The following is a 144,179-nucleotide window of genomic DNA, read 5'->3' on the forward strand; positions in this document are numbered from 1 at the left end:
ATAACCCAAATTAGGATGTATTTTTTAGTTTGTAGGAAAGTTATAGAGTTCACAAACTATGGTATAGATCTGAATATTGATCAATCCTGAAGTACCGACGGCCAATCTAATTTCTTGAGGTCCAGGAATTTCAGAACAGTACAGATATCCCCTAAATTACCCCTTTTTGCAGAGTAGACAGTCCAACGTACTTCATAAGAAACGTGGCGGGTTTTTTGAAGTTGTATTTTTTTTAGTCATAATTTTTCGGAAAATGAAAAAATGCAAAAAATTATTTTCACTAATTTTTTTTTTTTACATACTGTCACCAGTGCAGTACAGCGTCTTCTTATAACTGGCATGGCGGTGATCAGAGACACTGACTGGTGACAGTATGAAAAAAAAAATATATATATATTTTTTTATTTATTTATTTTTTATTACATTTTGTTTCTTTTTTTTTTAATATTTTTTTTCCATATTTCACTATGTCCAAAGTAGTACAATGTTACCATAGTAACATTGTACTACTTTGGGGAAGTGATCAGTATTTTTTTATTTTTTACACAATTTGCTTATAGCAAAGAATTACTTTGCTATAAGCAAGCATTTACCTGAATGACATCGATTCATTCAGGGTTTTCTTTTTTTTTTTTTTGTGCTTAGCTGTGATTTCGCCACAGCTAATCACATGACGTGCATGTGATTAGCTTTGACCATTCACCGCTAGACAGTAGTATACAATGGATAGCATGAATAAAACCATCCATTGTATACAACTGTCATGTGACCTGCTGTGATTGGTCACAGCAGGTCACATGGTACTGGCAACGGGGGCCGATACTCAGATCTGTCATTGGCCGTGTCCGAGGTACACGGCCAGTGGCAGATCGCGCCGCTGCGCGGCTCTGCAAGCGCGAAAAGTACGCATGTGCGGGAGGACGGAACGCTGATGACATTTGCCGGCCGCCATTCGGCCATAGGGCGGGCGGCAAATGGTTAAAGGAACTACCACCAGAAAAATGGCATTAAAGCCGTTTTGAATTGACGCCCTCATATTGTACCGTAGTTGTCAGCATTAAAAATTAGCAGTTCTTGCAGTTGTTAAAATCAGTAGTGTATGGAACCCTCTTGCTTGTTTGCCACATTTTACTTTTTTTTTCTTTTTCTTTTTTGTTAGACTGATGTGCAGAAGATTCTGCGGAATGCCAGGAAACTTCCGGAGAAAACGCAGACGTTCTACAAAGTAAGATAAAGTTCCCAATATCTTTTAGTTCTTTATTTATTAAAGCGGAGTTCCACCCAAAAGGGGAAGTCCTGCTTTAAAGATTGGTCCCCCGCTCCCCATTAAAGATTGGTACCTTTGAGGAGCTGGTACCCGAATTTGACAGGTACCCGCTCCCACTTCCACTGCGATCGCCTAGGAGATCGGAAACGGAAATTGTCCTCCCTCCCCGAAGTCTTGTGGGACACGTGACAGGTCCCAGAAGACGACGGGGCCATTCAGGAAGCGCAGCTCTACTCGCGCATGCGCAGTGGGCACCCGGCTGTGAAGCCGCAAGCTGTCACAGCCGGGTGCCCACACTGAAGATGCCGGCGCCGGGGAGAGAAGACGGCCGGTGAAACCAGCTGTGGTGAGGCCGTCGCCATCTTGAAGTGGTGTGCCCACACTGAAGATGCCGGCGCCTGGAATACACGACGGACGGTTAAAAAACGCTGCGGCGGGGGGCAACGCGGGATCGTGGGACAGGTAAGTGGCTGTTTTTTTAAATGTCAGCAGCTATAGTTTTTGTAGCTGCTGACTTTTATTTTTTTACAGATTGAGTGGAACTCTGCTTTAAGATGAAACAATTCTTTGATTAGTAGGATGCTGTGCAAACAAACCTAAAAGAGGAAGTGGAAGCAAAAGAATAATAGATGTATTATCCCCGGCTCTTCCATCCTGACTTGTGCTCCATCTCTGTAGCCTCTCTGAATCTGTTTTGAGGTTGAGAAGCCAAGCCTGGACATTTTACAGCACCTTCGTTTATTTATAAGGGATCTTTATCTTTTGAGTAACAATTTTTCTTAATTTTTAGTATTTTCCAAAGATGTGTTTAATAAATTAAGCAATAACATTTGATCATGTCTCAGCTGGCCTGCTCTTCTTCTTCTTTCTTTTTTTTTTTTTTTTTTATGATGTATTGCAGGAAGATGTTCACTGATGCTGTGCCTAGTCAGCTTTCTGTTCATTTTCTACCGGTAGTATACCGAACTATAGCTGATGTTTTGCTGTTGAGCCAGCTTTTTAGGTATGTTACACTATATGCAAAAAGTTCAGTATGTGGACATCACTCCAAATGTGATTCTCATAGTTTCCCGTGAAGGGTACTAATAATGCTACAGTATTCAGACATTTTAGGCCAGGGTTTCTCAACCAGGGTTCCTCCAGAGGTTGCCAGGGGTTCCTTGAGCAATGAGCAATTTTTGCCTCTCAGGTAAGTTCCCGCTGACACCATTGATATTTTTAGCAATCTGTAAGGGGGTAATTCTTCCCAATGACCACAAGTGTGAGGAGCATTGTTCCCAATGACCACAAGTGTGAGGAGCATTGTTCCCAATGACCACAAGTGTGAGGAGCATTCTTCCCAATGACCACAAGAGTGAGGAGCATTCTTCCCACTGACCACAAGTGTGAGGAGCATTCTTCCCACTGTCCACAAGTGTGAGGAGCATTCTTCCCACTGTCCACAAGTGTGAGGAGCATTCTTCCCACTGTCCACAAGTGTGAGGAGCATTCTTCCCAATGACCACAAGTGTGAAGAGCATTCTTCCCAATGACCACAAGTGTGAAGAGCATTCTTCCCAATGACCACAAGTGTGAGGAGCATTCTTCCCAATGACCACAAGTGTGAGGAGCATTCTTCCCACTGACCACAAGTGTGAGGAGCATTCTTCCCACTGACCACAAGTGTGAGGAGCATTCTTCCCACTTACCACAAGTGTGAGGAGCATTCTTCCCAATGACCACAAGTGTGAGGAGCATTCTTTCCACTTACCACAAGTGTGAGGAGCATTCTTCCCAATGACCACAAGTGTGAGGAGCATTCTTCCCACTGTCCACAAGTGTGAGGAGCATTCTTCCCAATGACCACAAGTGTGAAGAGCATTCTTCCCAATGACCACAAGTGTGAGGAGCATTCTTCCCAATGACCACAAGTGTGAGGAGCATTCTTCCCAATGACCACAAGTGTGAGGAGCATTCTTCCCACTGACCACAAGTGTGAGGAGCATTCTTCCCAATGACCACAAGTGTGAGGAGCATTCTTCCCAATGACCACAAGTGTGAGGAGCATTCTTCCCAATGACCACAAGTGTGAGGAGCATTCTTCCCACTGACCACAAGTGTGAGGAGCATTCTTCCCACTGACCACAAGTGTGAGGAGCATTCTTCCCACTGACCACAAGTGTGAGGAGCATTCTTCCCACTTACCACAAGTGTGAGGAGCATTCTTCCCAATGACCACAAGTGTGAGGAGCATTCTTCCCACTGACCACAAGTGTGAGGAGCATTCTTCCCACTGACCACAAGTGTGAGGAGCATTCTTCCCACTGTCCACAAGTGTCAGGAGCATTCTTCCCACTGTCCACAAGTGTGAGGAGCATTCTTCCCACTGTCCACAAGTGTGAGGAGCATTCTTCCCAATGACCACAAGTGTCAGGAGCATTCTTCCCAATGACCACAAGTAAGAGGAGCATTCTTCCCAATGACCACAAGTAAGAGGAGCATTCTTCCCAATGACCACAAGTGTAAGGAGCATTCTTCCCAATGACCACAAGTGTGAGGAGCATTCTTCCCAATGACCACAAGTGTGAGGAGCATTCTTCCCAATGACCACAAGTGTGAGGAGCATTCTTCCCAATGACCACAAGTGTGAGGAGAATTCTTACCTCTGACTATCACACTAATGCATCATGAATAGTAAATAAAGCCATTTTTAGCAGGGGTTCCCTGAGACCGGAAAGTTAAATCAAGGCTTCCTCTGTGTTAAAAAGGTTCACAGAGGCTGTTTTAGACAATTGTGTGCTACTAACCTTGTGGCAACAGTTTTAGGATGGTCTTTTTTTCTGTTCAGCAAAACTGTGCACAAAGCCAGGTTTATAGACACAATGGAGGTGGGGGGATTTACTAACAATAGAGCATGCAAAATCTGGTATGGCTCTGCATAGAAACTAATGGGCTTCCAGGTTTTAGTCCTCATGCACACCTGATGTTTTTACAGCTGCTGTTTTTGGCTTTTGATGTTTTTTGTTTTTCTTTCTACAGCCAGTAAACCCCCCAGCATGTTATCCCATGTGTCCATACACACATAGACTGGAATCAGCATTTTTTGGCAGGGGTGTTTTTTGGCTGGAAAAAACCCCCAGAACTAGTGGGTTTCTAGAGGAGTATTTTAGCTGTAAAAACGCTCTAATGCTAAAAACGCTGAAAAACTCAGGTTTTTCCTGAGCAGCGTTTTCAAAACGCCCTCCCCCCAGTGTGTATGGAGCCTTATTGTCAAAGCTTAGTTGAACAAGCTGAAGTTGGAAGCTGATTGGTTACCATGTACGTCTGCACCAGATTCTGAGTGCTCCAGTTTAGTAAATCTTCCCCATGGCTTGATGTGGAGGAACTGCACAGGCACCTTTCTGGTAGAATGCAAATGCAAGCCAAGTCTTCTAATCCAGTATCAATATCTGATGTCACAGGTGCTCTTTCAGGCTAAATGACTAAAACAAATCTGGCGCAATGTCCTCCCAGGATGGTGGCGGCTGTTATAGCAGTGTAGCAGATGAGGGGGGTGGAGCTCTTGGATTTAGCGCCATATAATTGCCAGTGATTTTGAAATGGGACATCCAACAAGCTTATTTAGCTGTGATTGTCTGGACACGACAAACGTTTGGCCATGTATTGCATACTGTATTAGCAGGTTACCCTTGGAACATGTATGTTTTAAAATTCACACATTTTTAAACCCTTCTGCCCAGCCCTGCTATTGCTTTAGTTGGGCTATATCATCCGGGGGGTTGTGATGGTCTGCCCAGTCACACAGGGTCGTGGATAAAGGGGTACCACCTGTCCTCCTGTATGGGCCCCGGGCTAGCAGGGGGGCCCAGGCAGCTGGGTGAATCTGATGTGGGCAGGGAGGGTGATTGGCACAGTGGGGGCAATTACTGGAACAGATTCCATGTATGGCTCTCTGCAGTAGCTGAAATCTGGCTTTTTCTCCTCTCCCTCCCGATGGCATTCAGCTGCTGCAGAGAGAGCTATAGAGGGGATTGGTTCCAGTAATTGACCCGCCACACCCATAAACCTCAGTGTGCACTATATGTTTCTCCCTGCTACCCAGGCCCCATTGTATTCCTCTCCTTCCCACCGGTTGCTGCCAGCACACAACAGGATCCTTTTCGTAATGAAAAAATGCAGTAATGTAACGAGTCATCTGCTGGGGCACCTGCTGAAAAAAAAAAATTGCTAGCAATTAAAAAATAAGAAACAAACGGTATGGAGTAGCGTTCTCCAAACCCCCCCCCCCAAAAAAAAAATCCATAGCAAGCCCTTTGGGTCTGGTATGGATTTTGAGGGGAACCTCCACGGCAAGCAAAATAAAAAAAATAGTGTGGGGATTTCTGAGCGTGCAGGTCAGGAAGGGGGGGGGGGGTGGGTGTTGGGGCTGGGGGCAAGCAAGAAGTCACCCCCCCTTCCCAACATGGGGGGGCAGCTCTGCTCCCCCATTGATGCCACAAGGGGGCGTGGTCACCGGTTGACTTTGCCCCTTAGTTATTTAAGAACTGTCAGGCAGCGGAGCTGTGGGGGAGTCTTTGTCGGGAGCGGAGCCCTTTTTTTTTTTTTTTTGGTTTGTTAGGAAGTTCCAGTAATTGACCCCCCCACCCCCGCCACACCCATAAGCCTCAGCGTGCACTATATGTTTCCCCCTGCTACCCAGGCCCCGTTGTAAAAATGCAGTAATGTAACGAGTCATCCGCTGGGCACCTGCTGAAGAAAAAAAATTGCTAGCAATTAAAAAATAAGAAAAAAACGGTATGGAGTAGCGTTCTCCAAACCCCCCCCCCCCCAAAAAAAAATCCATAGCAAGCCCTTTGGGTCTGGTATGGATTTTGAGGGAAACCTCCACGGCAAGCAAAAAAAAATGGTGTGGGGATTTCTGAGCATGCAGGTCAGGAAGGGGTGGGTGGGTGTTGGGGCTGAGGGCGAACAAGCAGTCACCCCCCCCCTTCTCAACATGGGTGGGCAGCTCTGCTCCAGTCATTGATACCACTAGGGGGGCGTGGTCACCGGTTGACCTTGCCCCTTAGTTATTTAAGAACTGTCAGGCAGCAGAGCTGTCAGACGGGGAGTCTTTGTCGGGAGCGGAGCCCTTTTTTTTTTCTTTTTTTTTTTTTGTTGGGAAGGCGGTGGCAGCGGGCATTGTGATTGACGAGGGCTCTAAACCAGGGGATGTTTTTTATATTTTTGTTTTTTTTAATAAAGGACTTGTCAAAAGGGCATGTGGGCTGGTATGGTTTTGGCAGGGAGGGCGTGACAACCTGCTGGCAGCTGATGACTCGTTACATTACCGCATGTTTTCACTAACTGATGCTGTATTTTGGTACACTTTTTTTAGTGAATGCCAAAATTTTTTTTGAAACATACTTGGATGCGGTAAGATACCGCTTTGCGAATTGTCCCCACAGACCTAAAACGTATTCTGCAAGAAGAGAGTTTTCAGCACCGCATCACTTGCATTGCGTTCTTGCTGGAAGAATCTGCAAACATGCTGGCATGAATACATAGAAGAAGCTGGTTTTGTTCCCATAAGAATACATTCAATGTAGAAGATGGGCATACAGGGTGGTGAGAGCCTCTTCTGCTGCCTGCTCCTGTACTTCCAATATAGGATGCTACTTTTAATGGCGTTTTGTGTCTTTCTTGTCTCACGTGACATTCTTGCTTGTGATTTTTCTCTCAGGAGTTGAATCGTCTTCGAAAGGCAGCACTTGCCTTCGGGTTCCTGGACCTCTTGAAGGGAGTGTCTGATATGCTGGAGAGGGAATGTACTCTGCTTCCTGACAACGCTCATCCTGATGCCGCCTTCCAGCTCTCACATGCAACAGCTCAACTCAAACTGGCCAGCACTAGAACCTCTGACCACGCTTCCTATGACAATAACATTGCGCCTCTGCAGACGGACTTCTCTGGCCGTGGCTCTGAAAGAATGTGAAGACCGGATCTATATCCTTGTGGGGCCTCAGCGGAGGACTTCTCCTCCACCTTGGAAAGCCGGTTGGCTTTCTAGCAAGTAAACCACTGCAGACTTCCAGAACCTGCCACAAAATAATTCACTGGTAATGGGCCAGGACTGAGAACCCGTTGGCTCAGGTATAGCTGCCCGAAATGTGGAAGCACAGTAATCTCTATTGATATGTGTACTGTATATAGTAACATCAGGAACCACACAGGTCTGCGGATCCTAGGATTACAAGGCTTGCCTGTTTCCACTTTCCTGTGGCAATATGTGGCCCTAATTTCCATGTTTTGTGACTGATGGGAAAATTTTTTGCAAGAATTGCACTATACCAGTAGCAAGGATGTACAGGTATCTAAACGACTTGTATACAAAGAGTTTCCTAAATGTGTTAAAATCTCTCTTGGACCAGTAAGTGATCATTACTTTTTGCTATAGAAGGCTCATCGCTGAATGTCTGCTAGTGTCAAACATCCTCTTAAGTCCGGAATAAATGTTCTGGCAGGTCTTGAAGGGACACCATTATGGCAAAGGCTGAATTTTTACCATCCATCATTCTGAAAACAGATTAAAGCTTCTAAGGGCAACCTTAAGCTGGTGCTATGTGGGGGTGGGGATATCGGCACATTCTGAAGTTCTTGGATTTTTCCAAGAATCTCCAAGAATCTGATCACTCATCTCTGACCTATGACCTTACCCCCTTGTGGAGGGCTGAGCTGTAATTTGCAAAGTAATAAGCCTTTTGCTCACAGGGGGGATTATTTTTCAAAACGCTCTTCAGTTTTAGTGAGGTTTGTGGACCAGTGGACTTTGTAGGCACATATACATCAATCCTAAATGAAATAAATATGAAGGAGGAGCCTGCACGCTGTGACGTGACGCCGCCGGAACACGGAGGTCCGGCGGCCATCTTTATACACAAGCTGGTTAGTCATCAAGCAGCTTTAACCCCTTTGCGCCGGTGCCTCCTGACCCTTTAAGGGTTTCAGCAGCCGGGGGGCTGGGTTTAGGGTCATGTGACCGCCGTGACACCCCGTCACATGATCAAGAAAGGTCCCGATCGAAAGAGGAGATCGGGACCTTTCCGTGAGTACCGGACATGTGTGCTGGGAGCGTGCAGGGCGCGCGCTCTCAGCACATATGTCTTTTTTTAATAGAACGCAAATGTGCGGCCGCTCGGTGTCTAGGCCCAGACGCTGGGAGGCCGCACATTTACGTTCGGCCGGCGTGAAGAGGTTAAGCTGCATGTATCTCCTGCTAATTTTGGAATGCTTTCGGAATTTTAACCCTTTAATAAAATCTGGTATTTAATTACTACACTATGGGCAATATCCCTTTTTTACTCTGTACCGAGCATTTAATTCCCCAGAAACCCTGTTGACCACCCCAGCATCCAGAGGAGGGCAATCCACCACGCTCCAGCTTATCCTATAGGGGACCTATAGGAAAATTTCACCACAAAAACCACGATATTTCGTGAAACATTCGGCAAAACGTTCCACAAAGTAATAGCACACCAATCGGGAACAATCCGCACGTTTTGATATATTACTTGTCTTTGTAGTGTAAAAACTGTGGGAGGAGTTAGCGTGGCAAATTTAGCTATAATAAGAATAAAAATAAGAACTAGAAAAGCTAAAATTTCTGGGGAAATTGTGTGAAGTGTTCTTGCCTCCACCAGTAGTCTACAACTGGAGTGGGCGGACATTTTTAGTGGCAGCAGGGATAGCTGAACATTTTGATATAAGATTTGTGCAGGTGGGCTCAGGGGCCGACTGACAACTCATGGGGCCCCCGGGCAATAGGGGATCATGGGGCCCCTGTGTCCTTGCCCAAACTCAAAAAAGCCTATGAAAAAGGTACCAGGGGCATCTCATTGGGCCCCCTACTGACCCCCCGGGCAATAGGGGATCATGGGGCCCCTGTGTCCTTGCCCAAACTCAAAAAAGTTTATGAAAAAGGTACCAGGGGCATCTCATGGGGCCCCCTACTGACCTCGGGCCCTCGGGCAGTGCCTGAGTTTCCAAATGGTCAGTCCGCCCCTGGGTGGGCTTGAAAATGAGGGAGTGATGGCAGTTTAGAAATCATGTCCTGGTTTGTCAGCTCCCACTCTAGTTTTGAACATTCCGCCATTCATTCCTATGGGACCAATTTCACCACAAAAACGCTGATATTTCGTGAACCATTCGGCGAAACGTTCCACAAAGTAATAGCACACCAATCGGGAACAATCCACACATTTCGGTATGTTACTGTCTATGTAGTGTAAAATCTGTGGGAGGAGTTAGGGTGGTAAATTTGGCTATAATAATAAGAATATATATGTGAGATAACAGGAAGTGGTCGCCATGCAAGAACACTTAACTAGAAAAGGTACAATTTCTGGGGAAATTGTGTGACGTGTTCTTGCATCCAACCCTAACCAAGTGATTGATGAAATGTAAGCAGTGCACATGGCAAGCCTGATAGACTGAGAAATGCATTTCAACTTGTATTTTGCAGCTCACAGTCTAGCCTGGGTCACTCAGCTGCCTGGTGAGTCATCTTTGGTTGCTATGGCAACTCACTGAGTCAGTCACAGGAAGCTGAGAGGGGCTTTTATAAACACACTGCTCCAACTTGCCAAATTCACTGGCGATTGCCACTTTCAAACACTTGTAGTTTTAAAAGTATAAATGCTACTGCAAAGAGCTATATTGTGAGAATCACAAGAACCAGACCTACATTTTGATGCATAGTATGTCTCTGAAATATTAAAAATGAAGGCACAGTCGCAGTTTAGAAATGACCCTTCAAATTTCAGGTGGCTGCGAGTGAAGTTTCAATGAAAGTCAATGGGCAGTGTGAGTTGCAAACAAAAGGTGATATTGTGAAAACTATCAGGACTATAGCTTAGCCGTGGACATTTTTAGTGGCAGCGGGGATTGCCGAACGTTTTGATATAAGATACGTGTAGGTGGGCTTGAAAATGAGGGAGTGATGGCAGTTTACAAATCATGTCCTGATTTTTCAGCTCCCACTCTAGTTTTGAACATTCCGCCATTCATTCCTATGGGACCAATTTCACCACAAAAAATGCGATATTTCGTGAACCATTCAAGTGATAGCGCACCAATCGGGAACAATCCGCACGTTTCCGTATATTACTATGTAGTGTAAAAACTGTGGGAGGAGTTAGCGGGGTAAATTTGTCTATAATAATAATATATATGTAAGGGGTCTTGCAAAAACACTTAAAAATGAGAGGTACAGGGAACAACCATTACGCTCAACTTCCAAGCCTCAGTGAACTTCTCTGGTGACATCCTCACCCTGTCATTGAACTTCATTAGATCAGATCCTCATTGTCAGTATCACTGAACTCCCCAGAGAGATCCTCATGGTAGTAAGCACTCATGGGGGAGTCTCACTCCTGTCAGTAATCACTGAACTTCCCTCAGATAGATCCTCACATCAGTATCAATGAACTTCCCTCAGAGGAATCTACACCTCAGTAGTGTCACTGAGTTGGCCCTAGAGAGAGCCTTCACTTGGTGTCCATTGAGCTTTCCCAACCTCTCCATCTGCTCAGTAAGCTTCGAGTCTTTTTATACCGCCCGAACTACCAAAATATCAACCTATGGAGAGTCAAATTTGAATTTAACATTAAAATCTTTCTTTTGGCTTGTGTATTCGCATCCAAATCTTTCTGGCTCTGTAAACCATTTAAAAACACAAATAATTCAGATTTGATCAACCCTGAGGTGGCAAAACCCATTTCCCAGAATCCTTTGCAAAGATATGCAAATGAGCAGGTTCAGCCAGTAACTTTCAAATCATACCTCTGCTGATAACTGTCACCAGTGTGCCTATGAGAGCTCTCAACTGACTTTTCATGCCATAGCTGGACACAGGAGCCGGACCACGGCAACCGCCTGTAAAATGACAGCTTTCTTAACTACAAAGGTGAGGGGGGGGGGGGATTCTGCTTTAACCGTTTCAATACCGGGCAATTTTACACCTTCCTGCCCAGGCCATTTTTCAGGTTTCAGCGCTCTCACACTTTGAATGACAATTGCGCGGTCATACAACATTGTACCCAAACTAAAATTTTATCATTTTCTTCACACAACTAGAGCTTTCTTTTGGTGGTATTTAATCACCGCTGGGGTTTTTATTTTTTGCTAAATTAACAAAAAAAGACCAAAAATCTTGAAAAAAAAACACATTTTCTTTGTTTCTGTTATAAAAGTTTACAAATAAATAATTGTTCTTCATAAATTTAGGCCGAGATGTATTCTGCTACATGTCTTTGGTGAAAATAACCCAAATTAGGATGTATTATTTAGTTTTTAGGAAAGTTATAGAGTTCACAAACTATGGTATAGATCTGAATATTGATCAATCCTGAAGTACTGACAGCCAATCTAATTTCTTGAGGTCTAAGAATGTCAGAACAGTACAGATATCCCCCAAATGTCAGAACAGTACAGATATCCCCCCAAATGTCAGAACAGTACAGATATCCCCCCAAATGTCAGGACAGTACAGATATCCCCCAATGACCCCTTTTTGCAGAGTAGACAGTCCGACGTACTTCATAAGAGGCATGGCGAGTTTTTTGAAGTTGTATTTTTTTGTCATAATTTTTCGGAAAATGAAAAAATGAAAAAAATTATTTTCACTATTTTTTTTTTTACATACTGTCACCAGTGCAGTACAGCGTCATCATATAACTGGCATGGCGGTGAACAGGGACACTGACTGTTGACAGTATGAAAAATATATATACAGGCAGTCCCCGGGTTACGTACAAGATAGGGACTGTAGGTTTGTTCATAAGTCGAATTTGTTCATAAGTTGAATCAGGCACTTTTATAAGCACTAACTACTAACCAAACGACAGGATATTAGATTACGTTTTTGTAATAAGGTTACAGAAAGCAGTAAAACCTCAAGAGGCTCTAAACTGGTGTTTTGCATAAGAACTGCAGCTTGGACACATGTTTGCCTTAACATATTTAACTTTTATGTTTTACATTTTACATGCTCCATTATTCTACTCTTATCTTTTAAAATTGTTGAAATTGTTGACGGAGCATAACCATATGCTTTGCAAATGGATGATGATTTTTCACCACTCTCTGATCTCTTTATTATTTCTACTTTATCTTCCAAGGAGATTGTTTTTCTTTTCTTTGCTGTGCCAGCACTTGCATCAGCTTTTTGCTTTGGAGGCATTATTGCAGGGTAAAAATACACTGTACTGTAATGTACTGTATGAGAGAACTCTGCTCTCCTTTACACAGCACACGCTGCCCCCTCCCCCCTGCACAGACGGAGGATCACTTCAGTGAGCAGCCTGACAGCCTCTCCTTTCCTCTCCCCGGAGGTGCAGACAGACAGTCTTAAATCACTTTGGAGATAGTGGGCAGACACTGCTAGCCCCACAAGTAACGAGCAATGGATGTCTCTGTCTCTTATGTCTCTCTGATGTCTCTTATCAGCTAGTCTCTTATCAGCTTGCTGCACAAGAATGCTGACAGCTTGACTTCCGGTCCCGAGGGAAGTGTACGTAAGTATGAGTATTACGTAAGCCGAATGTACTTAACTCGGGGACTGCCTGTATATATATTTTTTTTTTTTTATTATATTTAATTTTTTATTACATTTTTTTTTTATTTTTTTAAAGATTTTTTTTCATATTTCACTATGACCAAAATAGTACACTGTTACCATAGTAACATTGTACTACTTTGGGGAAGTGATCAGTATTTTTTTTTTTTTTACACAATTTGCTTATAGCAAAGAATTACTTTGCTATAAGCAAGCATTTACCTGAATGAAATCGATTCATTCAGCTTTTTTTTTTTTTGTGCTTAGCTGTGATTTGGTCACAGCTAATCACATGACATGTGCATGTGATTAGCTGTGACCATTCACAGCTAGGCACTAGTATACAATGGATGGCATGAATGAAGCCATCCATTGTATACAACTGTCATGTGACCTGCTGTGATTGGTCACAGCAGGTCACATGGTACCAGCAATGGGAGCCGGTACTCGGATCTGTCATCGGCCGTGTCCGAGGTGCACGGCCGATGACAGGTCGCACTGCTGCGCCGTTCTGCACTAGCGCAAACGGCGCATGTGCGGGAGCACGCCAAATGGCGGGCACCCGGAATGCAGATACACATCTGAAGCCGCCAAATGGCCATTGGCCGGGCGGCTAATGGTTAACCACTTGCCTACCAGGCACTTATACCCCCTTCCTTACCAGGCCAATTTTCAGCTTTCAGCGCTGCCGCACTTTGATTGACAATTGCGCGGTCATGCAACATTGTACCCATATGAAATTTTGATCATTTTTTTCTCACAAATAGAGCTTTCTTTTGGTGGTATTTAATTGCCACTGGGCGCTTTACTTTTTGCGCTATAAATAAAAAAAGTGCAAAAAATTTTTATTATAAAATTTTTCAAACAGGTATTTTTTCTCCTTCACTGATGTGCGTTGATGAGGCGGCACTGATAGGCGGCACTGATAGGTGACACTGATGATGGGTACTGATAGACGGCACTGACTGGCATCACTGCTGGGCACTGACTGGCAGCACTGACTGGCACAACCCCTGGGCACTGACTGGTGGCACTGCTGGGTGGCACTGGTGGGTGGCACTGGTGGGCAGCACTGGTGGGTGGGCACAGGTGGGTGGGCACAGGTGGGTGGCACTGGTGGGCACAGGTGGGTGGGCACAGGTGGGTGGCACTGGTGGGCACAGGTGGGTGGCACTTCTGGGCACAGGTGTGTGACACTGCAGAGTGGCACAGGTGGGTGCACTGCTGGGCACAGGTGGGTGCACTGCTGGGCACAGGTGGGTGATCTGCTGGGCACAGGTGGGCGGAGCTAGTGGGCGCACTGCTGGGCAAAGGTGGGCGGAACTTGCGGGTGGCACTGCTGGGCACCGATCATCAGGGCACTGATCATCAGTGTCCTGATGATCGGTGCCGATCCCCGCTCTGACAACTGCCGGTTCTCGGCAGTACTTTCCTCACGATCAGACAGCGTGAGGAAAGTGCAGCCGAGAACCGGCACTTGCATTTCCCTGTGATCAGCGTGTCATTGGACACCGCTGATCACGTGGTAAAAGGCCGCTGGGATCGGCCTTTTACCACATCACGTGATCAGCTGTGTCCGTAGGACACAGCGATCACGGAGATCGCCGGGTGCGCGCCCCCTGGGGCGCGCAGGAGAGCGCGTTCTGGGGGGACATCATATGACGTCCACCCAGAACTGGCCGGCCGCAGTGAAGCCGTCATTCGGCTATCTGCGGTCGGCTACTAGTTAACAAAGCCTTCATTTTTCCTTCATGGAATCCTCCCAGCACTTTGTTATGTGGCAATTTAAATGTCTGCTGTCATCTCAGGAAGTAGCTGGTGCAGCCTCTCCATATATACAAGTATAGAATCGAAATTCAAGAAACCTCAAGGTGGTAATGTTGTGTTATTAACCCCTCGCCTACAGGACACCTATACCCCCTTCCTGCCTACCGGGCACTTCTACCCCCTTCCTGCCTACCGGGCACTTCTACCCCCTTCCTGCCTACCGGGCACTTCTACCCCCTTCCTGCCTACAGGACACCTATACCCCCTTCCTGCCTACCGGGCACTTCTACCCCCTTCCTGCCTACAGGACACCTATACCCCCTTCCTGCCTACAGGGCACTTCTACCCCCTTCCTGCCTACAGGGCACTTCTACCCCCTTCCTGCCTACCGGGCACTTCTACCCCCTTCCTGCCTACAGGGCACTTCTACCCCCTTCCTGCCTACAGGACACTTCTACCCCCTTCCTGCCTACCGGGCACTTCTACCCCCTTCCTGCCTACAGGGCACTTCTACCCCCTTCCTGCCTACAGGACACTTCTACCCCCTTCCTGCCTACCGGGCACTTCTACCCCCTTCCTACCTACCGGGCACTTGTACCCCCTTCCTGCCTACAGGACACTTCTACCCCCTTCCTGCCTACCGGGCACTTCTACCCCCTTCCTGCCTACCGGGCACTTCTACCCCCTTCCTGCCTACAGGACACTTCTACCCCCTTCCTGCCTACAGGACACTTCTACCCCCTTCCTGCCTACAGGACACTTCTACCCCCTTCCTGCCTACAGGACACTTCTACCCCCTTCCTGCCTACCGGGCACTTCTACCCCCTTCCTGCCTACAGGGCACTTCTACCCCTATCCTGCCTGCAGCGCACTTCTACCCCCTTCCTGCCTACAGGGCACTTCTACCCCCTTCCTGCCTACAGGACACTTATACCCCCTTCCTGCCTACCGGGCACTTCTACCCCCTTCCTGCCTACCGGGCACTTCTACCCCCTTCCTGCCTACCGGGCACTTTTACCCCCTTCCTGCCCAGGCCAATTTCCAGCTTTCAGCGCTGTTTCACTTTGAATGACAATTGCGCAGTCATGCAACACTGTACCCATATGAAATTTTTATCATTTTGTTTTGTGACAAATAGAGCTTTATTTTGGTGGTATTTAATCACCGCTGGGTTTTTTATTTTTTCTTAAACAAACCAAAAACCACTGAAAATTTTGTTATAAAATTTTGTAAATAAGTTATTTTTCTCCTTCAATGATGTGCACTAATGAGGCTGCAGTGATGGGCACTGATAGGCTGCACTAGTTGACACTAATAGGTGGCACTGATGAGGAGGCACTGGTAGGTGGCACTGATGGGTATTGACAGGCATCACTGATGGGCGCTGAAAGGCAGCACTGATACATGGCACTGATAGGCGGCACTGACTGGCGCTGTTAGGCGGCACTGACTGGCACTGTTAGGCGGCACTGACAGGCACTGATGCACACTGATAGGCAGCACTGACTGGCACTGATAGGTGGCACTGACGGGTGACACTGAAAGGCAGCTCAGATGGGCACTGATATGGGGCACTGATGTGGCACTGATGGGCACTGGCGGACACTGACAGGTGGCACTGCTGGGGCTACATTGATCATCAGGGCACACTGATGATCAGTGTACATGTCGTCTCCCCCCCCCCCCCCCCGCGGAAAGCCGATTTCTGGCTCTCCTCTCCTCTGTCAGCGTGACAGCTCGAGAGGAGAGAAATGCCGATAACCGACATTTCCCTGTTTACATGTGATCAGCTGTGATTGGACACAGCTGATCACATGACTGAGCCGACATCTTCGGCTCTTTCCGTGATCGGTGATCCGCTGTGTCTGAAGGACACAGCGCACCGCCGATCGCCACGCTGCGCGCTCCCTGAGCCGCGCATGCGCAGTGAGAATGGGAGGACGTCATCCCAGAACGAGAGAACCACCTTGCGCCCGTCATACTACTATATGGCGGGCGGGAGGTGGCTAATATGGGTTTGGATTTTTCCAAATTTGAACCGTTATGCTGGTCATTCACAGTTTGAATTTTGGGAAATTCCTGATTAATGGGTTGAACTTTGGGATAAGCAGACATTTAGATTTATTAAAACTGGAGCACTTACAATCTGGTGCAACTGAGCATGGCGGCCAATCAGCTTCTGACTTCAGCTTGTTCAGTTAAGCTTTGACAATAAGGCCCCATGTACACGGGGGAATCTGGAAAACACTTCTGAACGATGGAAACTGACTGCTGGAAAACGTAGGTTAAAAAATGTCTGTTAGCTGCGTTTGCATACCGCGTTTATGTGCGTTTGCGTTTAGAAGCGTTTTTTTAACCACTTGCCCTCCTGAGGATTTACCCCTCTTAATGACCACGCCTCTTTTTGCTACTCTGCGCTGCACTAATTCAACTGATAATTGCGCGGTCATGCAATGCTGCACCCAAACAAAATTTACGTCCTTTTTTTCACACAAATAGAGCTTTCTTTCGGTGTAATTTGATCACCTGTGCGCTTTTTATTTTTCACGCTATAAACAAAAAAAGCCAAAAATTTTGAAGAAAAACAATATTTTTTATTTTCAGCTATAAAAAATATATAGTAAACTCAAAGTTGGTTATAAATTTAGGCCAAAATGTATTCTGCTCCATGTTTTTGGTAAAAAAAAATCCCAATAAGTGTATATTGATTGCTTTGTGTGAAGTTATAGCGTCTACAAACTATGGTATAGATACTGCAATTTACGCCATTTTTCTGCTATACAGCACTGTGCTAGTTTAACGGACAATTGCGCGGTCATGCAATATGGTACATAAATGAAATTTACATCCTTTTTTCCCCACAAATTGAGCTTTCTTTCGGTGGTATTTGATCGCCTGTGCGGTTTTTATTTTTTGCGCTATAAAAAAAAAAGTCTGACAATTTTGAGGAAAAAAAACCAATATTTTGGACTTTTTGCTATAAAACATGTCCAGTAAAAAAAAAAATGCAAAAATCAAATTTAGTCATAAATTTCTGCCAAAATGCATTCTGTGACATGTCTTTGCTAAAAAAAAAAAAACAATACGTGTAAATTAATTGGTTTACGTGAAAGTTATAGCGTTTACAAATGGCGGGAAAGATACTGGAATTTTTAGGTTTTTTTTTATACTAATAATGGCGGCGATCAGGGACTTATGGCAGCGACCAGCGACTTATGGCGGGACTGCGGCGGACATTCTGACATTGGGGGGTACTGACTTGGGGTCACTGACATCCCCAAAAACACTAATACAGTGATCAGTGCAAAAAAAATAAAAACTGACACTGTACTAATGGCAATGGGGAGGAAGGGGTTAACTTTATTTTGCAGGGAAGGGTTATAGGAGTGAGGGGAGTGTTTTACTAGGGGGCGGGGCGGGGTGTGTACTGGGCGGGACAAGGCTGATCGAGAAAGAGAAACTATTCTTTCTCGATCAGCTCATCCTCGAGCTGACAGAGAGGTGACAGACAGCACAGCTACTGCAGCTGTGCTCTCTGTCACCGTTTACCGCCGATCGCCGGGATATAGCCGCTAATGAGTGGCTGTGACCCGGCAACTGACATCTGCGGCGGTGATCCACAGGACAAATAGGGCGGCAGCGCGCCTCGCGCGCGCCCCCTATTTGTTTACAAAACACACATTTTAAAACGTGGTTTTGCCTGTGAGTGCCGCCCTGCCGCCGTATATGTACAGTGGTTGGGCAGCATGCGGTTAAGATAACTTCAGGAGACCTTCCAAAATGCCCAGAATGCACTGAAAAATAGTAAAAAATTAACTATTTCAGACATTTTAGAAGAAATAGAGAGAGCAGAAGCAGAGAGAGCAGTATGTGTTGAGATGACCGGTCTTTTCTGGTTGTCTTCACTATGGATCCCATCATGAGCATAATGCAGCACATTCTACCATTTTTTTCCTTCACGCAAAACCTGGGACTGACTGCGCTGGTGCACCGGGTCCATTTGAATACATGGAAAACACTTTGCATGCATTTCTGATGATGATAAAGGCTCCATACAGCATCTGGATATGGAACAGTTAAAAAAACGCTTCTAAACGCAAACGCGGTTAAATGCGTTTACATACGTTTACAAGCATTTGGCATTTGAAATGCTGATAAAATCTACTCCTGAACGCAAGTTTGGTGCATTAAAAAAAACGACTGTAAACTCAACTGCCTGTAAATGACGATGTGTACATGGACACATAGGAAAACATGAGGGGGAGTTCAGGGGCTGCTGAAAAAAATGCAGAAAAGTTCCTAAACGTGAGTTTATCAGCTGCAGGGTACATGAGCCCTAAAACCTGGAAGCTGATTGGTTACTATGCAGAGCTGCACCAGATTTTGCACTCTCCAGTTTTAGTAAATAGCCCCTTTGTCCACAGGAGCCATGCAATTTGTATTTGAATCTTGGTGTGCGAAGGCATTTGGTGCGCTCAGAGTAGATTTACATCTTGTATGGGTAGGAATATATTTAAATGAGTTTTTGGTACTTGGAGTTCAGCTTTAGCCCTCCTGCACACTGGATGTGTTTACAGCGGCTGTTTTTGGCATTTGACATTTTTTTCTACAGCCAGTAAACCCCCCGGCGTGTTATCTTATGTGTCCATCCCCGGCGTGTTATCCTATGTGTCCATCCCTGGCATGTTATCCTATGTGTCCATCCCCGGCGTGTTATCCTATGTGTCCATCCCTGGCGTGTTCTCCTATGTGTCCATCCCCGGCGTGTTCTCCTATGTGTCCATCCCCGGCATGTTCTCCTATGTGTCCATCCCCGGCGTGTTCTCCTATGTGTCCATCCCCGGCGTGTTCTCCTATGTGTCCATCCCCGGCGTGTTATCGTATGTGTCCATCCCCGGCGTGTTCTCCTATGTGTCCATCCCCGGCGTGTTCTCCTATGTGTCCATCCCCGGCGTGTTCTCCTATGTGTCCATCCCCGGCGTGTTCTCCTATGTGTCCATCCCCGGCATGTTCTCCTATGTGTCCATACACACATAGACTGTAATCAACGTTTTGTTTTGGCTGGAAAAAATACCCAGGACTAGTGGATTTCTAGAGAAGATTTTTAGCTGTAAAAATGCTCTAAATGCTGAAAAATGTGGCAAAACGCGGTAAACTGCCGCAAACTTGTGATATTTTTTTTTTTTAAAAATGCAAATGTGGCAAAACTCCGCTAAATGCTAATGCAAAAATGCTTAAAAAAAGCTGAAAAACACACATTTTTAACGTGACTTTACACCGTTCACATTACCAGCCTTCTGAAAACGTCCCGTGTGCATGAGGACTTCAATTTGTATTTACTGGGCAAAATTATGACAGATGTGGAATGAAGCCACAGAAACCATATTAAATTTGGAGGACAATACTAAACTAGAAAAGCTACAATTTCTGGGGAAATTGTGTGAAGTGTTCTTACCTCTACCAGTAGTCTGTAATTGGAGTGGGCGGAGTAACTGGGTGGAGTGGGCGGAGTAACTGTTGTGTGGTTGGAGTGGCTGGAGTAACTGTTGTGTGGTTGGAGTGGGCGGAGTAACTGTTGTGTGGTTGGAGTGGGCGGAGTAACTGTTGTGTGGTTGGAGTGGGCGGAGTAACTGTTGTGTGGTTGGAGTGGCTGGAGTAACTGTTGTGTGGTTGGAGTGGGCGGAGTAACTGTTGTGTGGTTGGAGTGGGCGGAGTAACTATTGTGTGGTTGGAGTGGGCGGAGTAACTATTGTGTGGTTGGAGTGGCTGGAGTAACTATTGTGTGGTTGGAGTGGGCGGAGTAACTATTGTGTGGTTGTAGTGGGCGGAGTAACTGTGAAAAGATTGGACTGTTCAGAGTAACTTTATGGAGTGGGCAGAGTAACTGTGTGGAGTATTTGGAGTGAGTAAAGATAGTGAACATTACACTAACCAATTGATTGATCAAATTTAAAAAGTGCCCATGGCAAGCCTGATAGAGTGAGAAATGTATTTCAACTTTTATTTTTCAGCTCACACTCTCGCTTTTGTCACTCTGCTACCTGATCACACACCTGGGTTCCTATGGCAACTCACTCTACAGCAAGGGCAGAGAAGAGCGGTTAAAAACAAACTGCTCCAACTTGCTCACTTCACTGGCGGTTGCCATCTTCAAACGGTTGTAGTTTAAAAAGTATAAATCCTACACCGAAGAGCTTTATATTGTGAGAATCACAAGACCCAGACCTACATTTTGATGTATAGTATGTCTCGGAAATATTAGAAATGACGGCACAGTCGCAGTTTAGAAATTGCCCTTCAAATTTGAGGTGGCTAGAGTAGAGTTTCAATGAATGTCAATGGTCGGCGTGAGCTGCAAACAAATGGTCATATTGTGAAAACTATCAGGACTATGGCTTAGCCGTTTAGTGGCAGCAGCGATAGCTGAACGTTTTGATATACGATTTGTGTAGGTGGGCTTGAAAATGAGGGAGTGATGGCAGTTTAGAAATCATGTCCTGATTTTTCAGCTCCCACTCTAGTTTTGAACATTCCGCCATTCATTCCTATGGGAAAAGTTCACCACAAAAATGGCGATATTTCGTGAACCGTTTGGCGAAACGTTCCACAAAGTAATAGCGCACCAATCGGGAACAATCCGCACGTTTCAGTATATTACTGTCTATGTAGTGTAAAACTGTGGGAGGAGTTAGGGGGGTCAATTTAGCTATAATAAGAATAAGAATATATATGTGAGATAACAATAAGTGTTCTTGCAAGAATGAAGATCATTGTAACAGCAAACTTTTCAACTGTCATGAATCGGTTACATACATGACTGCTGTGATCGGTGATTGGCTACAGCTAATCATATGGTACAAAGTGCTGTGATTGGCCCTGGCACCATGTGACAGCTGTGGGCCACTCACAGTCTAGGAACCACAGATGTTATGAATGAATTCATTCAGAACAGCTCTGTTGACACTGATTTTGCGATTGCATATCGATCACATGATCAGCAGGCGCCGAGTGCCAGGATCCGCGATTTGCTGTGTCCAGTGGATACAGCGGGGGGGGGGGGGGGATGTGCTGTGCACCCCTATACCAGAATAGACCAAATTACTTTGGCTTCTATATGTACTACAGCTGGTTGGCAAGTGCTTGTAGGAGTCAAAGATAATGATGGACCCTAGAAGAGGAGGCTCGGGGCTGCTCTGTGTGCAACCATTACACAGAACTGGTAAGTAAAAAAAAAAATGGTTTAAAATCACTTTAAAACCATTAAAGTGTTACTATACCCACAGCAGGACAATCAGTCTGTAGATGCAGTAAAGCATGCTTGTTATACTCACTGTGGAACCTAAGGGGTTAATCCTCAGCATTGTGTAAAAAGGCTGTTTGATCCTGTCTTCTCTGATCCTACACTGTCCCTAATCCATCTTCTGACAGCACAGAACCTTGGGGGAAAGGTGCACATGCTCAGTTTGGTGTGTATTGCTTGAGTTTTTTTTTTTTTGGGGGAGATTGCATGTGGTCAGCACAGGGCCAATCAGCACTGTCCAGACAAGAGGGTCAGGAGTTATGCAGCCTCATAGGACAATCAGGAGAATGAAAACTCCTACAAGCTTTAACCAGTGCTCTGCTGGACACTGATAGAAGTCACAAGACTGCTATATACTGCTGGTGAGAAGAGGTATTTAGCAGTTTATATTTACTAAAATAATTGCATTTCCATGTTGTGTGTACTGTGGGAGACCAGATATAGTGAATGCAGAGTCCGGGGAGAGCGGATATAGTGAATGCGGGGTTCGGGGAGAGCGGATACAGTGAATGCGGGGTTCGGGGAGAGCGGATACAGTGAATGCGGGGTTCGGGGAGAGCGGATACAGTGAATGCAGGGTCCGGGGAGAGCGGATACAGTGAATGCGGGGTCTGGGGAGAGAGGATACAGTGAATGCGGGGTTCGGGGAGACCGGATATAGTGAATGCAGGGTCCGGGGAGAGCAGATATAGTGAATGCGGGGCCCTGGGAGAGCGGATATAGTGAATGCGGGGTCCGGGGAGAGCGGATATAGTGAATGCAGGGTCCGGGGAGAGCGGATATAGTGAATGCAGTGTCCGGGGAGAGCGGATACAGTGAATGCGGGGTCTGGGGAGAGCGGATACAGTGAATGCGGGGTTCGAGGAGAGCGGATACAGTGAATGCAGGGTCCGGGGAGAGCGGATACAGTGAATGCGGGGTCCGGGGAGAGCGGATACAGTGAATGCGGGGTCCGGGGAGAGCGGATACAGTGAATGCGGGGTCCGGGGAGAGCGGATACAGTGAATGCGGGGTCCGGGGAGAGCGGATACAGTGAATGCGGGGTCCGGGGAGAGCGGATACAGTGAATGCGGGGTTTGGGGAGAGCGGATACAGTGAATGCGGGGTCCGGGGAGAGCGGATACAGTGAATGCGGGGTCCGGGGAGAGCGGATATAGTGAATGCGGGGTCCGGTGAGCGGATACAGTGAATGCGGGGTCCGGGGAGAGCGGATATAGTGAATGCGGGGTCCGGGGAGAGCGGATATAGTGAATGCGGGGTCCGGGGAGAGCGGATACAGTGAATGCGGGGTCCGAGGAGAGCGGATACAGTGAATGCGGGGTCCGGGGCGAGCGGATATAGTGAATGCGGGGTCCGGGGAGAGCGGATATAGTGATTGCGGGGTCCGGGGAGAGCGGATATAGTGAATGCGGGGTCCGGGGAGAGCGGATATAGTGAATGCGGGGTCCGGTGAGCGGATACAGTGAATGCAGGGTCCGGGGAGAGCGGATATAGTGAATGCGGGGTCCGGGGAGAGCGCATATAGTGAATGCCGGGTCCGGGGTTTAGTAACCCTTTACCACTCCTCAAACGTCTAGGCAAATGATACTACGGACAGCCCACAGTGCCGTTCACGTTCGCTAAACAAAGCGTTAGCATTGCTTCAAACGTGAAACCTGATGTTGAGTCTGGAGGAGTTCGAAGTCTTTCAATGCCTCCCATTCAAGCCTGTGGTAACGCTCCACAAACACGCTGACAGGCCTCTGCGGTGCATTAACGTTACGTTGTATTATAGGCATTTGTGGTGCGGTTTTAACGTGCCTCAAACGCACCAATAACGCACATAGGGTGTTTAGGGTATCATTTTTAACGAGTGTTACATGTGAGTCAAATACACCTATTACCGCTATATGTGCATTTGTTAAGCGGTAGCATTTTGAGTCAAGTGTGAACAGGCCCTTAGGGCTAATTCTGACTCGTGCATTATAGTAATGAGCCCATTCTATGGTCAACACCATTTATTGGAAGGCTTTGGTCACACAGAAGGCTGGACTCCGCTAGCAATCGGCATATTATTGCGGCCGGGATTCACAGAAGTTTGGGTTCAGCCACCGGCAGCCAGTACAAGTCAATGACAGGCTGACAGATGCTGCGGCTGTAAGTGTGTCACTGCACATCGAGTACAGAGGGGTGGCGGTGGACGCGGTATACTTGGACAGAGGGGTGGCGGTGGACGCGGTATACTTGGACAGGGGGGTGGCGGTAAACGTGGTATACTTGGACAGAGGGGTGGCGGTGGACCTGGTATACTTGGACAGGGGGGTGGCGGTGGACGTGGTATACTGGGACAGAGGGGTGGCGGTGCACGTGGTATACTGGGACAGAGGGGTGGCGGTGCACGTGGTATACTGGGACAGAGGGGTGGCGGTGCACGTGGTATACTTGGACAGAGGGGTGGCGGTGGACGCGGTATACGTGGACAGAGGGGTGGCGGTGCACGTGGTATACTTGGGCAGAGGGGTGGCGGTGCACGTGGTATACTGGGACAGAGGGGTGGCGGTGCACGTGGTATACTGGGACAGAGGGGTGGCGGTGCACGTGGTATACTGGGACAGAGGGGTGGCGGTGCACGTGGTATACTTGGACAGAGGGGTGGCAGTGGACGCGGTATACGTGGACAGAGGGGTGGCGGTGCACGTGGTATACTTGGGCAGAGGGGTGGCGGTGCACGTGGTATACTTGGACAGAGGGGTGGCGGTGGACCTGGTATACTGGGACAGAGAGGTGGCGGTGGACGCGGTATACTTGGACAGAGGGGTGGCGGTGGACGCGGTATACTTGAACAGAGGGGTGGCAGTGGAGTACTTGGAAAGAGGGGTGGTGGTGGACGTGGTATACTTGGACAGAGGGGTGGCGGTGGACGTGGTATACTTGGACAGAGGGGTGGCATTGGACGTGGTATACTTGGACAGAGGGGTGGCATTGGACGTGGTATACTTGGACAGAGGGGTGGTGGTGGACGTGGTATACTTGGACAGAGGGGTGGCGGTGGACGTGGTATACTTGGACAGAGGGGTGGCGGTGGACGTGGTATACTTGGACAGAGGGGTGGCATTGGACGTGGTATACTTGGACAGAGGGGTGGTGGTGGACGTGGTATACTTGGACAGAGGGGTGGTGGTCGACGTGGTATACTTGGATTTTGCAAAAGCGTTTGGCACAGTTCCCCACACACAGCTAATGTGTAAGGTAAAGTCTACAGGCTGGAAAAATCTGCATGTAAATGAATAGAAAACTGACTAAAAGTTCGTATTCAGAGAGTAGTGGGTAATGATTCATACTCTGAATGGTCTAGGGGTGTCAGTGGTGTACCCCAAGGTTCAGTGTTGGGACTCTTACTTTTTAATATATTTATAAACAATATCGGGTCTGAGATTATAAATCCCATTTCAGTCTTTGCAGATGACACCAAGCTGTGCCGTGGAATAACGTCCTTACAGGATGTCTCCAATTTACAAGCCGACCTCAATGCTCTGTGTAATTGGGGGACTATGGGGCCAATGAGGTTTAATGTTGATAAATGTAAGGTTCTGCACTGGGGGGCTAAGAATAGGCATGCCTCATACATATTGGGGGGGGGGTACAACTGGGGGAATCAATGGAGAAGGATCTGGGGGGGGGTCAATGGTGGAGAAGGATCTGGAAGTTCTGGTAGACCACAAGCTTAATAATGGCATGCAATGCCAAGCTGCGGGATCTAAAGCGAGCAAAATCCTCTCTTGTATTAGGAGAGGTATAGACTCCAGAGAGAGAGATATCATTCCCCCCCCCCCCCCCCGGGTACAAATGATTAGTAAGACCTCATCTGGAATATAAAGTTCAGTTTTGAGCACCAATTCAATTCACAAAAAGAACATTGGGGAACTGGAGAAAGTACAGAGAAGGGCAACCAAACTGATAAGAGGCATGGAGGAGCTCAGCTATGAGGAAAGAATATAACTGGATATAACATTTATAGGTCAGGTTGATCCAGGGAATATCCGATTGCCTCTCGGGGAATCAAAAAATTATTTTTTTCCCTGCAGGAGCAAGCTTTGCTGTTTTTTTTTGTCTGCCTCTGGATCAGCTGTGGGTATAGGATTATAACTTTTTTTTTCTTTCTCTGGTTGAACTGGATGGACTTTTGTCTTTTTTCAGCCAGACTAACTATGTAGTTACAGGTGATTTTTTATCTATTTTTTTTTTTTAATTTACTACAGGCACCTATATAGCGCTGTCAATTAACGCAGTGCTACACACACATCAGCATCCTCTTACATCAGGGTCCTCATCAGAGACTTACCTTACATCAGGGTCCTCATCAGAGACTTACCTTACATCAGGGTCCCCATGAGAGACCCGCCCTTACATCAGGGTTCCCATCAGCATCCCCTTACATCAGAGTCCCCCCTTAGGGTCGCTGGTTCAAATCCTGACCATGGCACCACCTGCCTGGAGTTTGCATGTTCTCCCTGTGCCTGCGTGGGTTTCCTCCGGGTACTCCAGTTTCCTCCCACACGCCAAAGACATGCTGGTAGGTGAATTGGCTCCTGTCTAAATTGGCCCTAGTATGTGTATGTATGAATGTGAGTTAGGGACCTTAGATTGTACACCCCTTGAGGGTTAGGGACTGATGTGAATGTACAATATATATGTAAAGCGCGGCGTAAATTGACGGCGATATATAAGTACCTGAAATAAATAAAATGATTTTCTTTTAGTTAGGGGGAAAGTGACAGCTAATTCTCTGAGCTATAGTGACAAAAAAAAAAAAAAAAAGCGGTAAATACATTTAAAAATCAGCACCATAATAAATTAAAAAAAAAAGGCCTGGGTTCCTCCCTCCCATCTATACCAAGCCCCTCGGGTCTGGTATGGATTTTGGGGGGGACCGCCACACCATTTTTTTTTTAGGAATGAGAGTTCCCCTCAAAATCCACACGAGACCCGAAGGGCTTGGTATAGATGGGAGGAGGGACCTCACGCCGTTTTTTTTAATTATTATAATTGCCGGCAATTCATTTACATTTAGCTGTCAGTGGGGAACCCCGCTGACAGCTGAAACATTAACACGGTTGTCACTAGTAAAATACCGCATTACTTAATAAAATAACTCATGCGGTATTTTAGTAGCTTTTTTTTCTGACCTCTGGAACGGATTAATTGGTTTTCAATGCATTCCTATGGGAAACGGCATTTCGGTTTACGAATTGTTTGCTATAAGAAAAGTCCTGCAGAACAAATTAAATGAGTAAACCGAGGTGTTACTGAACTAGGGCCAATTCACCTCCCAGCTTGTCTTTGGAATGGTGATGAGGGACAGACAAGTGTCCCTTGGAGAAGCAGCTGGCCCCTGCTGAACGCAAACGCGGGTGAATGCCAACCTCTTGAGGCGCTTGTTATTGCCATTTCGGTGATCCACAAAAGGGGTGCCGGCCATCCAAAAGGCGATCTAGAGAACACTCCAACCATGCGCTAAGAAGACGCCACACACGTCCGGCTCATCAAATGGCCGGATGTAAGAACAGCCTCTACCGAGGTCACAGCCTCTGATACGTCTGGCACGTCCCTCCACCCGGGAGTGGACCGGATGGGGAACTCGTCTCTCAGTTCCCCATCAGGCTCCCTAATAACAAGGACCATGTAATTTCCCAAATATGGTGGGGCTTGCCCGTATTTTGGTAATGACGTCCCCTGCATCCGCGGCCCTTTTGTTTACATTTAGCTTGCGGCCGGGAATTTCCCAGATGACATCTAAATGAGGCCGGGGATACATTTCTGTGTGAGGTTACATACATGACGGCCTCCCAGCACAGCCAGTGCCCGCTTTGAGTACTGGCATACCTCTGCATGTTCAGAGTTGATCTTCAAGTGGTTCTAAAGGCTCAACCCCCACCAAATACTTACCTGAGCCCCTTTTCAATCCAGCGATGTGCATGAGAGCCTCGGCTCTCCAGGGACTCTCCCTCCTCGTTGGCGGAGACAGCAGCAGGAGCCATTGACTTTCATTGCTGTCAATCACAGCCAGTGAGCCAAGGAAGGGGGGTGGGTATGGCCGAGACATGGCTGTGTGTGTGTGAATGGACACAGAAAGCAGCGGCCTAGGAGTGAGCCTACTCAGGCTCAAGCAGTTTGCTGTGGGGGGCACTTGGCAGAGGGAGGGGGACCCAAGAAGAGGAGCATGGGGATAGGTATGACAGGTTTGTTTGGGTTTTTTTTTCTTCTTTAAATTGCCTATAATATCACTTTAATCATAGACTACCTCTTCGACGAAGCCCAGAGGGTGGGGCTAAAAGCACTGGCATGGGGTAGCTTAGGATGGTCTAAGACAGGGGTGGGCAGCTGTTGGTGAACTACAAGTCCCATCATGCCTCTGCGAGTCATGCTTGTAACTATCAGTTTTGCAATGCCTCATGGGACTTGTAGTTCTACAACAGCTGGAGGGCCACAGTTGCCCACCCCTGGTCTAAGACAACCACTGACGCATTTCACCCAAAACTCAGAGTATGCGGCTGAGGCAGAACATGTGCAGCGTTTTCTTACCACCTGAGAATCCCAGCTGCACAAATACACCGATTCTTGGCAGTGTACCGCTCTCTGTGACCGTGTGAATGAGGCCTAAATGGCAGCTTAACGCACAGAACAGTAGAGGGAGAAAAAGCACAACTAATTTCAGCACACAAAAACGTATGTAAGAAATGTTGTGGCGCACGGATGAAGAGTAATAAATGGACTGTCACAATGCAATGCACATTAACCTATTCACGTCGGCAGCACACAAATGTGCGGCCTCCCGGCGTCTGGGCCTAGACGCCGAGCGGCCGCACATTTGCGTTCAGGTAAGAAAAAACATATGTGCCGAGAGCGCGCACCCTGCGCGTTCCCAGCACACATGTCCGGTACTCACGGAAAGGTCCCAATCTCCTCTTTCGATCGGGACCTTTCACGATCATGTCACACGTCGTCACGGAGGTCACATGATCCCTAAAACCCATCCCGCCTCCCGGCCGTTTCAGAAGCCGGGACGGGTTTTAGAGATCACGTGACCACCGTGATGACGTGTCACATGATCGGGAAAGGTCCCAATCGAAAGAGGAGAAGGGGTTAAAGTGCATCAGTTAAGACACCGCAAAGGATCACAAAAGTGCAAATCCAGCCTAAGGTCAGGTTCACACCTATGCAGTTTGCTTTTGCTCTGTTTCTGTCGTGCGGTTTTCATTTTTTTTTTTTTTTTAATTTCAAGTTTCTGGGCAGATTCAAAAACGCAAAAAGCATCAAAAACGCACTAAATGCCCTTCTGCAGCTTTTCCATTAACGTTTATAGGAACAAAAATGCAACTTTTTCCATTAAAAAAAAAGTCCCTGACCCTTTGCAAAAAAACACACTGGGTGAAAATGCAGAGATGTGAACGTGTCCCATAGAAAAATCATGTTCAATGGACTGCTGTGCGTTTCTGCAAAATGCTGCGGAAACCGCTTAGGTGTGAACCTGGGGTAAAGGGGGCAAAAGTGTCTCTGCAGGGCTCACACCATGGTGCAGAGACGTCCGTTTTTCTGCACACGTTCTGATAGGGCATAATGAAATCAATTGTTCTACTAACATTTATAGGTGACGTTGATCCAGGGAATATCCGATTGTCTCTCGGGGGATCAGGAAGGAATTTTCTTCCCAGCAGAAACAAATTGGATCGTGCTTTGCTGGGTTTTTTTTGCCTTCCTCTGGATCAACTGTGGGTGTAGGATTATTACTTTTTTTTTAATGGTTGAACTGGATGGACTTTTGTCTTTTTTTCAGCCAGACTAACTATGTAACACTTTAAAAAACGGTCCTCACTGACCTCTATAGCTGCAGACACTGTGCAGTAATTCATCCTCACTATTTAAAGAAGGTACACTGAGTTTGTCAAAGTCCTTCTGGCAGCAGCTGACCCCTTGTGAGAATAGGCTGCTTATGAGAATACAGGAGGGCATTATTGTGAGATTTTTTTTTTTTCTTTAATGGTTGGCTGAAAAAAAGACAAAGGTCCATCCAGTTCAACCATTAAAAAAAAAAAAAAAAATCTCACAATAATGCCCTCCTGTATTCTCATAAGCAGCCCATTCTCACACGGTGTCAGCTGCTGCCAGAAGGACTTTGACAAACTCAGTGTACCTGCTTTAAATAGTGAGGATGAATTACTGCACAGTGTCTGCAGCTATAGAGGTCAGTGAGGACTTGTTTTTAAAGTGTTACATAGTTAGTCTGAACTGGATGGACCTTTGTCTTTTTTTCAGCCAGACTAACTATGTAACAGTTTAAAAACAAGTCCTCACTGACCTCTATAGCTGCAGACACTGTGCAGTAATTCATCCTCACATTTAAAGCAGGTACACTAAGTTTGTCAAAGTCCTTCTGGCAGCAGCTGACACCGTGTGAGAATGGGCTGCTTATGAGAATACAGGAGGGCATTATTGTGAGATTTTTTTTTTTTTTTTAATGGTTGAACTGGATGGACTTGTCTTTTTTTCAGCCAGACTAACTATGTAACTATGTTCTCTATGTGTCCTGTTCACTCCACAACAGTGGTATCACGGGCAGATTTTTTTTCTGCACAGGAATCTACAACGTGTATAAAACTCATTGATGCGTGCATGAAAACTGATGAATCTGCGCATATGGTGGCACAGTGGCTTAGTGGTTAGCACGTCTGCCTTGCAGTAAATGGGTCATGGGTTCGATTCCTGACCATGGCGCCTCCTGCATGGAGTTTGCATGTTCTCCCTGTGCTTGCGTGGGTTTCCTCCGGGTGCTCCGGTTTCCTCCCACACTCCAAAGACATGCTGGTAGGTGAATTGGATCCATGTGTATGTATGAATGTGAGTTAGGGACCTTAGATTGTACACCCCTTGAGGCTTAGGGATTGATGTGAATGATATATATATATAATGTATGTAAAGCGCTGCGTAAATTGACAGCGCTATATAAGTACCTGAAATAAATATGGTGTGAACGAGGCCTAACAATGGCGATTCTGATTCCTCCAAATGCCCCCTTCCTCTCCTATTATTTAGTCCTGGCCTCTCGCGTCATTCTTGCCCCCCTGCGCAGAAATCACATGCTAGAAATAATCATTATATATTACACTCCATAGGTTGCAGAGGTAATCTGCATTTTTGGGCAAACCATGGTGCAGGACAACAGACTGTGGAAGGGCACAAATGATTTTTTTTTTTAATTTGGAGGTCAATAAGTGGCTCACAGGTGAGTGACAATTGTTTATTACACTTGACCAATCCCTTTCGACTGTTCAGCTTTCAGTAGGAATGCCCTTTGACCTTTGTGGTCCCAGAAAGTAAGAAGACTGAACAATGTACCAAGGAGTAGAACCAGAAGCAGAAAGATTGGGGAATGAAACAAAAATCTTCTCCCACCCGCTATATAAAACAAACAAAAATATGGAAAACATTATGCGGTCTTCCTTCTCCGACTCCCCAGACGCCTGCGCCTTTGCTTGTATAAGTGACGGAAATTGATGGCGAGTCCTGTCAGGAGAGAAAAAGGAGAAAACGCTTTTAGGAGAACGGAATTTCAGGCATACGATGTACAAACTATTAACCCTTTCACTGCCGCAGAGGTAAGGCTCATGTCGGCAGCAGCGGGTAATGCGTGGAAATGTTACAAGCCGACTGTTGGCTCTCGGATGCAAGTGATCAGGTGGCTATTCAGCTGCTATCTTGCTTCCTTGGATTCCCAGAATGTGCACCACCCCCAATGTCTCCTGTCTCACCTGTCCTACGATCCCGCGGTGTCCTCCCCACAGCCCGTTTCACCAGCCGTCTGGCACCAGTATCTCCAGTGTGGGCACCCGGCTGTGACAAAGTTTTTTTTTTTTTTTTTTCAAACCTGAAAATTTGAACATTTCAAACAACCTGCCCAGTGGATCCAGCGATGTCCTGCAGAATCCTCTCAGAATTCTTCCCTTTCTCGGTCCCGTGCTACCATCTTCTTATGTGACGTCATTAGGTTCCGCTGCCGAGCCTCACAATGTGCCGCTAGGTCCGCCCCTTCCTCTATCGATGAAAGTGTGTGCCTCCTATGATGTTTGACTGTGTGATGTGCATATCCCCAAGAGCCACAGCAGGCTTAATGCACGTCATTCGCCTAGGAGAGTGAAGTGCAATGGGGGGAGGGGAAAGGGGGTGGGAACGGGTTAGAACTTTAAAAATAAAACAAAGTACATAAGCCTGGCAGTACTAGGGTCCTGGGTTTGAATCCCAACCACAGCACCACCTGCCTGGAGTTTTCATGTTCTCCCTGTGCCTGCGTGGGTTTCCTCTGGGTACTCCGGTTTCCTCCCACACTCCAAAGACATGCTGGTAGGTTAATTGGCTCCGGTCTAAATTGTCCCTAGTATGTGTATGTATGAATGCGAGTTAGGGACCTTAGATTGTACGCCCCTTGAGGGTTAGGGACCTTAGATTGTACGCCCCTTGAGGGTTAGGGACTGATGTGAATGTACAATATATATGTAAAGTGCTGCGTAAATTGACGGCACTTTATAAGTACCTGAAATAAATAAGCAAAAAAAAAAATTTGCTCTTCATGTAGAGGAGGGGAGGAGGAGTGGAGAGGAAGGAACTATACTCCGAGGGTGAAGATCCGCTTTACACATACACATAAATGCGAATGCAAGCAAACGTCCACGTGAGAGCAGTAATTCATTCACAATTATCTCTGAATCAACAACCTGTGAAGGCTTTTAATTGCATGCCGCCCAGGCACTGTACATATACGGCGGCAGGGCGGCACTCACAGGCAAAACCACGTTTTTGTAAACAAATAGGGGGCGCGCGCGAGGCGCGCCTCCGCCCTATTTGTCCTGTGGATCACCGCCGCAGATGTCAGTCGCCGGGTCACAGCCACTCCTTAGCGGCTATGTCCCGGCGATCGGCGGCAAACAGTAACAGAGAGCACAGCTGCAGTAGCTGTCTGTCACTTCCCTGACAGCTCGAGGATGAGCTGATCGAGAAAGAACAGTTTCTGTCTCCCGATCAGCCTTGTCCCGCCCAGTACACAGCCCCGCCCCCTAGTAAAACACTCCCCTCACTCCTATAACCCTTCCCTGCAAAATAAAGTTAACCCCTTCCTCCCCAGTGCCATTAGTACAGTGTCAGTGTTTTTTTTTTGCACTGATCACTGTATTAGTGTTTTTGGGGATATCAGTGACCCCAAGTCAGTAGTCCCCAATGTCAAAATGTCCACCGCAGTCCCGCCATAAGTCGCTGGTCGCTGCCATAAGTCCCTGATCGCCGCCATAATTCGCTGATCGCCGCCATTATTAGTATAAAAAAAACCCTAAAAATCCCAGTATCTTTCCCGCCATTTGTAAACGCTATAACTTTCACGTAAACCAATTAATTTACACGTATTGGGTTTTTTTTAGCAAAGACATGTCGCAGAATGCATTTTGGCAGAAATTTATGACTAAATTTGATTTTTGCATTTTTTTTTTACTGGACATGTTTTATAGCAAAAAGTCCAAAATATATTTTTTTTTTCCTCAAAATTGTCAGCCTTTTTTTTTATAGCGCAAAAAATAAAAACCGCACAGGCGATCAAATACCACCAAAAGAAAGTTAAATTTGTGGGGAAAAAAAGGATGTAAATTTCAATTATGTACCATATTTCATGACCGCGCAATTGTCCTTTAAACTAACGCAGCGCTGTATAGCAGAAAAATGGCGTAAATTGCAGTATCTATCCCATAGTTTGTAGACGCTATAACTTCACACAAAGCAATCAATATACACTTATTGGGATTTTTTTTACCAAAAACATGGAGCAGAATACATTTTGGCCTAAATTTATAACCAACTTTGAGTTTACTATATATTTTTATAGCTGAAATTAAAAAATATTGTTTTTCTTCAAAATGTTTGGCCTTTTTATGTTTATAGCGTGAAAAATAAAAAGCGCACAGGTGATCAAATACCACCGAAAGAAAGCTCTATTTGTGTGAAAAAAAGGACGTAAATTTCGTTTGGGTGCAGCATTGCATGACCGCGCAATTATCAGTTGAATTAGTGCAGCGCCGAGTAGCAAAAAGAGGCGTGGTCATTAAGGGGGGTAAATCCTCAGGAGCTCAAGTGGTTAACATACTGTCACCCTAGCAGTACAGGGTTACCATGGTGACACTGTACTACTTGTGGAGGGTGATGAGGATTTTTTTTATTTTTTTTTACACTAATTGCTATTACACCCATAAAGGCTGTAAAAGCAATCATTTCTCCTTCTCTCTGGCTGCATTCTTGCAGCAATTGAGAAATACTGTGTGAGCTGTGATTGGTCACAGCTTGTCACATGGTACAAGGCTGTTGTGAATAGCCCTGTACCATGTGATCTCTGTGATCATTCACAGATTTCACACGTAGTAAGCAATGATGTCAGAAGTGACATCTTGCTTACTACTCTTCATGTGATCACTGATTGGCACCTCACACAGAGGTCCCGTACAGCGATCGGTGTTCGGAGGACACAGCGGGCAACAAATCGCGGTGCCGCACGCTCCCAGGGAGTGCGCACAGGCCAAAATAGTGGGCGCCGTTTATGAACGACAACCCGCCCCTGCCCTGCCACTGTCCGGCCGTTTATATACAGCAGCCGGACGGGAAGTGGTTAAAGCCTAACTCCACGTGTCTCTTTTTAAATATTTCTTTTGCGCCAAGATGGTCTAAAATACAAATATAAAAAAATATTAAAAAAATTAAAAAATACAGCGCCCCAAGCAAGAAAACCTGTCAGTGCAGTAGCTGTATTACCTGTATCCCATTCCATCCCATTCCCAAAACAACGTAGCCTCTGGCTGAGAGCTGCTAAGCCATTCATGGGAAGAATTGTAGTCCATGAATGAATACAAAGCTTCCTCTGATTGTGAGGTCAATTGCCTCAGCCAATCAAAGGAAGCTTTGTATTCATTCATGGAATACAAAGCTTCCCATGAATGGCTGGGAGTGGAAAGCTAAAAAAGCTCACCCAGCAAGCGCCCCTGTTAGTGCAGTAAATAGTTTGTTTGGGCCAGCTTGGCCGAGGCAAACTATTTAAAGGGACCTTAAGCATGGAGTTAGGCTTTAAATGAAGGCATGTGAGATAATAAAACCGAATCATTACCACTTGTATGTACATATACTGCGGCGGGGTGACCACTAAAGGCACTGTGACGTTACTGGTACATCGCTGCCCGTTTCTGGGAGTTGGGCACATGCCCCCCGTCTACTCCGCTGTGATTTGACGTAGCAGGAGTTCGTCAACAGATCCCGACCAATAATTCATGTCTGGGACCTGCTGATCGGCTGTGTCCAATCACCAGGAAAAGAAACAAATCAATATTTATTGAAAAGCAGCACAGTTCACACATTAACACTTGTTAGGCACAAAATTAACCCCTTGATTGACCTTAGATGTTAGATCCTTCCTAGCCAGTGTCAATACAGTGTCAGTGTATATTATTAGCACTGATCACTGTATTAGCGTCACTGGTGATGTCAGTGGCAATTAGTTAGTTCCCACAAAGTGCCAGTGTCAGATTGCCCGCTGCACTATCACTGTTCCACTGATTGCCGCCATTACTAGTAGAAAAAAAAAAAAATTCCAGTGTATAAATACGATAGTTTGTAGACACTATAACTTGCATGCAAACCAATTGTAAAATATCGTATTGACTCGATATTTTATTAACTTGTATTGATGAGAAATGTTCAGATAGAAAGTCCTTCCACTTCTTGTATAAACTCAAAAAGATGATTTAATAATAACGTTGCATAAAATTAGAAATAAAATATTGGCATACAGAATGTTTAAATAATGTCCAAAAAATATAGTTAAGTTCTTGATAATAAGATTGTATATATGTATATGTGTGTGTAGTGTGTGTGTGTCTCTCAAGGCTTCTAGCAATGTGACTAAAAAGTCTTTGTTTCTACTCTTAAAAGAGCAATCCAGCCCCCACCAACCTAAAAGTGGGTTGGTATTCTCTTGTAGTCCCACTAAGATAATTGACACCAACAGATGTGTATATATATAACAAACCCTCCAGTCTACTTCTCTCAAAGTCTGAGTGTAACTTTATCTCTTACATAGATGGGGGAGGATGGGGGAAGGTATAGCTAATTGCTCTCATATGTGGCTTGGGTAGGAAAAACCCAAGAAATATGTTCATATGTATATTCACAGACTATGAAGTCTAATTCCTTACTTTTCCCAATCTAGAACAAATATAAATATAATAACTCAATTATTCTATTAAGATCCAACTCATTCATACTTATGTTAGTACTGTTAATAAGAAGATATTAGATATTGGGTTAAGGAAAGCTTCTAACATTTCCCTCTCAAAATGATCGATTTTATCGAATCTTAATCATTTTCCTTATCTTAATCCATTTATACACATTCTCGTCACTTTCGTATCCATTCATGCGTTTTTGGATCTTAAGATAATTGATCTGAACTTATCTTCAATTTGATTCTATAATGGGAAAACAAATTCTTTGATAAACCTTTTGTTATGTATCACATAAAAATATTTTTACCCTTATTATTTTCCTTTTACCAAATAATTCATCTCCTTAATAAATGTATAACTGTAACATTATAGTACAATACTTTAAAATATGTCACTTAAAAAATAGATGTTTCATATTTTCCCTCCAAAATGTGTGTAGCACATAGTTCTATAATCCATACATTTTTTCAAAATACCTTATTAACATTTAAACATAACATATGTTCTCTAACTTCAATCCATACATGTATATCAAATGATTTTTTTTTAAAACATACATATAACAATGTAAAGTTTGCCTAAGTTTTTCTATATGTACCTTAGAAAAACGTATCTTTAGCTTAATTAACAACAGATGTTCTAACTAAGTAGAGTGACTCTGTTGTAACAAAAGTTTAACCCTTTCACTTCTGAAAATACATAGTGTGTGATTGCAAATGTTCATGTGAAAACTGACCTCATCTTGATATGGTAAACATATCATGTCAAAATAAAATGTACACACAAAAAAAAACAATATATCTGATGAATGAATTATTTCATCAGTAGTCAAAAAGTCAATTGTTTTATACGTTCTTCCTCTATGAGATGCCTTGAGATGTCTTGTCTTCTTTTAGCGCTCTGTAAAGTTAAAATAACTTTATTGAACATAAAAAGAACAACAAAAACAATGATGAATGAAATTCTTGTTGCAAAGCTTCTTCCAGAATAAATTTCCTTCTTGGAAAATGTATTATCATCTGAAAGGTTTAGAAATATTTGAGTTTTCTTCCTTTAACAGTTACTCTTAGGTCATTTCCTGTAACAGAAATGCAGTATCATTATTTTGGCATTGATAATTTTACATGGATTAATCCTCTTACATTTATCTGTTAATATTACATATCATAATCACAAACATTTCTAGTCATGACATGGAAGACATATTTTGATTATAATACTTCTTATTGACTTGTAGTGTTCTATTTTAGAATGCAGGCACTTCCGTCTAACAGTACTAGGGTCGCTGATTCAAATCCCAACCATGGCATCACCTGCCTGGAGTTTGCATGTTCTCCCTGTGCTTGCGTGGGTTTCCTCCGGGTACTCCGGTTTCCTCCCACACTCCAAAATGTTGGTAGGAGAATTGGCTCCTATCTAAATTGGCCCTAGTATGTGTATGTATGACTGTGAGTTAGGGACCTCAGATTATACACCTCTTGAGGGTTAGGGACTTATGTGAATGTACTATATATATGTAAAAAGCACTACATAAACTGACGACGCTATATAAGTACCTGAAATAAACAAAAACAAATATAACAGGACGCTACATCTCCATTATTGGTCATGATTCAAAACCTTGGTTTCAAAACCAAAGAAAGGTTTTGTATCAACCCAGAGATGACAAAGGATCATGCCTTTGATCTTATCTCTATAAAATTGGAAAAATGCGTAACTGTTTTCTGTGTTGGCTCACTTCTTGTAGTGTAAGACTGATCTGCAGTAATACATACTGGTATCAAACTTTTCTCAGTTCCTATGTTGAAAACATGAGGTACAAACTTCTCATCTACAGCTGTACAAACATGTGTTGATATGTTTTCCTGAAAATGTCTTCCTGTTACATCTATCTGAATGTGTTTGGAAGACAGTGTTTTGTACCATATAGGATACTTTTCACAATAATTTTCTGTTGAACCATCTTCCTTTAGGAGTTTCAGTGATGAATCAGGTGTCTGTAATATGATCTGATTTGATTTCACAATGTGTTCAGTTATTTTGACTGCAAAGAAAACACTTAACAATTTTTTCATATGTGCATCAAAGTTTTTCTCCATATTTGTCAAAGTTCTTGAGAAGAAACCTATTATTTTCTGATTACCTTCTTTTAATTGTGACAAAATTGCTGAGATTGCATTATTGGAAACATTGGTTTCTAAAACAAAAGGAATTTTACTACAAAACTCAACAGTATTTAATGTAGTAGCATTCTGCAAATCCCATTTCAATAGTTCAAAAGCTTATTTCTCAGTTTGATCCCATTGATCAAATACTCCATCTTTTTGTCTCAAACGATCAAATAATGATCTAGACTTTTCTGCAAAATTGGGTATAAAATCTTTACAATGATTTACTTCACTCAAAAACTGACGCAAAGCCTTGCGATTTGTTGGAATTGGATAAGCAGAAATAGTTCTAACTTTTTCTTGCAACAACTGTCTCTGTCCATGACTAATTTGCATATGAAGGAATTCCACCTGTCTTTTCATCAACTGAACTTTCTCTGTATTCAATTTCAATCCTGCTGTTTGTAACAACGTAAATATTTCAGACAAAAGAGTGATATGTTCAGTTATATTTTGTGTAGACAAGAGAAGCTTGTCTACATGCTGGACAATACATTCTGGCCTAGAGAATTTAGATAATATTTTTCCCAAATACTCATGAACAATGCCATCACTTATATCCATGCCTGGGGCTAATCTTGTGAATGTATATGTTTCTTTGTTGAAGCTAAAAGCAAGCTTATATTGACAACTCTTAGCTAATGGTACTGACAAATGGCTATTGGCAATTTCAAGTAGTGAGAATATTTTGGCCTTGGCATCCAGATGTGACATTATGTTACAATCAGGAACAATAGATCTGTTATTTGTGATGCATTTGTTCAATGTCCTGAAGTCAACTGATAAAGAATATGAATTATCAGCTTTGATAGGCCAAATACAATTATTCACCACTGATTGTACTTTCTTTAAAATTCCTTGCTGTAAAAACTCATCTATAATGGAAGAAATTGGATGAAGTGATTCTAATGGCAATTTGTATTGAGGTTGAGGCTTAGGGTCTCTACCTTCAATGTCAACTTCAAAATTTGTAAACAAACCTACATCATTTTTGCTTTGACTCCAAAGATCCTTATGTGATATAACCAATTGTTCCAATTCAAGATTGGTTCCTGTATGTGGCCATTTATGATCTGAAGACATGTCAGCAGTTGCTGTACAAATACTTCCAACATTACAGTACATGGAAGAATCAATTGATGTTGATTTGGGCCTTCCACTTTCATCCAAGAAATTTGGAGCAACATATTCCAACGGTAAAGAAGAAGAATCTCGATTTGATCCTGATCCTAATTTCGGCAAAGGCAGTAAACCATTCCTATTAATGACAACAGCACTGTTTACCATATTGTTTAAGCTGTTGTTAACTCTCAGTGAACTGATCTTTTTAACTTCTGAGGCATAAGGCAACTCAGACAGACTATTGTTGGAACATGGAGGAGCAGATTGTTCAGAAATTATATTTTGGTCTTCTAATTCCAAAGCTTTTCTTTGTAAATCTAATTTATAATGAATACAATCTCTTTTCAAATGACCAAATCGTTTACAATAGAAACAAATAGTATTTCCTGTCTGCTCTGAGACTCTCGTCCTGCCTGTGACGTGTTCATCATCATAACTGGGTGTGGCTAAGCACATGGTCTCTCTCTGTTCTCCATTTTGAACAATTAAACTTTCCTTCTTCTGATTTTTCATGAACTGATCAAGGATTTTAAGATTACGTTTTGCAGCTTTATCCCTTAATTTTCTCTTACACATTTCTTCCTGATCTATAGGATCTCCTTCTATAGACTGGATCTCTGGTACAAAAGATTTTTGTTTCTCTGCCTTAGTATTCACACAAATTCTTTTTACATCATTCTGCAGGTCAGATAACTGAATGTCTTTTGTTTGAATTGCGCTTTGCATATCATCTATTTGCTCAGTCAAAATCTGGCAATTAGCACATACACTGTTCTGATCTTGCTTCATTACACAAACAGCAGTCTTAGGAACATCAAAAATCATGGCATTAAAAACATTAACTAACTTCATTACATTTCTAACTTGTTTGCTCAGTTTCTTAAAGGAAAACTTAGATTTTTCTATCTTACTATTAGCCTGTAAGCATTCATTATACATGTACCGCCAAAGTTCATTATCTTTAACAAATGTAGACAGATTCTTGAATTCTAACTTACTCTCTCTAGATAATTCATCAATAAAATCCATTACTTACCGATTAAGAAGGTCTTTCTTTACATAACGCGTCTTTTCTCTCTTGGCGGGACATCACCAAGGAACAGCGTTGCTTGCAATTGCGCAAAATTCTCACCAATTCTGCTTTTAGGTTCTCGATTATGCCGACGATTCATCTGTTGCAGACTTTACTTCTCCTGAAAGCTTGATTTCATATTTTGCTGAGTTTGCAAACCTCGTCCCTCTCATCAAGGTGAAAGAGAAAAAAGTCAAAAATAAGCGATCGGCGGAAACGAATCGAACTGGAGGCTCGCCACTGTAAAATATCGTATTGACTCGATATTTTATTAACTTGTATTGATGAGAAATGTTCAGATAGAAAGTCCTTCCACTTCTTGTATAAACTCAAAAAGATGATTTAATAATAACGTTGCATAAAATTAGAAATAAAATATTGGCATACAGAATGTTTAAATAATGTCCAAAAAATATAGTTAAGTTCTTGATAATAAGATTGTATATGTGTGTGTAGTGTGTGTGTGTCTCTCAAGGCTTCTAGCAATGTGACTAAAAAGTCTTTGTTTCTACTCTTAAAAGAGCAATCCAGCCCCCACCAACCTAAAAGTGGGTTGGTATTCTCTTGTAGTCCCACTAAGATAATTGACACCAACAGATGTGTATATATATAACAAACCCTCCAGTCTACTTCTCTCAAAGTCTGAGTGTAACTTTATCTCTTACATAGATGGGGGAGGATGGGGGAAGGTATAGCTAATTGCTCTCATATGTGGCTTGAATGTAAAGGAAAAACCCAAGAAATATGTTCATATGTATATTCACAGACTATGAAGTCTAATTCCTTACTTTTCCCAATCTAGAACAAATATAAATATAATAACTCAATTATTCTATTAAGATCCAACTCATTCATACTTATGTTAGTACTGTTAATAAGAAGATGTTAGATATTGGGTTAAGGAAAGCTTCTAACACCAATTAATATAAATTATTGGGATTTTTTTTTTTTTTACCAAACATTTGTAGTAGAATACATTTTGGCCTACAATTTATGAAGAAATTTTGATTTTTAAAGTGTGTGTATGTGTATCTATATATATTTATTATTATTTAATTTTGTTTATTATTATTTTTACTATTATTATTATTTTTTTTTTTTTTTAGCCGCTTGCCGCCCTGCCACTGTGTATATACGTGTGCAGGGCGGCAGTGGAGTGCAAAACCACGTTTTAAAACGGGTTCCGCGCTCCCGACACTTTCACTGGCAGAGGGCGCGCGCGCGCTCCCGCCGACCCGCGGGTGACACGATTTGATCCAGGAGGGATCAATCATTAGATTTCAGCCAGTGATTTCTGGCTGAAATCACATGATCGGTCCCTGTCCTATCCTGTCCTGTGTTGATATTTACACAGGGCAGGATATGATGTCATTCTTCTCTGCCTGGACACATTCCGTTCCAGACAGAGAAGAAGACATCCAAAAAGTGAGTACAAAGCACTACACTACAGTTAGAACACTCTAGGACACATTTAACCCCCTGATCGCACTCCCCCCCCCAGTTAACCCTTCACTGCCCAGTGTCACTGATCAGTGAAGCGATTTTTACTGATCAGTGTCGCTGGCGACTTCCGATAGAGTTAGCGCCCCTCCCAGATAGCGCCAGTTTGCCCGCCAGTACACCAGTAATCCCGTTTAACCCCTTGATCGCCCCCCAGTTAACCCCTTCACTGCCCTGTCACCAGTGTCACTGATCAGTGAACCAATTTTTACTGATCACTGTATCAGTGTCGCTGGCGACTTCCGATAGTGTTAGCGCCCCTCCCAGATAGCGCCAGTTTGCCCGGTAGTGCACCAGAAATCCCATTTAACCCCTTGATCGCCCCCCTCCCCCCCCCAGTTAACCCCTTCACTGCCCTGTCACCAGTGTCATTGATTACAGTGAACAGATTTTTACTGATCACTGTATTAGCGTCACTGGTGACTTCCGATAGTGTTAGCACCCCTCCTAGATAGCGCCAGTTTGCCCGCTAATGCACGGGATTTTTTTTACCAAAAACATGTAGCAGAATACATTTTGGCTTAAATTTATGACTAACTTTGAGTTTATGATATATTTTTTATAGCTTAAAGTAGAAAATATTGTTTTTTTTCAAAATTTTCGTATTTTTTTTGATTATAGTGCAAAAAATAAAAAGCGCACAGGTGATCAAATACCACCAAAAGAAAGCTCTATTTGTGTGAAATAAAGGACGTAAATTTCGTTTGGGTGCAGCATTGCATGACCGCGCAATTATCATTTGAATTAGTGCAGCGCTGTATAGCAAAAAAAGGCATAAATTACAGTATCTATCCCATTGTTTGTAGACGCTATAACGTTCACACAAAGCAATCAATATACACTTATTGGGATTTTTTTACCAAAAACATGGAGCAGAATACATTTTGGCCGAAATTTATGACTAACTTTGAGTTTACGTAAATTTCGTTTGGGTACAGCATTGCATGACCGCGCAATTATCATTTGAATTAGTGCAGCGCCAAACAGCAAAAAAAGGCGTGGTCATTAAGGGGGGTAAATCCTCTGAGGCTCAAGTGGTTAATAGCAAAAAGTAAAATATATTGTCTGTCTTCAAAATTTTCAGCCTTTTTTTGTCTATATAACAAATAAAAACCAAATGGTGATAACACAACCAAAAAAATGTGAAATTATATAAATTCCATTTGGGTACAGTGTTGCGTGACAGCGCAATTACCAGTTAAAGTAGCACAGTCCAGAATAGCAAAAAGTGGCCTGGTCATGAAGGGGGTAAAACCCTCTGGAGCTTAAGTGGATAATCTACCGCAATACAAACAGTGGGGTTTTTTTTTTCTGTTTTTGTTTTTTTTTGTTTATTTGTTTTGGGGTTTTTTTTATGTTTTTTTTTTGTTTTAGTAGAATAGGGGAAGGCTGGTCCTCCTGCCATCTTTATATTGCCTTTGTGTCCTTGTTGCAGACTTTCCTTCACTTCCTTATGAGAAAAAAAAAGAGAAACTAGACCTCTGGTTAGCAGTTAACCCCGGCAGGTGGTTGTAATCCCCCCGTTCTCTCCTAATATAAAGAGAGAATGTTTTTGGGTGAATTTACGCTTTTTATGAATATATGACGATGTGTTCATTGCATTTCCTTTTCTTTGTCCTCTTGTCCCCCCCCCCACCCCCTCAGCTGCAGAGCTCCGATTCCTTGGATACTCTGGAAAGACTTATTGACCTCAATAATGGGGAGGGTCAGATCTTTACCATCGATGGGCCCCTGTGCTTAAAGAATGTCCAGTCCATGTTCGGGTAAGTGAGCTCGCCTGCCCTGCATGGAGTCTGTCTCTAGTTAATTTACTGCCGGATATTGCCGGGCTTGTTAGAGATTAGTTGTCGTGTGAGAGGATTATAGTGTATAGCTGGCTCTGAGTTTTTAGCATGACAGATTTCTCTTCCTAACTGACGTTTTTTTAGTTAATTCCACGTAAAACAACATTTTTCTCCTACAGGAAACTTATTGATGTGGCGTACACTCCGTTCCATGCTGTGCTGAAGTGTGGGAACCTGTCCTCTGATGTCCAGGTCTTCCCCAGGCCGGAATCTGTTGTCATAGATGAAGAGACCGATCCAATTCCTAAATCTTTAAGTACAGGTAGAGGCATGTCATATGGTGTTTACTGTCTGTATTAACCCCTTGCCTACCAGGCACTTATACCCCCTTCCTTACCAGGCCAATTTGCAGCTTTCAGCGCTGCCGCACTTTGATTGACAATTGCGCGGTCATGCAACATTGTACCCATATGAAATTTTGATCATTTTTTTCTCACAAATAGAGCTTTCTTTTGGTGGTATTTAATCGCCACTGGGCGCTTTACTTTTTGCGCTATAAATAAAAAAAGTGCAAAAAATTTGAAAAAAAAAAAATTTTCTTTCTTTCTATTATAAAATTTTTCAAACAGGTATTTTTTCTCCTTCACTGATGTGCGTTGATGAGGCAGCACTGATGGGCACTGATAGGAGGCACTGATGGGCACTGATAGGCAGCACTAAAGGGCACTGATAGGCAGTACTAATGAGGTGGCACGGATAGGCAGCACTGATAGACAGCACTAATGAGGTGTCACGGATAGGCGGCACTAATATGCAGCACTGATAGGCGGCACTGATAGGTGACACTGATGATGGGTACTGATAGACGGCACTGACTGGCATCACTGCTGGGCACTGACTGGCGGCACTGACTGGCACAACCCCTGGGCACTGACTGGTGGCACTGACTGGCAGCACTGCTGGGCTGCACTGGTGGGTGGCACTGGTGGGCAGCACTGGTGGGTGGGCACAGGTGGGTGGCACTTCTGGGCACAGGTAGGTGGCACTTCTGGGCACAGGTGTGTGACACTGCAGAGTGGCACAGGTGGGTGCACTGCTGGACACAGGTGGGTGATCTGCTGGGCACAGGTGGGCGGAGCTAGTGGGCGCACTGCTGGGCACAGGTGGGTGGAACTTGCGGGTGGCACTGAACAAATAATATATTGGATGTGTCGCGCTCCTCAAAGTGAATGTTTACTTAGAAATATGTGATATATATAAAATAAATAAATCTAAATAAATATTACATAAATATTAATACATTGTGATATAATATATATTAAAAACTCCCAGTGCTGTAATTAATTGAATTGTGATTAAAAATTTTTTTTTATTGTACATAAAATTAATTTGTATAACATAAAAAATGTGCAAAGAAACCCTCCTTGCACCGTGATGTATATGTGTGCAAAAATAAATATGTGCAAATTTGCAAATGTTGCCCCAAAACACTAATGTAAGATAAATTTATATATAATGGAGTGTAATAATCAAATTGATATATAAAAAATAAATAACAATAAAAATAAACAGTAAATAATGATGGAAAACTGTGCAAACAATACTTCACTTATTGCAACAAAGGATAGTGGTGTCAGCTGTGTATTACTTATCCTTTGGCTTTAAATGACATGTGATAGTCCCAATTAATTTGTGCAAATATATGGAAAGTATATTATTATTGAGGTAGTCTGTGGTTCTACTTTCCTTCCACTAGATGGCCTCCCAATTCCTTCTGGGTTATGAGGGCTGGATGGATGGATATAGATATCTCCCCTCGCGTTGTCCGGGGTCTATTTCCTATTACCTCTTCCTCCCCTGTATTCCTCCGGTTTAGGCCATAGAAGAAAAAGATATCCACATGGTGTTTTATCCTTTATAAATGGGTTTAATGCGTTTCCAGACAAATGCGAACTCACATTCCACAAGATAAATACAGAGCGTTTTTGTATAGATGTGTGCCCTCACACAAAGACAGTACTCGCCGTTCCGCTGCTATTGGCGTCGTGACGTCAGAGCCCCTCCCCTCCCCTACCTTAAGGTTACATCCCCCTGAGGAAGCCACGTGACCCTGTGGCGCAACGCGTAGGGGAGGGGCTCTGACGTCACGACGCCAATAGCAGCGGAACGGCGAGTACTGTCTTTGTGTGAGGGCACACATCTATACAAAAACGCTCTGTATTTATCTTGTGGAATGTGAGTTCGCATTTGTCTGGAAACGCATTAAACCCCTTTATAAAGGATAAAACACCATGTGGATATCTTTTTCTTCTATGGCCTAAACCGGAGGAATACAGGGGAGGAAGAGGTAATAGGAAATAGACCCCGGACAACACGAGGGGAGATATCTATATCCATCCATCCAGCCCTCATAACCCAGAAGGAATTGGGAGGCCATCTAGTGGAAGGAAAGTAGAACCACAGACTACCTCAATAATAATATACTTTCCATATATTTGCACAAATTAATTGGGACTATCACATGTCATTTAAAGCCAAAGGATAAGTAATACACAGCTGACACCACTATCCTTTGTTGCAATAAGTGAAGTATTGTTTGCACAGTTTTCCATCATTATTTACTGTTTATTTTTATTGTTATTTATTTTTTATATATCAATTTGATTATTACACTCCATTATATATAAATTTATCTTACATTAGTGTTTTGGGGCAACATTTGCAAATTTGCACATATTTATTTTTGCACACATATACAGTCAGGTCCATAAAAATTGGGACATGGACACAATTCTAACATTTTTGGCTCTATACACCACCACAATGGATTTGAAATGAAACAAACAAGATGTGCTTTAACTGCAGACTGTCAGCTTTAATTTGAGGGTATTTACATCCAAATCAGGTGAACGGTGTAGGAATTACAACAGTTTGCATATGTGCCTCCCACTTGTTAAGGGACCAAAAGTAATGGGACAATTGGTTTCTCAGCTGTTCCATGGCCAGTTGTGTGTTATTCCCTCATTATCCCAATTACAATGAGCAGATAAAAGGTCCAGAGTTCATTTCAAGTGTGCTATTTGCATTTGGAATCTGTTGCTGTCAACTCTCAAGATGAGATCCAAAGAGCTGTCACTATTAGTGAAGCAAGCCATCATTAGGCTGAAAAAACAAAACAAAGCCATCAGAGAGATAGCAAAAACATTAGGCGTGGCCAAAACAAATGTTTGGAACATTCTTAAAAAGAAGGAATGCACCGAAGAGCTCAGCAACACCAAAAGACCCGGAAGACCACGGAAAACAACTGTGGTGGATGACCAAATAATTCTTTCCCTGGTGAAGAAAACACCCTTCACAACAGTTGGCCAGATCAAGAACACTCTCCAGGAGGTAGGTGTATGTGTGTCAAAGTCAACAATCAAGAGAAGACTTCACCAGAGTGAATACAGAGGGTTCACCACAAGATGTAAACCATTGGTGAGCCTCAAAAACAGGAAGGCCAGATTAGAGTTTGCCATACGACATCTAAAAAAGCCTTCACAGTTCTGGAACAACATCCTATGGGCAGATGAGACCGAGATCAACTTGTACCAGAGTGATGGGAAGAGAAGAGTATGGAGAAGGAAAGGAACTGCTCATGATCCTAAGCAGAGCACCTCATCAGTGAAGCATGGTGGTGGTAGTGTCATGGCGTGGGCATGTATGGCTGCCAATGGAACTGCTTCTCTTGTATTTATTGATGATGTGACTGCTGACAAAAGCAGCAGGATGATTTGTGAAGTGTTTCGGGCAATATTATCTGCTCATATTCAGCCAAATGCTTCACAACTCATTGGACGCCGCTTCACAGTGCAGATGGACAATGACCCAAAGCATACCGCAAAAGCAACCAAAGAGTTTTTGAAGGGAAAGAAGTGGAATGTTATACAATGGCCAAGTCAATCACCTGACCTGAATCCAATTGAGCATGCATTTCACTTGCTGAAGACAAAACTGAAGGGAAAATGCCCCAAGAACAAGCAGGAACTGAAGACAGTTGCAGTAGAGGCCTGGCAGAGCATCACCAGGGATGAAACCCAGCGTGTGGTGATGTCTATGCGTTCCAGACTTCAGGCTGTAATTGACTTCAAAGGATTTGCAACCAAGTATTAAAAAGTGAAAGTTTGATTTATGATTATTATTCTGTCCCATTACTTTTGGTCCCTTAACAAGTGGGAGGCACATATGCAAACTGTTGTCATTCCTACACCGTTCACCTGATTTGGATGTAAATACCCTCAAATTAAAACTGACAGTCTGCAGTTAAAGCACATCTTGTTTGTTTCATTTCAAATCCATTGTGGTGGTGTATAGAGCCAAAAATGTTAGAATTGTGTCCATGTCCCAATATTTATGGACCTGACTGTACATCACGGTGCAAGGAGGGTTTCTTTGCACATTTTTTATGTTATACAAATTAATTTTATGTACAATATAAAAATTTTTTTAATCACAATTCAATTAATTACAGCACTGGGAGTTTTTAATATATATTATATCACAATGTATTAATATTTATGTAATATTTATTTAGATTTATTTATTTTATATATATCACATATTTCTAAGTAAACATTCACTTTGAGGAGAGCGACACATCCAATATATTATTTGTTCATTGTCACACAGTTTTTTGAGTATGTGTTTTATGTGTTGATGCACCATTATATTTGAAGGAGTTAATTAATTTTTTAATATTTTTTATAAGTATCTCTGTGCCACCATAGTAGCTCACAAGTATACACTTATATAAGATTTGCGGGTGGCACTGCTGGGCACCGATCATCAGGGCACTGATCATCAGTGTCCTGATGATCGGTGCCGATCCCCGCTGTGACAACTGCCGGTTCTCGGCAGTACTTTCCTCACGATCTGACAGCGTGAGGAAAGTGCAGCCGAGAACCGGCACTTGCATTTTCCTGTGATCAGCGTGTCATTGGACACCGCTGATCACGTGGTAAAAGGCCGCTGAGATCGCCGGGTGCGCGCCCCCTGGGGCGCGCAGGAGAGCGCGTTCTGGGGGGACGTCATATGACGTCCACCCAGAACTGGCCGGCCGCAGCGAAGCCGTCATTCGGCTATCTGCGGTCGGCAACTAGTTAAAGCAACAGTGTGTACTTTAAGTGGTTCTAAAGCCTCCCTCCCCCCCCCCCCAAAAAAAAAAAAAGTTAGCAGCTACAAATACTGTAATACTGTAAATAATGTCCTTTTATTATAAGGACACTTACCTGTCCAGGGATCCAGCGATATCCTCACCCCGAGACTATTCTTCATTCAGCTTTGGGTCCAGGCACCGGCTTCTTAACCATTTCAATACCGGGCACTTTTCCCCCTTCCTGCCCAGGCCAGTTTTCAGGTTTCAGCGCTCTCACATTTTGAATGACAATTGCGCGGTCATACAACATTGTACCCTAACTAAAATTTTATCATTTTGTTCACACAACTAGAGCTTTCTTTTGGTGGTATTTAATCACCTCTGGGGGTTTTATTTTTTGCTAAATTAACAAAAAGACACGAAAATTTTGAAAAAAAAACACGTTTTTCTTTGTTTCTGTTATAAAAGTTTGCAAATAAATAATTGTTCTTCATAAATTTAGGCCGAGATGTATTCTGCTCCATGTCTTTGGTGAAAATAACCCAAATTAGGATGTATTTTTTAGTTTTTAGGAAAGTTATAGAGTTCACAAACTATGGTATAGATCTGAATTTTGATCAATCCTGAAGTACTGACGGCCAATCTAATTTCTTGAGGTCCAAGAATGTCAGAACAGTACAGATATCCCCCAAATGTCAGAACAGTACAGATATCCCCCCAAATGTCAGAACAGTACAGATATCCCCCAAATGACCCCTTTTTGCAGAGTAGACAGTCCCAACGTATTTCATAAGAGGAATGGTGAGTTTTTTGAAGTTGTATTTTTTTTTGTCATAATTTTTTTCGGAAAATTAAAAAATTAAAAAAAATTTCACTTTTTGTTTTTTACATACTGTCACCAGTGCAGTACAGCGTCATCATATAACTGGCATGGCGGTGATCAGGGACACTGACTGGTGACAGTATGAAAAAAAATATATATTTTTAAAAAAACTTTTTTATTATTATTTTTTTTTTTTTTTAAGATTTTTTTTCAGATTTCACTATGACCAAAGTAGTGCAATGTTACCATAGTAACATTGTACTACTTTGGGAAAGTGATCAGTATTTTTTTTTTTTACACAAAGAGGTTAAAGTGTTACTGAACCCACCACAGTACAATCAGTCTGTATGTGCAGTAAAGCATGCTTGTTATACTCACTGTGGACCCACCGCACCGCATTCCTGTGCAAATCCCATGCGATTTGTGTGCGGTGCGATCGGAGCCGTACGTTTTGTATGGCTCTAATCACATCGCACCAAAAATGTGCAGGACCCCTTTTTTTTTGGTCCGCACTAGAATCGGATTGCATTGGTATTCACACCTATGCGATCCAATTCTGCACATCACACCGCGTTTTGTGGACCGCTATTGGGGTGTTGTTGACTTAACATACACACCTGCAGCGGTTCGCATGAACGGGGTGCGATTCTGATGCAGTGCGGAATTCGCACAGAAAACGCTGCAAATTTTGCATTGTATCAGTGTGAACCCGGGCTAAAGGGCGTTAAGATAAAAGGTTCTAGAGCTGCCTGATCACTTTTATAGGGCTCTGAATGTGTTCTGGCCTGCAATTTGACAGCAAGGCTCGGTTCACAATACTACGGGCTGTTTTCTGTACAACAAAACATGGCCGCAGGGTCAGCTCATGGTCTTTTTGACCATGCGGTGTCCCTGTGGTTCTTGCATCCGCACTCGCGCTACAGGCCTAAAATGCGTGGTGTCTCGTAAGAGTAGCATGGTTTGGCTGCGGGTGGTTGCGGATGTGGGAAGAGATGCGATTCCTGCGACCAGTCTTAAGGAGTAGTGACTCGCAGATGAGGATTTCTCTGCGCTCTCCTCTACTACGTGCAAACTCCCAGTGATAGACTGAGGGCATTGTGCAATATAGTCTGACTGACTCAGAGTGCTGCTCATATCCCTCCCAGCTTAGCAGAAGTTAAAGAATATAATGAGAAATTCAGGTGCTCCCAAAGTAAGTTGAAGCTGATTCCTTGCCATGTCCCTGTCCACCCCCTTCCCGATCAACATGCAATTATATGTTTTTCAGTCAAGTTATTCTGTTTTCACTGGGTCTGACTGCTGTCTCTTGATGGTAGTGGCCAACAGGCTATTGTAAAGGTTGCAGCACTTTGCCTTGGATCTTCTTTTAAAAACATTACATGAAAGAACACATCCCTGGACACTCTTTAGATGTGCATGTTTCTCCTTGAAGACTTGAGGAGTGCAATTTCTTTGAGGAAGACTTTAGCTGTGCCATTTACTGGTTGATATCCTAAGCCAGGATGCCAAGGATGTGCTCTTTTGTTCATATAACACTTGGGAACAAAATGATTGATGGCAGAGAAAGCTAATAGCTGTGAAAGGGGAGGGCGCCGACCATACAAATCAGGAGAGGAATTGAGCAATGATTGAAAGTAGGTTTAAGATAGTTGCTGGGTGAACTCAATTTACAGAAATATTTTTTTTACTCCCAGTATTGCATGAGCCAGAAGGGTGAATTTTCAGCATGTATTTTCAGTTTGTTGGTATTCTTTCTTCAGAACTGGAAATCATTGGCTTTATTGACATTGCGGACATCTCCAGTCCTCCTGTCCTTTCTCGTCACCTGGTCCTACCTATTGCTGTTAATAAAGGTGAGTATTTAATGAGATGTGGCTTAGCTGGGTCAGGTTGGAAGTGTATGTGCTAATTATTTGATGTCTCCATAGAGGGTGATGATATTGGGGCCGGAATCATGGATGACTTAGAAGATGAGAATTCTGCCAGCCAGATAGCAGGAAAAATCCCAAATTTCTGTGTTCTTCTACATGGTAGCCTGAAGGTGGAGGGTATGGTGGCCTTAGTACAGTTGGGGTAAGTGTGTGTGTATATGTGTGTGTATATAAATATATATATATATATTAATATATATGTGTGTGTGTGTATATGTGTGTGTGTGTATGTGTATATATATATATATATATATGCACAGGTGAAACACGAAAAATTAGAATATCATGCAAAAGTTCATTTATTTCAGTGCAGCAACTTAAAAGGTGAAACTAATATATGAGACTCATTACATGCAAAGCAAGATAGTTCAAGCCGTGATTTGTCATCATTGTGATGATTATGGCTTACAGCTCATGAAAACCCCAAATCCACAATCTTAGAAAATGAGAATATTCCATGCAATCAATAAAACAAGGATTGTACATAGAACAATATTGGACCTCTGAAAAGTAGAAGCATGCATATGTACTCAGTACTTGGTTTGGGCCCCTTTTGCAGCAATTACTGCCTCAATGCGGTGTGGCATGGAAGCTATCAGCCTGTGGCACTGCTGAGGTGTTATGGAAGACCAGGATGCTTCAATAGCGGCCTTCAGCTCTTCTGCATTGTTCGGTCTCATGTCTCTCATCTTTCTCTTGGCAATGCCCCATAGATTCTCTATGGGGTTCAGGTTAGGCGAGTTTGCTTGCCAATCAAGCACAGTAATCCCACGGTCATTGAACCAGGTTTTGGTGCTTTTGGCAGTGTGGGCAGGTGCCAAGTCCTGCTGGAAAATGAAGTCAGCATCCCCATAAAGCTCGTCTGCGGAAGGAAGCATGAAGTGCTCCAAAATCTCCTGGTAGACGGCTGTGTTGACCCTGGACTTAATGAAGCACAGTGGACCAACACCAGCAGATGACATGGCTCCCCAAATCAACACAGACTGTGGAAACTTCACACTGGACTTCAAGCATCTGGCAGTGTGTGCCTCTCCATTCTTCCTCCATACTCGGGGTCCTTGGGCCTCTCCATTCTTCCTCTATACTCGGGGTCCTTGTGCCTCTCCATTCTTCCTCCATACTCGGGGTCCTTGTGCCTCTCCATTCTTCCTCCATACTCGGGGTCCTTGGGCCTCTCCATTCTTCCTCCATACTCGGGGTCCTTGTGCCTCTCCATTCTTCCTCCATACTCTGGGTCCTTGGGCCTCTCCATTCTTCCTTCATACTCGGGGTCCTTGGTATCCAAATGAGATGCAAAAGTTGCTCTCATCAGAAAAGAGGACTTTGGACCACTGAGCAACAGACCAGGTCTGTTTTTCTTTAGCCCAGGTAAGACGCTTCTGACGTTATTTGTTGTTCAGGAGCGGCTTGACAAGAGGAATGCGACATTTGAAGCCCATGTCCAGGATCCATCTGTGTGTGATGGCTCTTGATGCACTGACTCCAGCCTCAGTCCACTCCTTGTGAAAGTCCCCAACACTTTTGAATGGCCTTTTCCTGACAATCCTCTCCAGGCTGCGGTCATCCCTGCTGCTTGTGCACCTTTTTTTCCCACATTTTTCCCTTCCACATAACTTTCTATTAATGTGCTTTGATACAGCACTTTGGGAACATCCAACTTCTTTTGCAATTACCTTTTGAGGCTTTCCCTCCTTATAGAGGGTGTCAATGATGGTTTTCTGCACAACTGTCAGGTCAGCAGCCTTTCCCATGATTGTGATTCCTACTGAACCAGACTGAGAGACCATTTAAAGGCTCAGGAACCCTTTGCAGGTGTTATGGCTTAATGAGCTGATTAGAGTGGGACACTTTGAGCCGAGAATATTGCACCTTTTCACAATATTCTCATTTTCTGAGATTGTGGATTTGGGGTTTTCATGAGCTGTAAGCCATAATCATCACAATGATGACAAATCACGGCTTGAACTATCTTGCTTTGCATGTAATGAGTCTATCTCATATATTAGCTTCACCTTTTAAGTTGCATTACTGAAATAAATGGACTTTTTCACGATATTCAAATTTTTTGAGTTTCACCTGTGTGTGTGTGTATATATATATATATATATATATATATATTGTGGGGTTAGCTCAGGTGGGGGATCTCCTTCCCTGGGACAAAGGTAGACCGTACAGCAGGCTTTCATCAAAATCTGACTGGTTGTCAGCTTTATTTAAAAGGTTTGCAGAAAATAAACAGAACATGAAAATAAACCCTTGCCATCCAGGCACTAACTAAACAAAAGATGATTCCTCTCTCAGAGGTGAAGGGCTTCTCCCTGTCACCAAAACAAAGTAACAGCAAACCTTTTCTTGCAGGTATAGTCCATACACACAGCTCTCTCAGAATACCTCTCTGAGTCCCAGGCCACGAGCGACTCCTTGCTCCAGCCCTGTCCTTTTTATATCACCTGTGGGTGGACATCAGTGGAGTCCAAACTCTGGTCCGGAACCACCTCTGCCATTGTGGCCCCGAAAACCCGGAGTGGACCCTACCTTACACCTCACCGTATGACCTCATGCGAGGTGACACATATCGTCCATCCAACACTTTGCCGTTCATACTGTCACATAATATATATATTGTAATGGGGTTCGCTCGGCAGCGGGGGGGGGGGGGTGACCCCCTGGATGGGTGCACAACACAAAAACACAGGCACAGCACAACAACAGTGGAGGTGAAAAAACAAAAAGGTGCAGTTTATTTACAATATTTACAGGAAAACGCCAGACCAAAAAGAAACATCAAATAAAATCCTGGCCAACTTGACTACTTACTGTACAAACAGCTTCCCTAGCTATCCACTAGGTACAGCCTGATGCTATACCTAGTCGCTGGTAGTTGGAGGCTAGCCACACAGGCTTTTGGCTCCCTGCACACAGATAATATGTTGCTCCCGAGTCAGTTCAGGCACAGATCTGGTTCCAGGTTGGAGCCACTCCCTAAGCAGGCTGGGAAGTTTTATAACAGCCTTAATGAGCCCACTACCTTCAGCTGGGCTCATTACCTCAGTGCCGAAGGACTCAGCACTTCCCCCCCCAGTGGAACAAATCCCCATAGAGTCTGAACCTTGGACAAATGTATCGTCCATCTAGGACGCAACCAGGTGATTTCACCTGCCTACTGTCACTACACACGCACGCGCACACACGCCATAGCATAATGGCCTGTGACCGGTAAAGTGAATAACATTGGTTATCTCATTATGACACCAGAAAGTGGGTGGGATGGATTAGGCAGCAAGTGAACATGTTGTCCCTGAAGTTAATGTGTTTTTGAAAAATGGGCAAGCATAAGGATTTGAGCGACTTTGATAAGGGCTAAATTGTAATGACTAGAGGACTGGGTCAGTGCGACTCCAAAATTGCAGCTCTTGTGTGATGTTCCCAGTCTGCAGGGGTCAGGACCAAACAAAAGTGGTCCAAGGAAGGAAAACCGGTGTCATCGGCGGCCAAGGCTCGTTGATGCACGTGGTGGGGCAAAGACTGCCCTGTGTAGTTTGGTCCAATAGAAGAGCTACTAGAGCTCACACTACTGAAAAAGTTAATGTTGGTTCTGATTGAAAGGTGTCAGAACACACAGAGCATCGCAGATTGTTGTGTATGGGGGCTGTGTAGCCGCAGACCGGTCAGGATGCCCGTGATGACCCGTGTCCACAGCCAAAAGTGCCTACAATGGGCACATGAACCCCAGAACTGGACCACGGAGCAATGGAAGAAGGTGGCCTGGTCTGATGAGTCGTGTTTTTTGTTTTTTTTGTTATATCATGTGGATGGCAAGGTGTGTGTCACTTTCCTGGGGAAGAGATGGCACCAGGATGCAGTATAGGAAGTAGGCAAGCTGGAGAAAGCAGAGTGATGCTTTGTCTAGTGGAGTCCATGTCTCAACAAGTCAGGGCTGCTTTAGCGGCAAAAGGGGGACCTACCCAATAGTAGGTGGCTGGTCATACTGTTTTATGGCTGGTGTGTGTGTTCTATATCTCGAAATAAGTATTCTATAAACTCTTTGATGGTAATAACCTTGTTTTTTTTTTTGTTTTGGTTTTTTTCTTGCCCCGTTACTTCTGTAGGAATGACTGGTGTGGTATGCTGTACTCCCAAGCTGACAGCAAGAAGAAATCCAATCTAATGATGTCTTTGTTTGAGCATGGACCAGAGCCCTTACCCTGGTTGGGGAAAATCTCACAGCTTGGGCCTATATCTGGTACAGTGGAACTAATAAGATGTTACATTTCAGTTGCCCACGTTTTAAGAATCAGTCTGTGAGGCTATAGAGCCGTTTTCTTAACCACTTCCAGTCCGGACACTTTCAGCCCCTTCCAGTCCGGACACTTCCCCCCCCTTCCAGTCCGGACACTTCCCCCCCCTTCCAGTCCGGACACTTTCAGCCCTTTCCAGTCCGGACACTTTCCCCCCCTTCCACTCCGGACACTTTCAGCCCCTTCCAGTCCGGACACTTTCAGCCCCTTCCAGTCCGGACACTTTCAGCCCCTTCCAGTCCGGACACTTTCAGCCCCTTCCAGTCCGGACACTTTCAGCCCCTTCCAGTCCGGACACTTTCAGCCCCTTCCAGTCCGGACACTTTCAGCCCCTTCCAGTCCGGACACTTTGAGCCCCTTCCAGTCCGGACACTTTCAGCCCCTTCCAGTCCGGACACTTTCCCCCCCTTCCAGTCCGGACACTTTCCCCCCCTTCCAGTCCGGACACTTTCCCCCCCTTCCAGTCCGGACACTTTCACCTCCTTCCTGTCCAGGCCAATTTTCAGCTTTCAGAGCTGTTACACTTTGAACGACAATTGCGCAGTCATGCAACACTGTACCCATATGAATTTTTTAGCATTTTCTTTTAAGACAGATAAAGCTTTATGTTGGTGGTATTTATTCACCGCTGGGATTTTTTTTTTTTTTGCTATGTAAATGAAAAAGTCCAAAAATTTTGAAAAAAAGTTTTTCTCTTATAAAATTTTGCAAATAAATAATATTTCATCATAAATCTTGGCCAAAAAGTATTCCGTTATCTTTTTATTAAAAAAAAACAAATTAGTTTATAACCAAAAATTATAATTTTTAAACTTTTTTTTGTTTACATTTTTATTTTTTTTTATATTATGTTTTTTTTTTTTTTTTTTCTTTACATACTGTCACCCTAGCAGTACAGTGTCACCATGGTGACACTGTACTACTTGTGGGGGGTGATGAAGATTTTTTTTTTTTACATTGATTGCTTTTACACCCATAAAGGCTGTAAAAGCAATCATTTCTCCTTCTCTCTAGCTGCATTCTTGCTGCCATTGAGAACTACAGTGTGAGCTGTGATTGGTCACAACTTGTCACATGGTATAAGGCTGTTGTGAATAGCCTTGTACCATGTGACCTCTGTGATCATTCACAGATTTCACACGTAGTAAGCAACGATGTCAGAAGTGACATCTTGCTTACTACTCTGCATGTGATCACTGATTGGCCAATCAGTGATCACATGATCGGGACCTCGCACAGAGGTCCCGTATGACAATCGGTGTTCCACTGTTTTCAGAGGACACAGCTGGCACCGGATCGTGGTGCTGCACGCTTCCAGGGAGCTCGCACAAGCAGGGAGGCCTTTTATAAACGGCCACCTGACCCTGCACTGCCACCGTCCATCCAGCCGTTTATGTACAACGGCCGGACGGGAGGTGGTTAAGACAGACCACTAAGAATGTATGAAGAAGAGGTGCTGGGACTTTGAATGGCGTTCATACAATGTAGTGAGAAGACAAAAACATGCGGAGAGCTCTCTGGCTCATTTTAGGCAGCTCACAACAGGCAAGTCTACCCTCCAGTGGGTACTCCAGCAGGTTACCTCAAAATAAAACATGCACCAATGGAAGGAGCACCAGACCAAAGGATAAGAGTGTCCACATTCATTCATTTACATATTAAAAAAAAAGCAAAAAAACAGCCAACGTGTTTCAGGTGTTAGAAAAAAACGACCCCTTCATCATGGCTTCAGTTAAAAGATCAAGCTTGCTCACACATTTACTGCTGGCCAGTATCTTTCCTGATCCAGCAGTTGGCTTCCTTACACAGATTAACATGGGAAAGCTCCATTTTGAGTCAATTCGAGCTTCTTTTAACTGAAGCCCTGATGAAGGGGGAGTTTTTCTTCTGACCCCCTGAAACGCATTGACTGTTTTTAGTATAATCTATTAAATGACAACTAGAAACTGCCTATGCAGATCACGGGTGCTTGAAGATGGACACAAACTGTGAAGCTTTGACCAAAGTATAAGTGATTTGTAAAGCATTTATTTTCCATTGAAATAATAAACATACTTACCTGCTCTGTGGCCCTGATCCTCCTCTTCTGGGGTCCTTCCCTAGGGTTTTTGGCTCCTTCCCACTGCCGAGTACCCCCCTAGGAAACCGCTTCCTATGGGGACACTTGTACGTGCTTGATCACGAGCCAGGCTGTTTGTGTCTATTCAGACACACTGCCCAGCTTGACCCCGCCTCCACTCTCTGCTTGCAGGGTTTGATTGACAGCAGCAGGAGCCAGTGGCTTCAACTGCTCTCAGCCAAGCCTTTGAGAGCCAAGAGAGACGGCAGAGCTGCTGCTTGCATATGGGTGCAGTGTTGCATGACCGCGCAATTGTCATTCAAAGTGTGATAGCGCTGAAAGCTGAAAATTGGACTGGACAGGAAGGGGGTAAAAGTGTCCGGACTGGAAGTGGTTAAAGTAAAAAAAATCTTTTACCTTTTACAACCACTTTAAATAACTCGCCTACTATAGTTTTATGTCATTTTCGTACCTCCCAAAGCCTGACTGGAAAAACTCCCAGGGGTGGCATCATTCTGCTTGCCTTGTTGCTAGGACGTTGCTAAGACACTCTGAACTGATTCAAACCCCTTACACATGTGCTCTCTCCCCTGTCGCAGTAGCTCTAAGCTCAGCGATGCTGCAGTGGAGAAGATAGTGGACCGCACATGTGCAGGGGTTAGAGAGCATGCTCCTGTGATGATTGGGGGGGTGGGGGGAAGCAGGTACGACTGGCAGTGTCTTAGAAACGTCCTAGCAACAAGGCAGGATGGGTTGATCCTGTCCCTGAGAGTTTTTCAGCCAGGCTTTGCAAGTTATGTAAATAGCCCACACCTATATCCAACTATTATTATTATTATACAGGATTTATGGCACCAACAGTTTGCTCAGCACTTTACAATATAACGGGAGACAATACAGCAACAATACAGTTTAATACAAGAGGGATAGGAGGGCCCTGATCCTGGGAGCTTACAATCTAGGAGGGAGGGGCTAGCGGTACTGTGGTAACTGTGGGGGATGGACTGGTAGGAGGAATAAAAGATTCCATTATTGGCTGAGGGCAGGATAGGCTTCCCTGAAGAGAGAGGTTTTCAGAGATCGCCTAAAAGTGAGCAGAGTAGGCGATAGTCTGCTAAATTGGGGTAGAGAGTTCCAGTTCCAGAGGATGGGGGAAGCTCTGGAGAAGTCCTGGAGACGACCATGGAAGGACAAGACCAGGGAGCCTAGAGAGCAGGAGGTCGTGCGAGGGGCGCAGAGGACAGTTTGGGTGATATTTGGAGACAGTAACTAACTATAGTTAAAGCTGCAGTTCGATTTCATCTCCAGCACCTTTACTTGCTTAGACAGTTTTTTTGGTAATGGTGAACTATCCCTTTTAACATTCTAGCATACTTGGTTGTTACTGGTCTGGGAGATATTAGGGGGGATTTACTAAAACTGGTGCAGCTGTGCATAGTAACCAATCGGCTTCCAGGTTTTATTGTCAAAGCTTAAAGCGGAGTTCCACTCAACCTATCAATAATTAAAAGTCAGCAGCTTCAAAAACTGTAGCTTCTGACTTAAAAAACAGCCATTTACCTGTACCTCGGTCCCGTGGTGTGTCCCCCGCAGCCCCGTTTCACCGGCCGTCCTGTATTCCAGAAAGGCAGCATCTTCAGTGTGGGCACCCTTCATGAATGGTCCTGTAGTCTTCTGGGACCTGTCACGTGTCCCAAAAGACTACAGGGAGGGAGGGAGGACACCTTCTGCTTTCAATTACCTAGGCGATCAGACCGGAAGTGGGAGCTGGTTCCTGTCAAATTTGGGTACCTGCTTCCCCCGCGGGCGCCCGGTGATATCCAATGATCACCGACGGAAGAGGACTGTTTGTTTGCTAACTGTTCTCCTCCCTGTCAGCTCAGGCACACTGCACAGCACAGCCATCCAGAGCAGTGTGATTACAGTGAAACACACATACACACACACACACACACACACACAGCCCTCTAGTAAAAAAACTCACTGCACACAGTTAACCCTTTGATCGCCCCTCATGTTAACCCCTTCCTGCCCAGTGCCATTAGTACAGTGTCAGTGCTTTTTTTTAGCACTGATCACTGTATTGGTGTCACTGGGGATGTCAGTGACACCAAGTCAGTCCCCCCCCCCCTCCAGTGTCAGATTGACCACTGCAGTCGTGCTATACGTCGCTGATCGCCGCCATTACTAGTAGAAAAAAAAATCTCAGTCTATATATACCGCCTTTTGTAAACGCTATAACTTTCATGTAAACCAATTAATTTACACGTATTGGGATTTTATTTAGCAAAGACACGGAGCAGAATACATTTTGGCCTAAATTTATGACGAAACTTGATATTTGATTTTTAATTTTTTTTTTACTGGACATGTTTATTAGCAAAAAAAAATATTTATTTTTCTCAAAATTGTCGGTTTTTTTGTTTTTTTTATTTTTATAGAGCAAAAAATAAAAAACGCACAGGCGATCAAATACCACCGAAACAAAGCTATATTCGTGGGGGGAAAAAAAGGACGTAAATTTCATTTGGGTTGCATGACTGTGCAATTGTCAGTTAAAGTAACGCAGCGCCGTATCGCATAAAATGGCCTGGTCAGGAAGGGGGGTAAATCCTCTGGAGGGCAACTGGTCAAAGTGTAAAATGTTCATTCGTCATATACTGAGAACACATTTCTTTTTTAGATGCCAAGGAGAATCCATATGGTGAAGAAGACAACAAGAGCCCATTTCCCCTGCAACCCAAGTCAAAGAGAAGCTATGCACAGAATGTAACCGTATGGATTAAACCTAGTGGGCTGCAGGTAACTGCCTTGATGGTATGTTCTTAGTTCAGTACTGCGTCCTGTAGTAATGTAGGGTCCAGCAGAAGGAATCGCTGTGCATGGCAGAGAACCAGGTACCCAAGACTCCGGAAAGTATGTCATGTTCTTGGTTCAGTATTGCATACAGTAGTGATGTAGGGTCCAGCAGAAGGAACCACAGTGCATGGTAATGGACCAGATATCCAGGACACCGGAAAGTATGTCAGGTTTCTAGTTCAGTACTACATACAGTAGTAATGTAGGGTCCAGCAGAAGGAATCGCTGTGTGTGGCGGAGAACCAGGTATCCAAGACACCAGAAAGTATGTCATGTTCCTAGTTCAGTACTGCATACAGTAGTAATGTAGGGTTCAGCAGAAGGAATCGCCGTGCGTGGCGGAAAACCAGGTATCCAAGACTCCGTAAAGTATGTTATGTTCTTGGTTCAGTACTGCATACAGTAGTAATGTAGAGTCCAGCAGAAGGAATCCCTGTGCATGGTGGAGAACCACGTATCTAAGACACTGGAAAGTATGTCATGTTCTCGGTTCAGTACTGCATACAGTAGTAATGTTAGGGTTCAGCAGAAGGAATCGCTGTGCATGGCGGAGAGCCAGGTATCCAAGACCCAGGAAAGTATGTTATGTTTCTAGTTCAGTACTGCATACTGTAGTAATGTAGGGTCCAGCAGAAGGAATCGCCGTGCATGGCGGAGAACCAGGTATCCAAGACACCGCAAAGTATGTCATGTTTCTAGTTTAGTATTGCATACAGTAGAAAATGTAGGGTCCAGCAGATGGAATCGCCGTTCATGGCAAGGAACCAGGTTTCCAAGACAGCTGTAAGTGTGTTGGTGGTGGTGACCGATCAACTCCTTCATGATAGTGAAGATTTAACACACCACCCACATAAGTATGTATTCATCTTCTTTCTTTACAGGGTGGATTTATTGTTGGTTTGAAGAGTTGGGAACAAGGTTGCTTTAAAGCCACAGCCGCCATACTTATTGAGGACAATACAAAAATAATAGAGGCTGCTACTGCTGACCTCTACCTTAAAATGCTTGTTGTCTGGCTGTCAGCTAACCGCTTGAGTTTAGTATGTTCTAAGACTCTGAAAAGTACACAGAGCAGAGGATCCATACTACACACTACTTCCCCCAGCACCATTCCACCCTCCCTCCTTGGCCACTGCGCCCATCACACTGACAGGTGCTTGGCTGGATCGTTTTATACTGAAGATGGGCTGAGCCCGATGGGGGAACTGAGAAATTGGTTCCCCCATCAGGTCTGCTCCACATTTGACTGACAACATATGGCAGTGGGCAGATCTATAGGTGTTGTTCAGTCCAATAGTGTCTTTCGACTCTGCTCCGTGCTGTGCACCCCTCTGATCTTTTTTTTGTCGCTGGAGCCCTTTCTGTGTGAGATCCGAGCAGATTGTAATATCTCTGGTTTTCATAAACCATCTGGGGAACATAAAATGACCGCGTTTGCGGACGATCTTATCTCTTTTTCTTAACGACCCTCTTATTGCCCAATATTTTGCAGGTGCTTGGGGACTATGGTAGCCTCTGCTACTTCAAAATCAGCCTCATGAAATCCTTGGCACCGAATATTTCCACCGAGTCCACGGTCCTTAGTCACCTTCGCCCTTCCTTCTCTTTCCGTTGGGCCACGGACTCAATCAGGTACCTGGGCACTAATATTATGCCAGATTCTGCTCTTAAGGAAGACCTTCTCCGATTGGCAATCCCTTACGCTGACATGGTTTGGTCGATGTAGTGCACTTAAGATGACAGTGCTGCCCCGTATACTGTACTTATTACAAGCCCTCCCCATCAAGCTTCCCATCAAGCTTTCGGAAGGTCAATGCCCTATTTCGCACTTATATCTGGTCACATGGGGGGGGTCACGTTTTGCATTCCATGTTCTGACCCTGCCTAAGAGGTGGAGGTGGGGGCTGCCGGATATTCGCTCCTAATATAGAGCCGCTCACCTCACTCGCCTGACTGATTGGCACTGCCATGGTGCTGCCAAACATTGAATGGCCATGGAATTGGAGGACTCTGGGGGCACGCCCCTGTGTTGGCCGTGGCTGCGATGTCCTTTACCTCCCGACCTAGTAGCACGCCCAACTCTTGGTGCCACTCTTGTAGTTACTCGAGAAGCATTCCACAGCACGTCCAACTCTCCAGCGCCTTATTCTCTGGTTACAATTCTGGGAAACCCTGACCTCAGTACAAGAAGACCCTCAATTTGCTTGTCTCACAACTACTGGCTACTCTCACTTAGTGGACTTTCTCAATCCCACTGGGGTCCTTCTTGCCAATGATTTTACTCGACTGTTGGATCCCCCATTGAGTTTCTGGAGAGGTATTCAGCTCCGCTCCTACCTGCTTTCCATTTTGCGTGCTCCTGGTATTTCTTGAAAGTTGAATGCCTTGTGAAGCTCTATGTGACAAGGGAGAACCAATTCACCATAGCCTCTCCATCATCTACTTTTCTCTTATTCCCCCTGGAACCCAATTTTGTTTGTCCTTTCCTATACAATTTTGTTCGTCCTTTCCTGGACAACTCCTTTACCACGTTACAACGGGAAAAGATCTTGCACTTTGCCCATAAGTCTTCTTTGGCCACCAAAGTACAGGAGACCAATTATAAGCTCCTCACACGTTGGTACCGGGTGCCGTCTAAACTTCACCATATTTCGTCATAGCTTCCTGATGTGTGTTGGCGATGTGGTGCCAATGGTGGCACTCTCCTCCATGTCGTTTGGCAGTGCTCAAGGCTTCAGCCCTTTTGGTGAGGGGTGACTGACATTCTCAAACAACTTACCACTGTGGACCTGCGAGTAGTTCTCCAAGGTGAACGAGCTTAGGAACATGGAGGATCTCACGGCCACCCTGTATAATGAGATATTTTGGAACACCTGGCGCCCTTGGCAATATTTTGTGTTTTACAGATGCATACCTGACTGAATATACTCAGTGAATGTCTTGCCTCTGAATTTATTCTCTCTCGAGAAGAGGAGATTAAGGGGGGATATGATCTCCATGTGTAATACATAAGGGGGGATATGATCACCATGTATAATACATAAGGGGGGATATGATCTCCATGTATAATACATAAGGGGGGGATATGATCTCCATGTATAATACATAAGGGGGATATGATCTCCATGTATAATACATAAGGGGGGATATGATCTCCATGTATAATACATAAGGGGGGGATATGATCTCCATGTATAATACATAAGGGGGGATATGATCTCCATGTATAATACATAGGGGGGGGGGGGGATATGATCTCCATGTATAATACATAAGGGGGGATATGATCTCCATGTATAATACATAAGGGGGGATATGATCTCCATGTATAATACATAGGGGGGGGGATATGATCTCCATGTATAATACATAAGGGGGGATATGATCTCCATGTATAATACATAAGGGGGGGATATGATCACCATGTATAATACATAAGGGGGGGGATATGATCTCCATGTATAATACATAAGGGGGGATATGATCTCCATGTATAATACATAAGGGGGGGGATATGATCTCCATGTATAATACATAAGGGGGAGGAGATATGATCTCCATGTATAATACATAAGGGGGGATATGATCTCCATGTATAATACATAAGGGGGGGGGATATGATCTCCATGTATAATACATAAGGGGGGATGTGATCTCCATGTATAATACATAAGGGGGGGGTATGATCACCATGTATAATACATAAGGGGGGGGGGGATATGATCTCCATGTATAATACATAAGGGGGGGATATGATCTCCATGTATAATACATAAGGGGGGGGGATATGATCTCCATGTATAATACATAAGGGGGGGGGATATGATCTCCATGTATAATACATAAAGGGGGGGATATGATCTCCATGTATAATACATAAGGGGGGGGATATGATCTCCATGTATAATACATAAGGGGGGGTATGATCTCCATGTATAATACATAAGCGGGGGATATGATCTCCATGTATAATACATAAGGGGGGGATATGATCTCCATGTATAATACATAAGGGGGGATATGATCTCCATGTATAATACATAAGGGGAGATATGATCTCCATGTATAATACATAAGGGGGGATATGATCTCCATGTATAATACATAAGGGGGATATGATCTCCATGTATAATACATAAGGGGAGATATGATCACCATGTATAATACATAAGGGGGATATGATCTCCATGTATAATACATAAGGGGGGTATGATCTCCATGTATAATACATATGGGGGGGATATGATCTCCATGTATAATACATAAGGGGGGATATGATCTCCATGTATAATACATAAGGGGGGATATGATCTCCATGTATAATACATAAGGGGGGGGTATGATCTCCATGTATAATACATAAGTGGGGGATATGATCTCCATGTATAATACATAAGGGGAGGATATGATCACCATGTATAATACATAAGGGGGATATGATCTCCATGTATAATACATAAGGGGGGGTATGATCTCCATGTATAATACATAAGGGGGGGACATGATCTCCATGTATAATACATAAGGGGGGATATGATCTCCATGTATAATACATAAGGGGGGATATGATCTCCATGTATAATACATAAGGGGGATATGATCTCCATGTACAATACATAAGGGGGGATATGATCTCCATGTATAATACATAAGGGGGGATATGATCTCCATGTATAAATACATCAGTGGTTATATAGTGAACTCGGTGTAGTTATTCCCCCTGAGGTCATCACAGAGGACAAGGGGGCGCTCTTTACACCTGGAGGAAAAGAAATGTAATCTCCAAACACGGAAAGGTTTGAGCTGAGAACATATGGAATAGACTCCCTCAAGAGTTGGTTGTGGCCAGCTCAGTGGATTGCTGTAGGAAATTCCTGGATATAACTGGATATAACATTTATAGGGAAAGTTGATCCAGGGAATATCCGATTGCCTCTCGGGGGATCAGGAAGGAATTTTTCCTCCTGCAGGAGCAAATTGGATCGTGCTTTGCTGGGTTTTTTGCCTTCCTCTGGATCAACTGTGGGTGTAGGATTAGAACTTTTTTTTTTTTCTATGGTTGAACTGGATGGACTTTTGTCTTTTTTCAGCCAGACTAACTATGTAACATGGCTTGACCTCTCACTCCAGGAGGGGATGCAACCCCCAAGGCTCTTGTTCTGTTTCTCCTATATCCCATCTCTCCTCTCCCTCTGCTCTCTCCTTTTCATTTAACTCTCTCTGCGCCTTTCTGACTTTGTTTTTCTTTTTTCCTATCTGTCCCAGCCCCTACAGTATCCTACTGTGGGGTCCCCCCTCACTTTTTCCCCCCATTCTATTATGTCTTTTCGATACTGGTAGAGTTTTTTCTCTCTCGGTTTGATATTCTCTCTATGTTCTTTTTCACATCTTTGTAACTATACATTCGATCCGCTCTCTTTGTGCTTTGGCATAATCCTCCTTTTCTTAGGATGTCATTTAAACGATCACCCGATGATTTGTTCTGGTCCTGTTTTGTTGTCATACAGTATATGTGCTGTTTCATTCGCTCTTGATACTTTCTTCTCACATGCAAACTTGATGAACCCCTAAAGATTCTATGTGACTATTTCAGGCTTGGTCTAGATTTTTTTCCTGTATTCTGGTGAATCTTTCTCCTGGTTCTTTTTATTGTATGTTAATTTCACCAATAAATAATTACAAAAAAAAAAAAAAAGTATCACTTTAATTACTGCCAGTTTCCTAAACAGAAAACTTGTTAATTCTTTAAGAATTTGTCACTGATAGATTCTTGAAGCGGCGTATGGTAGCATCAATGCATACCGTAGTTCTTAACCATTTCAATACCGGGCAATTTTACACCTTCCTGCTCAGGCCAATTTTCAGGTTTCAGCGCTCTCACACTTTGAATGACAATTGCGCGGTCATACAACATTGTACCCAAACTAAAATTTTATCATTTTCTTCACACAACTAGAGCTTTCTTTTGGTGGTATTTAATCACCGCCGGGGTTTTTATTTTTTGCTAAATTAACAAAAAAAGACCAAAAATTTAAAAAAAACCACGTTTTTCTTTTGTTTCTGTTATAAAAGTTTGCAAATAAATAATTGTTCTTCATAAATTTAGGCCGAGATGTATTCTGCTACATGTCTTTGGTGAAAATAACCCAAATTAGGATGTATTTTTTAGTTTGTAGGAAAGTTATAGAGTTCACAAACTATGGTATAGATCTGAATATTGATCAATCCTGAAGTACCGATGGCCAATCTAATTTCTTGAGGTCCAGGAATTTCAGAACAGTACAGATATCCCCTAAATGACCCATTTTTGCAGAGTAGACAGTCCAACGTACTTCATAAGAAACGTGGCGAGTTTTTTGAAGTTGTATTTTTTTTAGTCATAATTTTTCGGAAAATGAAAAAATGCAAAAAATTATTTTCACTATTTTTTTTTTTTTACATACTGTCACCAGTGCAGTACAGCGTCTTCTTATAACTGGCATGGCGGTGATCAGAGACACTGACTGGTGACAGTATGAAAAAAAATATATATATATTTTTTTTTATTTATTTATTTTTTATTACATTTTGTTTCTTTTTTTTTAATATTTTTTTTTCATATTTCACTATGTCCAAAGTAGTACAATGTTACCATAGTAACATTGTACTACTTTGGGGAAGTGATCAGTATTTTTTTATTTTTTACACAATTTGCTTATAGCAAAGAATTACTTTGCTATAAGCAAGCATTTACCTGAATGACATCGATTCATTCAGGGTTTTCTTTTTTTTTTTTTTTTTTTTTTTTTTTTTTTTGTGCTTAGCTGTGATTTGGCCACAGCTAATCACATGACATGTGCATGTGATTAGCTTTGACCATTCACCGCTAGACAGTAGTATACAATGGATAGCATGAATAAAACCATCCATTGTATACAACTGTCATGTGACCTGCTGTGATTGGTCACAGCAGGTCACATGGTACTGGCAACGGGGGCTGATACTCAGATCTGTCATTGGCCGTGTCTGAGGTACACGGCCAGTGACAGATCGCGCCGCTGCGCGGCTCTGCAAGCGCGAAAAGTACGCATGTGCGGGAGGACGGAACGCTGATGACATTTGCCGGCCGCCATTCGGCCATAGGGCGGGCGGCAAATGGTTAAAGGAACTACCACCAGAAAAATGGCATTAAAGCCGTTTTGAATTGACGCCCTCATATTGTACCGTAGTTGTCAGCATTAAAAATTAGCAGTTCTTGCAGTTGTTAAAATCAGTAGTGTATGGAACCCTCTTGCTTGTTTGCCACATTTTACTTTTTTTTTCTTTTTCTTTTTTGTTAGACTGATGTGCAGAAGATTCTGCGGAATGCCAGGAAACTTCCGGAGAAAATGCAGACGTTCTACAAAGTAAGATAAAGTTCCCAATATCTTTTACTTCTTTATTTATTAAAGCGGAGTTCCACCCAAAAGGGGAAGTCCTGCTTTAAAGATTGGTCCCCCGCTCCCTATTAAAGATTGGTACCTTTGAGGAGCTGGTACCCGAATTTGACAGGTACCCGCTCCCACTTCCACTGCGATCGCCTAGGAGATCGGAAACGGAAATTGTCCTCCCTCCCCGAAGTCTTGTGGGACACGTGACAGGTCCCAGAAGACAACGGGGCCATTCAGGAAGCGCAGCTCTACTCACGCAGTGGGCACCCGGCTGTGAAGCCGCAAGCTGTCACAGCCGGGTGCCCACACTGACGATGCCGGCGCCGGGGAGAGAAGACGGCCGGTGAAACCAGCTGTGGTGAGGCCGTCGCCATCTTGAAGTGGTGTGCCCACACTGAAGATGCCGGCGCCTGGAATACACGACAGACGGTTAAAAAACGCTGCGGCGGGGGGCAACGCGGGATCGTGGGACAGGTAAGTGGCTGTTTTTTTAAATGTCAGCAGCTATAGTTTTTGTAGCTGCTGACTTTTATTTTTTTACAGATTGAGTGGAACTCTGCTTTAAGATGAAACAATTCTTTGATTAGTAGGATGCTGTGCAAACAAACCTAAAAGAGGAAGTGGAAGCAAAAGAATAATAGAGGTATTATCCCCGGCTCTTCCATCCTGACTTGTGCTCCATCTCTGTAGCCTCTCTGAATCTGTTTTGAGGTTGAGAAGCCAAGCCTGGACATTTTACAGCACCTTCGTTTATTTATAAGGGATCTTTATCTTTTGAGTAACAATTTTTCTTAATTTTTAGTATTTTCCAAAGATGTGTTTAATAAATTAAGCAATAACTTTTGATCATGTCTCAGCTGGCCTGCTCTTCTTCTTCTTTCTTTTTTTTTTTTTTTTTTATGATGTATTGCAGGAAGATGTTCACTGATGCTGTGCCTAGTCAGCTTTCTGTTCATTTTCTACCGGTAGTATACCGAACTATAGCTGATGTTTTGCTGTTGAGCCAGCTTTTTAGGTATGTTACACTATATGCAAAAAGTTCAGTATGTGGACATCACTCCAAATGTGATTCTCGTAGTTTCCCGTGAAGGGTACTAATAATGCTACAGTATTCAGACATTTTAGGCCAGGGTTTCTCAACCAGGGTTCCTCCAGAGGTTGCCAGGGGTTCCTTGAGCAATGAGCAATTTTTGCCTCTCAGGTAAGTTCCCGCTGACACCATTGATATTTTTAGCAATCTGTAAGGGGGTAATTCTTCCCAATGACCACAAGTGTGAGGAGCATTGTTCCCAATGACCACAAGTGTGAGGAGCATTGTTCCCAATGACAACAAGTGTGAGGAGCATTCTTCCCAATGACCACAAGTGTGTGGAGCATTCTTCCCAATGACCACAAGTGTGAGGAGAATTCTTCCCACTGACCACAAGTGTGAGGAGCATTCTTCCCAATGACCACACGTGTGAGGAGCATTCTTCCCAATGACCACAAGTGTGAGGGGCATTCTTCCCAATGACCACAAGTGTGAGGAGCATTCTTCCCACTGACGACAAGTGTGAGGAGCATTCTTCCCACTGTCCACAAGTGTGAGGAGCGTTCTTCCCACTGTCCACAAGTGTGAGGAGCATTCTTCCCACTGTCCACAAGTGTGAGGAGCATTCTTCCCAATGACCACAAGTGTGAAGAGCATTCTTCCCAATGACCACAAGTGTGAGGAGCATTCTTTCCAATGACCACAAGTGTGAGGAGCATTCTTCCCAATGACCACAAGTGTGAGGAGCATTCTTCCCACTGACCACAAGTGTGAGGAGCATTCTTCCCAATGACCACAAGTGTGAGGAGCATTCTTCCCAATGACCAAGAGTGTGAGGAGCATTCTTCCCAATGACCACAAGTGTGAGGAGCATTCTTCCCACTGACCACAAGTGTGAGGAGCATTCTTCCCACTGACCACAAGTGTGAGGAGCATTCTTCCCACTGACCACAAGTGTGAGGAGCATTCTTCCCAATGACCACAAGTGTGAGGAGCATTCTTCCCACTGACCACAAGTGTGAGGAGCATTCTTCCCACTGACCACAAGTGTGAGGAGCATTCTTCCCACTATCCACAAGTGTCAGGAGCATTCTTCCCACTGTCCACAAGTGTGAGGAGCATTCTTCCCACTGTCCACAAGTGTGAGGAGCATTCTTCCCAATGACCACAAGTGTCAGGAGCATTCTTCCCAATGACCACAAGTAAGAGGAGCATTCTTCCCAATGACCACAAGTAAGAGGAGCATTCTTCCCAATGACCACAAGTGTAAGGAGCATTCTTCCCAATGACCACAAGTGTGAGGAGCATTCTTCCCAATGACCACAAGTGTGAGGAGCATTCTTCCCAATGACCACAAGTGTGAGGAGCATTCTTCCCAATGACCACAAGTGTGAGGAGAATTCTTACCTCTGACTATCACACTAATGCATCATGAATAGTAAATAAAGCCATTATTAGCAGGGGTTCCCTGAGACCGGAAAGTTAAATCAAGGCTTCCTCTGTGTTAAAAAGGTTCACAGAGGCTGTTTTAGACAATTGTGTGCTACTAACCTTGTGGCAACAGTTTTAGGATGGTCTTTTTTTCTGTTCAGCAAAACTGTGCACAAAGCCAGGTTTATAGACACAATGGAGGTGGGGGGATTTACTAACAATAGAGCATGCAAAATCTGGTATGGCTCTGCATAGAAACTAATGGGCTTCCAGGTTTTAGTCCTCATGCACACCTGATGTTTTTACAGCTGCTGTTTTTGGCTTTTGATGTTTTTTGTTTTTCTTTCTACAGCCAGTAAACCCCCCAGCATGTTATCCCATGTGTCCATACACACATAGACTGGAATCAGCATTTTTTGGCAGGGGTGTTTTTTGGCTGGAAAAAACCCCCAGAACTAGTGGGTTTCTAGAGGAGTATTTTAGCTGTAAAAACGCTCTAATGCTAAAAACGCTGAAAAACTCAGGTTTTTCCTGAGCAGCGTTTTCAAAACGCCCTCCCCCCAGTGTGTATGGAGCCTTATTGTCAAAGCTTAGTTGAACAAGCTGAAGTTGGAAGCTGATTGGTTACCATGTACGTCTGCACCAGATTCTGAGTGCTCCAGTTTAGTAAATCTTCCCCATGGCTTGATGTGGAGGAACTGCACAGGCACCTTTCTGGTAGAATGCAAATGCAAGCCAAGTCTTCTAATCCAGTATCAATATCTGATGTCACAGGTGCTCTTTCAGGCTAAATGACTAAAACAAATCTGGCGCAATGTCCTCCCAGGATGGTGGCGGCTGTTATAGCAGTGTAGCAGATGAGGGGGGTGGAGCTCTTGGATTTAGCGCCATATAATTGCCAGTGATTTTGAAATGGGACATCCAACAAGCTTATTTAGCTGTGATTGTCTGGACACAACAAACGTTTGGCCATGTATTGCATACTGTATTAGCAGGTTACCCTTGGAACATGTATGTTTTAAAATTCACACATTTTTAAACCCTTCTGCCCAGCCCTGCTATTGCTTTAGTTGGGCTATATCATCCGGGGGGTTGTGATGGTCTGCCCAGTCACACAGGGTCGTGGATAAAGGGGTACCACCTGTCCTCCTGTATGGGCCCCGGGCTAGCAGGGGGGCCCAGGCAGCTGGGTGAATCTGATGTGGGCAGGGAGGGTGATTGGCACAGTGGGGGCAATTACTGGAACAGATTCCATGTATGGCTCTCTGCAGTAGCTGAAATCTGGCTTTTTCTCCTCTCCCTCCCGATGGCATTCAGCTGCTGCAGAGAGAGCTATAGAGGGGATTGGTTCCAGTAATTGACCCGCCACACCCATAAACCTCAGTGTGCACTATATGTTTCTCCCTGCTACCCAGGCCCCATTGTATTCCTCTCCTTCCCACCGGTTGCTGCCAGCACACAACAGGATCCTTTTCGTAATGAAAAAATGCAGTAATGTAACGAGTCATCTGCTGGGGCACCTGCTGAAAAAAAAAAATTGCTAGCAATTAAAAAATAAGAAACAAACGGTATGGAGTAGCGTTCTCCAAACCCCCCCCCCAAAAAAAAAAATCCATAGCAAGCCCTTTGGGTCTGGTATGGATTTTGAGGGGAACCTCCACGGCAAGCAAAATAAAAAAAATAGTGTGGGGATTTCTGAGCGTGCAGGTCAGGAAGGGGGGGGTGGGTGGGTGTTGGGGCTGGGGGCAAGCAAGAAGTCACCCCCCCTTCCCAACATGGGGGGGCAGCTCTGCTCCCCCATTGATGCCACAAGGGGGCGTGGTCACCGGTTGACTTTGCCCCTTAGTTATTTAAGAACTGTCAGGCAGCGGAGCTGTGGGGGAGTCTTTGTCGGGAGCGGAGCCCTTTTTTTTTTTTTTTTTGGTTTGTTAGGAAGTTCCAGTAATTGACCCCCCCACCCCCGCCACACCGATAAGCCTCAGCGTGCACTATATGTTTCCCCCTGCTACCCAGGCCCCGTTGTAAAAATGCAGTAATGTAACGAGTCATCCGCTGGGCACCTGCTGAAGAAAAAAAATTGCTAGCAATTAAAAAATAAGAAAAAAACGGTATGGAGTAGCGTTCTCCAAACCCCCCCCCCCAAAAAAAAAATCCATAGCAAGCCCTTTGGGTCTGGTATGGATTTTGAGGGAAACCTCCACGGCAAGCAAAAAAAAATGGTGTGGGGATTTCTGAGCATGCAGGTCAGGAAGGGGTGGGTGGGTGTTGGGGCTGAGGGCGAACAAGCAGTCACCCCCCCCTTCTCAACATGGGTGGGCAGCTCTGCTCCAGTCATTGATACCACTAGGGGGGCGTGGTCACCGGTTGACCTTGCCCCTTAGTTATTTAAGAACTGTCAGGCAGCAGAGCTGTCAGACGGGGAGTCTTTGTCGGGAGCGGAGCCCTTTTTTTTTTCTTTTTTTTTTTTTGTTGGGAAGGCGGTGGCAGCGGGCATTGTGATTGACGAGGGCTCTAAACCAGGGGATGTTTTTTATATTTTTGTTTTTTTTAATAAAGGACTTGTCAAAAGGGCATGTGGGCTGGTATGGTTTTGGCAGGGAGGGCGTGACAACCTGCTGGCAGCTGATGACTCGTTACATTACCGCATGTTTTCACTAACTCATGCTGTATTTTGGTACACTTTTTTTAGTGAATGCCAAAATTTTTTTTGAAACATACTTGGATGCGGTAAGATACCGCTTTGCGAATTGTCCCCACAGACCTAAAACGTATTCTGCAAGAAGAGAGTTTTCAGCACCGCATCACTTGCATTGCGTTCTTGCTGGAAGAATCTGCAAACATGCTGGCATGAATACATAGAAGAAGCTGGTTTTGTTCCCATAAGAATACATTCAATGTAGAAGATGGGCATACAGGGTGGTGATAGCCTCTTCTGCTGCCTGCTCCTGTACTTCCAATATAGGATGCTACTTTTAATGGCGTTTTGTGTCTTTCTTGTCTCACGTGACATTCTTGCTTGTGATTTTTCTCTCAGGAGTTGAATCATCTTCGAAAGGCAGCACTTGCCTTCGGGTTCCTGGACCTCTTGAAGGGAGTGTCTGATATGCTGGAGAGGGAATGTACTCTGCTTCCTGACAACGCTCATCCTGATGCCGCCTTCCAGCTCTCACATGCAGCAGCTCAACTCAAACTGGCCAGCACTAGAACCTCTGACCACGCTTCCTATGACAATAACATTGCGCCTCTGCAGACGGACTTCTCTGGCCATGGCTCTGAAAGAATGTGAAGACCGGATCTATATCCTTGTGGGGCCTCAGCGGAGGACTTCTCCTCCACCTTGGAAAGCCGGTTGGCTTTCTAGCAAGTAAACCACTGCAGACTTCCAGAACCTGCCACAAAATAATTCACTGGTAATGGGCCAGGACTGAGAACCCGTTGGCTCAGGTATAGCTGCCCGAAATGTGGAAGCACAGTAATCTCTATTGATATGTGTACTGTATATAGTAACATCAGGAACCACACAGGTCTGCGGATCCTAGGATTACAAGGCTTGCCTGTTTCCACTTTCCTGTGGCAATATGTGGCCCTAATTTCCATGTTTTGTAACTGATGGGAAAATTTTTTGCAAGAATTGCACTATACCAGTAGCAAGGATGTACAGGTATCTAAACGACTTGTATACAAAGGGTTTCCTAAATGTGTTAAAATCTCTCTTGGACCAGTAAGTGATCATTACTTTTTGCTATAGAAGGCTCATCGCTGAATGTCTGCTAGTGTCAAACATCCTCTTAAGTCCGGAATAAATGTTCTGGCAGGTCTTGAAGGGACACCATTATGGCAAAGGCTGAATTTTTACCATCCATCATTCTGAAAACAGATTAAAGCTTCTAAGGGCAACCTTAAGCTGGTGCTATGTGGGGGTGGGGATATTGGCACATTCTGAAGTTCTTGGATTTTTCCAAGAATCTCCAAGAATCTGATCACTCATCTCTGACCTATGACCTTACCCCCTTGTGGAGGGCTGAGCTGTAATTTGCAAAGTAATAAGCCTTTTGCTCACAGGGGGGATTATTTTTCAAAACGCTCTTCAGTTTTAGTGAGGTTTGTGGACCAGTGGACTTTGTAGGCACATATACATCAATCCTAAATGAAATAAATATGAAGGAGGAGCCTGCACGCTGTGACGTGACGCCGCCGGAACACGGAGGTCCGGCGGCCATCTTTATACACAAGCTGGTTAGTCATCAAGCAGCTTTAACCCCTTTGCGCCGGTGCCTCCCGACCCTTTAAGGGTTTCAGCAGCCGGGGGGCAGGGTTTAGGGTCATGTGACCGCCGTGACACCCCGTCACATGATCAAGAAAGGTCCCGATCGAAAGAGGAGATCGGGACCTTTCCGTGAGTACCGGACATGTGTGCTGGGAGCGTGCAGGGCGCGCGCTCTCAGCACATATGTCTTTTTTTAATAGAACGCAAATGTGCGGCCGCTCGGTGTCTAGGCCCAGACGCTGGGAGGCCGCACATTTACGTTCGGCCGGCGTGAAGAGGTTAAGCTGCATGTATCTCCTGCTAATTTTGGAATGCTTTCTGGAATTTTAACCCTTTAATAAAATCTGGTATTTAATTACTACACTATGGGCAATATCCATTTTTACTCTGTACCGAGCATTTAATTCCCCAGAAACCCTGTTGACCACCCCAGCATCCAGAGGAGGGCAATCCACCACGCTCCAGCTTATCCTATAGGGGACCTATAGGAAAATTTCACCACAAAAACCACGATATTTCGTGAAACATTCGGCAAAACGTTCCACAAAGTAATAGCACACCAATCGGGAACAATCCGCACGTTTTGATATATTACTTGTCTTTGTAGTGTTAAAACTGTGGGAGGAGTTAGCGTGGCAAATTTAGCTATAATAAGAATAAAAATAAGAACTAGAAAAGCTAAAATTTCTGGGGAAATTGTGTGAAGTGTTCTTGCCTCCACCAGTAGTCTACAACTGGAGTGGGCGGACATTTTTAGTGGCAGCAGGGATAGCTGAACATTTTGATATAAGATTTTGTGCAGGTGGGCTCAGGGGCCGACTGACAACTCATGGGGCCCCCGGGCAATAGGGGATCATGGGGCCCCTGTGTCCTTGCCCAAACTCAAAAAAGCCTATGAAAAAGGTACCAGGGGCATCTCATTGGGCCCCCTACTGACCCCCCGGGCAATAGGGGATCATGGGGCCCCTGTGTCCTTGCCCAAACTCAAAAAAGTTTATGAAAAAGGTACCAGGGGCATCTCATGGGGCCCCCTACTGACCTCGGGCCCTCGGGCAGTGCCTGAGTTTCCAAATGGTCAGTCCGCCCCTGGGTGGGCTTGAAAATGAGGGAGTGATGGCAGTTTAGAAATCATGTCCTGGTTTGTCAGCTCCCACTCTAGTTTTGAACATTCCGCCATTCATTCCTATGGGACCAATTTCACCACAAAAACGCTGATATTTCGTGAACCATTCGGCGAAACGTTCCACAAAGTAATAGTACACCAATCGGGAACAATCCTCACGTTTCGGTATGTTACTGTCTATGTAGTGTAAAATCTGTGGGAGGAGTTAGGGTGGTAAATTTGGCTATAATAATAAGAATATATATGTGAGATAACAGGAAGTGGTCGCCATGCAAGAACACTTAACTAGAAAAGGTACAATTTCTGGGGAAATTGTGTGACGTGTTCTTGCATCCAACCCTAACCAAGTGATTGATGAAATGTAAGCAGTGCACATGGCAAGCCTGATAGACTGAGAAATGCATTTCAACTTGTATTTTGCAGCTCACAGTCTAGCCTGGGTCACTCAGCTGCCTGGTGAGTCATCTTTGGTTGCTATGGCAACTCACTGAGTCAGTCACAGGAAGCTGAGAGGGGCTTTTATAAACACACTGCTCCAACTTGCCAAATTCACTGGCGATTGCCACTTTCAAACACTTGTAGTTTTAAAAGTATAAATGCTACTGCAAAGAGCTATATTGTGAGAATCACAAGAACCAGACCTACATTTTGATGCATAGTATGTCTCTGAAATATTAAAAATGAAGGCACAGTCGCAGTTTAGAAATGACCCTTCAAATTTCAGGTGGCTGCGAGTGAAGTTTCAATGAAAGTCAATGGGCAGTGTGAGTTGCAAACAAAAGGTGATATTGTGAAAACTATCAGGACTATAGCTTAGCCGTGGACATTTTTAGTGGCAGCGGGGATTGCCGAACGTTTTGATATAAGATACGTGTAGGTGGGCTTGAAAATGAGGGAGTGATGGCAGTTTACAAATCATGTCCTGATTTTTCAGCTCCCACTCTAGTTTTGAACATTCCGCCATTCATTCCTATGGGACCAATTTCACCACAAAAAACGCGATATTTCGTGAACCATTCAAGTGATAGCGCACCAATCGGGAACAATCCGCACGTTTCCGTATATTACTATGTAGTGTAAAAACTGTGGGAGGAGTTAGCGGGGTAAATTTGTCTATAATAATAATATATATGTAAGGGGTCTTGCAAAAACACTTAAAAATGAGAGGTACAGGGAACAACCATTACGCTCAACTTCCAAGCCTCAGTGAACTTCTCTGGTGACATCCTCACCCTGTCATTGAACTTCATTAGATCAGATCCTCATTGTCAGTATCACTGAACTCCCCAGAGAGATCCTCATGGTAGTAAGCACTCATGGGGGAGTCTCACTCCTGTCAGTAATCACTGAACTTCCCTCAGATAGATCCTCACATCAGTATCAATGAACTTCCCTCAGAGGAATCTACACCTCAGTAGTGTCACTGAGTTGGCCCTAGAGAGAGCCTTCACTTGGTGTCCATTGAGCTTTCCCAACCTCTCCATCTGCTCAGTAAGCTTCGAGTCTTTTTATACCGCCCGAACTACCAAAATATCAACCTATGGAGAGTCAAATTTGAATTTAACATTAAAATCTTTCTTTTGGCTTGTATATTCGCATCCAAATCTTTCTGGCTCTGTAAACCATCTAAAAACACAAATAATTCAGATTTGATCAACCCTGAGGTGGCAAAACCCATTTCCCAGAATCCTTTGCAAAGATATGCAAATGAGCAGGTTCAGCCAGTAACTTTCAAATCATACCTCTGCTGATAACTGTCACCAGTGTGCCTATGAGAGCTCTCAACTGACTTTTCATGCCATAGCTGGACACAGGAGCGGGACCACGGCAACCGCCTGTAAAATGATAGCTTTCTTAACTACAAAGGTGAGGGGGGGGGGGGATTCTGCTTTAACCGTTTCAATACCGGGCAATTTTACACCTTCCTGCCCAGGCCATTTTTCAGGTTTCAGCGCTCTCACACTTTGAATGACAATTGCGCGGTCATACAACATTGTACCCAAACTAAAATTTTATCATTTTCTTCACACAACTAGAGCTTTCTTTTGGTGGTATTTAATCACCGCTGGGGTTTTTATTTTTTGCTAAATTAACAAAAAAAGACCAAAAATTTTGAAAAAAAAACACATTTTCTTTGTTTCTGTTATAAAAGTTTACAAATAAATAATTGTTCTTCATAAATTTAGGCCGAGATGTATTCTGCTACATGTCTTTGGTGAAAATAACCCAAATTAGGATGTATTATTTAGTTTTTAGGAAAGTTATAGAGTTCACAAACTATGGTATAGATCTGAATATTGATCAATCCTGAAGTACTGACAGCCAATCTAATTTCTTGAGGTCTAAGAATGTCAGAACAGTACAGATATCCCCCAAATGTCAGAACAGTACAGATATCCCCCCAAATGTCAGAACAGTACAGATATCCCCCCAAATGTCAGGACAGTACAGATATCCCCCAATGACCCCTTTTTGCAGAGTAGACAGTCCGACGTACTTCATAAGAGGAATGGCGAGTTTTTTGAAGTTGTATTTTTTTGTCATAATTTTTCGGAAAATGAAAAAATGAAAAAAATTATTTTCACTATTTTTTTTTTTACATACTGTCACCAGTGCAGTACAGCCTCATCATATAACTGGCATGGCGGTGAACAGGGACAGTGACTGTTGACAGTATGAAAAAAAAAAATATATATATATATATTTTTTTTTTTTATTATATTTAATTTTTTATTACATTTTTTTTTATTTTTTTAAAGATTTTTTTTCATATTTCACTATGACCAAAATAGTACACTGTTACCATAGTAACATTGTACTACTTTGGGGAAGTGATCAGTATTTTTTTTTTTTTTTACACAATTTGCTTATAGCAAAGAATTACTTTGCTATAAGCAAGCATTTACCTGAATGAAATCGATTCATTCAGCTTTTTTTTTTTTTGTGCTTAGCTGTGATTTGGTCACAGCTAATCACATGACATGTGCATGTGATTAGCTGTGACCATTCACAGCTAGGCACTAGTATACAATGGATGGCATGAATGAAGCCATCCATTGTATACAACTGTCATGTGACCTGCTGTGATTGGTCACAGCAGGTCACATGGTACCAGCAATGGGAGCCGGTACTCGGATCTGTCATCGGCCGTGTCCGAGGTGCACGGCCGATGACAGGTCGCACTGCTGCGCCGTTCTGCACTAGCGCAAACGGCGCATGTGCGGGAGCACGCCAAATGGCGGGCACCCGGAATGCAGATACACATCTGAAGCCGCCAAATGGCCATTGGCCGGGCGGCTAATGGTTAACCACTTGCCTACCAGGCACTTATACCCCCTTCCTTACCAGGCCAATTTTCAGCTTTCAGCGCTGCCGCACTTTGATTGACAATTGCGCGGTCATGCAACATTGTACCCATATGAAATTTTGATCATTTTTTTCTCACAAATAGAGCTTTCTTTTGGTGGTATTTAATTGCCACTGGGCGCTTTACTTTTTGCGCTATAAATAAAAAAAGTGCAAAAAATTTTTATTATAAAATTTTTCAAACAGGTATTTTTTCTCCTTCACTGATGTGCGTTGATGAGGCGGCACTGATAGGCGGCACTGATAGGTGACACTGATGATGGGTACTGATAGATGGCACTGACTGGCATCACTGCTGGGCACTGACTGGCAGCACTGACTGGCACAACCCCTGGGCACTGACTGGTGGCACTGCTGGGCGGCACTGGTGGGTGGCACTGGTGGGCAGCACTGGTGGGTGGGCACAGGTGGGTGGGCACAGGTGGGTGGCACTGGTGGGCACAGGTGGGTGGGCACAGGTGGGTGGCACTTCTGGGCACAGGTAGGTGGCACTTCTGGGCACAGGTGTGTGACACTGCAGAGTGGCACAGGTGGGTGCACTGCTGGGCACAGGTGGGTGCACTGCTGGGCACAGGTGGGTGATCTGCTGGGCACAGGTGGGCGGAGCTAGTGGGCGCACTGCTGGGCACAGGTGGGCGAAACTTGCGGGTGGCACTGCTGGGCACCGATCATCAGGGCACTGATCATCAGTGTCCTGATGATCGGTGCCGATCCCCGCTCTGACAACTGCCGGTTCTCGGCAGTACTTTCCTCACGATCTGACAGCGTGAGGAAAGTGCAGCCGAGAACCGGCACTTGCATTTCCCTGTGATCAGCGTGTCATTGGACACCGCTGATCACGTGGTAAAAGGCCGCTGGGATCGGCCTTTTACCACATCACGTGATCAGCTGTGTCCGTAGGACACAGCGATCACGGAGATCGCCGGGTGCGCGCCCCCTGGGGCGCGCAGGAGAACGCGTTCTGGGGGGACATCATATGACGTCCACCCAGAACTGGCCGGCCGCAGTGAAGCCGTCATTCGGCTATCTGCGGTCGGCTACTAGTTAACAAAGCCTTCATTTTTCCTTCATGGAATCCTCCCAGCACTTTGTTATGTGGCAATTTAAGTGTCTGCTGTCATCTCAGGAAGTAGCTGGTGCCGCCTCTCCATATATAAAAGTATAGAATCGAAATTCAAGAAACCTCAAGGTGGTAATGTTGTGTTATTAACCCCTCGCCTACAGGACACCTATACCCCCTTCCTGCCTACCGGGCACTTCTACCCCCTTCCTGCCTACCGGGCACTTCTACCCCCTTCCTGCCTACCGGGCACTTCTACCCCCTTCCTGCCTACAGGGCACTTCTACCCCCTTCCTGCCTACCGGGCACTCCTACCCCCTTCCTGCCTACCGGGCACTTCTACCCCCTTCCTGCCTACCGGGCACTTCTACCCCCTTCCTGCCTACAGGACACCTATACCCCCTTCCTGCCTACAGGGCACTTCTACCCCCTTCCTGCCTACCGGGCACTTCTACCCCCTTCCTGCCTACCGGGCACTTCTACCCCCTTCCTGCCTACAGGGCACTTCTACCCCCTTCCTGCCTACCGGCACTCCTACCCCCTTCCTGCCTACCGGGCACTTCTACCCCCTTCCTGCCTACCGGGCACTTCTACCCCCTTCCTGCCTACAGGACACCTATACCCCCTTCCTGCCTACAGGGCACTTCTACCCCCTTCCTGCCTACAGGGCACTTCTACCCCCTTCCTGCCTACCGGGCACTTCTACCCCCTTCCTGCCTACAGGACACTTCTACCCCCTTCCTGCCTACCGGGCACTTCTACCCCCTTCCTGCCTACAGGGCACTTCTACCCCCTTCCTGCCTACAGGACACTTCTACCCCCTTCCTACCACTAGCACTGATAGGCGGCACTGACTGGCGCTGTTAGGCGGCACTGACTGGCACTGTTAGGCGGCACTGACAGGCACTGATGCACACTGATAGGCAGCACTGACTGGCACTGATAGGTGGCACTGACGGGTGACACTGAAAGGCAGCTCAGATGGGCACTGATATGGGGCACTGATGTGGCACTGATGGGCACTGGCGGACACTGACAGGTGGCACTGCTGGGGCTACATTGATCATCAGGGCACACTGATGATCAGTGTACATGTCGTCTCCCCCCCCCCCCCCCCCCGCGGAAAGCCGATTTCTGGCTCTCCTCTCCTCTCCTCTGTCAGCGTGACAGCTCGAGAGGAGAGAAATGCCGATAACCGACATTTCCCTGTTTACATGTGATCAGCTGTGATTGGACACAGCTGATCACATGACTGAGCCGACATCTTCGGCTCTTTCCGTGATCGGTGATCTGCTGTGTCTGAAGGACACAGCGCACCGCCGATCGCCACGCTGCGCGCTCCCTGAGCCGCGCATGCGCAGTGAGAATGGGAGGACGTCATCCCAGAACGGGAGAACCACCTTGCGCCCGTCATACTACTATATGGCGGGCGGGAGGTGGCTAATATGGGTTTGGATTTTTCCAAATTCGAACCGTTATGCTGGTCATTCACAGTTTGAATTTTGGGAAATTCCTGATTAATGGGTTGAACTTTGGGATAAGCAGACATTTAGATTTATTAAAACTGGAGCACTTACAATCTGGTGCAGCTGAGCATGGCGGCCAATCAGCTTCTGACTTCAGCTTGTTCAGTTAAGCTTTGACAATAAGGCCCCATGTACACGGGGGAATCTGGAAAACACTTCTGAACGATGGAAACTGACTGCTGGAAAACGTAGGTTAAAAAATGTCTGTTAGCTGCGTTTGCATACCGCGTTTATGTGCGTTTGCGTTTAGAAGCGTTTTTTTAACCACTTGCCCTCCTGAGGATTTACCCCTCTTAATGACCACGCCTCTTTTTGCTACTCGGCGCTGCACTAATTCAACTGATAATTGCGCGGTCATGCAATGCTGCACCCAAACAAAATTTACGTCCTTTTTTTCACACAAATAGAGCTTTCTTTTGGTGTAATTTGATCACCTGTGCGCTTTTTATTTTTCACGCTATAAACAAAAAAAGCCAAAAATTTTGAAGAAAAACAATATTTTTTATTTTCAGCTATAAAAAATATATAGTAAACTCAAAGTTGGTTATAAATTTAGGCCAAAATGTATTCTGCTCCACGTTTTTGGTAACGGACAATTGCGCGGTCATGCAATATGGTACATAAATGAAATTTACATCCTTTTTTCCCCACAAATTGAGCTTTCTTTCGGTGGTATTTGATCGCCTGTGCGGTTTTTATTTTTTGCGCTATAAAAAAAAAAGTCTGACAATTTTGAGGAAAAAAAACCAATATTTTGGACTTTTTGCTATAAAACATGTCCAGTAAAAAAAAAAATGCAAAAATCAAATTTAGTCATAAATTTCTGCCAAAATGCATTCTGTGACATGTCTTTGCTAAAAAAAAAAAACAATACGTGTAAATTAATTGGTTTACGTGAAAGTTATAGCGTTTACAAATGGCGGGAAAGATACTGGAATTTTTAGGGTTTTTTTTATACTAATAATGGCGGCGATCAGGGACTTATGGCAGCGACCAGCGACTTATGGCGGGACTGCGGCGGACATTCTGACATTGGGGGGTACTGACTTGGGGTCACTGACATCCCCAAAAACACTAATACAGTGATCAGTGCAAAAAAAATAAAAACTGACACTGTACTAATGGCAATGGGGAGGAAGGGGTTAACTTTATTTTGCAGGGAAGGGTTATAGGAGTGAGGGGAGTGTTTTACTAGGGGGCGGGGCGGGGTGTGTACTGGGCGGGACAAGGCTGATCGAGAAAGAGAAACTATTCTTTCTCGATCAGCTCATCCTCGAGCTGACAGAGAGGTGACAGACAGCACAGCTACTGCAGCTGTGCTCTCTGTCACCGTTTACCGCCGATCGCCGGGACATAGCCGCTAATGAGTGGCTGTGACCCGGCAACTGACATCTGCGGCGGTGATCCACAGGACAAATAGGGCGGCAGCGCGCCTCGCGCGCGCCCCCTATTTGTTTACAAAACACACATTTTAAAACGTGGTTTTGCCTGTGAGTGCCGCCCTGCCGCCGTATATGTACAGTGGTTGGGCAGCATGCGGTTAAGATAACTTCAGGAGACCTTCCAAAATGCCCAGAATGCACTGAAAAATAGTAAAAAATTAACTATTTCAGACATTTTAGAAGAAATAGAGAGAGCAGAAGCAGAGAGAGCAGTATGTGTTGAGATGACCGGTCTTTTCTGGTTGTCTTCACTATGGATCCCATCATGAGCATAATGCAGCACATTCTACCATTTTTTTCCTTCACGCAAAACCTGGGACTGACTGCGCTGGTGCACCGGGTCCATTTGAATACATGGAAAACACTTTGCATGCATTTCTGATGATGATAAAGGCTCCATACAGCATCTGGATATGGAACAGTTAAAAAAACGCTTCTAAACGCAAACGCGGTTAAATGCGTTTACATACGTTTACAAGCATTTGGCATTTGAAATGCTGATAAAATCTACTCCTGAGCGCAAGTTTGGTGCATTAAAAAAAACAACTGTAAACTCAACTGCCTGTAAATGACGATGTGTACATGGACACATAGGAAAACATGAGGGGGAGTTCAGGGGCTGCTGAAAAAAATGCAGAAAAGTTCCTAAACGTGAGTTTATCAGCTGCAGGGTACATGAGCCCTAAAACCTGGAAGCTGATTGGTTACTATGCAGAGCTGCACCAGATTTTGCACTCTCCAGTTTTAGTAAATAGCCCCTTTGTCCACAGGAGCCATGCAATTTGTATTTGAATCTTGGTGTGCGAAGGCATTTGGTGCGCTCAGAGTAGATTTACATCTTGTATGGGTAGGAATATATTTAAATGAGTTTTTGGTACTTGGAGTTCAGCTTTAGCCCTCCTGCACACTGGATGTGTTTACAGCGGCAGTTTTTGGCATTTGACATTTTTTTCTACAGCCAGTAAACCCCCCGGCGTGTTATCCTATGTGTCCATCCCTGGCGTGTTATCCTATGTGTCCATCCCCGGCGTGTTATCCTATGTGTCCATCCCCGGCATGTTATCCTATGTGTCCATCCCCGGCGTGTTATCCTATGTGGCCATCCCCGGCATGTTCTCCTATGTGTCCATCCCCGGCGTGTTATCCTATGTGTCCATCCCCGGCATGTTATCCTATGTGTCCATCCCTGGCGTGTTCTCCTATGTGTCCATCCCCGGCGTGTTCTCCTATGTGTCCATCCCCGGCATGTTCTCCTATGTGTCCATCCCCGGCATGTTCTCCTATGTGTCCATCCCCGGCGTGTTATCCTATGTGTCCATCCCCGGCGTGTTATCGTATGTGTCCATCCCCGGCGTGTTCTCCTATGTGTCCATCCCCGGCGTGTTCTCCTATGTGTCCATCCCCGGCGTGTTCTCCTATGTGTCCATCCCCGGCGTGTTATCCTATGTGTCCATCCCCGGCGTGTTCTCCTATGTGTCCATCCCCGGCATGTTCTCCTATGTGTCCATACACACATAGACTGTAATCAACGTTTTGTTTTGGCTGGAAAAAATACCCAGGACTAGTGGATTTCTAGAGAAGATTTTTAGCTGTAAAAATGCTCTAAATGCTGAAAAATGTGGCAAAACGCGGTAAACTGCCGCAAACTTGTGATATTTTTTTTTTTTTAAAAATGCAAATGTGGCAAAACTCCGCTAAATGCTAATGCAAAAATGCTTAAAAAAAGCTGAAAAACACACATTTTTAACGTGACTTTACACCGTTCACATTACCAGCCTTCTGAAAACGTCCCGTGTGCATGAGGACTTCAATTTGTATTTACTGGGCAAAATTCTGACAGATGTGGAATGAAGCCACAGAAACCATATTAAATTTGGAGGACAATACTAAACTAGAAAAGCTACAATTTCTGGGGAAATTGTGTGAAGTGTTCTTACCTCTACCAGTAGTCTGTAATTGGAGTGGGCGGAGTAACTGGGTGGAGTGGGCGGAGTAACTGTTGTGTGGTTGGAGTGGCTGGAGTAACTGTTGTGTGGTTGGAGTGGGCGGAGTAACTGTTGTGTGGTTGGAGTGGGCGGAGTAACTGTTGTGTGGTTGGAGTGGGCGGAGTAACTATTGTGTGGTTGGAGTGGCTGGAGTAACTGTTGTGTGGTTGGAGTGGCTGGAGTAACTATTGTGTGGTTGTAGTGGCTGGAGTAACTATTGTGTGGTTGGAGTGGGCGGAGTAACTATTGTGTGGTTGTAGTGGCTGGAGTAACTATTGTGTGGTTGGAGTGGGCGGAGTAACTATTGTGTGGTTGGAGTGGCTGGAGTAACTATTGTGTGGTTGTAGTGGGCGGAGTAACTGTGAAAAGGTTGGACTGTTCAGAGTAACTTTATGGAGTGGGCAGAGTAACTGTGTGGAGTATTTGGAGTGAGTAAAGATAGTGAACATTACACTAACCAATTGATTGATCAAATTTAAAAAGTGCCCATGGCAAGCCTGATAGAGTGAGAAATGTATTTCAACTTTTATTTTTCAGCTCACACTCTCGCTTTTGTCACTCTGCTACCTGATCACACACCTGGGTTCCTATGGCAACTCACTCTACAGCAAGGGCAGAGAAGAGCGGTTAAAAACAAACTGCTCCAACTTGCTCACTTCACTGGCGGTTGCCATCTTCAAACGGTTGTAGTTTAAAAAGTATAAATCCTACACCGAAGAGCTTTATATTGTGAGAATCACAAGACCCAGACCTACATTTTGATGTATAGTATGTCTCGGAAATATTAGAAATGACGGCACAGTCGCAGTTTAGAAATTCCCTTCAAATTTGAGGTGGCTAGAGTAGAGTTTCAATGAATGTCAATGGTCGGCGTGAGCTGCAAACAAATGGTCATATTGTGAAAACTATCAGGACTATGGCTTAGCCGTTTAGTGGCAGCAGCGATAGCTGAACGTTTTGATATACGATTTGTGTAGGTGGGCTTGAAAATGAGGGAGTGATGGCAGTTTAGAAATCATGTCCTGATTTTTCAGCTCCCACTCTAGTTTTGAACATTCCGCCATTCATTCCTATGGGAAAAGTTCACCACAAAAATGGCGATATTTCGTGAACCGTTTGGCGAAACGTTCCACAAAGTAATAGCGCACCAATCGGGAACAATCCGCACGTTTCAGTATATTACTGTCTATGTAGTGTAAAACTGTGGGAGGAGTTAGGGGGGTCAATTTAGCTATAATAAGAATAAGAATATATATGTGAGATAACAATAAGTGTTCTTGCAAGAATGAAGATCATTGTAACAGCAAACTTTTCAACTGTCATGAATCGGTTACATACATGACTGCTGTGATCGGTGATTGGCTACAGCTAATCATATGGTACAAAGTGCTGTGATTGGCCCTGGCACCATGTGACAGCTGTGGGCCATTCACAGTCTAGGAAGCACAGATGTTATGAATGAATTCATTCAGAACAGCTCTGTTGACACTGATTTTGCGATTGCATATCGATCACATGATCAGCAGGCGCCGAGTGCCAGGATCCGCGATTTGCTGTGTCCAGTGGATACAGCGGGGAGGGGGGGATGTGCTGTGCACCCCTATACCAGAATAGACCAAATTAGTTTGGCTTCTATATGTACTACAGCTGGTTGGCAAGTGCTTGTAGGAGTCAAAGATAATGATGGACCCTAGAAGAGGAGGCTCGGGGCTGCTCTGTGTGCAACCATTACACAGAACTGGTAAGTAAAAAAAAAAATGGTTTAAAATCACTTTAAAACCATTAAAGTGTTACTATACCCACAGCAGGACAATCAGTCTGTAGATGCAGTAAAGCATGCTTGTTATACTCACTGTGGAACCTAAGGGGTTAATCCTCAGCATTGTGTAAAAAGGCTGTTTGATCCTGTCTTCTCTGATCCTACACTGTCCCTAATCCATCTTCTGACAGCACAGAACCTTGGGGGAAAGGTGCACATGCTCAGTTTGGTGTGTATTGCTTGAGTTTTTTTTTTTTTTTGGGGAGATTGCATGTGGTCAGCACAGGGCCAATCAGCACTGTCCAGACAAGAGGGTCAGGAGTTATGCAGCCTCATAGGACAATCAGGAGAATGAAAACTCCTACAAGCTTTAACCAGTGCTCTGCTGGACACTGATAGAAGTCACAAGACTGCTATATACTGCTGGTGAGAAGAGGTATTTAGCAGTTTATATTTACTAAAATAATTGCATTTCCATGTTGTGTGTACTGTGGAGACCAGATATAGTGAATGCAGAGTCCGGGGAGAGCGGATATAGTGAATGCGGGGTTCGGGGAGAGCGGATACAGTGAATGCGGGGTTCGGGGAGAGCGGATACAGTGAATGCGGGGTTCGGGGAGAGCGGATACAGTGAATGCAGGGTCCGGGGAGAGCGGATACAGTGAATGCGGGGTTCGGGGAGACCGGATATAGTGAATGCAGGGTCCGGGGAGAGCAGATATAGTGAATGCGGGGCCCTGGGAGAGCGGATATAGTGAATGCGGGGTCCGGGGAGAGCGGATATAGTGAATGCAGGGTCCGGGGAGAGCAGATATAGTGAATGCAGTGTCCGGGGAGAGCGGATACAGTGAATGCGGGGTCTGGGGAGAGCGGATACAGTGAATGCGGGGTTCGGGGAGAGCGGATACAGTGAATGCGGGGTTTGGGGAGAGCGGATACAGTGAATGCGGGGTCCGGGGAGAGCGGATACAGTGAATGCGGGGTCCGGGGAGAGCGGATATAGTGAATGCGGGGTCCGGTGAGCGGATACAGTGAATGCGGGGTCCGGGGAGAGCGGATATAGTGAATGCGGGGTCCGGGGAGAGCGGATATAGTGATTGCGGGGTCCGGGGAAAGCGGATATAGTGAATGCGGGGTCCGGGGAGAGCGGATATAGTGAATGCGGGGTCCGGTGAGCGGATACAGTGAATGCGGGGTCCGGGGCGAGCGGATATAGTGAATGCGGGGTCCGAGGAGAGCGGATATAGTGATTGCGGGCTCCGGGGAGAGCGGATATAGTGAATGCGGGGTCCGGGGAGAGCGGATATAGTGAATGCGGGGTCCGGTGAGCGGATACAGTGAATGCAGGGTCCGGGGAGAGCGGATATAGTGAATGCGGGGTCCGGGGAGAGCGCATATAGTGAATGCCGGGTCCGGGGTTTAGTAACCCTTTACCACTCCTCAAACGTCTAGGCAAATGATACTACGGACAGCCCACAGTGCCGTTCACGTTCGCTAAACAAAGCGTTAGCATTGCTTCAAACGTGAAGCCTGATGTTGAGTCTGGAGGAGTTCGAAGTCTTTCAATGCCTCCCATTCAAGCCTGTGGTAACGCTTCACAAACACGCTGACAGGCCTCTGCGGTGCATTAACGTTACGTTGTATTATAGGCATTTGTGGTGCGGTTTTAACGTGCCTCAAACGCACCAATAACGCACATAGGGTGTTTAGGGTATCATTTTTAACGAGTGTTACATGTGAGTCAAATACACCTATTACCGCTATATGTGCATTTGTTAAGCGGTAGCATTTTGAGTCAAGTGTGAACAGGCCCTTAGGGCTAATTCTGACTCCTGCATTATAGTAATGAGCCCATTCTATGGTCAACACCATTTATTGGAAGGCTTTGGTCACACAGAAGGCTGGACTCCGCTAGCAATCGGCATATTATTGCGGCCGGGATTCACAGAAGTTTGGGTTCAGCCACCGGCAGCCAGTACAAGTCAATGACAGGCTGACAGATGCTGCGGCTGTAAGTGTGTCACTGCACATCGAGTACAGAGGGGTGGCGGTGGACGCGGTATACTTGGACAGAGGGGTGGCGGTGGACGCGGTATACTTGGACAGGGGGGTGGCGGTAAACGTGGTATACTTGGACAGAGGGGTGGCGGTGGACCTGGTATACTTGGACAGGGGGGTGGCGGTGGACGTGGTATACTGGGACAGAGGGGTGGCGGTGCACGTGGTATACTGGGACAGAGGGGTGGCGGTGCACGTGGTATACTGGGACAGAGGGGTGGCGGTGCACGTGGTATACTGGGACAGAGGGGTGGCGGTGCACGTGGTATACTTGGACAGAGGGGTGGCGGTGGACGCGGTATACGTGGACAGAGGGGTGGCGGTGCACGTGGTATACTTGGGCAGAGGGGTGGCGGTGCACGTGGTATACTTGGACAGAGGGGTGGCGGTGGACCTGGTATACTGGGACAGAGGGGTGGCGGTGGACGTGGTATACTGGGACAGAGGGGTGGCGGTGCACGTGGTATACTTGGACAGAGAGGTGGCGGTGGACGCGGTATACTTGGACAGAGGGGTGGCGGTGGACGCGGTATACTTGAACAGAGGGGTGGCAGTGGAGTACTTGGAAAGAGGGGTGGTGGTGGACGTGGTATACTTGGACAGAGGGGTGGCGGTGGACGTGGTATACTTGGACAGAGGGGTGGCATTGGACGTGGTATACTTGGACAGAGGGGTGGCATTGGACGTGGTATACTTGGACAGAGGGGTGGCGGTGGACGTGGTATACTTGGACAGAGGGGTGGCATTGGACGTGGTATACTTGGACAGAGGGGTGGTGGTGGACGTGGTATACTTGGACAGAGGGGTGGTGGTCGACGTGGTATACTTGGATTTTGCAAAAGCGTTTGGCACAGTTCCCCACACACAGCTAATGTGTAAGGTAAAGTCTACAGGCTGGAAAAATCTGAATGTAAATGAATAGAAAACTGACTAAAAGTTCGTATTCAGAGAGTAGCGGGTAATGATTCATACTCTGAATGGTCTAGGGGTGTCAGTGGGGTACCCCAAGGTTCAGTGTTGGGACTCTTACTTTTTAATATATTTATAAACAATATCGGGTCTGAGATTATAAATCCCATTTCAGTCTTTGCAGATGACACCAAGCTGTGCCGTGGAATAACGTCCTTACAGGATGTCTCCAATTTACAAGCCGACCTCAATGCTCTGTGTAATTGGGGGACTATGGGGCCAATGAGGTTTAATGTTGATAAATGTAAGGTTCTGCACTGGGGGGCTAAGAATAGGCATGCCTCATACATATTGGGGGGGGGGGTACAACTGGGGGAATCAATGGAGAAGGATCTGGGGGGGGGGTCAATGGTGGAGAAGGATCTGGAAGTTCTGGTAGACCACAAGCTTAATAATGGCATGCAATGCCAAGCTGCGGGATCTAAAGCGAGCAAAATCCTCTCTTGTATTAGGAGAGGTATAAACTCCAGAGAGAGAGATATCATTCCCCCCCCCCCCCCCCCGGGTACAAATGATTAGTAAGACCTCATCTGGAATATAAAGTTCAGTTTTGAGCACCAATTCAATTCACAAAAAGAACATTGGGGAACTGGAGAAAGTACAGAGAAGGGCAACCAAACTGATAAGAGGCATGGAGGAGCTCAGCTATGAGGAAAGATTATAACTGGATATAACATTTATAGGTCAGGTTGATCCAGGGAATATCCGATTGCCTCTCGGGGAATCAAAAAATTATTTTTTTCCCTGCAGGAGCAAACTTTGCTGTTTTTTTTTGTCTGCCTCTGGATCAGCTGTGGGTATAGGATTATACTTTTTTTTTCTTTCTCTGGTTGAACTGGATGGACTTTTGTCTTTTTTCAGCCAGACTAACTATGTAGTTACAGGTGATTTTTTATCTATTTTTTTTTTTTAATTTACTACAGGCACCTATATAGCGCTGTCAATTAACGCAGTGCTACACACACATCAGCATCCTCTTACATCAGGGTCCTCATCAGAGACTTACCTTACATCAGGGTCCTCATCAGAGACTTACCTTACATCAGGGTCCCCATGAGAGACCCACCCTTACATCAGGGTTCCCATCAGCATCCCCTTACATCAGAGTCCCCCCTTAGGGTCGCTGGTTCAAATCCTGACCATGGCACCACCTGCCTGGAGTTTGCATGTTCTCCCTGTGCCTGCGTGGGTTTCCTCCGGGTACTCCAGTTTCCTCCCACACGCCAAAGACATGCTGGTAGGTGAATTGGCTCCTGTCTAAATTGGCCCCAGTATGTGTATGTATGAATGTGAGTTAGGGACCTTAGATTGTACACCCCTTGAGGGTTAGGGACTGATGTGAATGTACAATATATATGTAAAGCGCGGCGTAAATTGACGGCGATATATAAGTACCTGAAATAAATAAAATGATTTTCTTTTAGTTAGGGGGAAAGTGACAGCTAATTCTCTGAGCTATAGTGACAAAAAAAAAAAAAAAAAAGCGGTAAATACATTTAAAAATCAGCACCATAATAAATTTAAAAAAAAAGGCCTGGGTTCCTCCCTCCCATCTATACCAAGCCCCTCGGGTCTGGTATGGATTTTGGGGGGGACCGCCACACCATTTTTTTTTTAGGAATGAGAGTTCCCCTCAAAATCCACACGAGACCCGAAGGGCTTGGTATAGATGGGAGGAGGGACCTCACGCCGTTTTTTTTAATTATTATAATTGCCGGCAATTCATTTACATTTAGCTGTCAGTGGGGAACCCCGCTGACAGCTGAAACATTAACACGGTTGTCACTAGTAAAATACCGCATTACTTAATAAAATAACTCATGCGGTATTTTAGTAGCTTTTTTTTCTGACCTCTGGAACGGATTAATTGGTTTTCAATGCATTCCTATGGGAAACGGCATTTCGGTTTACGAATTGTTTGCTATAAGAAAAGTCCTGCAGAACAAATTAAATGAGTAAACCGAGGTGTTACTGAACTAGGGCCAATTCACCTCCCAGCTTGTCTTTGGAATGGTGATGAGGGACAGACAAGTGTCCCTTGGAGAAGCAGCTGGCCCCTGCTGAACGCAAACGCGGGTGAATGCCAACCTCTTGAGGCGCTTGTTATTGCCATTTCGGTGATCCACAAAAGGGGTGCCGGCCATCCAAAAGGCGATCTAGAGAACACTCCAACCATGCGCTAAGAAGACGCCACACACGTCCGGCTCATCAAATGGCCGGATGTAAGAACAGCCTCTACCGAGGTCACAGCCTCTGATACGTCTGGCACGTCCCTCCACCCGGGAGTGGACCGGATGGGGAACTCGTCTCTCAGTTCCCCATCAGGCTCCCTAATAACAAGGACCATGTAATTTCCCAAATATGGTGGGGCTTGCCCGTATTTTGGTAATGACGTCCCCTGCATCCGCGGCCCTTTTGTTTACATTTAGCTTGCGGCCGGGAATTTCCCAGATGACATCTAAATGAGGCCGGGGATACATTTCTGTGTGAGGTTACATACATGACGGCCTCCCAGCACAGCCAGTGCCCGCTTTGAGTACTGGCATACCTCTGCATGTTCAGAGTTGATCTTCAAGTGGTTCTAAAGGCTCAACCCCCACCAAATACTTACCTGAGCCCCTTTTCAATCCAGCGATGTGCATGAGAGCCTCGGCTCTCCAGGGACTCTCCCTCCTCGTTGGCGGAGACAGCAGCAGGAGCCATTGACTTTCATTGCTGTCAATCACAGCCAGTGAGCCAAGGAAGGGGGGTGGGTATGGCCGAGACATGGCTGTGTGTGTGTGAATGGACACAGAAAGCAGCGGCCTAGGAGTGAGCCTACTCAGGCTCAAGCAGTTTGCTGTGGGGGGCACTTGGCAGAGGGAGGGGGACCCAAGAAGAGGAGCATGGGGATAGGTATGACAGGTTTGTTTGGGTTTTTTTTTCTTCTTTAAATTGCCTATAATATCACTTTAATCATAGACTACCTCTTCGACGAAGCCCAGAGGGTGGGGCTAAAAGCACTGGCATGGGGTAGCTTAGGATGGTCTAAGACAGGGGTGGGCAGCTGTTGGTGAACTACAAGTCCCATCATGCCTCTGCGAGTCATGCTTGTAACTATCAGTTTTGCAATGCCTCATGGGACTTGTAGTTCTACAACAGCTGGAGGGCCACAGTTGCCCACCCCTGGTCTAAGACAACCACTGACGCATTTCACCCAAAACTCAGAGTATGCGGCTGAGGCAGAACATGTGCAGCGTTTTCTTACCACCTGAGAATCCCAGCTGCACAAATACACCGATTCTTGGCAGTGTACCGCTCTCTGTGACCGTGTGAATGAGGCCTAAATGGCAGCTTAACGCACAGAACAGTAGAGGGGGAAAAAGCACAACTAATTTCAGCACACAAAAACGTATGTAAGAAATGTTGTGGCGCACGGATGAAGAGTAATAAATGGACTGTCACAATGCAATGCACATTAACCTATTCACGTCGGCAGCACACAAATGTGCGGCCTCCCGGCGTCTGGGCCTAGACGCCGAGCGGCCGCACATTTGCGTTCAGGTAAGAAAAAACATATGTGCCGAGAGCGCGCACCCTGCGCGTTCCCAGCACACATGTCCGGTACTCACGGAAAGGTCCCAATCTCCTCTTTCGATCGGGACCTTTCACGATCATGTCACACGTCGTCACGGAGGTCACATGATCCCTAAAACCCATCCCGCCTCCCGGCCGTTTCAGAAGCCGGGACGGGTTTTAGAGATCACGTGACCACCGTGATGACGTGTCACATGATCGGGAAAGGTCCCAATCGAAAGAGGAGAAGGGGTTAAAGTGCATCAGTTAAGACACCGCAAAGGATCACAAAAGTGCAAATCCAGCCTAAGGTCAGGTTCACACCTATGCAGTTTGCTTTTGCTCTGTTTCTGTCGTGCGGTTTTCATTTTTTTTTTTTTTTAATTTCAAGTTTCTGGGCAGATTCAAAAACGCAAAAAGCATCAAAAACGCACTAAATGCCCTTCTGCAGCTTTTCCATTAACGTTTATAGGAACAAAAATGCAACTTTTTCCATTAAAAAAAAAGTCCCTGACCCTTTGCAAAAAAACACACTGGGTGAAAACGCAGAGATGTGAACGTGTCCCATAGAAAAATCATGTTCAATGGACTGCTGTGCGTTTCTGCAAAATGCTGCGGAAACCGCTTAGGTGTGAACCTGGGGTAAAGGGGGCAAAAGTGTCTCTGCAGGGCTCACACCATGGTGCAGAGACGTCCGTTTTTCTGCACACGTTCTGATAGGGCATAATGAAATCAATTGTTCTACTAACATTTATAGGTGACGTTGATCCAGGGAATATCCGATTGTCTCTCGGGGGATCAGGAAGGAATTTTCTTCCCAGCAGAAACAAATTGGATCGTGCTTTGCTGGGTTTTTTTTGCCTTCCTCTGGATCAACTGTGGGTGTAGGATTATTACTTTTTTTTTAATGGTTGAACTGGATGGACTTTTGTCTTTTTTTCAGCCAGACTAACTATGTAACACTTTAAAAAACGGTCCTCACTGACCTCTATAGCTGCAGACACTGTGCAGTAATTCATCCTCACTATTTAAAGAAGGTACACTGAGTTTGTCAAAGTCCTTCTGGCAGCAGCTGACCCCTTGTGAGAATAGGCTGCTTATGAGAATACAGGAGGGCATTATTGTGAGATTTTTTTTTTTTCTTTAATGGTTGGCTGAAAAAAAGACAAAGGTCCATCCAGTTCAACCATTAAAAAAAAAAAAAAAAAATCTCACAATAATGCCCTCCTGTATTCTCATAAGCAGCCCATTCTCACACGGTGTCAGCTGCTGCCAGAAGGACTTTGACAAACTCAGTGTACCTGCTTTAAATAGTGAGGATGAATTACTGCACAGTGTCTGCAGCTATAGAGGTCAGTGAGGACTTGTTTTTAAAGTGTTACATAGTTAGTCTGAACTGGATGGACCTTTGTCTTTTTTTCAGCCAGACTAACTATGTAACAGTTTAAAAACAAGTCCTCACTGACCTCTATAGCTGCAGACACTGTGCAGTAATTCATCCTCACATTTAAAGCAGGTACACTAAGTTTGTCAAAGTCCTTCTGGCAGCAGCTGACACCGTGTGAGAATGGGCTGCTTATGAGAATACAGGAGGGCATTATTGTGAGATTTTTTTTTTTTTTTTAATGGTTGAACTGGATGGACTTGTCTTTTTTTCAGCCAGACTAACTATGTAACTATGTTCTCTATGTGTCCTGTTCACTCCACAACAGTGGTATCACGGGCAGATTTTTTTTCTGCACAGGAATCTACAACGTGTATAAAACTCATTGATGCGTGCATGAAAACTGATGAATCTGCGCATATGGTGGCACAGTGGCTTAGTGGTTAGCACGTCTGCCTTGCAGTAAATGGGTCATGGGTTCGATTCCTGACCATGGCGCCTCCTGCATGGAGTTTGCATGTTCTCCCTGTGCTTGCGTGGGTTTCCTCCGGGTGCTCCGGTTTCCTCCCACACTCCAAAGACATGCTGGTAGGTGAATTGGATCCATGTGTATGTATGAATGTGAGTTAGGGACCTTAGATTGTACACCCCTTGAGGCTTAGGGATTGATGTGAATGATATATATATATAATGTATGTAAAGCGCTGCGTAAATGGACAGCGCTATATAAGTACCTGAAATAAATATGGTGTGAACGAGGCCTAACAATGGCGATTCTGATTCCTCCAAATGCCCCCTTCCTCTCCTATTATTTAGTCCTGGCCTCTCGCGTCATTCTTGCCCCCCTGCGCAGAAATCACATGCTAGAAATAATCATTATATATTACACTCCATAGGTTGCAGAGGTAATCTGCATTTTTGGGCAAACCATGGTGCAGGACAACAGACTGTGGAAGGGCACAAATGATTTTTTTTTTTAATTTGGAGGTCAATAAGTGGCTCACAGGTGAGTGACAATTGTTTATTACACTTGACCAATCCCTTTCGACTGTTCAGCTTTCAGTAGGAATGCCCTTTGACCTTTGTGGTCCCAGAAAGTAAGAAGACTGAACAATGTACCAAGGAGTAGAACCAGAAGCAGAAAGATTGGGGAATGAAACAAAAATCTTCTCCCACCCGCTATATAAAACAAACAAAAATATGGAAAACATTATGCGGTCTTCCTTCTCCGACTCCCCAGACGCCTGCGCCTTTGCTTGTATAAGTGACGGAAATTGATGGCGAGTCCTGTCAGGAGAGAAAAAGGAGAAAACGCTTTTAGGAGAACGGAATTTCAGGCATACGATGTACAAACTATTAACCCTTTCACTGCCGCAGAGGTAAGGCTCATGACGGCAGCAGCGGGTAATGCGTGGAAATGTTACAAGCCGACTGTTGGCTCTCGGATGCAAGTGATCAGGTGGCTATTCAGCTGCTATCTTGCTTCCTTGGATTCCCAGAATGTGCACCACCCCCAATGTCTCCTGTCTCACCTGTCCTACGATCCCGCGGTGTCCTCCCCACAGCCCGTTTCACCAGCCGTCTGGCACCAGTATCTCCAGTGTGGGCACCCGGCTGTGACAAAGTTTTTTTTTTTTTTTTTCAAACCTGAAAATTTGAACATTTCAAACAACCTGCCCAGTGGATCCAGCGATGTCCTGCAGAATCCTCTCAGAATTCTTCCCTTTCTCGGTCCCGTGCTACCATCTTCTTATGTGACGTCATTAGGTTCCGCTGCCGAGCCTCACAATGTGCCGCTAGGTCCGCCCCTTCCTCTATCGATGAAAGTGTGTGCCTCCTATGATGTTTGACTGTGTGATGTGCATATCCCCAAGAGCCACAGCAGGCTTAATGCACGTCATTCGCCTAGGAGAGTGAAGTGCAATGGGGGGAGGGGAAAGGGGGTGGGAACGGGTTAGAACTTTAAAAATAAAACAAAGTACATAAGCCTGGCAGTACTAGGGTCCTGGGTTTGAATCCCAACCACAGCACCACCTGCCTGGAGTTTTCATGTTCTCCCTGTGCCTGCGTGGGTTTCCTCTGGGTACTCCGGTTTCCTCCCACACTCCAAAGACATGCTGGTAGGTTAATTGGCTCCGGTCTAAATTGTCCCTAGTATGTGTATGTATGAATGCGAGTTAGGGACCTTAGATTGTACGCCCCTTGAGGGTTAGGGACCTTAGATTGTACGCCCCTTGAGGGTTAGGGACTGATGTGAATGTACAATATATATGTAAAGTGCTGCGTAAATTGACGGCACTTTATAAGTACCTGAAATAAATAAGCAAAAAAAAAAATTTGCTCTTCATGTAGAGGAGGGGAGGAGGAGTGGAGAGGAAGGAACTATACTCCGAGGGTGAAGATCCGCTTTACACATACACATAAATGCGAATGCAAGCAAACGTCCACGTGAGAGCAGTAATTCATTCACAATTATCTCTGAATCAACAACCTGTGAAGGCTTTTAATTGCATGCCGCCCAGGCACTGTACATATACGGCGGCAGGGCGGCACTCACAGGCAAAACCACGTTTTTGTAAACAAATAGGGGGCGCGCGCGAGGCGCGCCTCCGCCCTATTTGTCCTGTGGATCACCGCCGCAGATGTCAGTCGCCGGGTCACAGCCACTCCTTAGCGGCTATGTCCCGGCGATCGGCGGCAAACAGTAACAGAGAGCACAGCTGCAGTAGCTGTCTGTCACTTCCCTGACAGCTCGAGGATGAGCTGATCGAGAAAGAACAGTTTCTGTCTCCCGATCAGCCTTGTCCCGCCCAGTACACAGCCCCGCCCCCTAGTAAAACACTCCCCTCACTCCTATAACCCTTCCCTGCAAAATAAAGTTAACCCCTTCCTCCCCAGTGCCATTAGTACAGTGTCAGTGTTTTTTTTTTGCACTGATCACTGTATTAGTGTTTTTGGGGATATCAGTGACCCCAAGTCAGTAGTCCCCAATGTCAAAATGTCCACCGCAGTCCCGCCATAAGTCGCTGGTCGCTGCCATAAGTCCCTGATCGCCGCCATAATTCGCTGATCGCCGCCATTATTAGTATAAAAAACCCCCTAAAAATCCCAGTATCTTTCCCGCCATTTGTAAACGCTATAACTTTCACGTAAACCAATTAATTTACACGTATTGGGTTTTTTTAGCAAAGACATGTCGCAGAATGCATTTTGGCAGAAATTTATGACTAAATTTGATTTTTGCATTTTTTTTTACTGGACATGTTTTATAGCAAAAAGTCCAAAATATTTTTTTTTTTTCCTCAAAATTGTCAGCCTTTTTTTTTATAGCGCAAAAAATAAAAACCGCACAGGCGATCAAATACCACCAAAAGAAAGTTCAATTTGTGGGGAAAAAAAGGATGTAAATTTCATTTATGTACCATATTGCATGACCGCGCAATTGTCCGTTAAACTAGCGCAGCGCTGTATAGCAGAAAAATGGCGTAAATTGCAGTATCTATACCATAGTTTGTAGACGCTATAACTTCACACAAAGCAATCAATATACACTTATTGGGATTTTTTTTACCAAAAACATGGAGCAGAATACATTTTGGCCTAAATTTATAACCAACTTTGAGTTTACTATATATTTTTATAGCTGAAATTAAAAAATATTGTTTTTCCCGCCCTTGCCCTGCCACTGTCCGGCCGTTTATATACAGCAGCCGGACGGGAAGTGGTGAAAGCCTAACTATACGTGTCTCTTTTTAAATATTTCTTTTGCGCCAAGATGGTCTAAAATACAAATATAAAAAAATATTAAAAAAATTAAAAAATACAGCGCCCCAAGCAAGAAAACCTGTCAGTGCAGTAGCTGTATTACCTGTATCCCATTCCATCCCATTCCCAAAACAACGTAGCCTCTGGCTGAGAGCTGCTAAGCCATTCATGGGAAGAATTGTAGTCCATGAATGAATACAAAACTTCCTCTGATTGTGAGGTCAATTGCCTCAGCCAATCAAAGGAAGCTTTGTATTCATTCATGGAATACAAAGCTTCCCCTGAATGGCTGGGAGTGGAAAGCTAAAAAAGCTCACCCAGCAAGCGCCCCTGTTAGTGCAGTAAATAGTTTGTTTGGGCCAGCGTGGCCGAGGCAAACTATTTAAAGGGACCTTAAGCATGGAGTTAGGCTTTAAATGAAGGCATGTGAGATAATAAAACCGAATCATTACCACTTGTATGTACATATACTGCGGCGGAGTGACCACTAAAGGCACTGTGACGTTACTGGTACATCGCTGCCCGTTTCTGGGAGTTGGGCACATGCCCCCCGTCTACTCCGCTGTGATTTGACGTAGCAGGAGTTCGTCAACAGATCCCGACCAATAATTCATGTCTGGGACCTGCTGATCGGCTGTGTCCAATCACCAGGAAAAGAAACAAATCAATATTTATTGAAAAGCAGCACAGTTTACACATTAACACTTGTTAGGCACAAAATTAACCCCTTGATTGACCTTAGATGTTAGATCCTTCCTAGCCAGTGTCAGTACAGTGTCAGTGTATATTATTAGCACTGATCACTGTATTAGCGTCACTGGTGATGTCAGTGGCAATTAGTTAGTTCCCACAAAGTGCCAGTGTCAGATTGCCCGCCGCACTATCACTGTTCCACTGATTGCCGCCATTACTAGTAGAAAAAAAAAAAATTCCAGTGTATAAATACGATAGTTTGTAGACACTATAACTTGCATGCAAACCAATTGTAAAATATCGTATTGACTCGATATTTTATTAACTTGTATTGATGAGAAATGTTCAGATAGAAAGTCCTTCCACTTCTTGTATAAACTCAAAAAGATGATTTAATAATAACGTTGCATAAAATTAGAAATAAAATATTGGCATACAGAATGTTTAAATAATGTCCAAAAAATATAGTTAAGTTCTTGATAATAAGATTGTATATATGTATATGTGTGTGTAGTGTGTGTGTGTCTCTCAAGGCTTCTAGCAATGTGACTAAAAAGTCTTTGTTTCTACTCTTAAAAGAGCAATCCAGCCCCCACCAACCTAAAAGTGGGTTGGTATTCTCTTGTAGTCCCACTAAGATAATTGACACCAACAGATGTGTATATATATAACAAACCCTCCAGTCTACTTCTCTCAAAGTCTGAGTGTAACTTTATCTCTTACATAGATGGGGGAGGTATAGCTAATTGCTCTCATATGTGGCTTGAATGTAAAGGAAAAACCCAAGAAATATGTTCATATGTATATTCACAGACTATGAAGTCTAATTCCTTACTTTTCCCAATCTAGAACAAATATAAATATAATAACTCAATTATTCTATTAAGATCCAACTCATTCATACTTATGTTAGTACTGTTAATAAGAAGATATTAGATATTGGGTTAAGGAAAGCTTTTAACATTTCCCTCTCAAAATGATCGATTTTATCGAATCTTAATCATTTTCCTTATCTTAATCCATTTATACACATTCTCGTCACTTTCGTATCCATTCATGCGTTTTTGGATCTTAAGATAATTGATCTGAACTTATCTTCAATTTGATTCTATAATGGGAAAACAAATTCTTTGATAAACCTTTTGTTATGTATCACATAAAAATATTTTTACCCTTATTATTTTCCTTTTACCAAATAATTCATCTCCTTAATAAATGTATAACTGTAACATTATAGTACAATACTTTAAAATATGTCACTTAAAAAATAGATGTTTCATATTTTCCCTCCAAAATGTGTGTAGCACATAGTTCTATAATCCATACATTTTTTCAAAATACCTTATTAACATTTAAACATAACATATGTTCTCTAACTTCAATCCATACATGTATATCAAATGATTTTTTTTTAAAACATACATATAACAATGTAAAGTTTGCCTAAGTTTTTCTATATGTACCTTAGAAAAACGTATCTTTAGCTTAATTAACAACAGATGTTCTAACTAAGTAGAGTGACTCTGTTGTAACAAAAGTTTAACCCTTTCACTTCTGAAAATACATAGTGTGTGATTGCAAATGTTCATGTGAAAACTGATCTCATCTTGATATGGTAAACATATCATGTCAAAATAAAATGTACACACAAAAAAAACCAATATATCTGATGAATGAATTATTTCATCAGTAGTCAAAAAGTCAATTGTTTTATACGTTCTTCCTCTATGAGATGCCTTGAGATGTCTTGTCTTCTTTTAGCGCTCTGTAAAGTTAAAATAACTTTATTGAACATAAAAAGAACAACAAAAACAATGATGAATGAAATTCTTGTTGCAAAGCTTCTTCCAGAATAAATTTCCTTCTTGGAAAATGTATTATCATCTGAAAGGTTTAGAAATATTTGAGTTTTCTTCCTTTAACAGTTACTCTTAGGTCATTTCCTGTAACAGAAATGCAGTATCATTATTTTGGCATTGATAATTTTACATGGATTAATCCTCTTACATTTATCTGTTAATATTACATATCATAATCACAAACATTTCTAGTCATGACATGGAAGACATATTTTGATTATAATACTTCTTATTGACTTGTAGTGTTCTATTTTAGAATGCAGGCACTTCCGCCTAACAGTACTAGGGTCGCTGATTCAAATCCCAACCATGGCATCACCTGCCTGGAGTTTGCATGTTCTCCCTGTGCTTGCGTGGGTTTCCTCCGGGTACTCCGGTTTCCTCCCACACTCCAAAATGTTGGTAGGAGAATTGGCTCCTATCTAAATTGGCCCTAGTATGTGTATGTATGACTGTGAGTTAGGGACCTCAGATTATACACCTCTTGAGGGTTAGGGACTTATGTGAATGTACTATATATATGTAGAAAGCACTACATAAATTGACGACGCTATATAAGTACCTGAAATAAACAAAAATAAATATAACAGGACGCTACATCTCCATTATTGGTCATGATTCAAAACCTTGGTTTCAAAACCAAAGAAAGGTTTTGTATCAACCCAGAGATGACAAAGGATCATGCCTTTGATCTTATCTCTATAAAATTGGAAAAATGCGTAACTGTTTTCTGTGTTGGCTCACTTCTTGTAGTGTAAGACTGATCTGCAGTAATACATACTGGTATCAAACTTTTCTCAGTTCCTATGTTGAAAACATGAGGTACAAACTTCTCATCTACAGCTGTACAAACATGTGTTGATATGTTTTCCTGAAAATGTCTTCCTGTTACATCTATCTGAATGTGTTTGGAAGACAGTGTTTTGTACCATATAGGATACTTTTCACAATAATTTTCTGTTGAACCATCTTCCTTTAGGAGTTTCAGTGATGAATCAGGTGTCTGTAATATGATCTGATTTGATTTCACAATGTGTTCAGTTATTTTGACTGCAAAGAAAACACTTAACAATTTTTTCATATGTGCATCAAAGTTTTTCTCCATATTTGTCAAAGTTCTTGAGAAGAAACCTATTATTTTCTGATTACCTTCTTTTAATTGTGACAAAATTGCTGAGATTGCATTATTGGAAACATTGGTTTCTAAAACAAAAGGAATTTTACTACAAAACTCAACAGTATTTAATGTAGTAGCATTCTGCAAATCCCATTTCAATAGTTCAAAAGCTTCTTTCTCAGTTTGATCCCATTGATCAAATACTCCATCTTTTTGTCTCAAACGATCAAATAATGATCTAGACTTTTCTGCAAAATTGGGTATAAAATCTTTACAATGATTTACTTCACTCAAAAACTGACGCAAAGCCTTGCGATTTGTTGGAATTGGATAAGCAGAAATAGTTCTAACTTTTTCTTGCAACAACTGTCTCTGTCCATGACTAATTTGCATATGAAGGAATTCCACCTGTCTTTTCATCAACTGAACTTTCTCTGTATTCAATTTCAATCCTGCTGTTTGTAACAACGTAAATATTTCAGACAAAAGAGTGATATGTTCAGTTATATTTTGTGTAGACAAGAGAAGCTTGTCTACATGCTGGACAATACATTCTGGCCTAGAGAATTTAGATAATATTTTTCCCAAATACTCATGAACAATGCCATCACTTATATCCATGCCTGGGGCTAATCTTGTGAATGTATATGTTTCTTTGTTGAAGCTAAAAGCAAGCTTATATTGACAACTCTTAACTAATGGTACTGACAAATGGCTATTGGCAATTTCAAGTAGTGAGAATATTTTGGCCTTGGCATCCAGATGTGACATTATGTTACAATCAGGAACAATAGATCTGTTATTTGTGATGCATTTGTTCAATGTCCTGAAGTCAACTGATAAAGAATATGAATTATCAGCTTTGATAGGCCAAATACAATTATTCACCACTGATTGTACTTTCTTTAAAATTCCTTGCTGTAAAAACTCATCTATAATGGAAGAAATTGGATGAAGTGATTCTAATGGCAATTTGTATTGAGGTTGAGGCTTAGGGTCTCTACCTTCAATGTCAACTTCAAAATTTGTAAACAAACCTACATCATTTTTGCTTTGACTCCAAAGATCCTTATGTGATATAACCAATTGTTCCAATTCAAGATTGGTTCCTGTATGTGGCCATTTATGATCTGAAGACATGTCAGCAGTTGCTGTACAAATACTTCCAACATTACAGTACATGGAAGAATCAATTGATGTTGATTTGGGCCTTCCACTTTCATCCAAGAAATTTGGAGCAACATATTCCAACGGTAAAGAAGAAGAATCTCGATTTGATCCTGATCCTAATTTCAGCAAAGGCAGTAAACCATTCCTATTAATGACAACAGCACTGTTTACCATATTGTTTAAGCTGTTGTTAACTCTCAGTGAACTGATCTTTTTAACTTCTGAGGCATAAGGCAACTCAGACAGACTATTGTTGGAACATGGAGGAGCAGATTGTTCAGAAATTATATTTTGGTCTTCTAATTCCAAAGCTTTTCTTTGTAAATTTAATTTATAATGAATACAATCTCTTTTCAAATGACCAAATCGTTTACAATAGAAACAAATAGTATTTCCTGTCTGCTCTGAGACTCTCGTCCTGCCTGTGACGTGTTCATCATCATAACTGGGTGTGGCTAAGCACATGGTCTCTCTCTGTTCTCCATTTTGAACAATTAAACTTTCCTTCTTCTGATTTTTCATGAACTGATCAAGGATTTTAAGATTACGTTTTGCAGCTTTATCCCTTAATTTTCTCTTACACATTTCTTCCTGATCTATAGGATCTCCTTCTATAGACTGGATCTCTGGTACAAAAGATTTTTGTTTCTCTGCCTTAGTATTCACACAAATTCTTTTTACATCATTCTGCAGGTCAGATAACTGAATGTCTTTTGTTTGAATTGCGCTTTGCATATCATCTATTTGCTCAGTCAAAATCTGGCAATTAGCACATACACTGTTCTGATCTTGCTTCATTACACAAACAGCAGTCTTAGGAACATCAAAAATCATGGCATTAAAAACATTAACTAACTTCATTACATTTCTAACTTGTTTGCTCAGTTTCTTAACCTCTTGCCGACCGCGCATAGCCGAATGACGGCTTCACCGCGGCCGGCCAGTTCTGAGTGGACGTCATATGACGTCCTCCCAGAACGCGCTCTCCTGCGCGCCCCAGGGGGCGCGCACCCGGCGATCTCCGTGATCGCTGTGTCCTACGGACACAGCTGATCACGTGATGTGGTGAAAGGCCGATCCCACCGGCCTTTTACCACGTGATCAGCGGTGTCCAATGACACGCTGATCACAGGAAAATGCAAGTGCCGGTTCTCGGCTGCACTTTCCTCACGCTGTCAGATCGTGAGGAAAGTACTGCCGAGAACCGGCAGTTGTCAGAGCGGGGATCGGCACCGATCATCAGGGCACTGATGATCAGTGCCCTGATGATCGGTGCCCAGCAGTGACACCCGCAAGTTCCGCCCAGCAGTGCGCCCACTAGCCCCGCCCACCTGTGCCCAGCAGTGCCCCCACCTGTGCCCAGCAGTGCCCCCACCTGTGCCCAGCAGTGCACCCACCTGTGCCACTCTGCAGTGCCACCTACCTGTGCCCAGAAGTGCCACCTACATGTGCCCAGCAGTGCCACCCACCTGTGCCCACCCACCTGTGCCCACCAGTGCCACCCACCTGTGCCCACCAGTGCCACCCACCTGTGCCCACCCACTAGTGCTGCCCACCAGTGCCGCCAACCATTGCAGCCAGTCAGTGCCGCCAGTCAGTGCCCAGGGGTTGTGCCAGTCAGTGCCGCCAGTCAGTGCCCAGAAGTGATGCCAGTCAGTGCCGTCTATCAGTACCCATCATCAGTGTCACCTATCAGTGCCGCCTATCAGTGCTGCATATCAGTGCCGCCTATCCGTGACCCCTAATTAGTGCTGTCTATCAGTGCCGCCTATCCGTGCCACCTCATTAGTACTGCCTATCAGTGCCCTTTAGTGCTGCCTATCAGTGCCCATCAGTGCCGCCTATCAGTGCCCATCAGTGCCGCCTATCAGTGCCCATCAGTGCCGCCTCATCAACGCAAATCAGTGAAGGAGAAAAAATATCTGTTTGAAAAATTTTATAAAAGAAACAAATAAACTTTTTTTTTTTTCAAATTTTTTGCACTTTTTTAAATTTATAGCGCAAAAAGTAAAGTGCCCAGTGGCGATTAAATACCACCAAAAGAAAGCTCTATTTGTGAGAAAAAAATGATCAAAATTTCATATGGGTACAATGTTGCATGACCGCGCAATTGTCAATCAAAGTGCGGCAGCGCTGAAAGCTGAAAATTGGCCTGGTAAGGAAGGGGGTATAAGTGCCTGGTAGGCAAGTGGTTAAAGGAAAACTTAGATTTTTCTATCTTACTATTAGCCTGTAAGCATTCATTATACATGTACCGCCAAAGTTCATTATCTTTAACAAATGTAGACAGATTCTTGAATTCTAACTTACTCTCTCTAGATAATTCATCAATAAAATCCATTACTTACCGATTAAGAAGGTCTTTCTTTACATAACGCGTCTTTTCTCTGTTGGCGGGAAATGACATCACCAAGGAACAGCGTTGCTTGCAATTGCGCAAAATTCTCACCAATTCTGCTTTTAGGTTCTCGATTATGCCGACGATTCATCTGTTGCAGACTTTACTTCTCCTGAAAGCTTGATTTCATATTTTGCTGAGTTTGCAAACCTCGTCCCTCTCATCAAGGTGAAAGAGAAAAAAGTCAAAAATAAGCGATCGGCGGAAACGAATCGAACTGGAGGCTCGCCACTGCAAAATATCGTATTGACTCGATATTTTATTAACTTGTATTGATGAGAAATGTTCAGATAGAAAGTCCTTCCACTTCTTGTATAAACTCAAAAAGATGATTTAATAATAACGTTGCATAAAATTAGAAATAAAATATTGGCATACAGAATGTTTAAATAATGTCCAAAAAATATAGTTAAGTTCTTGATAATAAGATTGTATATATGTATATGTGTGTGTAGTGTGTGTGTGTCTCTCAAGGCTTCTAGCAATGTGACTAAAAAGTCTTTGTTTCTACTCTTAAAAGAGCAATCCAGCCCCCACCAACCTAAAAGTGGGTTGGTATTCTCTTGTAGTCCCACTAAGATAATTGACACCAACAGATGTGTATATATATAACAAACCCTCCAGTCTACTTCTCTCAAAGTCTGAGTGTAACTTTATCTCTTACATAGATGGGGGAGGATGGGGGAAGGTATAGCTAATTGCTCTCATATGTGGCTTGAATGTAAAGGAAAAACCCAAGAAATATGTTCATATGTATATTCACAGACTATGAAGTCTAATTCCTTACTTTTCCCAATCTAGAACAAATATAAATATAATAACTCAATTATTCTATTAAGATCCAACTCATTCATACTTATGTTAGTACTGTTAATAAGAAGATATTAGATATTGGGTTAAGGAAAGCTTCTAACACCAATTAATATAAATTATTGGGATTTTTTTTTTTTTTACCAAACATTTGTAGTAGAATACATTTTGGCCTACAATTTATGAAGAAATTTTGATTTTTAAAGTGTGTGTATGTGTATATATATATATATATATATATATATATACATACATACACACACACACATATAAAGTATGTGTATCTATATATATTTATTATTATTTAATTTTTTTTATTATTATTTTTACTATTATTATTATTTTTTTTTTTTTTTTAGCCGCTTGCCGCCCTGCCACTGTGTATATACGTGTGCAGGGCGGCAGTGGAGCGCAAAACCACGTTTTAAAACGGGTTCCGCGCTCATGACACTTTCACTGGCAGGGGGCGCGCGCGCGCGCGCTCCCGCCGACCCGCGGGTGACACGATTTGATCCAGGAGGGATCAATCATTAGATTTCAGCCAGTGATTTCTGGCTGAAATCACATGATCGGTCCCTGTCCTATCCTGTCCTGTGTTGATATTTACACAGGGCAGGATATGATGTCATTCTTCTCTGCCTGGACACATTCCGTTCCAGACAGAGAAGAAGACATCCAAAAAGTGAGTAAAAAGCACTACACTACAGTTAGAACACTCTAGGACACATTTAACCCCCTGATCGCACTCCCCCCCCCAGTTAACCCTTCACTGCCCAGTGTCACTGATCAGTGAAGCGATTTTTACTGATCAGTGTCGCTGGCGACTTCCGATAGAGTTAGCGCCCCTCCCAGATAGCGCCAGTTTGCCCGCCAGTACACCAGTAATCCCGTTTAACCCCTTGATCGCCCCCCAGTTAACCCCTTCACTGCCCTGTCACCAGTGTCACTGATCAGTGAACCAATTTTTACTGATCACTGTATCAGTGTCGCTGGCGACTTCCGATAGTGTTAGCGCCCCTCCCAGATAGCGCCAGTTTGCCCGGTAGTGCACCAGAAATCCCATTTAACCCCTTGATCGCCCCCCTCCCCCCCCCCAGTTAACCCCTTCACTGCCCTGTCACCAGTGTCATTGATTACAGTGAACAGATTTTTACTGATCACTGTGTTAGTGTCACTGGTGACTTCCGATAGTGTTAGCACCCCTCCTAGATAGCGCCAGTTTGCCCGCTAATGCACGGGATTTTTTTTACCAAAAACATGTAGCAGAATACATTTTGGCTTAAATTTATGACTAACTTTGAGTTTATGATATATTTTTTATAGCTTAAAGTAGAAAATATTGTTTTTTTTCAAAATTTTCGTATTTTTTTTGATTATAGTGCAAAAAATAAAAAGCGCACAGGTGATCAAATACCACCAAAAGAAAGCTCTATTTGTGTGAAATAAAGGACGTAAATTTCGTTTGGGTGCAGAATTGCATGACCGCGCAATTATCATTTGAATTAGTGCAGCACTGTATAGCAAAAAAAGGCATAAATTACAGTATCTATCCCATTGTTTGTAGACGCTATAACGTTCACACAAAGCAATCAATATACACTTATTGGGATTTTTTTACCAAAAACATGGAGCAGAATACATTTTGGCCGAAATTTATGACTAACTTTGAGTTTACGTAAATTTCGTTTGGGTACAGCATTGCATGACCGCGCAATTATCATTTGAATTAGTGCAGCGCCAAACAGCAAAAAAAGGCGTGGTCATTAAGGGGGGTAAATCCTCTGGGGCTCAAGTGGTTAATAGCAAAAAGTAAAATATATTGTCTGTCTTCAAAATTTTCAGCCTTTTTTTGTCTATATAACAAATAAAAACCAAATGGTGATAACACAACCAAAAAAATGTGAAATTATATAAATTCCATTTGGGTACAGTGTTGCGTGACAGCGCAATTACCAGTTAAAGTAGCACAGTCCAGAATAGCAAAAAGTGGCCTGGCCATGAAGGGGGTAAAACCCTCTGGAGCTTAAGTGGATAATCTACCGCAATACAAACAGTGGGGGGTTTTTTTCTGTTTTTGTTTTTTTTTGTTTATTTGTTTTGGGGGTTTTTTTATGTTTTGTTTTTGTTTTAGTAGAATAGGGGAAGGATGGTCCTCCTGCCATCTTTATATTGCCTTTGTGTCCTTGTTGCAGACTTTCCTTCACTTCCTTATGAGAAAAAAAAAGAGAAACTAGACCTCTGGTTAGCAGTTAACCCCGGCAGGTGGTTGTAATCCCCCTGTTCTCTCCTAATATAAAGAGAGAATGTTTTTGGGTGAATTTACGCTTTTTATGAATATATGACGATGTGTTCATTGCATTTCCTTTTCTTTGTCCTCTTGTCCCCCCCCCACCCCCTCAGCTGCAGAGCTCCGATTCCTTGGATACTCTGGAAAGACTTATTGACCTCAATAATGGGGAGGGTCAGATCTTTACCATCGATGGGCCCCTGTGCTTAAAGAATGTCCAGTCCATGTTCGGGTAAGTGAGCTCGCCTGCCCTGCATGGAGTCTGTCTCTAGTTAATTTACTGCCGGATATTGCCGGGCTTGTTAGAGATTAGTTGTCGTGTGAGAGGATTATAGTGTATAGCTGGCTCTGAGTTTTTAGCATGACAGATTTCTCTTCCTAACTGACGTTTTTTTAGTTAATTCCACGTAAAACAACATTTTTCTCCTACAGGAAACTTATTGATGTGGCGTACACTCCGTTCCATGCTGTGCTGAAGTGTGGGAACCTGTCCTCTGATGTCCAGGTCTTCCCCAGGCCGGAATCTGTTGTCATAGATGAAGAGACCGATCCAATTCCTAAATCTTTAAGTACAGGTAGAGGCATGTCATATGGTGTTTACTGTCTGTATTAACCCCTTGCCTACCAGGCACTTATACCCCCTTCCTTACCAGGCCAATTTGCAGCTTTCAGCGCTGCCGCACTTTGATTGACAATTGCGCGGTCATGCAACATTGTACCCATATGAAATTTTGATCATTTTTTTCTCACAAATAGAGCTTTCTTTTGGTGGTATTTAATCGCCACTGGGCGCTTTACTTTTTGCGCTATAAATAAAAAAAGTGCAAAAAATTTGAAAAAAAAAAAAATTTTCTTTCTTTCTATTATAAAATTTTTCAAACAGGTATTTTTTCTCCTTCACTGATGTGCGTTGATGAGGCAGCACTGATGGGCACTGATAGGAGGCACTGATGGGCACTGATAGGCAGCACTACAGGGCACTGATAGGCAGTACTAATGAGGTGGCACGGATAGGCAGCACTGATAGACAGCACTAATGAGGTGTCACGGATAGGCGGCACTAATATGCAGCACTGATAGGCGGCACTGATAGGTGACACTGATGATGGGTACTGATAGACGGCACTGACTGGCATCACTGCTGGGCACTGACTGGCGGCACTGACTGGCACAACCCCTGGGCACTGACTGGTGGCACTGACTGGCAGCACTGCTGGGCTGCACTGGTGGGTGGCACTGGTGGGCAGCACTGGTGGGTGGGCACAGGTGGGTGGCACTTCTGGGCACAGGTAGGTGGCACTTCTGGGCACAGGTGTGTGACACTGCAGAGTGGCACAGGTGGGTGCACTGCTGGACACAGGTGGGTGATCTGCTGGGCACAGGTGGGCGGAGCTAGTGGGCGCACTGCTGGGCACAGGTGGGCGGAACTTGCGGGTGGCACTGAACAAATAATATATTGGATGTGTCGCGCTCCTCAAAGTGAATGTTTACTTAGAAATATGTGATATATATAAAATAAATAAATCTAAATAAATATTACATAAATATTAATACATTGTGATATAATATATATTAAAAACTCCCAGTGCTGTAATTAATTGAATTGTGATTAAAATTTTTTTTATTGTACATAAAATTAATTTGTATAACATAAAAAATGTGCAAAGAAACCCTCCTTGCACCGTGATGTATATGTGTGCAAAAATAAATATGTGCAAATTTGCAAATGTTGCCCCAAAACACTAATGTAAGATAAATTTATATATAATGGAGTGTAATAATCAAATTGATATATAAAAAATAAATAACAATAAAAATAAACAGTAAATAATGATGGAAAACTGTGCAAACAATACTTCACTTATTGCAACAAAGGATAGTGGTGTCAGCTGTGTATTACTTATCCTTTGGCTTTAAATGACATGTGATAGTCCCAATTAATTTGTGCAAATATATGGAAAGTATATTATTATTGAGGTAGTCTGTGGTTCTACTTTCCTTCCACTAGATGGCCTCCCAATTCCTTCTGGGTTATGAGGGCTGGATGGATGGATATAGATATCTCCCCTCGTGTTGTCCGGGGTCTATTTCCTATTACCTCTTCCTCCCCTGTATTCCTCCGGTTTAGGCCATAGAAGAAAAAGATATCCACATGGTGTTTTATCCTTTATAAAGGGGTTTAATGCGTTTCCAGACAAATGCGAACTCACATTCCACAAGATAAATACAGAGCGTTTTTGTATAGATGTGTGCCCTCACACAAAGACAGTACTCGCCGTTCCGCTGCTATTGGCGTCGTGACGTCAGAGCCCCTCCCCTACGCGTTGCGCCACAGGGTCACGTGGCTTCCTCAGGGGGATGTAACCTTAAGGAGGAGAGCGCGTTCTGGGGGGACGTCATATGACGTCCACCCAGAACTGGCCGGCCGCAGTGAAGCCGTCATTCGGCTATCTGCGGTCGGCAACTAGTTAAAGCAACAGTGTGTACTTTAAGTGGTTCTAAAGCCTCCCTCCCCCCCCCCCCCCCAAAAAAAAAAAGTTAGCAGCTACAAATACTCTAATACTGTAAATAATGTCCTTTTATTATAAGGACACTTACCTGTCCAGGGATCCAGCGATATCCTCACCCCGAGACTATTCTTCATTCAGCTTTGGGTCCAGGCACCGGCTTCTTAACCATTTCAATACTGGGCACTTTTCCCCCTTCCTGCCCAGGCCAGTTTTCAGGTTTCAGCGCTCTCACATTTTGAATGACAATTGCGCGGTCATACAACATTGTACCCAAACTAAAATTTTATCATTTTGTTCACACAACTAGAGCTTTCTTTTGGTGGTATTTAATCACCTCTGGGGGTTTTATTTTTTGCTAAATTAACAAAAAGACACGAACATTTTGAAAAAAAAACACGTTTTTCTTTGTTTCTGTTATAAAAGTTTGCAAATAAATAATTGTTCTTCATAAATTTAGGCCGAGATGTATTCTGCTCCATGTCTTTGGTGAAAATAACCCAAATTAGGATGTATTTTTTAGTTTTTAGGAAAGTTATAGAGTTCACAAACTATGGTATAGATCTGAATTTTGATCAATCCTGAAGTACTGACAGCCAATCTAATTTCTTGAGGTCCAAGAATGTCAGAACAGTACAGATATCCCCCAAATGTCAGAACAGTACAGATATCCCCCCAAATGTCAGAACAGTACAGATATCCCCCCAAATGTCAGAACAGTACAGATATCCCCCAAATGACCCCTTTTTGCAGAGTAGACAGTCCCAACGTATTTCATAAGAGGAATGGTGAGTTTTTTGAAGTTGTATTTTTTTTTTTCATAATTTTTTTCGGAAAATTAAAAAATTAAAAAAAAATTCACTTTTTGTTTTTTACATACTGTCACCAGTGCAGTACAGCGTCATCATATAACTGGCATGGCGGTGATCAGGGACACTGACTGGTGACAGTATGAAAATAAAAATATATTTTTAAAAAAACTCTTTTATTATTATTATTTTTTTTTTTTAAGATTTTTTTTCAGATTTCACTATGACCAAAGTAGTGCAATGTTACCATAGTAACATTGTACTACTTTGGGAAAGTGATCAGTATTTTTTTTTTTACACAATTTGCTTATAGCAAAAAATTACTTTGCTATAAGCAAGCATTTACCTGAATGACATCGATTCATTCAGGTTTTTTTTTTGTGCTTAGCTGTGATTTGGCCACAGCTAAGCACATGACACAGCTGGGCTGTGATTGGCCCAGCTTGTGCATGTGATCACTGTGACCATTCACAGCTAGACACACTAGTATACAATGGATGGCATGAATGAAGCCATCCATTGTATACAACTGTCATGTGACCTGCTGTGATTGGTCACAGCAGGTCACTTGGCACCGGCAACAGGGCCGGTACTCAGATCTGTCATCGGCCGACACGGCCGGTGACAGATTGCACGGCTCTGCAGACGCGCAAACTGCGCATGCCCGAAAGGACGTCCACCCGGAAAGGTGAGGGTTTTTGCCGGCCGCCATTTGGCCATAGGCCGGGCGGGAAGAGGTTAAAGTGTTACTGAACCCACCACAGTACAATCAGTCTGTATGTGCAGTAAAGCATGCTTGTTATACTGTGGACCCACCGCACCGCATTCCTGTGCAAATCCCATGCGATTTGTGTGCGGTGCGATCGGAGCCGTACGTTTTGTATGGCTCTAATCACATCGCACTAAAAATGTGCAGGACCCCTTTTTTTTTTTTTTTTTGGTCTGCACTAGAATCGGATTGCATTGGTATTCACACCTATGCGATCCAATTCTGCACATCGCACCGCGTTTTGTGGACCACTATTGGGGTGTTGTTGACTTAACATACACACCTGCAGCGGTTCGCATGAACGGGGTGCGATTCTGATGCAGTGCGGAATTCGCACAGAAAACGCTGCAAATTTTGCATTGTATCAGTGTGAACCCGGGCTAAAGGGCGTTAAGATAAAAGGTTCTAGAGCTGCCTGATCACTTTTATGGGGCTTTGAATGTGTCTTGGCCTGCAATTTGACAGCAAGGCTCGGTTCACAATACTACGGGCTGTTTTCTGTACAACAAAACATGGCCGCAGGGTCAGCTCATGGTCTTTTTGACCATGCGGTGTCCCTGTGGTTCTTGCATCCGCACTCGCGCTGCAGGCCTAAAATGCGTGGTGTCTCGTAAGAGTAGCATGGTTTGGCTGTGGGTGGTTGCGGATGTGGGAAGAGATGCGATTCCTGCGACCAGTCTTAAGGAATAGTGACTCGCAGATGAGGATTTCTCTGCGCTCTCCTCTACTACGTGCAAACTCCCAGTGATAGACTGAGGGCATTGTGCAATATAGTCTGACTGACTCAGAGTGCTGCTCATATCCCTCCCAGCTTAGCAGAAGTTAAAGAATATAATGAGAAATTCAGGTGCTCCCAAAGTAAGTTGAAGCTGATTCCTTGCCATGTCCCTGTCCACCCCCTTCCCGATCAACATGCAATTATATGTTTTTCAGTCAAGTTATTCTGTTTTCACTGGGTCTGACTGCTGTCTCTTGATGGTAGTGGCCAACAGGCTATTGTAAAGGTTGCAGCACTTTGCCTTGGATCTTCTTTTAAAAACATTACATGAAAGAACACATCCCTGGACACCCTTTAGATGTGCATGTTTATCCTTGAAGACTTGAGGAGTGCAATTTCTTTGAGGAAGACTTTAGCTGTGCCATTTACTGGTTGATATCCTAAGCCAGGATGCCAAGGATGTGCTCTTTTGTTCATATAACACTTGGGAACAAAATGATTGATGGCAGAGAAAGCTAATAGCTGTGAAAGGGGAGGTCGCCGACCATACAAATCAGGAGAGGAATTGAGCAATGATTGAAAGTAGGTTTAAGATAGTTGCTGGGTGAACTCAATTTACAGAAATATTTTTTTTACTCCCAGTATTGCATGAGCCAGAAGGGTGAATTTTCAGCATGTATTTTCAGTTTGTTGGTATTCTTTCTTCAGAACTGGAAATCATTGGCTTTATTGACATTGCGGACATCTCCAGTCCTCCTGTCCTTTCTCGTCACCTGGTCCTACCTATTGCTGTTAATAAAGGTGAGTATTTAATGAGATGTGGCTTAGCTGGGTCAGGTTGGAAGTGTATGTGCTAATTATTTGATGTCTCCATAGAGGGTGATGATATTGGGGCCGGAATCATGGATGACTTAGAAGATGAGAATTCTGCCAGCCAGATAGCAGGAAAAATCCCAAATTTCTGTGTTCTTCTACATGGTAGCCTGAAGGTGGAGGGTATGGTGGCCTTAGTACAGTTGGGGTAAGTGTGTGTGTATATGTGTGTGTATATAAATATATATATATATATTAATATATATGTGTGTGTGTGTATACGTGTGTGTGTGTATGTGTATATATATATATATATATATATGCACAGGTGAAACACGAAAAATTAGAATATCATGCAAAAGTTCATTTATTTCAGTGCAGCAACTTAAAAGGTGAAACTAATATATGAGACTCATTACATGCAAAGCAAGATAGTTCAAGCCGTGATTTGTCATCATTGTGATGATTATGGCTTACAGCTCATGAAAACCCCAAATCCACAATCTCAGAAAATGAGAATATTCCATGCAATCAATAAAACAAGGATTGTACATAGAACAATATTGGACCTCTGAAAAGTAGAAGCATGCATATGTACTCAGTACTTGGTTTGGGCCCCTTTTGCAGCAATTACTGCCTCAATGCGGTGTGGCATGGAAGCTATCAGCCTGTGGCACTGCTGAGGTGTTATGGAAGACCAGGATGCTTCAATAGCGGCCTTCAGCTCTTCTGCATTGTTCGGTCTCATGTCTCTCATCTTTCTCTTGGCAATGCCCCATAGATTCTCTATGGGGTTCAGGTTAGGCGAGTTTGCTTGCCAATCAAGCACAGTAATCCCACGGTCATTAAACCAGGTTTTGGTGCTTTTGGCAGTGTGGGCAGGTGCCAAGTCCTGCTGGAAAATGAAGTCAGCATCCCCATAAAGCTCGTCTGCGGAAGGAAGCATGAAGTGCTCCAAAATCTCCTGGTAGACGGCTGTGTTGACCCTGGACTTAATGAAGCACAGTGGACCAACACCAGCAGATGACATGGCTCCCCAAATCAACACAGACTGTGGAAACTTCACACTGGACTTCAAGCATCTGGCAGTGTGTGCCTCTCCATTCTTCCTCCATACTCGGGGTCCTTGTGCCTCTCCATTCTTCCTCCATACTCGGGGTCCTTGTGCCTCTCCATTCTTCCTCCATACTCGGGGTCCTTGGGCCTCTCCATTCTTCCTCTATACTCGGGGTCCTTGTGCCTCTCCATTCTTCCTCCATACTCGGGGTCCTTGTGCCTCTCCATTCTTCCTCCATACTCGGGGTCCTTGGGCCTCTCCATTCTTCCTCCATACTCGGGGTCCTTGTGCCTCTCCATTCTTCCTCCATACTCTGGGTCCTTGGGCCTCTCCATTCTTCCTTCATACTCGGGGTCCTTGGTTTCCAAATGAGATGCAAAAGTTGCTCTCATCAGAAAAGAGGACTTTGGACCACTGAGCAACAGACCAGGTCTGTTTTTCTTTAGCCCAGGTAAGACGCTTCTGACGTTATTTGTTGTTCAGGAGCGGCTTGACAAGAGGAATGCGACATTTGAAGCCCATGTCCAGGATCCATCTGTGTGTGATGGCTCTTGATGCACTGACTCCAGCCTCAGTCCACTCCTTGTGAAAGTCCCCAACACTTTTGAATGGCCTTTTCCTGACAATCCTCTCCAGGCTGCGGTCATCCCTGCTGCTTGTGCACCTTTTTTTTCCCACATTTTTCCCTTCCACATAACTTTCTATTAATGTGCTTTGATACAGCACTTTGGGAACATCCAACTTCTTTTGCAATTACCTTTTGAGGCTTTCCCTCCTTATGGAGGGTGTCAATGATGGTTTTCTGCACAACTGTCAGGTCAGCAGCCTTTCCCATGATTGTGATTCCTACTGAACCAGACTGAGAGACCATTTAAAGGCTCAGGAACCCTTTGCAAGTGTTATGGCTTAATGAGCTGATTAGAGTGGGACACTTTGAGCCGAGAATATTGCACCTTTTCACAATATTCTCATTTTCTGAGATTGTGGATTTGGGGTTTTCATGAGCTGTAAGCCATAATCATCACAATGATGACAAATCACGGCTTGAACTATCTTGCTTTGCATGTAATGAGTCTATCTCATATATTAGCTTCACCTTTTAAGTTGCATTACTGAAATAAATGGACTTTTTCACGATATTCAAATTTTTTGAGTTTCACCTGTGTGTGTGTGTATATATATATATATATATATATATATATATATTGTGGGGTTAGCTCAGGTGGGGGATCTCCTTCCCTGGGACAAAGGTAGACCGTACAGCAGGCTTTCATCAAAATCTGACTGGTTGTCAGCTTTATTTAAAAGGTTTGCAGAAAATAAACAGAACATGAAAATAAACCCTTGCCATCCAGGCACTAACTAAACAAAAGATGATTCCTCTCTCAGAGGTGAAGGGCTTCTCCCTGTCACCAAAACAAAGTAACAGCAAACCTTTTCTTGCAGGTATAGTCCATACACACAGCTCTCTCAGAATACCTCTCTGAGTCCCAGGCCACGAGCGACTCCTTGCTCCAGCCCTGCCCTTTTTATATCACCTGTGGGTGGACATCAGTGGAGTCCAAACTCTGGTCCGGAACCACCTCTGCCATTGTGGCCCCGAAAACCCGGAGTGGACCCTACCTTACACCTCACCGTATGACCTCATGCGAGGTGACACATATCGTCCATCCAACACTTTGCCGTTCATACTGTCACATAATATATATATTGTAATGGGGTTCGCTCGGCAGCGGGGGTGGGGGTGACCCCCTGGATGGGTGCACAACACAAAAACACAGGCACAGCACAACAACAGTGGAGGTGAAAAAACAAAAAGGTGCCGTTTATTTACAATATTTACAGGAAAACGCCAGACCAAAAAGAAACATCAAATAAAATCCTGGCCAACTTGACTACTTACTGTACAAACAGCTTCCCTAGCTATCCACTAGGTACAGCCTGATGCTATACCTAGTCGCTGGTAGTTGGAGGCTAGCCACACAGGCTTTTGGCTCCCTGCACACAGATAATATGTTGCTCCCGAGTCAGTTCAGGCACAGATCTGGTTCCAGGTTGGAGCCACTCCCTAAGCAGGCTGGGAAGTTTTATAACAGCCTTAATGAGCCCACTACCTTCAGCTGGGCTCATTACCTCAGTGCCGAAGGACTCAGCACTTCCCCCCCCAGTGGAACAAATCCCCATAGAGTCTGAACCTTGGACAAATGTATCGTCCATCTAGGACGCAACCAGGTGATTTCACCTGCCTACTGTCACTACACACGCACGCGCACACACGCCATAGCATAATGGCCTGTGACCGGTAAAGTGAATAACATTGGTTATCTCATTATGACACCAGAAAGTGGGTGGGATGGATTAGGCAGCAAGTGAACATGTTGTCCCTGAAGTTAATGTGTTTTTGAAAAATGGGCAAGCATAAGGATTTGAGCGACTTTGATAAGGGCTAAATTGTAATGACTAGAGGACTGGGTCAGTGCGACTCCAAAATTGCAGCTCTTGTGTGATGTTCCCAGTCTGCAGGGGTCAGGACCAAACAAAAGTGGTCCAAGGAAGGAAAACCGGTGTCATCGGCGGCCAAGGCTCGTTGATGCACGTGGTGGGGCAAAGACTGCCCTGTGTAGTTTGGTCCAATAGAAGAGCTACTAGAGCTCACACTACTGAAAAAGTTAATGTTGGTTCTGATTGAAAGGTGTCAGAACACACAGAGCATCGCAGATTGTTGTGTATGGGGGCTGTGTAGCCGCAGACAGGTCAGGATGCCCGTGATGACCCGTGTCCACAGCCAAAAGTGCCTACAATGGGCACATGAACCCCAGAACTGGACCACGGAGCAATGGAAGAAGGTGGCCTGGTCTGATGAGTCGTGTTTTTTGTTTTTTTTGTTATATCATGTGGATGGCAAGGTGTGTGTCACTTTCCTGGGGAAGAGATGGCACCAGGATGCAGTATAGGAAGTAGGCAAGCTGGAGAAAGCAGAGTGATGCTTTGTCTAGTGGAGTCCATGTCTCAACAAGTCAGGGCTGCTTTAGCTGCAAAAGGGGGACCTACCCAATAGTAGGTGGCTGGTCATACTGTTTTATGGCTGGTGTGTGTGTTCTATATCTCGAAATAAGTATTCTATAAACTCTTTGATGGTAATAACCTTGTTTTTTTTTTTGTTTTGGTTTTTTTCTTGCCCCGTTACTTCTGTAGGAATGACTGGTGTGGTATGCTGTACTCCCAAGCTGACAGCAAGAAGAAATCCAATCTAATGATGTCTTTGTTTGAGCATGGACCAGAGCCCTTACCCTGGTTGGGGAAAATCTCACAGCTTGGGCCTATATCTGGTACAGTGGAACTAATAAGATGTTACATTTCAGTTGCCCACGTTTTAAGAATCAGTCTGTGAGGCTATAGAGCCGTTTTCTTAACCACTTCCAGTCCGGACACTTTCAGCCCCTTCCAGTCCGGACACTTCCCCCCCCTTCCAGTCCGGACACTTCCCCCCCCTTCCAGTCCGGACACTTTCAGCCCTTTCCAGTCCGGACACTTTCCCCCCCTTCCACTCCGGACACTTTCAGCCCCTTCCAGTCCGGACACTTTCAGCCCCTTCCAGTCCGGACACTTTCAGCCCCTTCCAGTCCGGACACTTTCAGCCCCTTCCAGTCCGGACACTTTCAGCCCCTTCCAGTCCGGACACTTTCCCCCCCTTCCAGTCCGGACACTTTCCCCCCCTTCCAGTCCGGACACTTTCCCCCCCTTCCAGTCCGGACACTTTCACCTCCTTCCTGTCCAGGCCAATTTTCAGCTTTCAGAGCTGTTACACTTTGAACGACAATTGCGCAGTCATGCAACACTGTACCCATATGAATTTTTTAGCATTTTCTTTTAAGACAGATAAAGCTTTATGTTGGTGGTATTTATTCACCGCTGGGATTTTTTTTTTTTTGCTATGTAAATGAAAAAGTCCAAAAATTTTGAAAAAAAGTTTTTCTCTTATAAAATTTTGCAAATAAATAATATTTCATCATAAATCTTGGCCAAAATGTATTCCGTTATCTTTTTATTAAAAAAAAACAAATTAGTTTATAACCAAAAATTATAATTTTTAAACTTTTTTTTGTTTACATTTTTATTTTTTTTTATATTATGTTTTTTTTTTTTTTTTTTTACATACTGTCACCCTAGCAGTACAGTGTCACCATGGTGACACTGTACTACTTGTGGGGGGTGATGAAGATTTTTTTTTTTTACATTGATTGCTTTTACACCCATAAAGGCTGTAAAAGCAATCATTTCTCCTTCTCTCTAGCTGCATTCTTGCTGCCATTGAGAACTACAGTGTGAGCTGTGATTGGTCACAACTTGTCACATGGTATAAGGCTGTTGTGAATAGCCTTGTACCATGTGACCTCTGTGATCATTCACAGATTTCACACGTAGTAAGCAACGATGTCAGAAGTGACATCTTGCTTACTACTCTGCATGTGATCACTGATTGGCCAATCAGTGATCACATGATCGGGACCTCGCACAGAGGTCCCGTATGACAATCGGTGTTCCACTGTTTTCAGAGGACACAGCTGGCACCGGATCGTGGTGCTGCACGCTTCCAGGGAGCTCGCACAAGCAGGGAGGCCTTTTATAAACGGCCACCTGACCCTGCACTGCCACCGTCCATCCAGCCGTTTATGTACAACGGCCGGACGGGAGGTGGTTAAGACAGACCACTAAGAATGTATGAAGAAGAGGTGCTGGGACTTTGAATGGCGTTCATACAATGTAGTGAGAAGACAAAAACATGCGGAGAGCTCTCTGGCTCATTTTAGGCAGCTCACAACAGGCAAGTCTACCCTCCAGTGGGTACTCCAGCAGGTTACCTCAAAATAAAACATGCACCAATGGAAGGAGCACCAGACCAAAGGATAAGAGTGTCCACATTCATTCATTTACATATTAAAAAAAAAGCAAAAAAACAGCCAACGTGTTTCAGGTGTTAGAAAAAAACGACCCCTTCATCATGGCTTCAGTTAAAAGATCAAGCTTGCTCACACATTTACTGCTGGCCAGTATCTTTCCTGATCCAGCAGTTGGCTTCCTTACACAGATTAACATGGGAAAGCTCCATATTGAGTCAATTCGAGCTTCTTTTAACTGAAGCCCTGATGAAGGGGGAGTTTTTCTTCTGACCCCCTGAAACGCATTGACTGTTTTTAGTATAATCTATTAAATGACAACTAGAAACTGCCTATGCAGATCACGGGTGCTTGAAGATGGACACAAACTGTGAAGCTTTGACCAAAGTATAAGTGATTTGTAAAGCATTTATTTTCCATTGAAATAATAAACATACTTACCTGCTCTGTGGCCCTGATCCTCCTCTTCTGGGGTCCTTCCCTAGGGTTTTTGGCTCCTTCCCACTGCCGAGTACCCCCCTAGGAAACCGCTTCCTATGGGGACACTTGTACGTGCTTGATCACGAGCCAGGCTGTTTGTGTCTATTCAGACACACTGCCCAGCTTGACCCCGCCTCCACTCTCTGCTTGCAGGGTTTGATTGACAGCAGCAGGAGCCAGTGGCTTCAACTGCTCTCAGCCAAGCCTTTGAGAGCCAAGAGAGACGGCAGAGCTGCTGCTTGCATATGGGTGCAGTGTTGCATGACCGCGCAATTGTCATTCAAAGTGTGATAGCGCTGAAAGCTGAAAATTGGACTGGACAGGAAGGGGGTAAAAGTGTCCGGACTGGAAGTGGTTAAAGTAAAAAAAATCTTTTACCTTTTACAACCACTTTAAATAACTCGCCTACTATAGTTTTATGTCATTTTCGTACCTCCCAAAGCCTGACTGGAAAAACTCCCAGGGGTGGCATCATTCTGCTTGCCTTGTTGCTAGGACGTTGCTAAGACACTCTGAACTGATTCAAACCCCTTACACATGTGCTCTCTCCCCTGTCGCAGTAGCTCTAAGCTCAGCGATGCTGCAGTGGAGAAGATAGTGGACCGCACATGTGCAGGGGTTAGAGAGCATGCTCCTGTGATGATTGGGGGGGTGGGGGGAAGCAGGTACGACTGGCAGTGTCTTAGAAACGTCCTAGCAACAAGGCAGGATGGGTTGATGCTGTCCCTGAGAGTTTTTCAGCCAGGCTTTGCAAGTTATGTAAATAGCCCACACCTATATCCAACTATTATTATTATTATACAGGATTTATGGCACCAACAGTTTGCTCAGCACTTTACAATATAACGGGAGACAATACAGCAACAATACAGTTTAATACAAGAGGGATAGGAGGGCCCTGATCCTGGGAGCTTACAATCTAGGAGGGAGGGGCTAGCGGTACTGTGGTAACTGTGGGGGATGGACTGGTAGGAGGAATAAAAGATTCCATTATTGGCTGAGGGCAGGATAGGCTTCCCTGAAGAGAGAGGTTTTCAGAGATCGCCTAAAAGTGAGCAGAGTAGGCGATAGTCTGCTAAATTGGGGTAGAGAGTTCCAGTTCCAGAGGATGGGGGAAGCTCTGGAGAAGTCCTGGAGACGACCATGGAAGGACAAGACCAGGGAGCCTAGAGAGCAGGAGGTCGTGCGAGGGGCGCAGAGGACAGTTTGGGTGATATTTGGAGACAGTAACTAACTATAGTTAAAGCTGCAGTTCGATTTAATCTCCAGCACCTTTACTTGCTTAGACAGTTTTTTTGGTAATGGTGAACTATCCCTTTTAACATTCTAGCATACTTGGTTGTTACTGGTCTGGGAGATATTAGGGGGGATTTACTAAAACTGGTGCAGCTGTGCATAGTAACCAATCGGCTTCCAGGTTTTATTGTCAAAGCTTAAAGCGGAGTTCCACTCAACCTATCAATAATTAAAAGTCAGCAGCTTCAAAAACTGTAGCTTCTGACTTAAAAAACAGCCATTTACCTGTACCTGGGTCCCGTGGTGTGTCCCCCCGCAGCCCGTTTCACCGGCCGTCCTGTATTCCAGAAGGGCAGCATCTTCAGTGTGGGCACCCTTCATGAATGGTCCTGTAGTCTTCTGGGACCTGTCACGTGTCCCAAAAGACTACAGGGAGGGAGGGAGGACACCTTCTGCTTTCAATTACCTAGGCGATCAGACCGGAAGTGGGAGCTGGTTCCTGTCAAATTTGGGTACCTGCTTCCCCCGCGGGCGCCCGGTGATATCCAATGATCACCGACGGAAGAGGACTGTTTGTTTGCTAACTGTTCTCCTCCCTGTCAGCTCAGGCACACTGCACAGCACAGCCATCCAGAGCAGTGTGATTACAGTGAAACACACATACACACACACACACACACACACACACAGCCCTCTAGTAAAAAAACTCACTGCACACAGTTAACCCTTTGATCGCCCCTCATGTTAACCCCTTCCTGCCCAGTGCCATTAGTACAGTGTCAGTGCTTTTTTTTAGCACTGATCACTGTATTGGTGTCACTGGGGATGTCAGTGACACCAAGTCAGTCCCCCCCCCTCCAGTGTCAGATTGACCACTGCAGTCGTACTATACGTCGCTGATCGCCGCCATTACTAGTAGAAAAAAAAATCTCAGTCTATATATACCGCCTTTTGTAAACACTATAACTTTCATGTAAACCAATTAATTTACACGTATTGGGATTTTATTTAGCAAAGACACGGAGCAGAATACATTTTGGCCTAAATTTATGACGAAACTTGATATTTGATTTTTAATTTTTTTTTTACTGGACATGTTTATTAGCAAAAAAAATATTTATTTTTCTCAAAATTGTCGGTTTTTTTGTTTTTTTTTATTTTTATAGAGCAAAAAATAAAAAACGCACAGGCGATCAAATACCACCGAAACAAAGCTATATTCGTGGGGGGAAAAAAAGGACGTAAATTTCATTTGGGTTGCATGACTGTGCAATTGTCAGTTAAAGTAATGCAGCGCCGTATCGCATAAAATGGCCTGGTCAGGAAGGGGGGTAAATCCTCTGGAGGGCAACTGGTCAAAGTGTAAAATGTTCATTCGTCATATACTGAGAACACATTTCTTTTTTAGATGCCAAGGAGAATCCATATGGTGAAGAAGACAACAAGAGCCCATTTCCCCTGCAACCCAAGTCAAAGAGAAGCTATGCACAGAATGTAACCGTATGGATTAAACCTAGTGGGCTGCAGGTAACTGCCTTGATGGTATGTTCTTAGTTCAGTACTGCGTCCTGTAGTAATGTAGGGTCCAGCAGAAGGAATCGCTGTGCATGGCAGAGAACCAGGTACCCAAGACTCCGGAAAGTATGTCATGTTCTTGGTTCAGTATTGCATACAGTAGTGATGTAGGGTCCAGCAGAAGGAACCACAGTGCATGGTAATGGACCAGATATCCAGGACACCGGAAAGTATGTCAGGTTTCTAGTTCAGTACTACATACAGTAGTAATGTAGGGTCCAGCAGAAGGAATCGCTGTGTGTGGCGGAGAACCAGGTATCCAAGACACCAGAAAGTATGTCATATTCTTGGTTCAGTACTGCATACAGTAGTAATGTAGGGTCCAGCAGAAGGAATCACATGCATGGTGGAGAACCAGGTATCCAAGACCCCAGAAAGTATGTCATGTTCCTAGTTCAGTACTGCATACAGTAGTAATGTAGGGTTCAGCAGAATGAATCGCCGTGCGTGGCGGAAAACCAGGTATCCAAGACTCCGTAAAGTATGTTATGTTCTTGGTTCAGTACTGCATACAGTAGTAATGTAGAGTCCAGCAGAAGGAATCCCTGTGCATGGTGGAGAACCACGTATCTAAGACACTGGAAAGTATGTCATGTTCTCGGTTCAGTACTGCATACAGTAGTAATGTTAGGGTTCAGCAGAAGGAATCGCTGTGCATGGCGGAGAGCCAGGTATCCAAGACCCAGGAAAGTATGTTATGTTTCTAGTTCAGTACTGCATACTGTAGTAATGTAGGGTCCAGCAGAAGGAATCGCCGTGCATGGCGGAGAACCAGGTATCCAAGACACCGCAAAGTATGTCATGTTTCTAGTTTAGTATTGCATACAGTAGAAAATGTAGGGTCCAGCAGATGGAATCGCCGTTCATGGCAAGGAACCAGGTTTCCAAGACAGCTGTAAGTGTGTTGGTGGTGGTGACCGATCAACTCCTTCATGATAGTGAAGATTTAACACACCACCCACATAAGTATGTATTCATCTTCTTTCTTTACAGGGTGGATTTATTGTTGGTTTGAAGAGTTGGGAACAAGGTTGCTTTAAAGCCACAGCCGCCATACTTATTGAGGAAAACACAAAAATAATAGAGGCTGCTACTGCTGACCTCTACCTTAAAATGCTTGTTGTCTGGCTGTCAGCTAACCGCTTGAGTTTAGTATGTTCTAAGACTCTGAAAAGTACACAGAGCAGAGGATCCATACTACACACTACTTCCCCCAGCACCATTCCACCCTCCCTCCTTGGCCACTGCGCCCATCACACTGACAGGTGCTTGGCTGGATCGTTTTATACTGAAGATGGGCTGAGCCCGATGGGGGAACTGAGAAATTGGTTCCCCCATCAGGTCTGCTCCACATTTGACTGACAACATATGGCAGTGGGCAGATCTATAGGTGTTGTTCAATCCAATAGTGTCTTTCGACTCTGCTCCGTGCTGCGCACCCCTCTGATCTTTTTTTTGTCGCTGGAGCCCTTTCTGTGTGAGATCCGAGCAGATTGTAATATCTCTGGTTTTCATAAACCATCTAGGGAACATAAAATGACCGCGTTTGCGGACGATCTTATCTCTTTTTCTTAACGACCCTCTTATTGCCCAATATTTTGCAGGTGCTTGGGGACTATGGTAGCCTCTGCTACTTCAAAATCAGCCTCATGAAATCCTTGGCACCGAATATTTCCACCGAGTCCACGGTCCTTAGTCACCTTCGTCCTTCCTTCTCTTTCCGTTGGTCCACGGACTCAATCAGGTACCTGGGCACTAATATTATGCCAGATTCTGCTCTTAAGGAAGACCTTCTCCGATGGCAATCCCTTACGCTGACATGGTTTGGTCGATGTAGTGCACTTAAGATGACAGTGCTGCCCCGTATACTGTACTTATTACAAGCCCTCCCCATCAAGCTTCCCATCAAGCTTTCGGAAGGTCAATGCCCTATTTCGCACTTATATCTGGTCACATGGGGGGGTCACGTTTTGCTTTCCATGTTCTGACCCTGCCTAAGAGGTGGAGGTGGGGGCTGCCGGATATTCGCTCCTAATATAGAGCCGCTCACCTCACTCGCCTGGCTGATTGGCACTGCCATGGTGCTGCCAAACATTGAATGGCCATGGAATTGGAGGACTCTGGGGGCACGCCCCTGTGTTGGCCGTGGCTGCGATGTCCTTTACCTCCCGACCTAGTAGCACGCCCAACTCTTGGTGCCACTCTTGTAGTTACTCGAGAAGCATTCCACAGCACGTCCAACTCTCCAGCGCCTTATTCTCTGGTTACAATTCTGGGAAACCCTGACCTCAGTACAAGAAGACCCTCAATTTGCTTGTCTCACAACTACTGGCTACTCTCACTTAGTGGACTTTCTCAATCCCACTGGGGTCCTTCTTGCCAATGATTTTACTCGACTGTTGGATCCCCCATTGAGTTTCTGGAGAGGTATTCAGCTCCGCTCCTACCTGCTTTCCATTTTGCGTGCTCCTGGTATTTCTTGAAAGTTGAATGCCTTGTGAAGCTCTATGTGACAAGGGAGAACCAATTCACCATAGCCTCTCCATCATCTACTTTTCTCTTATTCCCCCTGGAACCCAATTTTGTTTGTCCTTTCCTATACAATTTTGTTCGTCCTTTCCTGGACAACTCCTTTACCACGTTACAACGGGAAAAGATCTTGCACTTTGCCCATAAGTCTTCTTTGGCCACCAAAGTACAGGAGACCAATTATAAGCTCCTCACACGTTGGTACCGGGTGCCGTCTAAACTTCACCATATTTCGTCATAGCTTCCTGATGTGTGTTGGCGATGTGGTGCCAATGGTGGCACTCTCCTCCATGTCGTTTGGCAGTGCTCAAGGCTTCAGCCCTTTTGGTGAGGGGTGACTGACATTCTCAAACAACTTACCACTGTGGACCTGCGAGTAGTTCTCCAAGGTGAACGAGCTTAGGAACATGGAGGATCTCACGGCCACCCTGTATAATGAGATATTTTGGAACACCTGGCGCCCTTGGCAATATTTTGTGTTTTACAGATGCATACCTGACTGAATATACTCAGTGAATGTCTTGCCTCTGAATTTATTCTCTCTCGAGAAGAGGAGATTAAGGGGGGATATGATCTCCATGTGTAATACATAAGGGGGGATATGATCACCATGTATAATACATAAGGGGGGATATGATCTCCATGTATAATACATAAGGGGGGGATATGATCTCCATGTATAATACATAAGGGGGATATGATCTCCATGTATAATACATAAGGGGGGATATGATCTCCATGTATAATACATAAGGGGGGGATATGATCTCCATGTATAATACATAAGGGGGGATATGATCTCCATGTATAATACATAGGGGGGGATATGATCTCCATGTATAATACATAAGGGGGGATGTGATCTCCATGTATAATACATAAGGGGGGGATATGATCACCATGTATAATACATAAGGGGGGGGGATATGATCTCCATGTATAATACATAAGGGGGGGGATATGATCTCCATGTATAATACATAAGGGGGGGGATATGATCTCCATGTATAATACATAAGGGGGAGGATATGATCTCCATGTATAATACATAAGGGGGGGGATATGATCTCCATGTATAATACATAAGGGGGGGTATGATCTCCATGTATAATACATAAGGGGGGGATATGATCTCCATGTATAATACATAAGGGGGGGATATGATCTCCATGTATAATACATAAGGGGGGATATGATCTCCATGTATAATACATAAGGGGAGATATGATCTCCATGTATAATACATAAGGGGGGGGGGGATATGATCTCCATGTATAATACATAAGGGGGGGGGATATGATCTCCATGTATAATACATAAGGGGGGATATGATCTCCATGTATAATACATAAGGGGGGGGATATGATCTCCATGTATAATACATAAGGGGGGATGTGATCTCCATGTATAATACATAAGGGGGGGGGATATGATCTCCATGTATAATACATAAGGGGGGGGGATATGATCTCCATGTATAATACATAAGGGGGGGATATGATCTCCATGTATAATACATAAGGGAGGGGATATGATCTCCATGTATAATACATAAGGGGGGGGATATGATCTCCATGTATACTACATAAAGGGGGGGATATGATCTCCATGTATAATACATAAGGGGGGGGATATGATCTCCATGTATAATACATAAGGGGGGGTATGATCTCCATGTATAATACATAAGGGGGGGATATGATCTCCATGTATAATACATAAGGGGGGATATGATCTCCATGTATAATACATAAGGGGAGATATGATCTCCATGTATAATACATAAGGGGGGATATGATCTCCATGTATAATACATAAGGGGGATATGATCTCCATGTATAATACATAAGGGGAGGATATGATCTCCATGTATAATACATAAGGGGGGATATGATCACCATGTATAATACATAAGGGGGGGATATGATCTCCATGTATAATGCATAAGGGGGGTATGATCTCCATGTATAATACATAAGGGGGGTATGATCTCCATGTATAATACATATGGGGGGGATATGATCTCCATGTATAATACATAAGGGGGGATATGATCTCCATGTATAATACATAAGGGGGGATATGATCTCCATGTATAATACATAAGGGGGGGTATGATCTCCATGTATAATACATAAGGGGGGGATATGATCTCCATGTATAATACATAAGGGGAGGATATGATCACCATGTATAATACATAAGGGGGATATGATCTCCATGTATAATACATAAGGGGGGGTATGATCTCTATGTATAATACATAAGGGGGGGACATGATCTCCATGTATAATACATAAGGGGGGATATGATCTCCATGTATAATACATAAGGGGGATATGATCTCCATGTATAATACATAAGGGGGGATATGATCTCCATGTATAAATACATCAGTGGTTATATAGTGAACTCGGTGTAGTTATTCCCCCTGAGGTCATCACAGAGGACAAGGGGGCGCTCTTTACACCTGGAGGAAAAGAAATGTAATCTCCAAACACGGAAAGGTTTGAGCTGAGAACATATGGAATAGACTCCCTCAAGAGTTGGTTGTGGCCAGCTCAGTGGATTGCTGTAGGAAATTCCTGGATATAACTGGATATAACATTTATAGGGAAAGTTGATCCAGGGAATATCCGATTGCCTCTCGGGGGATCAGGAAGGAATTTTTCCCCCTGCAGGAGCAAATTGGATCGTGCTTTGCTGGGTTTTTTGCCTTCCTCTGGATCAACTGTGGGTGTAGGATTAGAACTTTTTTTTTTTTCTATGGTTTTCTGGATGGACTTTTGTCTTTTTTCAGCCAGACTAACTATGTAACATGGCTTGACCTCTCACTCCAGGAGGGGATGCAACCCCCAAGGCTCTTGTTCTGTTTCTCCTATATCCCATCTCTCCTCTCCCTCTGCTCTCTCCTTTTCATTTAACTCTCTCTGCGCCTTTCTGACTTTGTTTTTCTTTTTTCCTATCTGTCCCAGCCCCTACAGTATCCTACTGTGGGGTGCCCCCTCACTTTTTCCCCCCATTCTATTATGTCTTTTCGATACTGGTAGAGTTTTTTCTCTCTCGGTTTGATATTCTCTCTATGTTCTTTTTCACATCTTTGTAACTATACATTCGATCCGCTCTCTTTGTGCTTTGGCATAATCCTCCTTTTCTTAGGATGTCATTTAAACGATCACCCGATGATTTGTTCTGGTCCTGTTTTGTTGTCATACAGTATATGTGCTGTTTCATTCGCTCTTGATACTTTCTTCTCACATGCAAACTTGATGAACCCCTAAAGATTCTATGTGACTATTTCAGGCTTGGTCTAGATTTTTTTCCTGTATTCTGGTGAATCTTTCTCCTGGTTCTTTTTATTGTATGTTAATTTCACCAATAAATAATTACAAAAAAAAAAAAAAAAGTATCACTTTAATTACTGCCAGTTTCCTAAACAGAAAACTTGTTAATTCTTTAAGAATTTGTCACTGATAGATTCTTGAAGCGGCGTATGGTAGCATCAATGCATACCGTAGTTCTTAACCATTTCAATGCCGGGCAATTTTACACCTTCCTGCCCAGGCCAGTTTTCAGGTTTCAGCGCTCTCACACTTTGAATGACAATTGCGCGGTCATACAACATTGTACCCAAACTAAAATTTTATCATTTTCTTCACACAACTAGAGCTTTCTTTTGGTGGTATTTAATCACCGCCGGGGTTTTTATTTTTTGCTAAATTAACAAAAAAAGACCAAACATTTAAAAAAAAACACGTTTTTCTTTGTTTCTGTTATAAAAGTTTGCAAATAAATAATTGTTCTTCATAAATTTAGGCCAAGATGTATTCTGCTACATGTCTTTGGTGAAAATAACCCAAATTAGGATGTATTTTTTAGTTTGTAGGAAAGTTATAGAGTTCACAAACTATGGTATAGATCTGAATATTGATCAATCCTGAAGTACCGACGGCCAATCTAATTTCTTGAGGTCCAGGAATTTCAGAACAGTACAGATATCCCCTAAATGACCCATTTTTGCAGAGTAGACAGTCCAACGTACTTCATAAGAAACGTGGTGAGTTTTTTGAAGTTGTATTTTTTTTAGTCATAATTTTTCGGAAAATGAAAAAATGCAAAAAATTATTTTCACTATTTTTTTTTTTTTTTTTACATACTGTCACCAGTGCAGTACAGCGTCTTCTTATAACTGGCATGGCGGTGATCAGAGACACTGACTGGTGACAGTATGAAAAAAAATATATATATATTTTTTTTTATTTATTTATTTTTTATTACATTTTGTTTCTTTTTTTTAATATTTTTTTTTCATATTTCACTATGTCCAAAGTAGTACAATGTTACCATAGTAACATTGTACTACTTTGGGGAAGTGATCAGTATTTTTTTATTTTTTACACAATTTGCTTATAGCAAAGAATTACTTTGCTATAAGCAAGCATTTACCTGAATGACATCGATTCATTCAGGGTTTTCTTTTTTTTTTTTTTTTTTTTTTGTGCTTAGCTGTGATTTGGCCACAGCTAATCACATGACATGTGCATGTGATTAGCTTTGACCATTCACCGCTAGACAGTAGTATACAATGGATAGCATGAATAAAACCATCCATTGTATACAACTGTCATGTGACCTGCTGTGATTGGTCACAGCAGGTCACATGGTACTGGCAACGGGGGCTGATACTCAGATCTGTCATTGGCCGTGTCTGAGGTACACGGCCAGTGACAGATCGCGCCGCTGCGCGGCTCTGCAAGCGCGAAAAGTACGCATGTGCGGGAGGACGGAACGCTGATGACATTTGCCGGCCGCCATTCGGCCATAGGGCGGGCGGCAAATGGTTAAAGGAACTACCACCAGAAAAATGGCATTAAAGCCGTTTTGAATTGACGCCCTCATATTGTACCGTAGTTGTCAGCATTAAAAATTAGCAGTTCTTGCAGTTGTTAAAATCAGTAGTGTATGGAACCCTCTTGCTTGTTTGCCACATTTTACTTTTTTTTTCTTTTTCTTTTTTGTTAGACTGATGTGCAGAAGATTCTGCGGAATGCCAGGAAACTTCTGGAGAAAATGCAGACGTTCTACAAAGTAAGATAAAGTTCCCAATATCTTTTACTTCTTTATTTATTAAAGCGGAGTTCCACCCAAAAGGGGAAGTCCTGCTTTAAAGATTGGTCCCCCGCTCCCCATTAAAGATTGGTACCTTTGAGGAGCTGGTACCCGAATTTGACAGGTACCCGCTCCCACTTCCACTGCGATCGCCTAGGAGATCGGAAACGGAAATTGTCCTCCCTCCCCGAAGTCTTGTGGGACACGTGACAGGTCCCAGAAGACAACGGGGCCATTCAGGAAGCGCAGCTCTACTCGCGCAGTGGGACCCGGCTGTGAAGCTGCAAGTTGTCACAGCCGGGTGCCCACACTGAAGATGCCGGCGCCGGGGAGAGAAGACGGCCGGTGAAACCAGCTGTGGTGAGGCCGTCGCCATCTTGAAGTGGTGTGCCCACACTGAAGATGCCGGCGCCTGGAATACACGACGGACGGTTAAAAAACGCTGCGGCGGGGGGCAACGCGGGATCGTGGGACAGGTAAGTGGCTGTTTTTTTAAATGTCAGCAGCTATAGTTTTTGTAGCTGCTGACTTTTATTTTTTTACAGATTGAGTGGAACTCTGCTTTAAGATGAAACAATTCTTTGATTAGTAGGATGCTGTGCAAACAAACCTAAAAGAGGAAGTGGAAGCAAAAGAATAATAGAGGTATTATCCCCGGCTCTTCCATCCTGACTTGTGCTCCATCTCTGTAGCCTCTCTGAATCTGTTTTGAGGTTGAGAAGCCAAGCCTGGACATTTTACAGCACCTTCGTTTATTTATAAGGGATCTTTATCTTTTGAGTAACAATTTTTCTTAATTTTTAGTATTTTCCAAAGATGTGTTTAATAAATTAAGCAATAACTTTTGATCATGTCTCAGCTGGCCTGCTCTTCTTCTTCTTTCTTTTTTTTTTTTTTTTTTATGATGTATTGCAGGAAGATGTTCACTGATGCTGTGCCTAGTCAGCTTTCTGTTCATTTTGTACCGGTAGTATACCGAACTATAGCTGATGTTTTGCTGTTGAGCCAGCTTTTTAGGTATGTTACACTATATGCAAAAAGTTCAGTATGTGGACATCACTCCAAATGTGATTCTCGTAGTTTCCCGTGAAGGGTACTAATAATGCTACAGTATTCAGACATTTTAGGCCAGGGTTTCTCAACCAGGGTTCCTCCAGAGGTTGCCAGGGGTTCCTTGAGCAATGAGCAATTTTTGCCTCTCAGGTAAGTTCCCGCTGACACCATTGATATTTTTAGCAATCTGTAAGGGGGTAATTCTTCCCAATGACCACAAGTGTGAGGAGCATTGTTCCCAATGACCACAAGTGTGAGGAGCATTGTTCCCAATGACCACAAGTGTGAGGAGCATTCTTCCCAATGACCACAAGTGTGAGGAGCGTTCTTCCCACTGTCCACAAGTGTGAGGAGCATTCTTCCCACTGTCCACAAGTGTGAGGAGCATTCTTCCCAATGACCACAAGTGTGAAGAGCATTCTTCCCAATGACCACAAGTGTGAGGAGCATTCTTCCCAATGACCACAAGTGTGAGGAGCATTCTTCCCAATGACCACAAGTGTGAGGAGCATTCTTCCCACTGACCACAAGTGTGAGGAGCATTCTTCCCAATGACCACAAGTGTGAGGAGCATTCTTCCCAATGACCACAAGTGTGAGGAGCATTCTTCCCACTGACCACAAGTGTGAGGAGCATTCTTCCCACTGACCACAAGTGTGAGGAGCATTCTTCCCACTGACCACAAGTGTGAGGAGCATTCTTCCCAATGACCACAAGTGTGAGGAGCATTCTTCCCACTGACCACAAGTGTGAGGAGCATTCTTCCCACTGACCACAAGTGTGAGGAGCATTCTTCCCACTGTCCACAAGTGTCAGGAGCATTCTTCCCACTGTCCACAAGTGTCAGGAGCATTCTTCCCACTGTCCACAAGTGTGAGGAGCATTCTTCCCACTGTCCACAAGTGTGAGGAGCATTCTTCCCAATGACCACAAGTGTGTGGAGCATTCTTCCCAATGACCACAAGTGTGAGGAGAATTCTTCCCACTGACCACAAGTGTGAGGAGCATTCTTCCCAATGACCACACGTGTGAGGAGCATTCTTCCCAATGACCACAAGTGTGAAGGGCATGCTTCCCAATGACCACAAGTGTGAGGAGCATTCTTCCCACTGACCACAAGTGTGAGGAGCGTTCTTCCCACTGTCCACAAGTGTGAGGAGCGTTCTTCCCACTGTCCACAAGTGTGAGGAGCGTTCTTCCCACTGTCCACAAGTGTGAGGAGCATTCTTCCCAATGACCACAAGTGTGAGGAGCATTCTTCCCAATGACCACAAGTGTGAGGAGCATTCTTCCCAATGACCACAAGTGTGAGGAGCATTCTTCCCACTGACCACGAGTGTGAGGAGCATTCTTCCCAATGACCACGAGTGTGAGGAGCATTCTTCCCAATGACCAAGAGTGTGAGGAGCATTCTTCCCAATGACCACAAGTGTGAGGAGCATTCTTCCCACTGACCACAAGTGTGAGGAGCATTCTTCCCACTGACCACAAGTGTGAGGAGCATTCTTCCCACTGACCACAAGTGTGAGGAGCATTCTTCCCAATGACCACAAGTGTGAGGAGCATTCTTCCCACTGACCACAAGTGTGAGGAGCATTCTTCCCACTGACCACAAGTGTGAGGAGCATTCTTCCCACTGACCACAAGTGTCAGGAGCATTCTTCCCACTGTCCACAAGTGTGAGGAGCATTCTTCCCACTGTCCACAAGTGTGAGGAGCATTCTTCCCACTGTCCACAAGTGTGAGGAGCATTCTTCCCAATGACCACAAGTGTCAGGAACATTCTTCCCAATGACCACAAGTAAGAGGAGCATTCTTCCCAATGACCACAAGTAAGAGGAGCATTCTTCCCAATGACCACAAGTGTGAGGAGCATTCTTCCCAATGACCACAAGTGTGAGGATCATTCTTCCCAATGACCACAAGTGTGAGGAGCATTCTTCCCAATGACCACAAGTGTGAGGAGCATTCTTCCCAATGACCACAAGTGTGAGGAGAATTCTTACCTCTGACTATCACACTAATGCATCATGAATAGTAAATAAAGCCATTTTTAGCAGGGGTTCCCTGAGACCGGAAAGTTAAATCAAGGCTTCCTCTGTGTTAAAAAGGTTCACAGAGGCTGTTTTAGACAATTGTGTGCTACTAACCTTGTGGCAACAGTTTTAGGATGGTCTTTTTTTCTGTTCAGCAAAACTGTGCACAAAGCCAGGTTTATAGACACAATGGAGGTGGGGGGATTTACTAACAATAGAGCATGCAAAATCTGGTATGGCTCTGCATAGAAACTAATGGGCTTCCAGGTTTTAGTCCTCATGCACACCTGATGTTTTTACAGCTGCTGTTTTTGGCTTTTGATGTTTTTTGTTTTTCTTTCTACAGCCAGTAAACCCCCCAGCATGTTATCCCATGTGTCCATACACACATAGACTGGAATCAGCATTTTTTGGCAGGGGTGTTTTTTGGCTGGAAAAAACCCCCAGAACTAGTGGGTTTCTAGAGGAGTATTTTAGCTGTAAAAACGCTCTAATGCTAAAAACGCTGAAAAACTCAGGTTTTTCCTGAGCAGCGTTTTCAAAACGCCCTCCCCCCAGTGTGTATGGAGCCTTATTGTCAAAGCTTAGTTGAACAAGCTGAAGTTGGAAGCTGATTGGTTACCATGTACGTCTGCACCAGATTCTGAGTGCTCCAGTTTAGTAAATCTTCCCCATGGCTTGATGTGGAGGAACTGCACAGGCACCTTTCTGGTAGAATGCAAATGCAAGCCAAGTCTTCTAATCCAGTATCAATATCTGATGTCACAGGTGCTCTTTCAGGCTAAATGACTAAAACAAATCTGGCGCAATGTCCTCCCAGGATGGTGGCGGCTGTTATAGCAGTGTAGCAGATGAGGGGGGTGGAGCTCTTGGATTTAGCGCCATATAATTGCCAGTGATTTTGAAATGGGACATCCAACAAGCTTATTTAGCTGTGATTGTCTGGACACGACAAACGTTTGGCCATGTATTGCATACTGTATTAGCAGGTTACCCTTGGAACATGTATGTTTTAAAATTCACACATTTTTAAACCCTTCTGCCCAGCCCTGCTATTGCTTTAGTTGGGCTATATCATCCGGGGGGTTGTGATGGTCTGCCCAGTCACACAGGGTCGTGGATAAAGGGGTACCACCTGTCCTCCTGTATGGGCCCCGGGCTAGCAGGGGGGCCCAGGCAGCTGGGTGAATCTGATGTGGGCAGGGAGGGTGATTGGCACAGTGGGGGCAATTACTGGAACAGATTCCATGTATGGCTCTCTGCAGTAGCTGAAATCTGGCTTTTTCTCCTCTCCCTCCCGATGGCATTCAGCTGCTGCAGAGAGAGCTATAGAGGGGATTGGTTCCAGTAATTGACCCGCCACACCCATAAACCTCAGTGTGCACTATATGTTTCTCCCTGCTACCCAGGCCCCATTGTATTCCTCTCCTTCCCACCGGTTGCTGCCAGCACACAACAGGATCCTTTTCGTAATGAAAAAATGCAGTAATGTAACGAGTCATCTGCTGGGGCACCTGCTGAAAAAAAAAATTGCTAGCAATTAAAAAATAAGAAACAAACGGTATGGAGTAGCGTTCTCCAAACCCCCCCCCCCCTTAGTTTGCCCCTTAGTTATTTAAGAACTGTCAGGCAGCGGAGCTGTGGGGGAGTCTTTGTCGGGAGCGGAGCCCTTTTTTTTTTTTTTTTTTGGTTTGTTAGGAAGTTCCAGTAATTGACCCCCCCACCCCCGCCACACCCATAAGCCTCAGCGTGCACTATATGTTTCCCCCTGCTACCCAGGCCCCGTTGTAAAAATGCAGTAATGTAACGAGTCATCCGCTGGGCACCTGCTGAAGAAAAAAAATTGCTAGCAATTAAAAAATAAGAAAAAAACGGTATGGAGTAGCGTTCTCCAAACCCCCCCCCAAAAAAAATCCATAGCAAGCCCTTTGGGTCTGGTATGGATTTTGAGGGAAACCTCCACGGCAAGCAAAAAAAAATGGTGTGGGGATTTCTGAGCATGCAGGTCAGGAAGGGGTGGGTGGGTGTTGGGGCTGAGGGCGAACAAGCAGTCACCCCCCCCCCTTCTCAACATGGGTGGGCAGCTCTGCTCCAGTCATTGATACCACTAGGGGGGCGTGGTCACCGGTTGACCTTGCCCCTTAGTTATTTAAGAACTGTCCTGGACCTCTTGAAGGGAGTGTCTGATATGCTGGAGAGGGAATGTACTCTGCTTCCTGACAACGCTCATCCTGATGCCGCCTTCCAGCTCTCACATGCAGCAGCTCAACTCAAACTGGCCAGCACTAGAACCTCTGACCACGCTTCCTATGACAATAACATTGCGCCTCTGCAGACGGACTTCTCTGGCCGTGGCTCTGAAAGAATGTGAAGACCGGATCTATATCCTTGTGGGGCCTCAGCGGAGGACTTCTCCTCCACCTTGGAAAGCCGGTTGGCTTTCTAGCAAGTAAACCACTGCAGACTTCCAGAACCTGCCACAAAATAATTCACTGGTAATGGGCCAGGACTGAGAACCCGTTGGCTCAGGTATAGCTGCCCGAAATGTGGAAGCACAGTAATCTCTATTGATATGTGTACTGTATATAGTAACATCAGGAACCACACAGGTCTGCGGATCCTAGGATTACAAGGCTTGCCTGTTTCCACTTTCCTGTGGCAATATGTGGCCCTAATTTCCATGTTTTGTGACTGATGGGAAAATTTTTTGCAAGAATTGCACTATCTAAACGACTTGTATACAAAGGGTTTCCTAAATGTGTTAAAATCTCTCTTGGACCAGTAAGTGATCATTACTTTTTGCTATAGAAGGCTCATCGCTGAATGTCTGCTAGTGTCAAACATCCTCTTAAGTCCGGAATAAATGTTCTGGCAGGTCTTGAAGGGACACCATTATGGCAAAGGCTGAATTTTTACCATCCATCATTCTGAAAACAGATTAAAGCTTCTAAGGGCAACCTTAAGCTGGTGCTATGTGGCGGTGGGGATATCGGCACATTCTGAAGTTCTTGGATTTTTCCAAGAATCTCCAAGAATCTGATCACTCATCTCTGACCTATGACCTTACCCCCTTGTGGAGGGCTGAGCTGTAATTTGCAAAGTAATAAGCCTTTTGCTCACAGGGGGGATTATTTTTCAAAACGCTCTTCAGTTTTAGTGAGGTTTGTGGACCAGTGGACTTTGTAGGCACATATACATCAATCCTAAATGAAATAAATATGAAGGAGGAGCCTGCACGCTGTGACGTGACGCCGCCGGAACACGGAGGTCCGGCGGCCGTCTTTATACACAAGCTGGTTAGTCATCAAGCAGCTTTAACCCCTTTGCGCCGGTGCCTCCCGACCCTTTAAGGGTTTCAGCAGCCGGGGGGCTGGGTTTAGGGTCATGTGACCGCCGTGACACCCCGTCACATGATCAAGAAAGGTCCCGATCGAAAGAGGAGATCGGGACCTTTCCGTGAGTACCGGACATGTGTGCTGGGAGCGTGCAGGGCGCGCGCTCTCAGCACATATGTCTTTTTTTAATAGAACGCAAATGTGCGGCCGCTCGGTGTCTAGGCCCAGACGCTGGGAGGCCGCACATTTACGTTCGGCCGGCGTGAAGAGGTTAAGCTGCATGTATCTCCTGCTAATTTTGGAATGCTTTCTGGAATTTTAACCCTTTAATAAAATCTGGTATTTAATTACTACACTATGGGCAATATCCCTTTTTTACTCTGTACCGAGCATTTAATTCCCCAGAAACCCTGTTGACCACCCCAGCATCCAGAGGAGGGCAATCCACCACGCTCCAGCTTATCCTATAGGGGACCTATAGGAAAATTTCACCACAAAAACCACGATATTTCGTGAAACATTCGGCAAAACGTTCCACAAAGTAATAGCACACCAATCGGGAACAATCCGCACGTTTTGATATATTACTTGTCTTTGTAGTGTAAAAACTGTGGGAGGAGTTAGCGTGGCAAATTTAGCTATAATAAGAATAAAAATAAGAACTAGACAATCTACAATTTCTGGGGAAATTGTGTAAAGTGTTCTTGCCGCAACCTTTACCAAATGATTGATGAAATGTAAGCAGTGCACATTGCAAGCCTGATAGTGAGAAATGCATTTCAGCTTGTATTTTGAAGCTCACAGTCCAGCCTGGTGAGTCATCTGCCTCTTGAGTGACCTTTGGTTGCTGCACCTGGAGAGGGCGGAGTAGGCTCACTGTGCTGAGACAGCTGGGTTGCTATGACAACTCACTCTGAGAGGAATGTCAGCATGTGTGTTCTAAACAGGCTTTTTAAACTTGCCAAGTTCAATTGCGTGCTAAAATTAGTATTAATTAAATATTAAAGAAAAGAAACATAGTGTCTTATCCGGGATATCAATTATTTATTTTTATTTTAATTTTTTTTTTATTTTAATTTTAATTTTTATTATTTTATTTTATTTTATTTTATTTTTAATTTTATTTTTATTTTATTTTAATTTTAATTTTATGTTTTTTTTTATTTTTATTTTAATTTTATTTTTATTTTAATTTTATTTTTATTTTAATTTTATGTTAATTTTATTTTTATTTTAATTTTTTTTTAATTTTAATTTTATTTTTATTTTAATTTTTATTTTTATTTTATTTTTAATTTTATTTTAATTTTAATTTTATTTTTTTTTATTTTAATTAAATTTTTATTTTATTTTTATTTTTATCCAGACTGAATAATAATACCATCTCATTTATACAGAAGGAACTGTCATTCCCACTGCAAATATGGCTATAATAAGAATAAGAATTAGATTTCAAATATGGCAGAGAAGAGCGGTTAAAAACAAACTGCTTCAAATTGCTCACTTCACTGGCGTCTTCACAATTTCTGTGGAAATTGTGTGGTGTTCTGGCCTCCACACAACTGGAGTGGGCAGGTTAGCTTTTGTCTCTCTGCTTCCTGCTCACACAGCTGGGTTCCTATGGCAACTCCCTCCACACCAAGGGCAGAGTCATGGTTATAAACAAACTGCTCCAAGTTGCTGACATCACTGGCGATTGCCATCTTCAAACGGTTGTAGTTTTAAAAGTATAAATGCTACCGTGAAAAGGCTTATATTGTGACAATCACAAGAAACAGACCTAAATTTTGATATATAGTATGTCTCTGCAATATTAAAAATGAAGGCACAGTCGCAGTTTAAAAACGTCCCTTAAAATTTCTTGTGTCTAAAGTGGAGTTTCAATGAAAGTCAATGGGAGGAGTGAGGTGCAAACAAATGGTCATATTCTGAAAACTATCAGGAGTATGTCCTAGCCGTGAACATTTTTAGTGACAGCAGGGTTAGCTGAACGTTTTGATATAAGATATGTGTAGGTGGGCTTGAAAATGACATAGTTATGGCAGTTTACAAATCATGTTCTGATTTTTCCTTCCACATTGCAGCTTTCTCACTCTAATGTGACTCAGCTGCCCCCTGAGTGACCTTTGCTTGCACCTGTTACCTCAGTCAGTCACAGGTGTGTGAGGAGCTGTGCTCTAAACAGGCTATTTAAACTTGCCAAATTCACTGGCGATTGCCATCTTCAAACGCTTGTAGTTTTAAAAGTATAAATGCTACCGTGAAAAGGTTTATATTGTGACAATCACAAGAAAAAGACCTACAGTTTGATGTATAGTATGTCTCTGAAAGATAACAAATGAAGGCACAGTCGCAGTTTAAAAACGTCCCTTAAAATGTCTGGTGTCTAGAGTGGAGTTTCAATGAAAGTCAATGGGAGGGGTGATGTGCAAACAAATGGTCATATTCTGAAAACTATCAGGAGTATGTCCTAGCCGTGAACATTTTTAGTGACAGCAGGGTTAGCTGAACGTTTTGATATAAGATATGTGTAGGTGGGCTTGAAAATGGCAGAGTGATGGCAGTTTACAAATCATGTTCTGATTTTTCCTTTGCACACTCTAGCTGTGCTCTGCTGCCACTCTAGATGCACCATTCATTCCTATGGGAAAATTTCGCCGCAAAAACCGCGATATTTCTTGAACGATTCGGTGAAACGTTCCACAAAGTAATAGCAATCCGATCGGGAACAATCCGCACGTTTTGATATATTACTTGTCTTTGTAGTGTAAAAACTGTGGGAGGAGTTAGCGTGGCAAATTTGGCTATAATAATAAGAATAAAAACTAGACAATCTACAATTTCTGGGGAAATTGTGTAAAGTGTTCTTGCCGCAACCTTTACCAAATGATTGATGAAATGTAAGCAGTGCACATTGCAAGCCTGATAGTGAGAAATGCATTTCAGCTTGTATTTTGAAGCTCACAGTCCAGCCTCGTGAGTCATCTGCCTCTTGAGTGACCTTTGGTTGCTGCACCTGGAGAGGGCGGAGTAGGCTCACTGTGCTGAGACAGCTGGGTTGCTATGACAACTCACTCTGAGAGGAATGTCAGCATGACTGTTCTAAACAGGCTTTTTAAACTTGCCAAGTTCAATTGCGTGCTAAAATTAGTATTAATTAAATATTAAAGAAAAGAAACATAGTGTCTTATCCGGGATATCAATTATTTATTTTTATTTTTATTTTTTTTTATTTTAATTTTAATTTTTATTTTATTTTATTTTTAATTTTATTTTTATTTTAATTTAATTTTAATTTTATGTTAATTTTAATTTTATTTTTATTTTAATTTTATTTTTATTTTAATTTTATGTTAATTTTTATTTTATTTTTAATTTTATTTTTATTTTAATTTAATTTAAATTTTATGTTAATTTTAATTTTATTTTTATTTTAATTTTATTTTTATTTTAATTTTATGTTAATTTTAATTTTATGTTAATTTTAATTTTATTTTTATTTTATTTTAATTTTATTTTATTTTTAATTTTATTTTTATTTTATGTTATTTTTATTTTATGTTATTTTAATTTTATGTTAATTTTATTTTTATTTAATTTTTTTTTTAATTTTAATTTTATTTTATTTTTTAATTTTTATTTTTATTTTATTTTAATTTTATTTTAATTTAATTTTTATTTTATTTTTATTTTTATCCAGACTGAATAATAATACCATCTCATTTATACAGAAGGAACTGTCATTCCCACTGCAAATATTTTTTATTTATTTTAATTTTAATTTTAATTTAATTTTTATTTTATTTTTCATTTTATTTTTGTTTTAATTTTAATTTTTAATTTTATTTTTATTTTAATTTTATTTAATTTTTTTATTTTAATTTTAATTTTATTTTATTTTTATCCAGACTGAATAATAACACCATCTCATTTATACAGAAGGAACTGTCATTCCCACTGCAAATATTTTTTATTTTTATTTATATTTTTCATTCATAGTTTTTGTTTTTTCACATTGATAAATTAATTTATTTTATATATTTACACAAATCATATATTTAAGTATAATTAATTGATGTAATTATTTGATTATCGGTGGTACACTTATGAATTCATTATATCACATAAGGTAGAATATATTGGAGCGCGGTACACTACTGGTATTCGTGAACATTTTTAGTGACAGCAGGGTTAGCGGAACGTTTTGATATAAGATATGTGTAGGTGGGCTTGAAAATGGCAGAGTGATGGCAGTTTACAAATCATGTTCTGATTTTTCTGATTTTTCCTTTGCACACTCTAGCTGTGCTGTGCTGCTCAATGCATTCCTATGGGAAAATTTCGCCGCAAAAACCGCGATATTTCTTGAACGATTCGGCGAAACGTTCTACAAAGTAATAGCAATCCGATCGGGATCAATGCGCACGTTTTGATATATTACTTGTCTTTGTAGTGTAAAAACTGTGGGAGGAGTTAGCGTGGCAAATATGGCTATAATAAGAAAAAGAATTAGATTTCAAATATGGCAGAGAAGAGCGGTTAAAAACAAACTGCTTCAAATTGCTTACTTCACTGGCGTCTTCACAATTTCTGTGGAAATTGTGTGGTGTTCTGGCCTCCACACAACTGGAGTGGGCAGGTTAGCTTTTGTCTCTCTGCTTCCTGCTCACACAGCTGGGTTCCTATGGCAACTCCCTCCACACCAAGGGCAGAGTCATGGTTATAAACAAACTGCTCCAAGTTGCTGACATCACTGGCGATTGCCATTTTCAAACGGTTGTAGTTTTAAAAGTATAAATGGTACCGTGAAAAGGCTTATATTGTGACAATCACAAGAAACAGACCTAAATTTTGATATATAGTATGTCTCTGCAATATTAAAAATGAAGGCACAGTCGCAGTTTAAAAACGTCCCTTAAAATTTCTTGTGTCTAAAGTGGAGTTTCAATGAAAGTCAATGGGAGGAGTGAGGTGCAAACAAATGGTCATATTCTGAAAACTATCAGGAGTATGTCCTAGCCGTGAACATTTTTAGTGACAGCAGGGTTAGCTGAACGTTTTGATATAAGATATGTGTAGGTGGGCTTGATAATGACAGAGTGATGGCAGTTTACAAATCATGTTCTGATTTTTCCTTTCACATTGTAGCTTTCTCACTCTAATGTGACTCAGCTGCCCCCTGAGTGACCTTTGCTTGCACCTGTTACCTCAGTCAGTCACAGGTGTTTGAGAAGCTGTGCTCTAAACAGGCTATTTAAACTTGCCAAATTCACTGGCGATTGCCATCTTCAAACGCTTGTAGTTTTAAAAGTATAAATGCTACCGTGAAAAGGTTTATATTGTGACAATCACAAGAAAAAGACCTACAGTTTGATGTATAGTGTGTCTCTGAAAGATAACAAATGAAGGCACAGTCGCAGTTTAAAAACGTCCCTTAAAATGTCTGGTGTCTAGAGTGGAGTTTCAATGAAAGTCAATGGGAGGTGTGAGGTCCAAACAAATGGTCATATTGTGAAAACTATCAGGAGTATGTCCTAGCCGTGAACATTTTTAGTGACAGCAGGGTTAGCTGAACGTTTTGATATAAGATATGTGTAGGTGGGCTTGAAAATGAAAGAGTGATGGCAGTTTACAAATCATGTTCTGATTTTTCTGATTTTTCCTTTGCACACTCTAGCTGTGCTGTGCTGCTCAATGCATTCCTATGGGAAAATTTCGCCACAAAAACCGCGATATTTCTTGAACGATTCGGCGAAACGTTCTACAAAGTAATAGCAATCCGATCGGGATCAATGCGCACATTTTGATATATTACTTGTCTTTGTAGTGTAAAAACTGTGGGAGGAGTTAGCGTGGC

At 43.8% G+C, this 144,179-nt stretch overlaps 2 protein-coding genes across 3 annotated transcripts; both read left to right on the forward strand.

Moving 5' to 3' along the window:
- Positions 1-1,083: 1,083 nt before the first annotated feature.
- LOC149454224 (integrator complex subunit 14-like) lies at positions 1,084-75,433 on the forward strand. Of its 2 annotated transcripts, none has more exons than XM_089687627.1 (10): positions 1,084-1,225; positions 6,969-7,595; positions 43,692-43,810; positions 44,011-44,153; positions 51,549-51,641; positions 51,717-51,861; positions 55,829-55,962; positions 60,760-60,893; positions 68,255-68,320; positions 73,840-75,433. In XM_089687627.1, exons 3-10 carry the CDS (start codon positions 43,803-43,805, stop codon positions 74,089-74,091), a joined length of 975 nt encoding a protein of 324 aa, XP_089543753.1. In that variant the 5' UTR covers positions 1,084-1,225; positions 6,969-7,595; positions 43,692-43,802; the 3' UTR covers positions 74,092-75,433. The 2 variants fall into 2 exon arrangements, with proteins under 2 accessions (XP_089543753.1, XP_089543754.1); XM_089687628.1 differs by having other exon boundaries at positions 60,760-60,878.
- A 21,143-nt stretch (positions 75,434-96,576) lies between these two features.
- Positions 96,577-137,358, forward strand: LOC149454225 (integrator complex subunit 14-like). The gene is made up of 9 exons (XM_089687596.1): positions 96,577-96,678; positions 109,512-109,630; positions 109,831-109,973; positions 114,910-115,002; positions 115,078-115,222; positions 119,267-119,400; positions 124,094-124,227; positions 131,812-131,877; positions 137,164-137,358. The coding sequence occupies exons 1-9, from the start codon at positions 96,577-96,579 to the stop codon at positions 137,356-137,358; spliced, it is 1,131 nt and encodes a 376-aa protein (XP_089543722.1).
- Positions 137,359-144,179: the final 6,821 nt, after the last annotated feature.

The sequence above is a fragment of the Staurois parvus genome, unplaced genomic scaffold (genome assembly GCF_062004578.1).
Source record: "Staurois parvus isolate SC_StPar_1 unplaced genomic scaffold, SC_StPar_1.0 ptg000432l, whole genome shotgun sequence".
NCBI lineage: Eukaryota > Metazoa > Chordata > Amphibia > Anura > Ranidae > Staurois > Staurois parvus.

Bases quoted from the DNA above. Each gene is read 5' to 3' on its own strand.
- LOC149454224 (XM_089687627.1), top strand. The intron at 60,894-68,254 runs GTATGTTCTTAG...CTTTTTTGTTAG, and splicing joins TGCAGGTAACTGCCTTGATG to ACTGATGTGCAGAAGATTCT. The intron at 68,321-73,839 runs GTAAGATAAAGT...TTTTTCTCTCAG, and splicing joins AAATGCAGACGTTCTACAAA to GAGTTGAATCATCTTCGAAA.
- LOC149454225 (XM_089687596.1), top strand. From the start codon at position 96,577: ATGGCGAGTCCTGTCAGGAGAGAAAAAGGAGAAAACGCTTTTAGGAGA. The intron at 109,974-114,909 runs GTAGAGGCATGT...TTCTTTCTTCAG, and splicing joins TCCTAAATCTTTAAGTACAG to AACTGGAAATCATTGGCTTT. The intron at 124,228-131,811 runs GTATGTTCTTAG...CTTTTTTGTTAG, and splicing joins TGCAGGTAACTGCCTTGATG to ACTGATGTGCAGAAGATTCT.